Source organism: Maylandia zebra, linkage group LG23 (assembly GCF_041146795.1).
Source record: "Maylandia zebra isolate NMK-2024a linkage group LG23, Mzebra_GT3a, whole genome shotgun sequence".
In the NCBI taxonomy this organism is placed as follows: domain Eukaryota; kingdom Metazoa; phylum Chordata; class Actinopteri; order Cichliformes; family Cichlidae; genus Maylandia; species Maylandia zebra.
Genome location: NC_135188.1, coordinates 5,482,866 through 5,599,872, shown reverse-complemented (window position 1 = coordinate 5,599,872; position 117,007 = coordinate 5,482,866). Strand labels below are relative to the sequence as shown.

Here is a 117,007-nt window from a genome sequence, read left to right as displayed (position 1 = left end):
ATGTGTGACTCCTGTGATTAAAGCATCTTTCTTTCTTTCAGCTTAACGAGTGAACCGTCAGCTCGTTCAAACACACGTTAAAGTCCGTTTGGCTCGACACCACCGAACAGAGACCGCAGTAAAGTGAGCCGTCATTTGTGAGCCGCGGTCAAGCCAGCCGCCTCTTATCCGCCGCATAAATTTCCTTGCGCTTTTACACCAGTCTTTACGGTAGCGCCTTTTCGCTTTATGTGCCGATTGAAAGCCTATACCCGCGCACACGTGCGCGCGCGCGCACACAAATTACAATGAAACAGCCCGATACAGTCAATACAATTATGGAAATGTCAGAAATTCATTAAAAATCATCCTGAGTAGTTGATGTCCAACTTTCAACACATCCCTCCTCTGGGACACCTACTGTACCTGTGTGCCAAGTTTCATCCAGATGTACTGTAGAATTCCTCAGAAATTAATGGAAACATTTATTCAATCTAATACAGTCAGTACAATAGAATTATGTCAATTTTCAAAAATTCATTAAAAATCATCCTGAGTAGTTGAGGTCCAACTTTCAACAGATTCCTTCTCTGGGACACCTACTGTACCTGTGTGCCAAGTTTCATCCAGATGTACTGTAGAATTCCTCAGAAATTAATGGAAACATTTATTCAATCTAATACAGTCAGTACAATAGAATTATGTCAATTTTCAAAAATTCATTAAAAATCATCCTGAGTAGTTGATGTCCAACTTTCAACACATCCCTCCTCCGGGAAACCTGCTGTACGTCTGGGCCAAGTTTCAGCCAGATTTACTGTAATATTCTTCAGAAATTGCAGGGAACTTATGTTCAGTTCAAGAAAGGCTGAAAGACGACCACCACTGAACAAGACACACAAGCTGAAACGTCAAGACTGGGCCACGAAATATCTCTAGACTGGTTTTTCTAAGGTTTTATGGACTGATGAAATGAGAGTGAGTCTTGATGGGCCAGATGGATGGGCCCGTGGCTGGATTGGTAAAGGGCAGAGAGCTCCAGTCCGACTCAGACGCCAGCAAGGTGGAGGTGGAGTACTGGTTTGGGCTGGTATCATCAAAGATGAGCTTGTGGGGCCTTTTCGGGTTGAGGATGGAGTCAAGCTCAACTCCCAGTCCTACTGCCACTTCCTGGAAGACACCTTCTTCAAGCAGTGGTACAGGAAGAAGTCTGCATCCTTCAAGAAAAACATGATTTTCATGCAGGACAATGCTCCATCACACGCGTCCAAGTACTCCACAGCGTGGCTGGCAAGAAAGGGTATAAAAGAAGAAAAACTAATGACATGGCCTCCTTGTTCACCTGATCTGAACCCCATTGAGAACTTGTGGTCCATCATCAAATGTGAGATTTACAAGGAGGGAAAACAGTACACCTCTCTGAACAGTGTCTGGGAGGCTGTGGTTGCTGTTGCACGCAATGTTGATGGTGAACAGATCAAAACACTGACAGAATCCATGGATGGCAGGCTTTTGAGTGTCCTTGCAAAGAAAGGTGGCTATATTGGTTGCTGATTTGTTGTTGTTTTGTTTTTGAATGTCAGAGATGTATATTTGTGAATGTGGAGATGTTATATTGGTTTCACTGGTAAAAATAAATAATTGAAATGGGTATATATTTGTTTTTTGTTAAGTTGCCTAATAATTATGCACAGTAATAGTCACCTGCACACACAGATATCCCCCTAAAATAGCTAAAACTAAAAACAAACTAAAAACTACTTCCAAAAACATTCAGCTTTGATATTAATGAGTTTTTTGGGTTCATTGAGAACATGGTTGTTGTTCAATAATAAAATTATTCCTCAAAAATACAACTTGCCTAATAATTCTGCACTCCCTGTAGGTCTGTTGACAGAGCTCTGTACAGGTCTGCTCGAGCTGACCTGAAAAGGGGTCCCACCTGTCCAGCAACAACACATGGCATGGAATAACAGACATCATAAACCACAGAGGCAGAACTGTGAAAACAGAAAACCTGAGTGTGCAGCTAGCAGAGGAAATAAACAGCTTCTTCGCCCGCTTTGAAACACCACAACAGCAGCATTCATCTGCCTCAGCCCTGCTCCCATCCTCATCCTCACCTGGTTCCTGCACCGCTCCATTCACTGTAACGGAGCACGATGTCAGATGTGTGTTCCTAGCAGTGAATCCCAGGAAGGTGGCCGGTCCAGACGGAATACGTGGTAAAGTGCTAAGACCATGTGCCCACCAGCTCACCCTCATCTCCACCAGAAGCTTCAACCTCTCACTGGATGAAGCAGCCATCCCATCCTGTCTAAAATCAGCCACAATCATCCCAGTACCAACGAAGTCTCCCATCACCAGCCTGAACTATTATTGCCCTGTGGCCCTCACACCGGTAATCATGAAATGCTTTGAGAGACTAGTCCTTCAGCACACCAAGGATTACCTCCCCCCAGAATTCGACCCCCACCAGTTTGCATACCGTGCAAACAGATTCACAGAAGATGCCATCACCCTCCACTCGGTGCTGAGTCACCTAGAACAGCGGCAGAGCTACGCCAGAATGCTCTTTGTGGACTACAGCTCACCCTTCCACCACTCGCCCATTGAGAGCCTACTAACTTACTGCATCACAGTATGGTACAGCAGCTGCACTAAGGTGGATAGAGCCACCCTCCCAGCATGTTTGCAATGAGTAGGAGATGCTCTGTATCTCACTGTACAACTGTATAGTGACAAAGGTATTCGATTCTTTTCTAAAAATTGCTATAAACAGAGGAACCCAAACTGATGAAAAGTGGCGAATATTTTTTTTCAAGTGACTATTTTTAGTGGATTTTTGATATAGAAGCAGAATGACAGAATGTTAAAAGAAGTTACTTTTAGTCATTCTAAGCTGGGCATTGCGTTCTCTGGCTGTTCAAAGCCATGGAACTTTAGACTTTCCAAGCAAATAATGATGGCCATACTGATGTTCTTTTCAGTACATTTTACTTTATGTTCATTTTCATTTTTATGATGTTTCTATTTTTACATAATTCCTCCCACATAGCAAAATTGGTATGGCCTGGATCTGTCCTACACAATGTGCTTACACATGGCCTGCGTACCGCAAAGAATGACGGCCCTATGGTGGCCCAGATCTGGTTTACCAGAGGTGGCCCACACATGAGCCAGCACAAGGCCAGTTGCAGACACACTGCTGGCCCTGTGCTGGCCCAGAACAGTTTCAGCTCTGGCCCCAGATGTCAGCCTAATGTGTACCTTAGCCATGTAAGCCATGTAATAACAACATGTGCTGGAACATAATAGTGCAAAAGTAACATGACGAAACTCTGTTCAGACAGTGAATGGACTGATTCTTATACAGCGCTTTTTTACTCACCCATATTACTCAAAGTGCTCTATACAACATGTCACATTCACCCAATCAGGCCAAATGTGGCATGCCATCACATAAACAGTGCCATCTTACCATGCCAGAAGTCAGCCAGCAGTGCCGGCTTGACACCAGATCCAGGCAAGACCCGTCTGCTATGTGGGATGACTTGTTCTTTTGGCACTTTAGTTGTGGATTATGTTTTTGGACTGTGTCTCTTGCCCTTTCAGTATTGTTTTCTTGTGCTTCTAAGTGTCCCTTTGTTTCTTTTTAGGTTATGTAGTATGGGTTAGAGATATTTTGTATGTTGTTTTTGTTTAATAAATCCGCCTTTTGGATTATTCCCTGATGTGCCTGAGTTCTGTTATTTAGTGTCACTTTGAAAGGACACACATCCAGCATTGACATATAATTGTTCTTTCAATTTTTGATAAAGATTACAGTGAATTGAGATGTAACTTGGCCCAGAGGTACGGTAGTACGCCCAGAGTAAGAAAGTGTTGAAAGTTGGACCTCAACTATTATGGATGATTTTTAATGAATTTTTGAAAATTGACATAATTCTATTGTATTGACTGTATTGAATTGAATATAAGTTTCCTTTAATTTCTGAGGAATTCTACAGTAAATCTGGATGAAACTTGGCACACAGGTACAGTAGGTGTCCCAGAGGAGGGATGTGTTGAAAGTTGGACATCAACTACTCAGGATGACTTTTAATGAATTTTTGAAATAAACATAATTGTAGTGTTTTGACTGTATTGCACTGAATATGAGTTTACTGTGATTTCTGAGTAATATTACAGTAAATCTGGGTAAAACCTGCCCCAGAGGTAAAGTAGGTGTCCGAGAAGAGGATTGTGTTGAAAGCTTGGCATCAACTTTTAAGAATGATTTTTAATGAATTTTTGAATATGCAACCAGACTGTCACGATGGCTGTATTGGGCTGTTCCATCGTAATTTGTGCGCGCGCGCGCGAGTCTAGGCTTTCAATCAGGATATAAAGCGAAAAGGCGCTACCGTAAAGACTGGTGTAAAAGCGCAAGGAAATTTATGCGGCGGATAGGAGGCGGCTGGCTTGACCGCGGCTCACAAATGACGGCTCACTTTACCGCGGTGAACAGAGGCAGCAATATAACATAGCTAACATTAACAGTGCAGTGAATCCTGCTTGTGCTGTGATATTCAGGACTGCAAACCGAGCAGCATCACTGACTTTCAGCTTGTTGTGTTTGTGGATATATGACTGACTTTAATTATCCATAGAATCATCACATTCTCTGTAAGATTAAGGCCGACTATTGAACGGCGTATATTTCAAAGTAAAGGCTTTAAAACCAAGTTAACGCTGAAAGTACAAACATCACTAATGTCACATAACTTTGCCGACATGTGGCCAACAGTAATGTTTTTCACTATTAAACATTCGCACATAAATAAGTGACATGATATTGAGTACTTACTTTTGACAGTTCACTCTTCGGCCGCTCCCTTCTGCCGTATTTTGCGGTAAAATTATCCACACCCACCGCCGCGCTATGAGTTGAGGGATATATGGGACCACGAAGCGTGCACCGGACCACGCTTGATATTTGGGGAAATCGACGGCGCATTTGGAGTACACTTCGGATTGGGACAGCCGCTGTCGCGTCGCTGTGATGTAATAGGTCTCAAAATGCGTACTTCGAGCGTGCGGTCTCTTAATTGGGACACTAGGATTTAGTACAAAAAAGATAAGCTAGTAGCAAATATGATGGGGGGTTTTTCTAAATCTTCACACTGTTCGTGGGTGCCTTGGCCCTAGATTGTGCCTTTATCCACAAGGTGGAGTCATTTCACCATTAAAAACCCCACAACTTGGGAAGGCTGCCAGAAACCAAAGCAACAGGCAGACGCTGCTGCCAGACTCCGAGAAAGTCTAGATAGAATTGAGCTGATACTGGGTCAACTGAGCATGGCAGCATGGGATACTCGCTGATGATTCCTTTTGATGTAAAACTGCTCAGGCCATCACTGCATATTAAAAGTTTTTTTTTTTTTTTTAAATCATCATAGTTTTCCATTCACACAAGTTTGAGTTATTCTAAAAATGTATTTGTGCGTTATTTAATTCGTTAGTAAGAATTCACTTTTAAAATCGCATTCACTGACTTTTTGTGTCCAGGTCTGACAAAACTGTTTTCTTCTGTGCGCACATTTTCTTCAGTAGGCTGAAAGCTACCTGTAGGTGGTTGAAGCCCCAGGGTAAAGCTGTTATCTCTCTCCCTCTCTCTACCACACACAAACACAATAACAACAGCCAGGTTGCAGCCATAGCAACGCCACCGGTACGCCGTTAAGTGATGTGAATGGAAAGCAGACGGAGGCTTTGAAGTCCACACTCCTTCCTCTGCCGCCGCCCAGTCTCGCCCGGTTTAAGGTACGGAAGTGTCTGTTTGCCTGTAATGGACGAGGCGGAGGACAGCGAGGAGGAGCCCAAATTCCAGAAGGCTCGACCCTTTCAAATAGCCAGCTCGGCTGGATGCGAGGATCATGGGAGTAGCAGGGGGACCAATATGAAGAAATTCTCGCCAGGAGGCGGAGCCGTCTCTCCTGTGCGAAAAAACTCCAACAACAATGAGCTCTTCCTCTTGCGAGGCGAGGACTCCACACCTTTTACTCCCAGCGGCAGCTGTGCATTTGCTCTGTTGTGCCAGAGGGATGCTGCTGGCGGCACAGAGTCAGACCACAGGAGTGCAGGGGACACAGTGTCTGAGGCGGGCGTGATAGGAGAGGGGGGCATCGGTATGATATGCAATAAAAACGGAGACTGTAGAAGAGACCCGGCCAGTTCAGGCAGTCTTTCTTCTCTCATCTCAAGACAGGAGAAGCAGGCAGATGGAGTAGTAGCAGCTGAAGACGATAAGGAGCTGGCTGCGAGCATGGACGGCTCTGTCACTTCAGCAGGGTCCCTGACACAGGGGCCTGGGGCCGAGGTCAAGACGACGGCAGCAACGGAGAAAAAGGACTCCAGAGTTTCCTTCTCCAACCCCCCGAGTAGTAAAGGACTGGCTCAGCAGCCAAGAAGTTCTGTCACGTTCAGCAAAGCAGAGGACGGCTCTCAGATAGTGCCGGATGATGGAGAGTCCAAGGGGAATCAGACATACATGCAGCGGCAGTTTAGTGCCATGCTTCAGCCTGGAGTTAATAAATTCTCCCTGCGCATGTTTGGCAGCCAGAAGGCAGTGGAGAAAGAACAAGAACGCGTAAAGTCAGCGGGTAATTGGATTATCCACCCATACAGCGACTTCAGGTATGGGTCAAATTGTGTTAGGTCAGTGAAAGTGTTGCTGTAAAGAAGCTAAAGGGGTGTTTTTGAATGTTGCCCAGCGCCCATTCTTTACGTCAAACAACATTATATGCGAAGATTGTGGGAATATGAACATAAGTATGCTATTTTTAAACATTCAATGGTTATCTGGGGGAAAAAGTTGAACCTTACCCTATCATAAACAGAGCTATTTCTCTATTCCTGAAGCACCGAATGATGACATATGGGAGATTTTGTGTTTACACAAAAGCTCCATATTCCAGAGGTGTCACAAAGTTGACTCTAAATGTGTCTTAAAGTGTGCTTGGTTTCAGCACCGAGGACAGCTCCTCTAATAAAATGTGGGGAAACCAGGTTTCTTGTCTTTCTTATTTGAGTACCATCAAATATGTAAAGCCTGCTGTTTATTAACAATACATGGCTTGATTGTGTTAACTTACGGACAAAGCTCAACAGCAGGATGCGCATAACAAGAGTTCAAGTCATGACTCAGCAGCCGCTTCCATTAGTTCCTCTAATATAAGTAGCCACAGTGTCTTCCTCTTATCCTGCAACACTAACAAACATCGTTCATAATTAATCTGCCAGTTAATAATAGGTAAGTTGAGTAAAGTTATATAAAAATACTTACACAATTTTCTTACTTTAATAAACAGAGGAATATTCATAGATGCCTCGCATGGTCAGTTCACCAGCTGAATTATCTTTAAAACACAGGTTCTCATAATTCAGCACCTAATGCTGTGGCGTGACTGGCTATTGTGTGAATGTTTGTTCAAACCAATAAATGTCACATTAACTAACTACTGGAAATAGGTGATGGTGCACAACACCACAGCCGTGAAGGCTGCTTTATTGATTTGGGCTCTGGTTGTTGTTTGTACTTGACTTGTTTGGAGGGTATTCTGCTGTTTTTGCTTTAGTTGTCTTTTCTTTGCATGGTTGTGGTTAATGGGGTAAAGTGAAGGAACTATCAGGCATTTCATAAAATTTGAAAGATTTATCAGTTTGGATTGGGTTAGTTTTCTGAGTGTGTTCAGCCTGTGAGAGTGCATTGCTTCATGACACAGAGAGGGCCGGAAATATGCTTACCCCGTATCATAAATCAAGCAGAATCAGCTTCTTTCCTGATATGTGATATCCATAACATGTAGCAACACTGTCAATGTCTGGACATCAGATTTTAGACATGGTTTCTCTTCTCATATGCATAGCATCAGATTTTTCTCCTTTATTACTTTATTATTACATCTTTTTCTCTATCAGATTTCAGAGTTGTACACATGGCCCTATACTGCCCTTTGTTTGCGTGTGTTGGGATTAAACAAGCACCTTTAATCATCTTCTACTCTTTCGTCCTGACAGGTTCTACTGGGACTTCACCATGTTAATGTTCATGGTTGGCAACCTGATCATCATCCCTGTAGGCATCACCTTCTTTAAAGATGAGACCACCACACCCTGGATCATCTTCAATGTGGTCTCTGACACCTTCTTCCTCATGGACCTAGTACTCAACTTTAGGACTGGTATCGTGTTCGAGGACAACACCGAGATCATCCTCGACCCCAAGAAGATCAAGAAGAAGTACCTGAAGAGCTGGTTTGTGGTGGACTTCGTCTCCTCCATACCTGTGGATTATATCTTCCTCATCGTGGAGAAGGGGATTGACTCAGAGGTGTACAAAACTGCCCGGGCACTCCGCATTGTCCGCTTCACGAAGATCCTCAGTCTGCTGCGTCTGCTGAGGCTGTCTAGACTCATCCGTTACATCCATCAGTGGGAGGAGGTATGCTGAGTTACAGCATTTCTATACGAACAGGAAAGTTTTGTTCAGTATTGAAGTTTAGCTTGGATAAATACTGGATAAAGTAAGTATATGGGACCAGATGGGGTTCTAATGCACAGTTTATGTAACACTTTTATATAAACAGATAATACTGAAAGGAAACACATAACTTCCACACTGAACATCTCTATTTTAGATTTTTACTCCGTGGTTCTCAAACTTTGTAAGGCTAGGGGTCGCTCACAGGGAATCCACTTTTACAAGGACTATCTCATGATCCTGAAATAGATCAAGCATATGCTGACTACCATTTGGTCCTACCTACTTTTTAAACTGTTCAAATAAACCCTTAATCAATACTAAATACTTGATGCATGTGATGTGTCACATCTTGGGTTTCTACTGGTCCAAACATAATGTAGGTCAGTCTGTTTTTCATATCATTTTCTCATCATATGCATCCCCTGTGGTATAAGGTCTTTTTTTGTTACTGAAATCTTACAGAGGAAGACTTTTTTCCCAAAAGCATCAAAAGAAAATATTAAGTTTTTAACTTCTTCATACAATTATGTATGTTTTTTAATGAACTACTACTACTGCATAGCTTTAATGTCTAAAAAAAACTCATTAGCATCACGTTTGCTACACCTGACAGACACTACAGCTGCATTGATTATTGCTGTAATGCAGAAGTTAGTCAATTATGATCAGATGATCTGCTTACTATTACCCCTCCACTTTCAAATGTGCTCATTAATAATGAGAAACTAATCTAACTGGGCTCTAATTAAGAATTGTGCAGCAGTTTCCAGTGCAGTGGCTTGTTCTGTCAGTATAAGTCATTCTAGTATCACAGGAGAAGGCACAAAAAATTAGGTGTAGAGTTTTCTACTGCAGCAAGCCAAGATGAGTGGATTATAGGTCATCTTACTTGATCATCACATTGTTGATGCATTTAAAACTGTATGAAAGAAAAAAACTTTCCACATAGTAAAAAATGTTTTGTTGCAGCATTTCAACCAATTAAGGCATCAAACAGCTGCAACCACATGCTGAAAGACTTGCTAATGCAAACCCCCTTGCATCTCTAATTGCATCAGGAAATAATGTTCTAGAGAAAAGTGCATTATCATCCATCATATGGCCCCATTTTACATAAACACAGCATTCCACAGCTTGGACTGTGTGTGTGCTTCTTTGTGCTTCCTTATTTGGCCTAAACAAGCATCTTCCAATCAAATGAGTGTCCCCTCACTCTGAAAATAACCACTGCTCTTCTGATTACACAGTGGTAATTTGGGTTTGACGAAAACCCTAATTACTCATTCAAACACAGACGCGTACACACACACACACAGAAACACACACACGCGAGTGCTCCTTTGCTTCAACTTGGCCCTGCCCTGATCCTCTTAGTTCAGCTGAGCTCTGCTCTGCTCTGCCTGATCCAAACGGGGGGAACTGTTTGCCTCTTCTGCCCAGCTCAGCTCAGCTCAGCTTAAGTCCGCTCGCTGCAGCACTGTTTCCTAAAAGCTTGTCTTAGTATTGTGATGATTTCACCATATAGATCTATTGAAGGCCAGTACAGAGGTGAGGTGAGCACTGGGTAACAGTCGTGCTAAAAAACCATTTATGTGGAATGATCTCAGAATAAATCGCTTATGCATCTATGTTGGTGATACAGAAGCAGAGAAAAACAATTTGCTGAAGCAGGAAGCTTGCGTTGATGCCTTTTTCATGAGCTCGACAATGATGGGGAATGGACAAGAGCAAATGCATAAGCGTCAGGGATGGAAGGATAAAAAGGTTCATATCCGTCATACGCACTAGTTTTACTCTAAAAGCATTTTAGCAGTCTGACAGAAAGAAGCAGCAAATAGTTTATCTGTGTTTTTCAGGCTGTGACTTGTAGTCACAGTACTATGCTTTGACCCAGATTGTGGTGTGACAGTGACACATGGCCAGGTGCTGTTCTGGTGTTGGGGGGAACATTAGTCCTAGCTCATTAATCATAATGGGAACGCTTTCTAATCACAGGGCAGGGCCTCACAGCATGTTTCCCTTTCTGCGTCTTCTAAATGACCCAAGGCCATTAGCCAATACAGGATATACACAAAATGTGCAAAGAAAGTAGTTTCTTTTGTTGATTTTGATTTAATTACACATGGACCCAAAGCAGGCCTGGGGAAGGGATCAAAACTAAATTACTGTAAAGAGAAAAAATGAATATATATCAAAAGAGTGAAACAACCAGGTGCTGATGACATTTTAGAACTGGATAAGGAAAATGTGATGTGCAGCATACAGCTGAAATGCTACATATTTCTGAGGAAATTGTTTTGCACATTTTATAAATTACATTTAGGAGGAATTTAAATAAACTTTGATACAATTGCCATTATCCATCCAAACACAAATCATATGAAAAGTCCAAGAGCTATTTAAACTAGGATCATGCACATTAACAACTGGGGTATAACATGTGTCAGTTTTCCATATTCATGTGACTTGTATGTTTAGGACAGCAGGGCCTCTGAGGTGTAGAGATGTGTGACAGCATGCCCTGACCCTGCTGCTCCCAAACTGTAAATTCTAAACAGAAGCGGCTCCTTCATGTCATCACACGCACACACACATACACACACAAACACACACAAAGGCCTAGTTCACATTTAAGATGAATTTCTCAAGATCTAATCCCCACATACTTGTAAACCTACCCATACACAAACACACACAAAAACACACACGAACCACGATAATTTGGCCTGGCAGATAGCCAGCCAAGCCATAGTGAGTGGTGTTTACAAGGCTGTGACCACATCACCAGCTCCACGCAAATTAGCCTTCTTACCTGGGGTGAGCTTCTTAAGAAACAGCAGCGAGAGCCTGGCCTGGGCTGCTGATCAAAGCTTCATCAGCATCTAATGAGGTTTTATCATGAATGCACATTGCATGCCCTGTGGTCTCACACCTGGTTATAATGGAGAACCTCAGCCTGGGAATGCGAAGCACGTTTTTTGCTGTTTATAAGTTACTAAAAAACTGGTCAAAATTATACCACCTGTTATCATAGTTCATTAAATTGTTCAAATTTTATATAACAATAAATTTAGTTGTTAACAGACACGTTACCTATAAATAAACTGAGATATCAAATCCTAAAGTTCTTCCTCACAGGTCGTCATGTTACCTAAAGCTGCCCTAATAGATATTTGTATATTAGCAAGAGATGAATAACAACCTCTGGTGTGAAAGGTTCCTGTATGAGTGTGAAACTCACAAAAAACTTTCTCCAAACTTCCTTTCAGTTTGTGGATATTGTAGCAACCTCTCCATTGCAAGAACATGGGCAGCTTAACTAGACTTTGGGCTGCATGCCATGGAGGGAGAGAGAGAGCGAGAGAGAGCGATGTTTAATAACAGAGATGTTTCATTGTCAACCAACTTATCAACAGAAAATTTATAAATATAATGTTAATAATATTAATAACAATACAAATATCTGGCGAACGATTCCCTGCCAGACAGATATATTGAGTGATAGATAGCATGTGGTATGAAAGATTGCCTATATCCTTCCTTGTGGCAGCAGAGCTCAATCAGTTTGTTAGAGAAGTTGCTTTGCTACCTGCCTAGTAAGTGTTGCTCATAGTGGGCAGGATTGTCTGTGATGGAGAGCAGTTTGGTCAGTCACCTCTTCTCCATCACAGCTTCAGAAGTGCTATATTTTACTATAATAATTCACTCCCACTGCTCTCACATTACTGTGTTCAGGTAAACCTTTGAGGTTAGCACATAACTAGCATGGCTAAATGTGAATATTAATTTGCCAGCGTCAACAAAAAAACTACATATGAAAACTATGTTTTCCTCATTTCTGGAAATTTTACAGCTTGTTAAGCTGTACCACGTGCCCAAAATGAATCTGCTAAATTTGCAAGAGTATGATTTATTTTCTTAAAAAAATATAATATAATAATTGTCCTACAGAGTGGATCAGGATTTGCAACTGTGCAAATTGTGCACAAGTTAAAGCTATTTTATATAGTCCCCACAGCATCACTGTTGCCAGTGCTATCAGCAGAATGATAACATGCTGGATGTGCTGTTTGTGAGAGCCGATAGAGTAGTGTTTACCATTGTTTTCAACTCTCGCTCAATCGCTATAAACACCAACTTTTCATTCTGCTCACACATCAGTTCTGGCTTCATTCTGGCCTCCTCTCCAAATCTGTAACCCTCACGTCCCATCTCTCCTGCTCCTGACAGATCTTCCACATGACCTATGACCTAGCCAGTGCCGTGGTGCGAATATTCAACCTGATTGGTATGATGCTACTGCTGTGCCACTGGGATGGCTGTCTCCAGTTTCTTGTTCCCATGCTGCAGGACTTTCCATCTGACTGCTGGGTCTCCCTCAACAAGATGGTGGTAAGAAAAAAATGCTCTGTGTGTATGTTTTTGTGTTCAGTGCGATCGTAAGTTAGACAATCACAGGAAAAGTGTTCACTGCACAACTAGCGTGGTGACACAGCTTATTTATTCAGACTGGAGTTGGGAGCTTTCGTTCAGCTTCAATTAACCCCCCACTAGTCAAACCCAGGAGACACGCCAGTGTACGGCAAGTAGGAGGTGGATGAAAGAAAACATGCTGCTGTCACTCAGTTCATATAGAAGCTCATGCAGTAATTTAGGTGTGCTCTTCTTTCTTTGTCCTGTCAAATGTCCTGTCCTCCTTCTGGGTGGCAGGTGGCTTCTAGCTGTCTGTTGGAAGACAGACCATTAGGAGAGGTTTTCACCAAAATTACTGCTGGCATGCATGAGAAAAAATAAATTAATAAAATGAATGCATACATAAATGTAAAAAGAAATTGATAGCTAGTATTGAAACACACTATCTTCTAATCCAACTGGATAATTAATGAAAAGTAATCATTAAACTTTTGTTCATTTTGGAAAGCACTTATTGTCTAAGCTATAAAACAAAACCTTATAACATTGACTAAAGAACAGCCTCTGTTTGTCTCTATTTTATTTAAATTGCACGATTAATCACAAGTGTGGACAAATAAAGAGGAGAAACACCCAAAAAATACTGTTTGGGTTTTTATCATTTTGAACTTAATCCCTTTATCCAGTCTCACATGTCATTCTGCTTTGGAGATAACAGATTGGAAGGTGGTGAGTGGCAGTGGCCGGAGGCACAGACAAGTCAGAGGATACAAATACCTTTTATCATAAAACTGTATTTCACACATATATTCACTTTCACACATACAGTATGTTTGTTGGCAAACAGAAAAAGAATTGTGGTGGTTTCAAGGAAGCATTAGTGTCAGTGTCAATCCTGTTTGTCCCACAAAAAAAGAGAGAAACATTAGAATTGGTTTAAATATTTTGTATGAAGTACTCAAGGGATATTTTGGATACGGCAGCTGAGATGATAAGCTTAATGAATGGCTGTGACTCTGCGATTTGTACAGTGTGCGTGCAATGTTGTTAACAGAGAGGTGATGATTGGTTTGTGAGCAGCTGTAAGTAAACTGGTGAAGCAGATTGCATGCAAGCGCAGGAGGAAGAGATCTGCTCTAATGGGTGTAAATAGATTGAGTTATAGAGGACAGTTTGCATTGCAGGGGCTGACTACAGGAAGAAAACAGAAAAAATAGTCTTAATCTTAATTAATTGACAGCAATATCAACAGTCCTAGAAACCATCGAATTATCTGACAGAGCTAAAAGACGTCATTGGTTGGCTGCCGGATGCTTATTTCTCCACATAACTGTAACTGTCTTGAAACCATTTTTTATGGGGAACATTACATCTTTTGCTCCTTCTCCTAAGGAAGTTCAGCATACCGGATAATTCCTTCTTTATGCTTTTGTCAGGCACTGGCTGACTCTGCTGCAGCTGAGAAATGCTTGATATGCTGGAAGAAAACCTTCTAATTTTGGCACAGAGATTTTTGGCATTCAGTTCCCTGAAATACACTGTGTACTATGGTGCTATGGTGTTTACATGAATAGGTGTGTTCTGTTATGAGTGTGTGTGATCTCTAGGAACAGATGGATCTCACACCAATTGACCCTAGGGGAGATTGTTGTTACTTCTCTGTCACTCCATCCCTTTCTTTCTAGTTTCATCTCTGGCCATCCTATTTCCTCTATCTCTCTTTCTTGAATGTATGGATTTGTATGTATGGAAAATTGCTTTATATGTTGCTTTTTCAGTGACTCTTTTATCCTTCATGCCCCACTTCTTCTTTCGCTGATATCTCCTTCCTTATACATTCAGTTTTCCAGAGTGACGTGTGTTGTTTAGGGCTTGTGCCTTTTTCCAAGCTCGCTGCCATAATGCCAGCGAGCACACATGTGGGTGTGGCTGCCTGGTGTGCCCTGTCACTGCCATTTCAGGGTAATCAAGGTCACATCTTCTTCAGAGCTGCTTTGAGTAAGAGATCCAGCGTTAAATGATCCTCGTGCCTCCTCGGGCTGACAGGCTGCCTGCCTGCACTGGACATTTATTGGACTCCACCCTGTTTTGCTCTCTGCGTCATGCATGCACTTAGGGTTATGGAAATAGGGCAAGAAAGCCATTCCTGAGAAAAACATGGGACTCGTTTCTTCAGTAGCTATTCTTATGTGCATTTTTATGCATGTCCCTTTATATAGATGTGTTGTGTTTGGCTGAGATTTGTGTGCATGTGATATATAGTACAGTATAACTAAGTGATAGTCAAAATATCCTCCTTCAGACTGTTTTTTTTCTGCAGTGTATTCATCTCTGCCTCTTAACACTCAATAAGGGAAAAGATACTCTTGCAGCAGACAGTGGTGTTTATTGTAAGTCGACAATCAGGCTCCTGCTGCAGAGTGATCAAGAGACCGGATGATCGTGGTCTGTTATGTAAGTGACTCTCTGTTATGTGAAAGATGACAGGTGGTTTTGTCCCATCTCCCTTGGCCTGATTGGCTGTTATATCAATGGCATTAGAATAAAGACGCTCTTTTCCTCTCGACTTCTTTCTCTGCATCAAAAATGAACTGCGTTTCTTTATAACTGGAGAAGCAGAAGAGCTGCTGTAACTGCAACAGAACACCAATTTGTGAGAACCTATTTATGCATTTGCACTGTATTGAGGCACACAGAGATGCACTTCAAGAAACATTCATGCTTTGGAAGTTGATAACGAGGCCCTCCATTCATTCTGAAGTGACCGAACTGGCAAACAGGCCTGTCAGTGCATATAAAAATAATGGACAGTTACTGTGTGAGGTCTGTGTGTGGAAATGTTGCATATGTGTGTGAATAATAACTGCTGTGTATGACCTGACAGCCACTCTCAGTGCTAATTTGGTACAGATTTTTAAGAAAAGTTAAAGTGGGTGGTGCTATTTACAGCAGGCAATACAACAGAGAGACTTTAAGAAACCAATTGACAAAGTTTAGCTAATTAAATGCATTTTTAAGTCAGAGTGACTGTTGCAGCCCACAGACATGTATTTTTGTTGAAGAGGATTAAAAATTCTTGCAAGGTCAAGTCATGTTGTAGCTAGCTAAAAAAATAGAAAAGGAAAAAACAGCCTCACGGGCTGGTTGGGGCTGCAGTCTTTGTGGGCCAAGTTGCCCCGGTGAAACCAACCCCATTTTATGAAGAAAAGTTGTCTTGTCATTTTTAGCCGTGTAGTAAAAAGCAGTGAATGCTCTTTGCTGCTTTACTTTATAATGAAGGCAAACTTCAAAATAAATACATAAATACAAACCTCAGTGTAACCTGAAGTGTATCCCATAGTTGGTTAGAAATCTAAATGTGGGAGGAAAAGCTTTTGAAATATGCTTAGGATGAGCAATTGTTGGAATACTTATATTTTTCTGAAACCTATCTGCAAAAAGAGAGATGAATATAAGAAAATTGCACACCAAAATGAGACTGATTGCTCCTTTAATTCAGCTCAGTTTTTAAGATCAGTATAAATAAGTAGAATATGCCTTCTATAGCATCATATTGTACAATGCATGTCAGAGACTGAGAGCTGAGTTAACTAAGAAATCTCATAGGTTTGAGAATGTAGTTCCTTTTGTGGGGTGGGGAAGACAACTGTGGCCCAACCCATTTGTTAGAGTGACTAATCACATTGTCATCCACAGACTTGTGTTGCTACCAAGGCTAAAAAACAAAACAGCAAAGCAAATGTCTCTTAAAAATGTCTCGAAGCCCTGCAGAATTATTCTTCCTCTCCTTTTTATTGTCAGTGTTTAAACAACCGAACTTGAAACTTGTACTTGGTCGAGAACAGAATAGATGCTTTTGGGCTTGACTCATATGGCCACAGCTTGCATCATTAACTAGACAGAATCTCTGGATGCACATGGCTGCACACAAACAGCAGTTGTGAATACTACAGCTGCATCTCACTTTAGAGACCGGATCCTCCAAATGATACAGCCCACGCAGGTGGGGTTTGTTAGAGGACCCGATGGTCTGACTGAACCCTTATTTCTTTTCAGCAAAGACTCCGTGCGAACTTAAAGTACTATCAATCACTGTAGTCCACCTGTAATTTGTAACCTCAGAAAACTTAGACTTGCATGGCAAGTTTTTCAGTTTTGCTGAATGCGCATAGATGGCAGCTGTGATCTTCTCCCGTCCACATACAATACAAACATTATATCAGTTTTATATATATATATATATATATATATATATATATGTAGAGAGAGAGAGAGCTAAAGAGAAGAGATTAAATATTGCTTGCATAGCCAGCAAGTAAGTGGATCATTTTTATCTGTGTGGAGGGTTTTTCATTGTGAATATGATTCTGAATCTCTCCCTCCACATATTTGTCAAAGGAGAAATTCCACATAAAGGCTAATAAACCCAAAATCCAATAATAAGAGCTTATTGAGCAGGAAGCTTCGATCCACAGAGGCAAATTCTTCTTACAGATCATTTCAATTGGACATATAATTTACAGGCATTCATTTCACATTCAACAAAGTCAATTAAACAATACACAGGAGTATGACTTCAATAAACCAGACTGAAACATAAAATCTGAATTATTGACACATACATCACAAGCGTTCCTTTAATGGGCTATTCCTATAAATTGTAGCCGTACTAGTAGATGGCTAGTATGGCTTTGGGGGATGTCAGTCCCACCAGTTTGGTTTACACTGAAATATTTCAAGAATGTTCATATGGATTTTAAAAACATTAAAGATACTGAATCATATTTGCTGTGCTTGTCCGTCAGCTTTTTACATTTTTACAAAACAAAATTGGTGACGCCAGTTTAATTTTGTGGAATAGCTGCATTTCCCCCCAGAAACGTCAGGCTTTAATCGTGGAAAATCTCTGAATATTAAAGTAAAATCACAGCATGTAAGTGAAGCAAATAACAGAAAATAAAAAAATACTGCATTTGGTTCACCCTTAGGTGACTTGCCCCACACCTGATGCTGAATGAAAAGCTTGTAGTTTAATTAAGGAAAGAAATTAAATAAAATTAGAAATTAAAACCTGTGATTTAGCGTTCATCTGATCTGGCGTCTTCCTCGTTAGTCCATCATTTATCTCTGACACGCTGAAGCTACAGTAGCTTTATGCATGAACACTCTAATCAAACACATTACGCTGTGCTGTTACAGTCAGCGTTCTTAATTAATACTGTTACGTAATTCAAGCAGACACCAAAACATCTTGCAACTTTCTGGACTCATTTGCATTTGAATAATAAATACAAACATGGACCCACTGCTTCTAAATAATGAATCTTTACATTGCTAACAAGCACTTTCATGGAACTTTACATATTAAAGTTTTAAATGTAGGCTCTTTGAACCAAACCAAACTCCCTCTGTCACTTGTAGACTTTCAGAGAGAGGGACTGCAGTGTGTTTAAGAGATGTTCAGCACTCATACAGCTGAATAGATGCTGTGAGCCAAACACCTCGTACACCCAGCCGGGTGTGCCAGCATGCACGTACACCCACTATTCTATAATTACGCCATCGTGCATCATAGATGTCCCATACTCCCTTTGTGCTCTCCTCTAAATGTATTATGTACAATTAGCGATCATCGGCGTTGCTCAGTGAAGACTGATAGCGAATAAAATGAACACAAGCGCTAATTTAATTCGTCCCACCCATCTCACTCCCCACCCTCACATAGGGTGGTATCTCTGTAGAATTAGTTTATTGTGTTATTATGAAGGTTGTAATTTTCAATAGTAACAGACAGCTGTGCACTGTGTCAGTTTTAATCACTTGTTATCACAAACTTGAACACATGCTAACTGCTTGCAGCTGGTCAGTGTGTGTGTTGCTCTCGTCTCAGAGGGTTTTCTTGGTCATGCAGTCACATGCGAGCGAACAGTTCAACACTGAGGATGCCATGATTATTCACTTTCTTTGTTCTCAAGACTGCAAAATAGCACGCATCACGAAATGCCACCTTTATCTCTAAAGCATCGTATGCCTCAGAATGAGTTTTGCTGTGTGTTTAGAGGACCCACGATGCTTCTCCTAATTTTCTGTTTTCACTGTTACCTAGGAGGATTGTCACGTGTCAGCATATGTACGAGTAAACCCTGTGAGCCAAAACCTCAGGCATACGTTTAACTTTCATAGATTTGTGATCAGGAGTTTACATCCACTCATGATGGGCATGAATGTCAGGGTAATGTTTGGGCTTTTAACGATTTCTTTGAAGTGTTCTTTTTCCAGGATGGAATAATTGAACAGCATTCATCTTTAATGACTAAAAAAAAAATGAATCTGGTGCACAAGTCAGACAGTTTTGGTAGCCATCAACAAGTTCTGGCATAAATCTAGCTGGATATTTGAGCACCCCTCTTGACTGAATTGACAGGGTTCATTCTTTGGTCGGTTTCCTGGCACTGATCCGGGTTTTAAGGATAATCCACAAGTTTTCATTAGGGTTGAGTTCGGGGCTTTGGAGAGATCATTCCAGAAGGTGGATGAGCCATTTTTAAACAACTGCAGATTTCAACATCATCAGTTTACACACAGCAAAACTGTGTATTTTTTTGTTTACCTCCCTCTGTTTTGTCTTTCAGGTGTTGTCTGTCGTTACAAATGCAGCAGTCGGAGACACTGCATGTCTGATTGCTTCATCCCCGACTTTTTTCCCCACCCCCATACTTCTTCTTCTTCTGTTCCTCCACTTTCTTCTCCTATCTTTAGCCAATGTGGCCTTCACTTGTGTTGTTTACATATACCATTCTAATGTCACAGCAAACTCAGGGTCAGTTGTAGTCTCGAGTGGCACCTGGTGCGGTCTTCTGCTGCATTAGCCTCTCTGCTTCAAGGTTTGACATGTTTTTATAATGAGTGGTAATTTAAGTTACACTTACCTTCCTGTAATGTGGCCATTCTCCTCTGTCCTATGACATAAATAAGGGTTTTTGTTCAGCGACCCACTGCTCACTGTATAACTCATTTTTTTCAGATGATTCTGTATAAACCTTATTGTTGGTTATGATTGAAAAGACCACTAAATCAGCGCTTTCTGAAATACTTCTGGTATTGCCTGTCTGGCACCAGTAGCCATGCCACATGTAAATTCCATTTGATGACTTAACGCAATATATTTATATTGCGGTGAAGCTCTGTCGGTTGAAATACAGTGTGTACTGTATATTAATGTACACATGTATTTGACTATAGGAGAATAAGCTGGAAACAGGCAGATACATGCAGCTGACTGAAAGAGGGTGTTTATTTCAACACCTTGGGGCTCCCTGCTCCTGCTGCTTATTCACCAGCAATGTGGCCCACATGCTGATGGCCACTCCACGTCTGTTCGCCACCTGTGGCAGTCAGGGAGACTTATGCTTAATTTATGCTAGCCTGGTTGTGTCCATTTGCAGAGATATTTGCCTATGAAGCGCTTACGAGAGGGGTTTTCAGCAACTGCAACCGAGCTCCTGTGCAGTCCTCCAAAATCCCTTGAAACGGATAATGCTGTGTTGCAGTCAAATGCTGATTGGTTGAGAAGGGAGCAGAGGGAAGGGAGCAAAAGGAGAAACCATTAAGGATGAAATTAAAAAATCTGTATTTACAGCACAGACAGTCGCTGCAGTGGACACTTTTTATTGTTCCCAACACTTGATTTCACTTTGATGGACCAACAGAACAAAACATAGCAGACAAGTTGTAGCATATATATCTGACACTGGGGGCAGTCACTGCAGGAAGATGACCAGTCTGCTCACAGACTGTCAATGGACTGCCTACACACTACCTCCATAATTTGTCAATTAGTCTCAAACTCTGCACTTTCATATATTCTCAGGGTTTGCAGATAATATTTGTTATTTTAATGTGCTTAATGATTAATGTTTACGAATTAAAGTAAAGGAAGTATTGTAGTTGGAAGGTGGTATTGTGTAGAAATAACAAAGCTGACATAGTGATGGTTCTTAGAACTGCTGCTTTTAGTATTTTGCATCAGATTATACAGCTCTGTTTATTTCCCTAAACAAAATCAGCAGGCCGAGTGACACAAGGGCACAAGAGTTTCTGGTAAACCCCATCCCTTGAGACCAAGTGCCTTTGAAATTTCATCTTCTTTATTTGCATTCCTCCAAATCACCTTTAAAATGCTAAATTATAAAGACCTGACAGCATTCCTTCTCCAGTACATCCTTTTTTACCTCTTCCAAAACTAGCAGAACTTGAATCTTAAATTTAATGCAAATGCCAGAGAAAAATATGTGTAGTCAATCAGTGGCTGACAGGTTGAGGAGCCGCAGAAGAAACACACATACACACACATACTGTGGTACATGTGTGTATGTGTGAGAATACAACCATTTGAGGGGAGGATGTGAGGTTCAGTAGTGCCTGTGGAGGGCTTTCTAATGAACCCTAAGGTAGAATGAGTGTGCCAGAACCAATCAAAGACACACTGGAGTAGGTAGATGTATGAGCTCCTCATTAACCAAACACTGTGTTTCCATCTTCTTCTGCGTAGCCAAGGTGAGAGGATGTTTTTCAACGATGATGATTGGGCTAAACCTGAAACAATCACCACACACGGAACCACAGACCACAGGAATGTCTTACTCTTTAGATGACTCATTCTTTAATTCACCCTCTCTTGCATCAGTCTAATGTGTATGAACAGTATATCTTCAGCAAAGAAGATAAGAAGAGTGTTTCAGGTGTCAAAGCCAAAGCATGAAACCAAAAATATGAAAGTGGAGGTTATTCTAGGATCTTGATTTCTCTTATTTCTTTCCAATCTCTTCAATATTTTTTTCTTTAACTTATATTTTGTTTACTAAACTGATTCTTACCCTCATATCTCTTTCTACAGAACGACACATGGAGCGAGCTGTACTCCTTTGCCCTCTTTAAAGCCATGAGCCACATGCTGTGCATTGGATATGGAAGACAAGCCCCAGAGAGCATGTCGGACATCTGGCTGACCATGCTCAGTATGATTGTAGGAGCCACCTGCTATGCCATGTTCATCGGCCATGCCACCGCGCTCATCCAGTCACTTGACTCATCTAGACGTCAGTACCAAGAAAAGGTAGGGCTCTGACTCACCGTTGGTGTATCACCATTTAAAAAAGGAAAATCTGGAATTCAGGTGAAGCAGACATGTTTGGGACAGTTAGTTAAAGCTGGTATTAATATTAATATTTTAACAAAAGTATTATTTTCTTGTTTGTAATGCCTCTGTTTAATTACTGCATGAAAGGTGAGACACTAGATTTTTTACTCATGTGTGGATGGAGACGCAAAAGTGAGATAAAAATGCATATTGTAGTCCTAGGATAGACAAATGTTTCCCAGGGCGTTTGCCAAATCAGCTTGGTGATGATATATAATGAAGATTCTGACCCCCTCAAAACAACTACTTTTTTGCGAGTTCACAAAATAATTGTTTTGCTTTTTATTTCCCTTGATATTCGATCGTATTTTCAGGACTTTAAAACATTTTATTTTATGTCTTTTAAAATCAATAATCCTCAAACCACACTATCTGCACTCATCTTTGGAACAGTTTCTCCCTTCTGAGGAAATAATCTGCCTGAGAACAGTGGACTGTGTTTTTGTGGATTATCCTGGATTACTGGGACCCCTTTTCTGGAAAGGATTGCTGATGATATTTTTTTCTTAAATTCAATTTATCCCAGGTGTTAGCAACACAAGCAAAATTTAATTTAGTTCCACTTTACCAGTGTGGTGAATCTAACAGCATAACTGAGTTAGCAAGTTGTACTGCAAGCGATACTGTAATTTTTAGTATTTTGTTGAAATAAACAACAAAAAATAAGGGGGTTGAGTTTATCACAGTCTATCTTTAGCTCACTGGTGGCATAGATCAGGGGGTCCCTCTGTTCCTTTCTGATCTCATAAGGAGACTCCAAAAAGAAATAAAAAGTCACAGTTTGTGCCTTACAGCAACATGGATAAGGTTATCACATACTAATGAACAGAGATGGGTCGCTCATTTGGCTCCAACCTATTTTGATAGGGACAGCTTCTGCTCTATCAGTTCGATATTCATGGGTTCAGCTCACTGGGCTTCAGCCAGTCTGTCGTCTCTGTACAACAGCAGATCAAAGCTTTAGGACTCTGCAGACCATGGAGGGGAGCTTGCTCCTGCTTTTTCTTAATGGTGACAGTGTTATTGGTGCTCTGTGTCTTGTTAGTTTCCTTAGATACTGGGTGATGTGAAGATGTCTCATGCTATCTGATCCCATACCGATCCATACAGATATGATAAACTGCAAACATTGCACGGTCACAGAATTGACCCTATTTAGTAAAATAGGGCGATCGTGGCTCAAAAGTTGGGAGGTTGCCTTGTAATTGGAAGGTTGCCGATTCAAGCCCCGGCTCGAACAGTCTCGGTCGTTGTGTCCTTGGGCAAGACGCTTCACCCGTTGCCTACTGGTGGTGGTCAGAGGGCCCGGTGGCGCCAGTGTCCGGCAGCCTCGCCTCTGTCAGTGCGCCCCAGGGTGGCTGTGGCTACAATGTAACTTGCCATTACTAGTGTGTGAATGTGTGTGTGAATGGGTGGATGACTGGATGTGTAAAGTGCTTTGGGGTCCTTAGGGACTAGTAAAGCGCTATACAAATACAGGCCATTTACCAAAAGTGAAACAATGAATTATAATAAAGAAATGATTTGAAATCAACAGTTTTATTCCTTTATAAAGTGTTTGGTAACTTTGTTAAGTGTATGAAATGAAATTAAATCATTTTCACTCACTTTATTAATTGATCATTAGCAAGTGCGAGGATCTCTATAAACACAGAGTTTTGGCTGTTCTGCAGAATTCAGACATGTTGACACAAAGTGATGGAGGAAAGATAATAATAATAATTTCAAAGAATCTGTTATCGCTGCTGCTGCTCATCAATATGGAAAGTGTTGCAAGGCCATTGCCAATTCTGAAGTTAATTACTCTACAATGGGAAAACATTCAACACAGCTGCCAGTCCTCCCAGGAGTAGACGCCCTAGGAAATTCAACCTACACCCAGGTAAAGTGCGAAAAGCCCAAGAGCTCGGAGTCTACAAGCCTTACTTAGCGTGTTTGAGTTGGCGTATAATGAAATATGTATTGCATGAATAAAATTGCCATTGCCAACAAGGCTGAAGAAGTATAAATGATTATTATTATTAGGAAGGGTTTCCAGGAGAAAGCACAGCTTATATTTGTAAAGCATCATCTGAACTAACCACAACACTTCTAGAACAACGTCGTTTGTACAGACAAGACTAAAGAGGCCATAACGCACACCTCTCTGTTTGGCAAAAACCAAACATAGCATATCATACATTAAAAAAACAAGTGCAGCTATGGCCTAGACCTCAGCCAGATTGAAATGCTGTGGTAGAGAGCTGCGCAAAAATGAATGCTCACAAACCTAGATAAAAGTTGGGTACAATTCCTCCACAATGGTCCTGAGTCACGGCTGCTTCTGCATTTTAGCTCAGTGCTTTGTTAAATAAATAATGATATGGTGAAACGTATTGCATGTTTTTGTTCATCTCATTTATTTCCTTTTAAGACGTGGTAAGCACTGTCTGCACATTTATCTTTAGGAGACAAAAACATTAAAGCAACACTGCTATGAAACTGACCCTTAGTGATTTTGCCACTAGCTACATCTGGACTGCCCTGTACCTCCTATCAGCCCGAGCCAGTTGCAACATCAGCACAATGCCAACAATTGTTTTAAAGCTACTTACTGAAGCAAGCAGATATAGTTTGCTAAAAGTAGTGATAAAACATTTAAATACTTAAGAGAGAGGTTAGAACTTTAAAACAGGTAAACACTGCTCACATAATCCATAAAACTACTTATAGATATAAATATTGGTTGAAATACTGTTCATCTGACAGGGATATGCTGTAAAGAAAGAAAACATTGGGAAGCACTGATGACCACTTTCCCATTAACACAACATCCCCCTCTTATCTCACACATACTGTCTCTATTTATGATCCAAATTATAAACAGACCAATAATCAAACAATATATGTCAGCTCTGATAAAAGCAGAAAAATGCCAGCATGTCAAACTCCATCCCACAGTAAACAGATCCACATCTCTCTTTGGGCAGTGCATGCAAACAGGAGAAGATGCTTAGTGCGGAAGTTATGACATTTCTGTCTTGACACAGCATGCAAGCGCTAACTGTTGACTTTGTGTTATGTCAATACAAGTTAATGCTGTTGCTAGCATTTAGACTATCCTACAAAAAGAATCTGTTTTGTCAGCTTGGCGAGTTCCAGCTCATAGCTCTGTCTCCAGCCTGTTATCTGTTGGCAGGACGTATTATGAACCGCTGTGATGCACTGTTTAGTTCAGTGGTTAATGATGAACAAACAGTCACGAATGACTGGATGTTGGATAAGTTGGCTCGGTCCAGCCTTGCACTGTTTAGCTGTGCTGTTTATTATTTCACTGTTCTGCATCATGGAAGAATTGTGGATCTGAAAGACGGCAGGAATTGAAGCTACAGACGTCACAGCATTAATAAAACACAGAAACATATAACTGACACAAAGCAGACTGCAGCATGGAGTCAGACTCTCATTTCCCCTTTCTGTTTTTTTCCCCAGTATCTCTTGAGTTGCTGTTAGAGAAAGGGCTGTAATCTGTGTTTAATGCAAGATGGCCTTATTTAGATTTATGGCATTAATGAAAAAACAGCCCAACTGAAACCCAGTCACAATAAAGTAGCATGTATATGTCTACCAAATAAGCTCAGTAAAGGGTGAAAAAAGTTTAAGGTGGTCGAAGATGTGTTGAGGTACAAATGGGAGTGGTGTAGTACTGATTCCAATAAGGCAAAAAAAATGCAAAGCAAATTCAATTGAAATCACCTTTCTGGCTTTTTGCTAACAGACAAACATGGGCAGAATCAACATAACCTCCTTTGAAGAGGTAGTATAATGACAACAAAAATGAGAAACGTTGAAAATAGCAATTGCCCAAATGTAGTTCACAAAATTCATAACAAGCAAGCAGAAAGGGCAAAAATTAAATAATGAAAAGACAAATGAATAAAGAATAAAATGCAGCTGGGAAATAAAAATAGAAAACATGATCAAAAGGAAAAACAACTCTGTGAAATGAAATTAGATTTTTTTTTTTTTTTAAATGCATGGGTAAGCATCGCAAGGTTAAAAGTTGGCAAGATCAAAAGGCAATCACATAAAAGCAAGTCTACGGGAGTGTATTTTGAGAAGTGGATTTAAAAGATGGTGCTGAATTAGTGATGGATTTCTTTGAGTGGGGCAGTCTACAGATCTAAGGTTGCTGGGTGCAAATGGCAACTACAAAGTACCTTTAATGATAACCGCTCACAGCAAAGACTATGGATCCAGAGAGCCATTGCTTCTGTCAGGATGTTTGAATTCAATTTTTAAAACATTAATTTTGGTTTAAATTTAGTGTATCTGCCTATTTCTTTTCATAACTTCACTGAGGTGAACTTCTGGCCACGTGATAGTCACATGATGATAGTCCGTCATGTGTTTGCAGTACGCAGTATGCAATACAAACTCCCCATTTAATCATTTTAACATAAAAAAGGATCTAACTCTTGGGATGAACCAATGTTGTGTCTACACATAACAGACAGCTTAGCAAAGAATTAACTAGATGCATCTGGAGGGCGAGGTCAGGGGAGAAGTACAACAGTCATCTGTAAAACACGGTGGAGGCCGTATCATGTTTGGGGGCTGCATTTCAACTAGAGGCTTTAGAGATATTGTCAATGTAACTCTGAATGCGCAAATGTACCATCTTTCTTTGATCCACCATGCATTCCCGTCTGGAATATGCCTACTGCACCTTCATTTTCTCGAACACACTACCAGTGTTGTAAAGTCATACACAATGGAACACTATCAGTCATGGACTGGCCTTCCAGGAGCCCAGACTTCAACTTTATAGAAATAACGTGGGATCATGACAGAGAACGGAACAAAAGGCAGCCAACATCCTAAGAGCTTTTAGACTGTGTTGAAGAATAAAGGTGGTCAAACCAAACATGGACTTTCATGTTTGTTATAAGAATTGCGCAAACCAAATACTGTATTTGTGTTTGCTTATATTTCAATGTATCACTGGACTCACTGACCATTGTTCTTGCAAAATATAACAATATGGGGGGTTGCTCAAGACCTCCGAACAATGGTGTCTCATTCTTTTACAGATATTTGCTGTTATTTTAGAGAGAAAATAGTAGAATATAAATATTTTAGAACATGTTTTAATTTTTTATTTAATTGTTAGATGATATTCTTTTGACTTTTACAGTGTCAAATATCATGAAGTGTTCTTTTGGTGCTTGGACCCTGGATCTTTGAAAACCCTCTTCCCGTCTTCATTCTTCCATCTCTCCCCTGTTTTATGTGTCCATTCGCCCTTGACTGTTGGGCAATACACCATCTGGTAGTGGACACCGCACATGGACAGAGGGCATTAGCCCTTATGTAACTGTACTCCCTCTCCTCCTACCCCATCACTTCCTCCCCTAAAGAGCCACGGAGCAGTGTGTCCAAACAGTGGTGAGAGGAGGAAGATGTGACCCCTGGGGACTCACATGATGAGCAGAGATGCACTTGGCCTTAACACATCAAACAGCGACTTCAAGAACTACTCACTTTATAACCTAGACAATCAATTGAGTCCTGACCTGGACAACTTGGGACCCATCTCTTGCATGTGATAGATCAGATCTACATTATCTGAAGTTTGACCCCCAAAAATATTTTTACTTAGCATCCACTTACTTGCCCTTTGTGGAGCTCACAGACACTTCTCAAGGCTTAAAGTGAGAAATGCCAGACTCTCCTTTGCAGTTGACGCTCATTATCGAATGTTTGGCTAAACAGCGACTTCTGCTGGTTCCGTGTTAAAGTCTTTCTGTAATCAATTAAACATCCATGAATACACCTAAACTTGTGTAAAAATCCATGAAGGCGGTGCGAATCTGTGTCAAAATGTAAATTATATCCTTTGATATAATCATGTGTAATCCTATTTTGTTAGTCTTATGTGCCATTAAGAAATCAGTGTTATCGGTGTAATTTTTGAAATATGTTAAAATCTATTATTATAGTAACAGTAATAATGATAATAACCCATGGGTCTGTCTCCACTCTTCAGTCAAAAGCTAAAAGGGTACAGCTGAAATTGACTTAGGTTTTATAGACTTAGAACAGCTCACACACAGACAGATATAAGACCGTCACATCTCATGCCATGACTCTCAGTGACATGGCCCATTAATACGAGCACCAATTCAATTTCTCCTTTCCCTCTGTGGCAGCTTACAGTGACAGCCATGCATCATGCTTGCAAGCCACCAACTAGGGCTTTATGGCCAATCAAAAAAATAGAAAATCTGTGCAACTTCTGCAGCTATGACCTCCAGACTCTCTGACTTAATTTTATAAAAAAAAAAAACTTTGCTTCATACAAGTCCTACAGAAGAACCTGATTTCAGTGTCATCTTTCTCCTTGGGCACACTTTGTAAATTTAGAGTCCATTATTACTACAATTCAGAAGCATATCATCTGCACCTGACGTGGATGTATTTGTTTGTACAATCAAAGGCAATTACAATGATGAAAGAGCAATCTTTAAACAGATGCACAGATATATTTAGGGAAACTATAAATACACACAAGAAGTTGAATAAGGGATAAAAAAGAAAAAGAAAAAGGTAAAACTGACAGAGACATGCAAGGAAAGTGATTAATCCTTTAAAATTATGATGATCTTTGCTTGAGACTTGAAAACAAAACAAGCCCTGTTGTATTCAATTTTTTTAAAACTTGCTCTCTTAAGTGGCAAGTATTACATTTGTAAGTGTGCATTAACTGGATGTGGCTATGAACTTGGATTTTCATACACCTTCTATTGTCTCTGTTATCCAGCATGATTGACAGCATTAACCGAGTTCAAACAACAGCCACCGGCCATCTTTCCCCTTTGTTCTTTTGCATTTCCACAACATCATTTCCTAATATATCCTCATGAGAGACCATCAATTGTTTCTTGTTCACTTATAAACATCTTTTTCTTCAAGCATGAGGCCTTTTGAACATCACTCCTGTCCTGCTAACTTTGACTGACGTAGTCACTAATCTGAGTCTAATGCTGCGAAAATCAGAAAGGCAGTAAAGCTCGGCTTCTTCACCAACCAATTTCAAGTAGTAGGAGAACGAGGAAGCAAGCTCGCGAGAGAGTTGTCATTCTAGTTTAATTGAAGCTGTCACATACTGAATCACTGGGCAGGCAACACTTAATTGGAGCCTTCCCGTTTATCCCTGCGCTTGACTGAGTGAGTCAGATATTATGGAAGTTGGCGTAATCTTTATTGTTACTGACACATGGTGAACGGGAAGGAATTTGTCAAGTTAAACCGTTTTTTTAAATCAGGTTCATGAAGGACACATTCAATCCCCCTTCATTATGTATATACCATTTTATAGATACCATTTTGTCGTTGTTTGGATTATGTGTTGACTTTCAGCATATGCTCAAAATCTGAGCAGATGGCTGAGGAAGACAACCTGTAAGGTTTCATTTAGTACTGGCCTTTCATGCTAAATTAACCAAGACCCAAGGCAATTAATTAAGACTGAAAGAGATGGAGATTAAAATTAGTTTACATAAGAAAGAGGAGGAAGCATCAAATTGTTTTTGCAGGTGTAATTTCATTATGCTGTTCATTAAAGTGGGCGATCTACCTAAGACATGGCATATATTTTATCATGTACCTATGTAAGGTAATTCATTACTATATGTATGTACATGTATCTATTTGTGGAGTACCTGCATCGCAGAACAGTATAATACCAGACAGTTACAAGGAAAGAGAATGAAAGAGTATTAGGGAACTCTGAAATAATAAACAGAAATATTGTGAATGGATTATAGCAGATGGAGCGGATTTAGAACAGTCCAACTGCCTCGAGAACTTTATTATGTTTTCCTGAAAACAGGACCAAAGGTGACTCCTTTCTGCCATTGTTGCAATTCTTACATAAAGCCACGTTTTTTTTTGTCGTTGTTGTTGTTTTTGTCAAATCCATTCACTTTATATTTGGAGAGAAAACAGTTAAATGATGTCATACTGCGACAGCTAGTACAGTAGGTGTTGCATAAAGTATCTTGTGATTTGCTGTGACACCCATGCCACCAGGGTCAAGCCTGCGTTTTAGTCACAAAGCCATATGTCACTTCACAATGTGGCAAAATGTAATTTCCTGGAGAGCAAGCCATCCTTCCCAATGCATGTGTCTTTGACCACTACAAGCAAGGTCACTGTGAGTGCTCCTGCTGCTGACCCTCCATACATGCTGTGTCCTTTAAATCTAACTGTGAGCATCAGGCTAAAATCTACTACTCATTCCACTGACAGTTTATTCTATAGAGGTGTGACTCACAGTGTTTATTACACAAAGTTGGGAGGGAAAGAGAGAGGGGCCTTATGTAACATTAAGCAACCCCATCCACAGGGCCATACTCTCTTTAGCCAGTATTGATTACAGTTCTAGAGCAACTTTTCTGTGAGATTCATTAACATTATTCTCCACTTTTATGATTTTCTTTGAGTCTTTTTTTCTCCCTTTTTGTGTGTGCATGTTGCATCTTTATGCATCATTTTGTGTTGGTGTGCCTGCTGATATAACAGGAAGTGAAGTGCACTGCACTGGTTTCATGGGTAATCTTATCGGCTCATTTTTCAAAATCACATGGTCACATTTTCGCCCTCAGGGTGTTAATAGCGTGTGTAGTGTAGAGATTTACATATTTTTTATACAGCAAGGAGGGAAGAGAGATCTGTTATTAGATACATTTTTATATTTTTTTTATTTGCTAGATCAGTTAAACTTCAGAATAATGTGTATTCATGGGCTGGAGACACATTTCTTATCTTTTACATTTCAAATATGCAAACATATTCATTACTCAAGCTTCTCATTGATCATAGTATTAGACTTGTACTTTAGTTATATCTTTGATCAAGAGTAAAGATGATTTACTAGGAAAAGCACATATAGATAAACACTTTTAACATTTTTAACTGGATGTTTCGACTTTTTACCTTCTCTGATGCAATGAGTGCTAAGCTGGGGGGATTTCAGTTTCTTTCATTCCCACCATTCTCAACAGCTGGTATGTGAAACTCCATGGGATCATGGATATTTGTGATATAAATAAGTAAAGCCAATCCAAAAACTGTCTGTGTACAGTGAATAACATGCCTTTCAATTTCACATTATAGGAAAAGCTATGCAGTAGGTCCAGCAGCTTCTGTTTTCACAGGGAATCCAGGCATTAAATGTGTTACAGAGCAACAAAGTGGACATTCAGGCTGCATTTGTTTCAGACAAGCATTGCAGTGCCGAATACGCGATGGTGTGAATCAGTGGGTTCAATTTGACTCTACAGTGAACAAACACGATGTGCCAAAGCCAACCTCTGTTTTCACGTGATTATTTCTAGCCACATAATTACATATTAATCAAGCAAAGGTGACAAACATCTTCCTTTCTCTAAATAGAAACTCTTTCCACTCAAATGCCCAGTTCCACTTAATTATTTACCTATTTCCCCTCAGTCTTCACAGATCATGGAAGATTTGTTTCACGTTTTTTTTTTCTTCATGAAAAATGAAATGCACAACAACAAAACACGTTTCCTTGGTGAAAACCTTGATAGTATTTTCTGTAAATTTGTCATTTAAAAAAAAAAAAGCATTTGTGAAAGCAGCATCACTAGACAGAGAGAGAGAGAGAGAGAAACTGGCTTTAGTTGGCATGTATGATCACAGCGTCCTTCTTCTCTGAACACATCAGAGCGGGAGGAATCCTCATGGGCTTTACAGAGCTGTCATGTTTCCTTAACTACTTCATCACAATTTTCTTCCCATGGCTACCAGGTATAAATAGGTCATAGGATCCCTGTGTGTGCAGCGCTGTACATCTCAGTTGCTTTATTGGTCATGCACACCTGAAGCTGATGGGGACAGTCAAAGAAACAGTCTTTTGAGAATTGTCTTTCCAGCTGCTGCAACTTCTGTATCAAGGCCGTGGTGATTCTTTAAAGTCGGACGTACTTTGCAAAGTGTCAAAATTAACAAGAAAGTTGCTGAATCCTGTTTTCATTGATTTATGCTTCTGTTCATTCTCATTAATATTCTCCTATGCCTCTCTCCATCTTCCAGTACAAACAAGTGGAGCAGTACATGTCATTCCACAAACTCCCAGCCGACTTCCGACAGAAAATCCATGACTACTATGAGCACCGATACCAGGGCAAGATGTTTGATGAAGAGAGCATCCTGGAGGAGCTTAATGAGCCTCTGCGCGAGGTATGAAAAAAAAAAATCCCATACATTTTCTGTGATGTACTCACTCACCCATGAATACACACATGCCTCCACAGATGAAATAAGATGGAATAAATTCAATAAAATAGTCATTTATCCTTGTTTCATCTGAAAAATGTAACCCCGTGTTTAAAATCGATTACTTCCAGCCTTCTCTGTATGTATTTAGTTATAAAATGGTCTAATTCAGACAGCTATCACCAAACCCGTGTTTGTATCTTTAACTGTAAATCCCTGTGCTAAAAATCTGCGCAGATTAACCATTTGTATCTCCCGTTGCCATTTAGGAAATTGTCAACTTCAACTGCCGTAAGCTGGTGGCCTCCATGCCGCTGTTTGCCAACGCAGATCCCAACTTTGTGACAGCCATGCTGACCAAACTGAGATTTGAAGTATTTCAGCCTGGAGACTACATCATCAGAGAGGGGACAATTGGCAAGAAGATGTACTTCATTCAGCACGGGGTGGTGAGCGTCCTGACCAAAGGAAGCATTGGCATGAAGCTGATGGATGGCTCCTACTTTGGAGGTATGTAACTACTCAGTAATCTACTCAGTTCTATTCATTTCTGTTCTTCTATGGGTTATTTACACTTTACTTCCCACTAGAATCCACTGCAGCAGGGATGTAAAACTCATTTTACATCATGGTCCACCTAAAACTCACTTTGATCGTAAGTAGGCCAAAGCAGCAAAACTCCCCTTTCTGTCTGTGTAAAGATAATTCATTACAAATGTAATCTCATTTAATGTGCAATTTCAACAGTAAATCTCAGTTTTCCTACACGATAAAGAAATGCTGCTGTAGCAAATGACAGAAATCAGTCGGCACAAAAATTAAATATGTAAAATTACAGAGAATGTTTTGCCTAGAAAAGGCAGTGAGCTTTGTAGTTTAATTGGTATTGTTTATCTATTATTCAATTACTTTGGTGTAGTGTGAATAACAATGTCTTTATCAGTAGGAAATACTGTAAAACCTATGAAAATACAGTTAAAAGTCCAAAATCTCTGCTCTCTTTCACATTTTCCAAAGCTGTCCAATGGGCCTGATTGGCGTCTTTGTCAGGCCATTTCTGGTCCCTGGGCCTTGTGTTTGACAGCCCCACACTTCAGTAATATCACAGATGTGTGTGTTACTTTTGCAGTTTGCAGATAAACAAAAAACTACCCCAATGTTTTATTTGGACTTCTTGTTCAGCCTTACGGCGACTTCTGTCCCACTTTCCCGGGTTGTTGTTCCTCTGTGGCTGTTTAGAAGCATGTGGTGCTACTATTGCCACGCATAAACCCACACACACACCAACATACACTTTTTAGGTCCTGTAGCGTGACTCTTTGGGCTGCATTTTTAACATCCGATGCCCTCTGCAGAAGCTCTGTCCACTCACAGTTTCGTTGATGTGCCAGCTGCCCAGAGCACTGTTGTAGTGACATGACTGCACAGCACGCACATGCACACATCCATTCACACACACACACACCTAATTATTAACACCTAATTAGCACAGCAGAATGAAGATGATGGGGCCATTTATAAGATAAGATAAGATAAGATAAGATAAGATAAGATAAGATAAGATAGAACTTTATTAATCCCTCGGGTGGGTTCCTCTGGGAAATTCGATTTCCAAAAAAGCACAGCACCGACAGAAGTTACAGAGTTATACACACACACATATATATAAATACAGAGACAATATAAATAAAATATACGAAGGGGATAAATAGAATAAATAGGAATAAAAATAAAAATACAAGTGAATTGCACATTTCAAGTATTGAGTCTATTGCACCGTTGACTATTTACAAAAGTATTGCACAAAAGGTATTGCACAGTGAGGTGAAGAGGCACTACAGCTTAGTTATAATGTCAGACATCGAGTGTTTGAAGTCATGCCTGCGACCAGGGAGGAAATCACAGGTCTCCATGCACACAGCTAGCAGTGAGCTAAGAACCGAGGGGACAACACAGTTAAACTTCCAGTGGGGTGTGTATGTGTGGTAAAATCTCTGAATAAGTCAGTAGCACTAAGTAGATGGTGATGTCACCATCACCAACAAGCTAATGCACAAAGTGTTTTTTGATTGGATTTACCTGCTTTTAAATTTTAGTATCCGACTTAACCTTAGCCACTGGTAGATTTTCTAACATTAAGGAACCTTTTCGTGGATTTTCTCCTTTCCACACCACACTACATTTTGTACAGTTATCACACACAGATGGGGTAGATTGCACTTTGAGGAACGGTTTTTCCTCTTTTACCCCTATGCCCTTTCCATAAAGTCCACAGTGAATACAGCCAAACATAACCTCATAATCATCATCTGTATTACACAGTGTGTGAGCAGATCCTGTGGACAAGCAGTTTGTACCTCAGATTCTTCTGGTGTCCCAACAAAATCCCAGGGGAACGGGTTAATTCCTGTCAACACATCAGAAAATGAAGCCGTAAATAAGAGAATTTGCAGATATTACATTAACTGAAACAGGAAACAGAGCTGGTTATGCCACAGAAACAGGTTACAATGATCATGATCCAAAATTGAAGCAAAGATCCAAATTGCCACAGTTCACATTAACCATCCAGCCTTTCTCTGTTCTTTCAGTATATTTAAGGATGGCAGTTTCCCCGTCTACAAGCCACAAATGGTCACCCAGTGGTTTGGAAACCCTTTTAATTCAGTGGCAGCAATTTCATTGGTATTATTATCCTCTGTCTGCACTTCCCAGTAGACACTATTGATGCTACCAGTATCTAAATGGCTGCGTTTTGTGTAAACAGGGATATTCCAATTTCAAGAGAGCTTTCTGAACATGATGCCTTTTCCTACAATTCTAACAAAAGTGGATTTCAAGCAACTGCTGGTAATCACTAGCAGTTGCTTTAATATGATGTCAGTGAATTAATATGAATGCACTCTATTGCACACTATAGGTCGCTTGTCTAGAAATGTGTAAGTGCATGTATGTGTAGCCTTACATCAGTACCTTTGTTTGGTGGAAAAACTTTCTTGCAGAGAGAGTCAGCCGGTATGAAAAGAAGCTTATGCTAACGGAGAATCTAATGGACTGTATATATTATAAAAATGTGTATATACACATATATGTGCTAATTAGTCCTCAATAACAAAGTATTAAAATACTTGAATTTCATTCAACTAGCAGACAGGTATCAGCTACAGCTACCTGTGTCTGCCACACCTGTTACTGTAAGCTTTAAGACTTCCCAAACTGACGGGTAACAAAAAATATATAATTTTTAAAAATTACTCATCGTAGACACCAAAACTATTTTTCTACAGGGGTGTAAACACAGATGTTATTGCTGTCTGGTAGTGGATTTAACAGATACACATGGAAATATAACTAACTTTGTGACATTAGAAAGTAGATAAAATAAAATAAAGTGCGACTTCCTTGGATTGCTCTGAGTTTGTGAGAAACCTCATATAAACAGACAGGAACAGTCCAGTGCAGTGCCTGCTCTTAATGGAGTATCCTGGTGCCCCCACATCCCCTTCCCCCTTCCCCAGAGAGTCAGAGGAGGTCAACCTTTCAGGGAACGGAAAAGGAGGGAATATGGTTGTCAAGACAACAGTCAGCTCCAGCCAATAAAAGGGAAAAGTAATAGAGAAGAAGATACTAAAGAAGGGAAGGGAAACAACTGAATGCAATGGAGCACATCTCTATATATGCTATACACTGCTGTCAGTGTAGTGCTAGTGAATGAGGAAATACCTAGGGTTACATTCAGCGGGTCATGCTGATGACACACAGCCTTTGTTCTGAGCACACATTTTCTTAAGCCCAGGAGTTTTCCACAGCCTGTGCGGAAACATAATAGAACATTTTAACATTTAATGTACTGTAACAGTGTTTTGGCTGAGCGTCGCACTGCTTAACAGACCTCTTCTCTTCTTTTCTCTATTGCTGTCTAACGCACTGAAATCTGTGGGTTTGCCATTTTCTGTTCTGACCGTATCTCTCACCCCTCCAGAGATCTGCCTGCTGACCCGTGGCAGACGGACAGCCAGTGTGCGTGCGGACACCTACTGTCGCCTGTATTCTCTCTCTGTGGACAATTTCAATGAGGTGCTGGAGGAGTACCCCATGATGAGGAGGGCTTTTGAGACAGTTGCCATTGACAGATTGGACAGGATAGGTAAGAAGACTGCCATTATGTTCAATATAGATTTGGGTAGTCTCCGGTAGGTGTTTTACTATGATGTGATTAAAAGTTTAGAAATTTAAAACAAAAGCCAAAAGATTAAAAAGATATTTAAGACCACAGCTTTCAGATACTATTCATCTGTTGTAGATAGCTTTTTAAGGCTTACCACTTCTTCCTTTTTTTGTCCTCCATTTGTCCACTTTTCTCAATTTTTTTAAGAACATACTGCACACCAATCAAAGCTTTCAGCTCATAGCTCTTGGGGAATCACCTTGTTAAGAATTTGGAACAAATTATGTGTTTTTGTGAACGGCTGCTGATAACACAATGTCTAAAGATATAATTTAAAACGGGTTCTTTGCTAAGCTGCTACTTGAGTTAGGAGGCCTTTTATGCTCGAATGATTCAGTGTTAAATGGTTCAGCAAACCAAAAAAGAACAATCCTCTGAAAATGGTCAGGTACATGGACAAGACTGAAAATGACAGAAAATGAAAAAGACCTTTAGAAACGGTAGAGAATAAGTATTCAAAGACCACTTTTAAAAATGCAAAAAGGTCAGTTTTTTGGAAGCAAAATTTAAATAAATTAAGGGTGTTGTAAGGCTTTTGTGCAGTACTGCAGCACTCAGGCTCCTCAGTCCAATATCGTCTCTTAGATTTATGCAGAAACATGCTAGGCTACAATAAAGAAAAGAGAAAAAATGTGCGAAAGAACAATAAACAGTAAAAATGTATTTATTCTGACATGATTTATGAACAGAGATATGAACAGAGATTTAGTTTTGGATAATTATGCCTCAGTGATAAAAGCCACGCGCATTGCTGTCTTCATAAGCTTATGAGTCATTCACAAGATGAAATGAAGCATAAGGAAAACATACTCATTCATTACTGTGATGTCTCTGTCAAAACACTGCACGGTCTGACAGCTGGGATGTAGTCTATGAATGATCCTAACAAGGGCTGTGTGTACGGCTCAGGAAAGAAATCAAAGGTGAATATGTATCTTTGTATGTTATTAGGTTCCTTAAGCTCAGTTGTTTTAGTGCAGTTTAACTCTTTTGGTAGATATTTGCCATTTTGGGAAGAAAAGCAAAGCCAGTTAAAACTTTTACTTTACTTGAAATGCATAATTCAGATTTTTTTTCCAGCGATTGTTCAGTAGCCTCAGTCTGGAGTGAATGTATATAAAACAAATATTAAACAAAAACACACAAAGATGTGCTCATGAATGCTGATTGACAGTTTATATTTTCCTTCACATTAAAAACAACTTTCCGTCTCCCGTCATGCCCCCCAAGGTCAGCTAATGTTACATCCCTCATCACATGACCACACCTCATATGTTCACGAGGCCCTGAATCTGCCACCTGCCAGCTGTTGCCATAGCAGCCAGTTTCCACACATGAGCAGACTTCAGTCAGGCAACTCACATATTTAAAGAGAGGCTTGGATTGTCTGCTTCAAGACCAAACCTCCAATCAAACATTCCCACCGGGTTCCGTGCATACTTGATGCATACTAGTCACTAATGATGAGCTCTTTTAATTGGCTTTCTCAACAGTCTTTCTCAGAAGAAAACAAGTGGATCAAAGACACAGAGATCTATAAAAAGGTGCCTTAAGAACATAAGAGTCTAAATAAAAGACACATGCTTTGTTGGTTAAATAGCTTTCATGATTAAATAAATCTTTAAGCTTAATTGTCTTCAGTAGTTATGTATTGTTTTCTGTGAGGGCATTTATGACTAGAAGTTTGAATGAGGAATGCTGATTCAGCCATCCGTGCATTTTAATGACAACAGTGTTTGACCTGTGTAGGCCATTAATGGAGGCCATAGAGACACTTGTGTGACCTTCTTTGTATGTGTCATTATTCTCTACTAATCAATGGCTAGTAAAAGAAACTCTAGGTGTTACTTGGCAATGGTATTGCTGTGGAAACAGTGACGTATTATCCGTGCTTTATCTCTGAATTCTGCAGATGAGGGTGGTCCAACTTGCAGTGCCAACTTCTTCAAAAGCATGATAATCCCCAACCAAGTTTGCACTTTAGAGGATGCAATCAGATGGTTGTATGCCTTTTCCTCTTTTTATTGTCATCCATCGCTGCTATTTATGATGCACATTTGATGAGCAGAGCCTGGCATTACAGCATGGCCAGTTTACAAGCACCCAAGGAGGATGTATGACAAGAAACACCACCATATCTATGAGAAATTCCATCTCTCAATGGCTCAGTCACACTAGAGAAAAAACATGGTAGCAACCTCCTTGTGACTTAGACAAATTGGTGGTTCCCTGGTGAATCCATTGAATTTTTTTTTGATTTGGCAACTGATTACAAGTACTGTGGAATACACAACTCTTCTATGGGTCTTTTTCCAATGTAATGTTGCACTTAAATTGCTGTCTTAGAATAAGTACATTACTGTCTGTGGAGGAATTCTACGATCTATGAGGTTCTGACTGGAATGTAAGTAGTTGATGTAAATGTACTTTTAATGTCAGTTTTCTGTCAATCTGCCAGTTTATCACAGTTCAACCTGTTCATCTGTTTGATGTCATTCAATCACAAACTGATAGCAGACTGACTCGGTCTTATTGCTGTTTTATTGCCAGTCTCGATGCACCAAAGTAGCTTTGAAGATCGCAATAGGATTGCGAGTAGATGCAGACCTGATCCCCTTCAATGCAACCATTTCAAAGGCAGCTAGATCGCACATTCATTGCACACTGATACAATAATTTTGTGTGATGCTGAGTTCTCCAACTGCTGTTTTCCCTAAGAGAATTTCCAAGGATGCAAGCCAACAAATATGCATTCCTTTGTCTCCTCTTTCCAAGCCTCCAAACACCTCAGAGAGTAGCTCTGTGTTATCAGCAGATAAAATCCCCATAAAAGTCAGTGGGAGGAGGAGGAGTTCAACACAGAGCTGGAATGAAGCAACAGTACTTACCAGGAACACCCACACTTTTGATTAATTTTCTCCAAGCCTTCTGATTTTTTGTGTGTCTATATAAAAGCTAAATTGAATCATACATTTCCAGGGCCACACATGTTACAGCGTGTCCCCCTTTTCTGATTGTTGGCATTATCAGGAGAATCCCATCTGTGGGAAAATCTTGCTTGATACACAGAATCAAGCAAAACTGCTGACGTTTAAATATGATCAACCTGTATAGATGTGTTTGCACACTCTAGTGCAGATTTTCATAATCACACTGTAATTCCACTATTAAACTCCCAAGCTGTGAGTGTTTTTATTCCACACATGCAGCAAATGTATCATGCTGGTGAAGCACAAGTCACCAAATCATCATCAGCCTTCCCCTCATGTTCTCCTTCTGGCTTAGCAGCTGGTTGTGGTAGAATAATAATCTTTGTTTGTGATGTACAGTAGATCTCAGGCTTTGCACTTACAAATAACCTAGCTCTGAAGTCAGCTTTCCAGGCTGCCATCCGCACTGGTGAATCGAGCTGACAATACTACAGTTTCCATATGAACACACAAACCTCTCTACATGCTGTGCTTTGCTGTGAGTCCCTTTTTGTTACCAGGGCACAACAGATGTTGGGTCATCTGGATTTTGCTAGGAAGGCTGCCAACATCTTGTCTTTGGTCTCAACATGTCCAATCCCTGCAGCAACACATCACAGTGTCCATCTTTTTTTCTCATACTTCATTGCCTCCTGTTTTAAACAGTATCTAATGCTCACCTGCAATGAACCTTCTACTTTTCTCCTTGAAATCTGACATATTGAGGATTTGTTCACCTGATCTCACCGTTAGTTGCCTTCTCCTCACATGTAAGCCACTGGTTAGAGTGAATAGCTATTAGTGTTAGAGAGAGAGAGCCTGTTTACTGACTATCAGCCTATCTGGGCCTCACATCAGAGGGAAGGCACTCAGCAGGTATCATACACAATAGTCTCTAACACAGTCATCTTACTTGCCTGACAGCAGTGGGTTTGAACTTGTGCGATCCCATTATTCTCTTCTCTGCAGTACTACTGTGACCCAGGATGGCCCTCAGCTGAAATGCACACCTGCTTTCACCTGAATTACTCTGTCTTAGTTTTATCTGTGCAGACAGTTTTTTCAGGACTAAGTGGGCTTCTGCAGTTCACTCCTCAGTGGCATACATCATAATGCCTCGTACAAATCTGCCTTTATAATCCCAGCTGGTTTACTGTTTTACTTTTGAGTGCTTTCAAGAGGTTTTGCTATAAGAAGCAGTGCATTTCTGTGAGTCATTTACAGTCTGAGATCACATAAACCAGCTTGATATTTTAAAGCATTATGACCACCACATGAATTTATAACACACAACTGAATTAAGGAATGAACTGGTGCATGCTGGGATGGTTTCTAACTCATTGATTCATGCCCTGTGCATTCCATGTTACTGTAGATCAGAGTGCATATACTGTATTTTTCTTTCCTTGGACAAATTGCAGTTTTTAGTGTCGGATTCATCACGTGACTGTTTTTTTACTTCACCAAGTGTATGCTTCTGCTAAGAAAATAGATCACACATCACTTGTTCAAGTGCGTGTTTTTGGCCACCGCACTCACAGCTGAGATGATGATGGGGAAAAGCCTCAAGTCGGCTGTGCAACTGCTTCTGAAATTGGGGCCACTCATCCAGCATTGGATCCAGCTGTGCTTTGAGCTGGCAAGGCTGGATTCAGTGCTTTGCTGGCAGCTCAGGTTCTCTCTTTTTTTTCACATAAAAATCAGAGGTTGGCTTCCTGATTTGGATGTGGTCTGTTAGCATCTGCCAGCAAACACAAGGCGAGACTCCCCATGCCATATAAACTGGGACACAGACCTTTTCCTCAGATGGTTTCACTAATCTCTCGTTTGCAGTTTATGATGCTTGCGATCATCAAATTTAGCAATAAAGGCATCAGTTGGTGCTGTTTACTGATAACCTGTTAAATTAACAGTTGCAATAGCCGTCAATTAGCTGCACATATACGTTAGAAATACGTTGAAGTAAATAGTGTTTTCTCCTGTAGGGCTAATATATTGTCAGTGAAATGCTCCCTCTTACATCATATGCACTGAGGTCACTGCAGAAATAATGGTTGCCTGCACCTCTGCATTACCCTACAGTAGGCAGAGGGTGTTTCTGTGTCTGCGTGTCCATCAGTCTTGGATTGCTTGTTTGCAAAAAATGGATACAGGCAGTATATTTGTTTATATCAGTATATATGTGTAAATTAAGCTTTTTTCTGTTTAGCATATTATTAACAAATTGTAGGGTATGGAAATATAGCATTAAAGTCTGTTTTGTTTTTGCTTTAATTTTTTGCATTGTTTCTGTTTGCTATAGCAACACTTCTTCCTTTTTCCATGTCTTTACAGGCAAGAAGAACTCGATCCTGATGCACAAAGTTCAGCATGATCTCAACTCAGGTGTTTTCAACAATCGTGAGAACGAGATGATCCAGGAGATAGTTAAATATGATCGGGAGATGGTTCAACAGGTGGATCTGCCACGCCCACGGGCCATGTCCATGACGCCTCCACTGACCGGTGGGATCTTTACGCCTCCAAGTTCCTCTGCCCACAATTCAGCAGTTGCCACTCTCCAGCAGGCTGTAGCCATGAATTTTTGTGCCCCGATGCAAGGAAACTCTGTGGGATTGGGTAACCTGCAGTCTCCCAGGATGATGAGGAGATTTCAGGTGATGCAAAGTGTATCGAGCCCTGTCTCAGCCTCTCCACTTCAGTCTCAACTCCTTGTTTCTGGTGCCTTTCCTCCGGTCCTGTCCAGCCCCCCTGTCCAAAGCCCACTAGCAGTCGGTGGGCGATCATTCCAGTATGGATCCAGTGCCCTGGCTGGTCCCACCTCAGGCTCACAGCTTTCTCTAGTCCAGCAGCACATAGCCAGCCCCGTGCACAGGCCCAGCACACATAAGAGCACCCATTCTTTGCAAATGGGAAGTCTGAGCCAAGATGCCAGGGCACTGTCAGCTTCTCAGCCTTCACTGCCTCACGAGATGGGACAACCAGCTGTCCCTAGTCCACCCCAATCTACACGAGTCTCTTCTACTTCCATCGAGCCCCCTCACACCCCACTGGGTCACACAGGCATCCGGAGCGGCATACCACACAGGGTGGTTCTCCCACACCAGATGTCTGTTGGGGCCTTTCCTGTAGCATCCCTCCCTGGTTCTGTTCATGGTTTTGCACCTGTTGCAGGGGTAGCAGTAGGAGGAGTGGGAACTGGTCTGGGAGAATCGGGACTCCCCAAGAAGGACTCTTTAGTGAGCCTTCCTGAGACAGACCACATCAAAGTCAAATCCAGGCTATCCTCAAACTTGTGAACCTGATTAAAAACACTTGGAGAGTGACTCAACAAGGATCTTGACTACAGGAACATGGGGAGATTTCTGTTATCTCTCCTACAGTTCCTCTTCTCTTTATTCCAGTTTGACTATCCGATCGTATGAATGTCGAATGAGATGCAGCAGGGAGGATCTGATAGGCGACCATTCTAATATAATAAAGTCGGTATGGTGACTTTTAAAATTGCAGCACTCAGATGTTTCTACTCACAGAAGTACTAGTTGCACAGATTGGTAATGGTACAGTAGTGTTTTTAATTCACAACATAATCCACAACACATGGGAGATTTGCTTCACTACCACTTCCTTCACCTCATTTTATGCAAACTTGGGGTTGGATGAGAGTTAAAGAGATTCAGGGATGTGCTTAAAGTATCAGAAGTTGGCACTTTAGTGGGATCTTATTGCTATATTTGAGCAGATTTTCTCAGTAGGTTGGCTGCAAAAGGCCAAATTTATAAGAACAAGACTACACAATATTAATGATGATATTTCAAAGTATACAGTCTAAAAGCAGTCTACTTTGACTTTTTAAAATCAGACTAATAAGATCTGATAGCCCTTAACTCAGATAAATAAGTCCCAGATCACAGACAGTTAATATCCTCAATGCTGAAATTACGATTGTATTGTTTCTTCAAGCCAAGCCACTGATTTCTACAGTATATGTCTGCCTGTTTGTTTTATTTAAAGCTGCATTAATCACTATACTTTAAATTAGCACTGACTCTAATCAGGTGTTTTTTTAACACCTGCAAGTTTGTTGTACTGTTCAGTCTTTTTCCAGCAAATGATTAATATTGAAATGACCTGCACAGCAGCAACAACAGAGACAAATTCAGCAACAAGCTGTTGAATAATGTTTTAATGACCTTGTTGAGACCAAAACAGAGTTAACCAGCATCCCAGTAAAAAAGAACTGTGATGCAATAATATGTAGTGTAATACTGCTCATGTGAGCAACTTTCTAAGGTAAGTGACGTCAGACTTTTGCCCTCAAGTAGCTACAAACTGATTCATGCGGCTTTAAGTAGATCATAAAGACGTGTAAATATATAATTCCTTTTAATTACATATATATGGCCTCTGATGGAGGACCTGAGCTTGACGAACACACACATCATCCCCTGGAGTGCAGGTTTATGGACTAAAGTCATGTAAGTGGTAATATCCCACAATTGTGAAAATGTTCTGTTTAACCTTACAAATTGTAATTCACTGCCAGCCAAGTAAAATAAATTTTATAGTTAAAATGTAAATTCCCTCATCAAAATGTAAATTCATTCTTTTCCTAACCCCTAATCTCACTTTTCTTTAGTTGCAGTTTGGGCCATGTGTCACTACGCCAAAGTCAATTCACACCGATAATGAAACTCCCGCGAAGCTCAATGCCGCTGCTGATGCTACGGTTTTGGTCCACAGCCAAGGACCGTGCCGATACTTTGCAGGATGTATATTGCAGTGTGCCTCTGTCATTAAGGCTTCAATAAGAGGTCATGGAATACTGGCAATTTGTGTCCAAAAGCATTAGGAAGGGAACCTTTTCTCCTGGACCTGCTATTCTATTCACCTCATCTCACTAATGCCTGAACCATTACTGGGTAATGAGTGTGGAAATTGGAATCCCCCGGGTCTGTTTGGACTGTTATTGTTCTCGTTCAATTGGATTTCATTATACAGTGCCAATAATGAGTTCCTCTCCTATGATCATTTTGCATTTTCATTTTGTTTAGTTTCAGTTCAGGCGTTGTTATCCACCTTGAGAGTTCTGAATGGGACAAAGTTGAAGGTTTATAAGTATTTTTGTATCGTGTTTTTGAGGTCTGTTGTGCTTTTGTTTTATCCCCAAATTATGCCCTGTGGAACCTATTTAGCTACTCCAAAATAATTAATAGAGGCTTGTTATGAGAATGGTATTTTGCTGAACTTCACATTGTTTCCTGGAGGCACTCTGTTAGGACAGGAAATGCATTTGTGACTAAATTAGTTTCTAGATATTTTTACTCTAGTGGAAAGCACACAGTAAAGGATGATGGGGTAACAGAGAAAGAGAGTAAACCAGACTGAGTCAATACCTTTACTCATATCACAAGATATTACTAGCTCAGTTTTAATAATTATAAATAAACCCCATGTTTTAATTAAGTGTGGAAATAGTGAAACCAAAGTTCCAACGATTGCAATTCTTTTGTATGCAAACCTCACAGTGATTTAGCATAAAAATCAGACAACACTCATTCAGTCCTATTGTCTGAAAGTGATGTTTATCACATGAAGCAATAACTGTTTGAAATGGAGTGAATGACCACTGTATGCAGAAGATGTTCTGCCCTTGAGGTGTTAACGAAGATGCAATATTTCATATTTTAGACTGCGCTCCCAAACTTTACTGAGAATTTGTTGAACATCTGTCTTTGAAAACAGATACGTTTAAACCGCGCTTACTGTCCACTCAAACTAACTTGACAGACATGGTATTTCTATGTGTAAACATAGTGTGCATCATGTAAACCAGACTATTAATTAATGTAACTTAGTTTACTGTAAATGTAGATCTGCTATAAAAAAAAAAAAAAAAAACAGATGAAGAAAATGTTTGAAAAAAAAGAATCTCTTTGTAATCTCTGACAGAATGCATATTATCATCTGGTATGAACTGATATTACTTGAAAATAATAATTAAAGGAGAGAAAAGCTGTTTGTATTACAGAGGATGCATCGCTTGTTTTTCTACAGTTACCACACAGAGTTTGTATATACTCACGTGCCAGTTGCTGTGAGGTCTGCATGGTTTCTTCTACTGTTTGCGTTTTAAGTTAGTTTTGTAATGTCACACCCCAGTCAACTTGCAAAGCCTGGTTCTTTTACCAGCGCATTTTGGGGTTATTTTTTCCCCTGATGAGTCAATAGCGTGCTCCCCTCAATCCTGTAAATGCACTTTTTCTTCTTCTGCAACTTTACAAACATATTTAGTGTTATGTAAATGTTACAAAAACTCAGCTGTTCGGTTTTTTCAGTACACGCTCAAGGCTTTGGTAAGTCAGCTGTGCTTACACACACATGCACGCTCAGACACGGCAGTGGAAACGGCAACAGAAGCATCTGTATTTGCTTCTTTTTGTGCTTTCTTCATAGAGCCTCGTTTTTCTTAGCTTCAGTGCTGCTCTGACGCTAAACTACAGTATCTACCATTCCAGTTTTTATTTCTCTGAGGTCATCAATAGGAGGAATGCGTGGGGATTCAGGGTGTTTAAAATGTTTACATACAAGGGCTGTTCATAACAACCGAGCGACGATATGATTTTGTGTCATCGACATTATCATAGATGTACAATTATGCGAACGAGTTTGGATTATTTCACTCTTACTGACCAATAAGCAACTAGAAGGTAAAAATATATGATGCAAATTTTATACTGGCTGTTTCTGTGTTTTATGGGATTTGGTGTGACATGATTCGGTTTCTATTTATTATTTCTTTCCTTGTTGTCAGATCCCTGACTTGTGAGTCTAACAACCTTCCATATTACAGTGACTCGGTACAAAGCCAATACTTACAGCCAATCAATACCTTAAATCTACAGACAAATGTAGACAACCTCTTTTCTGGGAAACTCCCTCGAAGCAAGCCGACAATCTCCAGCCGTCACTTTAAGAAAAATCAACAGTGCAGTGCAGGCGTTTCTGAGTCAGGGACCTGAATTTCTTTTATTGAGCCACTCTGCAGTTGTCATGTGTCCTAACATGTACTGTGCATACCTAGTGCCTAGCAAATATGGTAGTTTCCACATACATATACTATATTCTTTGTGTGTGGCTGTAAAAATGCGAGCTCCTCAGAATGCAAACGTCACTGTTACATATATCCCACTACAGAGTTAAACCAATAAATTGTATTTGACTACAGTATGATTCCACTGCCTCATGTTTAGGTGATTTATTTTAGATTAGCATGTTAGAAAAGCACAAACATGCAAAGAGTCAATAATTTTGCGTTATAATAGATTCAGAGCTTCTTAATACAGTAAAAGCAGATGATTGTCTCTGCTCGCTGTAGGTCTTGAAGGTATTTTTTCATTTATCAGAGCTGTTATTGAATTTTACATCTAAAACACTGCAATACTTTTTCTGCAAATTTAAACGCCTTTCTCTAGTTTCTCTCTCTCTGTAGCTTTTATTTTAAAAACACAACTGGTTAAGATTTCTCTTCAGAAATGTGATGTTTATTAGTCCTTTTTGCGCCACTCAACCTAGTCCTTTCCTTCTGAGCATTTGGGAAGTATCAATAATTTACATGAACCTTGGGGTTATTGATTCCTGCTGCACTTCCACCTACCTTGCTGGCTACATGTTGGTCTGAAAAATTCATGATGAATCCAGGTTGTATGTGGAAGTAGGCATGTACCAAATTACCACAGACGCATCTCGCATGTACAGGGATCTTAACGTTTTTACCAAGAAATCTGTCTAGAAGATCCTGTAACAAAAACTTTACGTTGAAAGTAAAGTTATTATTTACAATTCAAATAAAGGTTATCACCTACGTGTTTTAACAGATTTAATATCCATCTTATTCTGCTTTTCTAGCTGATTTAGCAGAAAACCTTCTAGAAAACAGAAAGCGATCATCAAAAATCTTTTGCTCAGTCATATAGTGAATATTAGACTTCAGCTTACTTGTGGTTTTGGTGGCATTCTGAGCGTTTTGACCATGGGCTGGAAGAGGCTCATTTACTTGTGCAAATATTTATTTAATTATGCAAGATATCATTCAGCATGAAGGATTTATTCCACACAATGCTTGTGCTGAGGTGTGCTCCCCTTTGGTAGTCTCGATTAAAAGGCAGATTCATTAACATCAATAAATGCTACCTGTCTAATATATTGTTTTTCCATCTACAGTGTTTGACTTCCACTGAACTACAAATGTGTTTCTGATACAAATATACATTAGAAGACTGTGTTTAATATAAATGCTCTCACAGCTCGTGTGGGGATCTCCTAAGAGGGACTTAAGCAGTTGGTAAGGAAAGCTTACCCAGCTGTTCTACGTGACCTTTCCCTGCAAGTCTCTGATCTAGATAAACACCTGGGACAGGAATAACAAGTCTCATTATGCAATGTAATTATTGTAATTAATCATAGACAACAATAATGTTAACAGGTCAATGTCAATTAGAGTTGAAGTCTCAGTTGTGTGCATTCTTGGTTCCACGAGCTAAAGGTTGCAAAGGATCAAGGGAGCGTGTAATGTAAGTAATCACTGGCAAACGTACTTGGACAAGATACTAACACAAAATGATTTCCCCATCACCACCAAAAAAATTACCCAAGCCTCCAACAACCAAAATTATAGAACATTATATAGTATCATTACTTTATGCTATGGTACCTAAATCCAAGCTATGGTATACACTCACTGGCTACTGTATTTGGTAGACTTTGCTGAGGCTGCACCCCTTTTTCTTTCAGAACTGCTTTCATTCTTCATGCACAGGTGTTCACAACATTCCTCAGTGATTTTGGTCCATATTGACGAACTAGCATCACACAGTTGCTGCAGATTTGTGAGCAACAAGTCAATGATGTGAATCTGCTGTCCCACCACACCCCAAAACGCTGTATTGGATTGAGATCCTGTGACTTTATAGACCATTTGAGTACAATGAACCTACTGTCAGGTTAAAGAAACCAGTTTGAGATGAGCTCTGGGACATGGTGAATTATACTAACAGGAGTGCTGCACAGTGTAGTCTTCTGCTGCTGTGGCCCATCAGCTTCAGAGTTTGATGTGTTGTTTGTTCAGGTATGCTCTTCTACATACTTTGGTTGTAGTGGGCACTTGAGTTATTTTTTACTTCTTATGAAGCAGTTTGACCTTTTTCTTCTGAAATCTGGCATCAACAAGCCAATATTATCCAAATAAGTCTCATAAAGCACCTTTCTTCATCATTCTGTTGCTCACTTTGAACTGCAGCACATTATCCAATCCATGTCTATATGATTAAACACACTGAGTTTGTGCCATGTGATTCACTGATACATTTTCAATGTGATTGTATCATCAGTATGCCAATATGCCTCGTTTTGTTTTTGCTGCAGGATGAATTTTTACACACAGCGCTCCATAAAAACAGCAGGGAGCAAGGCCAAAAATGCAAAGTCAGCTGCAACAGACATCCAGCACATGGAAGGTGGAAATATATTTAAGTCAAATTGTATGATTAGTGGGCACAGAAGAGTTGTATGTGATCAAACTGAAGAATCATAAAATATTCAGTTGTTTAAAGTAAGTATGTAAATAAAATAATGAATTTGTGTCTTACTTTTTCATATTTTTTTGCAGACAAAATATTCTAAAATTCTAAATGAGTAATCTAAACCATTTTGAAAACCTTCAAAAACTCTCAAGCACAGAAATCACAAAAGTTTCCACTTCTTGACGTCCTTGCTCAGACATTTTTGGAGTGCCATTTCAAAAGCCACAGTTTTCCCTGCAGTGTTGAGACAGATGGTCTCCAAAGGGGGAATTGAATAGACTTCACACTTATTGTGTGAGTTTGCCACTTAGAGGTTGACATGCAGATTATTAAAGAAGCCTCGGAGGGTTTACTTCTTTCCATCTGAAATTTAAAGGAAAATTGATGTTTGTTAATCATGCATCAGCGCCAGTCAGCCAGACTAAAGGTCAGACCAACTAATACTAATATACCTGACACACACTTGCCAACACTGTACCACCCGTCTTCTAAACACCAGAGCACCCAGCCCCCGTCCCTGCAGTGCCTTCTGCTTCCTCTCCCCTGCTATCATAGAGTTACGACCCTGTTTGCTCCCACAAGGGTTGTCTGTACAGTGTGCTCCCCTGCCAGTGCTGCTGAGTGCTGGGAGATAGACGAGGAGAGCCCAGGAGCCTGGCAAGGAAATCAAAGTCCTCTCGGCAAAAGTGAGTGGTGCGGCTATCGAAGAGTGACTACCAGTTCTGGCATGTCTCACAGATAGCGACCAACACTTCTGTGGTGTCTCCTCTCTGATGATGCTGCAGCTAGAATAAAGAGCTTAGTAAAAGCCCTCCACTGATGTCTGATGGTGCTTCTACATTCAGTGACATACAGTACATTCAAGGTAGGCCGTGATAAATATTCGAAGTTTTTGGATTTAAGATTTTTTGAATAATTAATGTATTATTGCTTCTATGCATATATCTTAATTCTATTTCTGGCCATGGTGGGTTAGAGACTATGCCAGAATGCTTAGAGTGTGAGACAGGGGAACACCCCACATATGCCCTCACTTTATCACAGCTCTAATGTAGCCAGTCACTTTCACACTTATCACCAATTTAGAGTCCCCACTTAACTCTAATCTACTGTAGCTGGATTGCCAACAGAAAGCAGACCTCAGCGACTCCTTACATTCACAAATACCCTTCCCGTTTCCATAACATTTGTGAAACTGCCTAAAATATAATTAAAAACAGAATACAGTGATTTACACCTTTATGTAAATGAATGAAATAAGCATCCAGCATCTGGTTAAAGCATTATAACAAACCAGATTTGTATTAGATGGAGGTTCTGAGACTTGCTAGCGGAGGTTTGATTATTAAAAAGTGACTATAAAATAAGGCGCTTAAAGAATCTTGTTTCATGTACATTAAAAGAACATATGTGCAATCTTGAAGATTATGCTCTACCTTTTAATCTCTCTAGAGAGGCCTTCACGTGAAGGGTTTGTCAAACATCTGCCCCAACATCTGCTCGTAATACATATATTCTCTTATGCAGGCTTGTAATGGAAGCTACCTGACTATTTCTTGCTTCAAGCCTTGCTCCATTAGTGCAGGTTTGACCAGCGAAGCTCAAAGGATCTAACAGCAAACATCCAGGGAATCACCTCAGAGACAACACGACAGGCCCATCAAGCCACACGTCAGCTGTAATATCATCTTCAATATCCTGTGCACTCCCTTAGCCAAAGTCATCCACAGTTCTGGCAAACAGCACACCTCCTCCCAACAAAAACAGATGTCTGTTCCTTGACCTCCCCCCCTCTACAGTAACCTGCTAACAGGTTCCACCATTTTTAGTGTTGTAGAGTAATACTTTTAAAGCTTATACTATAGTCAGACATCCCACGCAGGCATCTGGTATGCGGCGCTCATTCATGACCACTCCTTGGTGCAAAGCTGAGGTCAAGTAACACTTTTTGTCAGGCAGTCGTGTTGTGAAACATGATACGTATTAAGTATGTGTGATCCTAAGAGCACTTTACAGGAGAGAGCTCCGTCCTTGAAGCCCAGTTGGGAAAAAAAAAAAAATCAAAGGAAAGGAGAGGCAGCTCTGGGCTATTGTCTGCTGAATAGAGACCTTTGCTTGGTGTGCATCAGGTTAAGATTAAAGTCAAAATCATAGCTTTCTTTATTAATCAATAAAAAACATGACAGTTAAATCAGAATCACAGAATTGTGTAAAAGTCTTGAAGCAGTTCATTGAATACGTGTGCAAAAATGCTTGGAAATGCTGAGCATAAGTTAAGTTTGTACAAGCTTGAAAGCCAACATTTTGTATGACCATCAATTCTGACGAGTTCTCTAACGCCACTGAGTGAAATGCCAAAACCACGACAGAGCAGCCACATTGTTTTACAGATCGCTGCGGCACTCACTGTTGTGCATCTGTCCTTGCCTTCTTATACTCTGACAGACGTGTTGTCGCTGACTTTCAGTCCAGTTCTTTGGCATAGCTCAGCCTTTTCCCCCCCATTTCTCTTCCTTAAGAATGACTTCTTGACAGCCACTCTTGCACTGTGACTGAATCCTGTTGATGAGGCTTCAGTGAACAGTAGATGGATCAGCTGCACGTCCAGATGGATCTCTCAGCTTCTGTGTCAGGTCTTTGCTGACATTCTTTCCTATTTCTGAAAGACATGACTTTCAGATACTGTTCATTTGCTGTAGACAGACAAAATGAAATTTAAGGTGTGAAAAACTAACATTGTCCAGTTTACTCTTTTTTTTTTAAGGACACAATGCACAACGTGCTGAGATATGCCAAGTTTTCATCTAATAGCTCTTTGGGAATCACCCAAAATACAATTCCATACCTGCCAAACTGTTAATTTTGGCATTTCTCATAGGTTGAACTAAATAAATGAGAATTAGTGATGTGTTTTTGTGAGAAACTACTAGTAACAGCACCCAAGGATCCATTTTACAACTGGTAAATTGCCAGATTACACTGCTTTATTCTTTGAGTTTGGGGTGTTTTTATGCTTGAATGAGTCATTGATGTTAAGTTTTGACTTTCAGTGCTCCTCATGGACAAGCACCAGCTTACAACAGTGAACTTTTACATCCTTACGTCCCTAAATTTTCTCTGAGGTGATGTGATCAGGGTCTACTGATTGTGAATCATAACTAAAACAAAAAGAAAACCGAGCGTTTACAACAGTCAGACTCTGGAACTCTCTACATCTGAGCATCAGATCTGAGAGCTTAACTCAATTTTCTGTTCTGGTATTTTGCTGAGAAGCACTTTCTGACATTTATCTTGAAAGGTGCTATAGAAATAACATTCAAATTACTCTTACTTAAGTAACTTAAGGACTGGACTGAAAATAAGTTAAAAAGCAACCAGTGTCCAAAGTAAAACTTTTAAAGACCCTGAAGTTTTTCTCAGAGCACTTTAAAAAGTTACAGAAAGTCTGGTGCCTTGGATGCAAAATCTAAAGATCTGAGGTGTGGCTCAACACTTTTGCACAGTACTGTAGATGTGCTGGCTATAAAAAAAAAAAAAAAAAAACTAACTGCACCAGGTTAGCTTACCTTAATGCCATTTACAAGACAGCAAACATGCTCATTTCTCAAAATGAAAACCTTTTTTTGCCCTGGTCATACCAGGGGTTTTCAAACCTTTTATGAATTTTAGTAAATGAGGTTTAGCACATACAACCATCAAACTCATATTTGCCCTGAAAAATCATATTCAGCTTAGTTTTACTGATTATTTGATACACCTCACCTACAGTGGCTCTGCACCCACCAGTTTGAGAATAATTTCTAATAATATGGTAAATGGCCTGTATTTGTATAGTGCTTTACTTAGTCCCTAAGGACCCCAAAGCGCTTTACACTACATTCAGTCATTCACCCATTCACACAAATTCACACATATATTTAAAAGACAAATGTTTAACTAACTTTTCTTATAGTACTCAGCATTAATTGTCATCCCCAAAAACCTGCAGTGCAATCAGCACACACTACTTATGCCCCCTCAAAGATCATTTCCATTTCATTACACTGCCACTCAGCCAGCTTTGTTTGGCTGAGCCTACATTTGCCTTTGAACATCAATGGCACCTTTTGTCTGAAACTGCTGTAACGTTTCCAGCAATGATCAGATAGCACTTCTGCTATTTTTATTTCTACATGTGGCACTGGCCCAGAAAAATAAGATCTGAGTTGATTAGTGAAGCCTGCAAACCCTTTGTGGTACATCTAAAAGGAAGCCTTCATCTAACAGTCTAAACAGCAGCACTGAAATATGCAGATACGATTAAATAACAGGCAGTCCGATTCATCCTGTTTAAGCACACTAAGAATACCAAATGTTTGACTGAAGCTTTGAATAAGTAAGGAGTCATTTTAAGAAGCATGTTTATTTTATTGCAACCGTCAAGTGTTTAGTTACTCCAAGAAGGTGAGAATATTATGGCTCCATCTCAGAGACCCCGACACGTCCGGACATGTCTTGGTTTCTGTGTCCTTTACACTCATTTTACAGTAAAACACATCTTTCAAATGTCTCTTCTTTAAACGTCTTCTGAAGAAGACAAAATGTTTCAGACACCACCCTGCCATTCAGAGGTAGGGGCTGCAGAGGCAGGTCAGTGCTCAGTGGAAATCTTTACATCATGATGCGCGCGCGCACACACACACACACACACACACACACACACACACACACAGTAGGTAGAATTTTTTTTGCTCGAGTAGCAAAAATATTAGAGTGATGAACAGACTGGCACAGTTCACATTGTATTCAGTATAGCGAATGAACACACTCACTCCCACCCACACTCACACAAACCTGAATATGGCCAGGTAGAGTCTACTAACAGAGGTACTTTTCCGTAATTGAAGTCTTAGCATTTCCATCCAACGCTTATTCCCTCATTTTTCACTTGGATGAGTATCCCACAATCCACCATTTTCCCATCAGTCTAGAAGTCAGTTAATAAGGCGAGTTCGCTGTGTACGCCTCCAACAGCTCCAGCCAGGCTGAGGACCAGGAGGCAGGCAGGGTGCGGCTGGATCAATGTCCTCATGTCTGTGGAAGAAAAGCCGGTAGGGACCCTGGAGCCTGCAGCTTCCCTGCTGCACTCTGTCAATTCCACTCATCTCCTTCTACTGGTTCGCTCTCACGAAGCTCTCAGCTGAAGAAAAAAGTAGATTCTTTCACCCGCTGGAGATCAAAATCACCTGGAGAGGCAGGACGCAATGTGTCAGAGCACATTTAGTCACTGGACAGTAGTTATACAAATTATATGACCTACATAAAAACAAATAAATAAGTGCCACGCAGTATTGCTGCATTTGGTGGAAAAAAAAAAAACTGCTATGTAACACTGATTTCTTATATTATTTAAAAAAAAGTGCAGACATCTCCTCCAACTGAATCATTCTCACAGAGCTAGTTTCCACAGGAACACATTAAAGGCAGCGTGAGCTATCATGTTTACTTTATTAAAGGAACATTTGTGAGCTACTTTTGGATTGAAAATTAAAATAAATGCATGAAGAACAGCAACAATTAGCTAAAGTTAAGCTGCTGTTATATTTGCATGATAAGGGAAAAGTTTAGCATCACAGCATAGCATTTGGTAATAAACCAAAATATTAGGTGCAATCAAAAGGTTGGGGGATCGAGCATATATAAATGAAGACCAACTTCTTGTAAAAGTCTGAGTCGTTTTTAGAACAGGTACCATTTTTAGCTCACTCCATTCAAGGTCCATTATGCCTCTTTGTACTATCTGCTGGATCCTCTAGGGCAGGGGTGGGCAATCTCAGTCCACGAGGGCCGGTGTCCCTGCAGGCTATAGATGTGTCCTCGAACCAACACAGCTGATTTAAATGGCTAAATTAGTTCCTCAACATGTCCTGAAGTTCTCCAGAGGCCTGGTAACGAACTAATCATGTGATTCAGGTGTGTTGACCCAAGGTGAGATCTAAAACCTGCAGGGACACTGGCCCTCGTGGACTGAGATTACCCACCCCTGCTTTAAGGTGTCAAAACTTGAACTTGATTTTCATTTTCAGGAAGTGCTATGAAGTCAAGGAGGAGGAATGAGTGAACATTATGTTGGTGTGCCCACAAAACACAACCCATTTTCAGAGTGCTCTGTTCATGCTCTCAGTGGCATGCTGGCACACACCACAGTTTAGGTTGTTTCCACTAAATGTCTTCCCCCTGATGCCTCAGGATGTTACAGCATAACAGAGTCACCAAGTCAACTCGCATCCCAGAATCTGATTCACCATTGCAAATTTGGGTCTGTTTGAATGAGAACATTTATATTTGCTATCTGTAGGAGTTTGAAGACCATGGTGAAAACGCGACGAGAGCAAGTGCGGTCACTTCCTTCCAGTCAGCAACCAAGATGATCCTGAAGAGCAGATTGGCCAAATTTAAATCACATACTTTTTTAAAATTATTTTTAAGTGACTGCATAATACATTGCATAATCCAAATTATTAAAAATAATCTATGATTCATCCAAAATTGATTAAATCTGAGCAAACTGTTCTAAAAGACCAACTACAACCTTTATGCCACAGAAGAAGAGGAGAAAATTATTCTTTTAAGTGGGTTTTTTAAGTGAAACTTTAATGTTCAAATTGGAGGGCACAAGTAAATTTTCCATTACCACATGAATGCTAATTTTAGGTCTGAATGAGGTCCTGTCCTGCACTCTGTGCTTAGCCTTGTGTGCTCTGCCTCTCTGACAGTTAGGTACACCAGCAGGAGCTGCTGTATAAATTATTGAGGAAAGGACACAAAAAGTGAAGAGTGAAAAGGCTTATTATAGCTGGAACATGCTGACATCAAGTTAATATACTAACTAACTAACATAGATATCAATACAGTTTTTTGTTCCTTCATTCATGTTTGGATACTTGCTGCCCTCTTAGCAGGCATCCAAACTGCCCCATAAACTATGCATAATAATTTATTGTCTTTATTATGTTTTTCCTTCAATTATTGGCTCTGTCAGACTGATAATAAGACACTGCACCCACAACCGATTCATTGAATTGTATTCTTAACTCCAAGTCCAGCACACAAACAGAATAGCTGACAGCCATCATTATTCTCACAGACGGCCAATCAGTTATTCCCAAACTCAGACTCCAGCTGGTAAAACATTCACAGGTTATTGAGTTCTCTCTCCAGCCTTTTTTAAAACCCTAAATTTATAGTTGTAAATACACCTCATCAACTGATGCTCTTCATTACACACACACGTTGAAACCGGATAATCATACGTTTCGGATCCTTTATAGTAAAGATTATACTCCACATTCAGTGGGGCCTTCTATTGAAATGAAAACTGCGGACATGCGGGAAAACAGACGCCCGAGGTGCACACCTGACCGGTCTCAGCCACATAAGCTGATTATGCAGAGGAGGGACACAATTAACAGCAATCAATTGGTACAACCCAGCTGTCAGTGCCAAGCAGATCATAAGTGTACAAATGGAGATGGAGCAAGAGGTTGCATAACAGAAAAGCCTGCATCCACCTGACAGAGAGACAGAGAGAGAGACTGCCTCTGTGCACCACATCCATTTAGGAGAACAATGGATAGAAACGCAAATTACATCAAAAGGTAAAGTGAGGAAGCTGGACCTGCAAGTGGCCATGCAGGTTACGAAACACAATGACACAAGCTTATTAGTTTTTACTTATTATTTTTAGTTATTTAGTTTTTGAAAATGTAGGATACTCTAATCTGGGACCAAATCAGGCTATTTGACCAAGTCTGATATGTATGGACAATATTCAACACTAATCAGAATTATAAAGCAAGGAGGAAAATGCAGAATTGTGAATGGATCCAGTTCATACGGTCCACCAGTATTGCCCTTCTGCTAAGAGCTTTAAGGTATACCTGTACAAGTTCTCTTCTGCCCAATTAGGAACAAACCCCATCAGCCTGTACCTTGTCCTTGTAAACACTCCATCAAGTCCAGGTGTTTGGGAGCCACACAGCCTCATTCAAACTGACCTGTCTGGGGCACTTTGGCCAGCAGCATCATCAGCCTTCTATACTCCTGGTACTTTTTGCTCTTGGCTTCAGTCCTGCCACAAAGAGGAGAGTAATAAAGTTAACTCAGAGAAAAATGTGCTTTTGTCTCTATAGGAGTACAAAGTCAAAGGATTTTCAGCCCTCCTACAAACGCAGTTACCTGTTCTTTCTTCCTTATTAACAAAAATAAAACTAATTGAATATATAAATATGTTTTTTGGTTTAAAAATGTAACTACTGGGAAGAAGGTCTCATTGCCACCACTGTAAAGTCCGCTCTGTTTGTCTGTGCAGTTTTGTCATTCTGCAGATCAGTGTGAGAGCAACTTTATACTCTGCATAAAAACTCTACACAGCAAAGTACATTTGTGCACAGGTGAGCTGGGTTATTTTTTGATACTAGAAAAAAATTACTTTAACATTTTGATGAATAAAGAAACCCAAAATGCCTTTGTAGTTCCACATCTCCTCTTCTCTGACACATCCTAGAATGAAAAATGTGTTCGTGAAACTAGGCAGTAACAATGGTAAGAGAGACAAAGAAGGTGCAGTGGAAGTGGATGATGAGCATAACCCATCTTGAGGCGGAGGATAGTAAGACGGACATGGGGAGAGAGAATCATGTTGTATCTAATGTCATGTAGAAACTGTAGAAAATCTCAGTGCTTTACAAGGACACAAAGCCCTGAGATTAGTGGCTATAAAGCCCTCTTATGTTTGTCTAGCTTCTGTTTTATAACCTGTGCACATGTAGTAGCTGAATATGTTCAATCTGTGGTGGCACATATCACAAATATCATAAAAATCTCATTAAAGGTAATACAATCTAGCATAAACACAGACTCGTGAGAATGATGGCTTGTTATGTAAGAACAAGAGGGACAGACAGCAGATAGGTGCAACTAAGTATGAAAATATGAACTAGTAGCTATTACATAATATTTCACTGAAATGTTGATATTGTATGACAAATATTTTGCTGCCTGAGCAACCACAGTAGTGCTCCTGGGATCTGTGTGTATGAGCCCAGTCAAAAGTGCTCCTCCATGTGGGTGCAAACTCACAGGACTCCTGTGCAGTATTTGTAAAGCAGGAAGTTGGACAGCTCTTGAAGGATTGGCTGGCTGTGCAGGGCGACAAACTGTTCCCGACAAACCTGGCAGGAAGACGAGGCAGAGAGAAGTGCACTTTGAGTTAGTTCGGTTTAAACGTTTGACCGTTTGACTCTGGCTTGCTGACCAACTGAACAATGAATGGAGCACAGAAGAAGAAAAAAAACCAAGGGATGCAACCAAATCTGGCAAATGGACCAGCTCCAAGAGCTGAAACAACTTTGCCTTGGCTGTATGTTTTCTCCATTTCTGCTTCAAAACCCATTTTTGTCAAATGTACTGAAAGAGAAGGTAGGGTGGAAAGAATTTATTAAAGAAGATAACAGGAAAAGATGAGCTGTGTTGTAATATTATTGCGTTAGTATTTCCATATTTATGCAGGTCTGGATATCACGCAGGTCTAATTAAAATCAAATTATTTTCCATAACTTGAAAGAACCCCATGATACACATTTGCTGGCTCGAGGTGACTTAATTTAATAGCTAATTAACAGTCATTCATGAGAAGATCATAGATCATCCAGCACAATATCACACGGAATCTCTACAGGCACGTCAAACTGCTTATCAGAGACCCTAAAACCTTTGCACCCTTCTGTAAATGCTGATATCGTACTGTGCAAAAGTCTTGAGCCACTCGTCATTTCTTTAGATTTTGTTGCCAAGGAGCCAAACTCTGTAATTTTCTTTAAAAAAAAAAAAAAAAAAAGGTCTTTGACTTTCCTTTGGACTAATTTTCAGTTCAGTCATTGTGCCGAAACCTTTTTAGAGGAACTTGTTTTGTTTGTGTGCTGCACCTTAACTCTGACCTATGAATCATTTCAACATAAAAAAGGCACCAATACTCAAGGGACGAACCTGTGTTATGTTGTTACACATAAAAATGTAGCCAGTTTGTTACGAGCAGCCTGTCACAAAACATTTCTTCTTCCATTTCTTTGCTTGAACCTATGAAAATTTCCAAAGATAACACAATTTGACAACCATGACAGCATAAAGTTGCATTTTTGCACCAACATGGTGATTCCCAAAGAGCAGTTAGCTGAAAGCTAATATCGCAGCACACTGCACCATGCATCCTTAAAAAGATATCCAAGAAAACCAGAAAGTAGAAAACAAAGTGGAGGACAAAAACCAAACCAAAACATGTGTCAGGCCTAAACCTAGATCAAGCCTAGACCTTCAGCTTATTTATCTTCTCTAATGTTCAGTGAAAGCTAATCTGAAATCATCTCAGGGGAAGGGAGGCTGTCAAGAAGCCATTCTAAAGGAAGGGACATGGGGAGAAAAGACTGGTGTTTGCCAAATTACACAAGAACTGGACTGAAAATCAGCGATAACACATCTGATAGAGTCACGAATCCAGATTTGAAAGTTCATGGTTTAACTCCTCATCAGAACAAAATATATTAAAGTCAATATCAAATATTGACTTTCAAGCTTTTTAGGATTGTAAAAACTTTTTTTTGCCTTCTAAACTGTATTTGCATGTATGTTTGCAGATTAAGTGCTGTAACAATTTTCCTCACCATATATAAAGAAACGAAGAGTGGGTCAAGACTTTTGCACAGTACTGTAAATATATAGTAACATATACGGTTTTACTATCAGACTATTTCTCCCCCACATCTTGTTAAAAAAAATCCACACCACCTTTTTAAAGTTTATATGTCTGAACGTATCAGAAGAGCTAGAACTAAAGTTTCTTTCCTTTATGAGTTACCTTTATCAATTATGTTGTTTAAATCAGTTTCCTTAAACTTTTAATTATTGTTATCTGTAGGTGCATTTCACAGTGAATCAGAGGTGTACTCCACACCTCACCCAGCACTGATAGGATCCGTGCCCTTTTAATAGGATGCGCAGTCCAGAGAAATTGGCAGGTGAAGGAAGAATCAGTTGCCATTAAAACAAGGATCTACTTCGTGTGCTTAGGTGTTGACCAAGATATTTAATACCCTCCGTCTACTGCTGTGTTCAATTACCTGTGTAATGAGGAAGGCGTACACTCACACAGATGAGACGGAGAATATGCAAGGGAATAAATATAGTGAGAGGGAACTGCTTCATTGGTTCTAACTCCTCTGAGACTGGGTGAAGACATAAAATCCTGACTGCTCTGAAGCTACATCTACAGAAAATTGGGGCCTTATGGTAATTTGATCCATTTTATTCAATGCTGTGTCTCAGTCTGGGCCTGATGACTGAGTTTCAGCTGGCGGGGGCAGGCAGTCATTTATTCAGCACATCAGCCTGTCTGCTGGTGCTACCTGCAGCCTGTATATGTACAAAGCAGTGACAAAAGAAGTTTGTTTCACTGGCATCACCAAGCTGTTCTCCCAAAACTGAAGCACTAGTCATAGGTGCTGCACAAAATATTTTTATCACCTGCTTCGGCTGTAGAAATGCTAAAAGAAGCTCAGGTCTCAGTGATTTCAGAAACACAAAAACACTGCTCAGCTTCGACTAAAGAAAGCAAGACATAATCAGTGGTGTCATTTTTTAACTTTAATTAATCAGCAAAAGAAGGCAAGCACAAAACCCTGAATATACATGATCAAAACATGCTGGAAACAGCTGTGAAAAAATGAAGTAATCTGCACAGGCGGGAGCAAAAAAATGACTGCTTTAAAACATTACCTTGTTCATGGTGTCCACAGTGAGCGCATGCGTCCAGAAACAGTCATGAACTGAGACAAAAGTCAGACCAGAACTGAGAGAGGACAAGAAGAGAGGAGACAAAGGCATCATGACAGGCCACGTGCAGCAATTACATCACAGAAAAAGGACAAAAGAAAGAGTAGACAGTGGTCTATAAAAGGTAAGTGCACAGGACTTTATTAGAAACCTAGCAAGTCAACAGCAGTTATTCATTCAAAGCCAATTATAGTGTCATAAAGAGGGAATGAATTAACAGAATGATGAATGGACTTAATATGAGACTGCACTCCTATGGGATCATGCAAATACAGAGAGTGCCAATATCTGACTCTATAAAAATGATTCTGTAACACCAACAAAAAACGTAAAGAATCTTTTATTTCAGGCTTTTGACACGTTACCTGTAGCAGTGGAGAGATGTCAGCATCATGTGTGTGGAGTCCAGAGAGTGAATGAAGTTTGGTGGAAAAGCATTCTTCTGTTTAACTGTGTCTGGTCTCCTGTGAAAAGACAGAGAACAAAGCGCAGACATATAATACCTTATATAGTTATTTTCTCTAATGGTTCCTGTACACAAGCTTGAAATGGCCTCATTATGAACCGTGCTCATAATTCCCCAGAGTGAGACAGTTACCAATCTATCATTTTTGTTTATGTTTAAGTCTTTGTAAAAATAAAACCTCATTTAAATCTTTCCACCATCCCCATCAATAGTGTCTCCTTGTGCACCTCAGGTTACTTCAGAAACTATGTGAGCTTTGCTTCATCGAAGATACGTTCCAATCACTTGCACGCACACATCTGCGAAGCAACAGGGGAAATTTGTGCAGACCCCAAACTCTGCATAAAACTTCACGTTAAGGATTTCACTGGTGTGGAGTAAGCGGAGACCCTGGCTACAGCTCAGAGACAAAAGTGGAGTTTTCCGTGGAATAGTCCTTCATGCCCAAGCCTGGAGGCAATACTCAAGTCAGGAGCATGACCCGGAGCAAGCCTTCTTGTTTTTTCCAACAGTCACAGGGTCAGAGTGTCCGTCCAGAGCTCTACTGTAACATCTTTAACTGTCTGACATATTAAGTGCCAAATGTCCCAGCCACTGTGGCCTTATCACATAACTACTTAACTATTGATAAAGTAAATGGGTACACATGGGTAGCCATGTAGGTCGAATATAGGTCGGTGTAATAGTCATTTACATTCTATACTAGTATAAGCTTCTTGCAAACAAGAATTTAATGTACAGTATATCAATAAAGACCAACTTTCCCACTGTAAAAAAACAACCTGTTTTATACTTTCTTCTGATAAAGAGAGTACACGCTATTTAACTTGAATGTTGACACATGCTGTCTGTGTGTCAAGGATCATTATTGAAGTGACTGCTGTTGCTTCAGGTGTGTAAATGTGAAACTAACTTTAGAGAGCAACAATGATCCTGCTGTTATATCAATGTGGAGGCATGCAGCTTGCTGCAGTTCACCAAATATGACACACACTGAAACTTTGTTTACAACAGCGTCTTTTATATTTAGATATCTATAAAAGTATAAGGTGCACAGTCTATATGCATGTGTCTAATCCTTGTGTGCACATTGTGTGGATATGTGGGGAAATGTTGGGCGTTCAGAGGTTTGAGGGAGAATATTTGGTGGAGATGTCATGGTATGACACGGTACACTTTAATGCAGCACACTGTAAAGACAGGAGGAGGAGGGGGAGTTTTTCAGGCCCAACTACAAAGTCTTTGATCTACAATACATGTCCTTGTCCCCAAAATGAAATTCACTTAAAACAGTTTTGAGCTCACTGAAGAAAATCCAGCATGTGGTCAGATGGAGACTAAAAATGAAAGCTGTGCTCAAAGTAATGCAGTGCTGTTCGATGAGACAGCCATTAAGGGGAGGTCTACCAGAATGAAATCACATATGGCTAATAGATTTGTAGGTGGAGTCACTGTACATTATAATGGCACCTTGTGCTAACCATTATGGACTGTTAGATCAGAGGCTGAAAGATAAGGAAGCCATAATGCCCATTAACAAGTTGACATTCTGATCCAAGAGTGTTCAGTGGTCTTTATTACATTAGTACTAATGACCAATGTTGGACCTCTATTTTGAACTACACATCTGTGGTTCACATGTTGACCAAATCTATCCGCATTCATACTAAATGAGTGATAAATAAAAACCTGCCACGGTACAGAAAGATGAAGGCTGTGTTGTCTTTAGGCCAGGCTTAACTTCCATTAACTTTATAGTTACTGAGATTATTTCTTCAGAAAACCTTATCAATGAAATGTCATATTATCTTTTTCGCCAGACACACGCACAGATTGGAGCTTAAGAACTGTGTTTTATTTAAACATGTCTTTAATTAGAGCAGGGCGATATGGCCAAAAATATTTATCACGATATATATTTGAAAATTTGCGATAACGATATAACCGACGATATAATTGATGCGAGACAAAATACAACTCCACAACATTACTAGCGCAAAAAGACAACCTTCCATTTATTTTCACTTAAACAAGAAGCTGGTTTTTATGTACATTAAAGCTTTATAAAAATGTAACAGTGCAAATGCAAATTCCTTGCTGAAAGTTTAACCAAAAGGCATTTCCAGTAGAAATGGGCTGACATATCCTGAGCATAACCATGTATAATATCCACTGAAGTTAAAAAGAGGTGCTTTGCAACATTAAACTGCAGTGTGCAGTACGCATTTTTCGGACCATAAGGTGCACGGGATTATAAGGCACATTAAGCGAAACAAAGCAGTCAGATAAATCAAACTTTATTAAACTCATTCTTCTTGCTTCCTCCACTTCTGTACCATTGATTCATTAATGTTGAATTCTCTGGCAGCTGCTCTATTCCCATGTTGTTGCAGTATATTAATGACTAACCTCGTATTGTGGATGGATTATCTCAGTTGTTCTCCTGACTGAAGTTTGGTCCGTTTACAGCATCCTGCCATGCGATTGCATTTGTCTCTAACCATGAAGAACCTTCACGTTAACTTTTATAAGTGGAAAAGTGTTAGTGTTCGTCCTCCAGCTTCACTGTTTATGTTATGCTAACATAGCTGTGTCGCTAGCGATCACGTAGCACATCATTATATACCAGCTAGCCCAACTTCAGTAACCCTACAAACGTCAATGCTGTTTAGTTTCCTGTCTTCATTTATGTTGGAAGTGATAGCAGAGCTGCACGTTTGATTTTTTTCAGAAATCTCTCCGTCAGAACATGCTATATCATGCTTAGGTAACTAGCGAAACTAGCGAGCTAACTTCCGCTAGCTTCCTGCTAACTTCTAACTCCGTTAAATGTAATAACTTTTGTTTTCATGGATGCCTGGAAGTTAAACTTTATAGTTACACCTGGTAAAGCAGCAATGCTGATCGTTTTATTAAAGATGAAAGAATTTAGACAGTTTTTAACTCTAAGTGATGCTGCAGTGTTGTTTGACCTGAAGCACACGGAGTTTAGGACCCAGATTACTCCCAGATTTAAGAGCATCTTAGTCCGACAAATATGACAATAACAACGGCCGCTTGCATGTTCTGCAAAAAAATGTGCTTTGTCGTGTATCTGACGGACAAACACCAAACCAGTTGCACCATTTTTACAAACCAATTCTGGTTCATCTGTTTCACTCAACAATCGGCCATGTGCGTATGAAAACAAAGGCACTGCGCATGCGCGTTTTACTCCCATTCTATCGCGATATTTCATTTTCCTATCGTTGCCTAACATTATACCGGTATTACCGTGAACGGTATAATATGGCCCAGCCCTATCTTTAATTGTCCACGTTTTTTTTTTTTTATAGGTCGAGAAGTCTAATAAACTTTATTTGATTATGGACAATAATGTCCAGCTAATAAAAATCAATGTAGGAGGAAGAGCACACATGAATTTATTACTGTTAATGGATGCATCGCTAAGATTATTAGTCATAATTGAGCTATAAAAGTCACACTGTGGAATAAAGCCCTGCTGTGTGGACGGATTTCAACATCAATATTTATTTTGTGCTATGTGATCTCCGGGGCGCAGCCTGCTTTATGCTTACAGAAGTAATACAAATGCAATGCTGGTGATTCTGATGATGAAATTGGTGGTTAAAAAACATCCTGCCAATCTGCATCCCCTGTGTTCCCATTACCCTGTGCCTGTGCCATTCAAATCCTCTGGGCTGCCACAGACGACAACATTCTAATGGGAATGCAGAAAGAGCACAGACAGCCTGAGCCAAAGCTAAATCAAACACACAGGCATAAACCATGACTGTCTCTGTCAGTCTTCTTTTCCGTCTGTCCATTTTTCTTTTGGCTTGGAAATGTAGACTTACCAAGTGCTTTCAGTTCTGCTGTTTGAGCTTTAAGCTCAGCAAAATCAAGATTTCTGGACATTTGTTTGCAAGCTCGCTTGCGTATCAGTGCACAGAAATTTTCTTTTTCCTCACATGCACACATACACAAAAAACAAAAATGTCAGATTTAAATCACATAAGCCTAACAGAATGTAAAGGTAGACAGGGAGTACTCTGAGTCTCTGAGGTGAAACTGCTCTCTCTACAGAGCAAACAAGCAACTCTTATAGGGCTTGAATCAAAAAGACTGTATTTCACAGCACAGGCCTGGATTAACAACACCTGTTTTTTTAAAAGAAAAAAAGAAGACTAAAGGAAAAAGCAAGAGAACTGAGAAAAAGCCATCAGTACTCCCTTACTACTGCGCCTTCTTAAAAACGATACTGCTGGATCAGTTTACCTTAAGGAGATCATGCAAATATGTGTGGTTCTGTGTATCTGTGTGTGTGGAGTGAAAGGCCAAAGAAAATCACAATGGTTGTGTGGAGTCTGGCTCAGAATGTCAGCTTGCTTCCGCTGACAGCAAATCTCAAGTTTCGGACTGAACTCTTTCCTCCCTCTGACTTCTTCTAACCCTTGCCCTGTTTTGATATTCAAAGGACTGGATCTGTGGTGTACTGTAGATGTCAGACTGAGGAGGATGGCTGTCAGTCTTTGTCATCTGTGTCTCCAGTGCTCTCACTCTGTCATTCCTAGACTCCATTGCTGTCTCTCACTCTGTCTCCTTTTGTTCTCTGCTCACCTCTCTGTCTTTTCTTTAACCTCTCTATCCACACATTTCTAGCTCTTTGCAGTTTTGTAGATGGCAAAAAGAAATTTAGTGATAATTCATCTTTCAACATGTTGAATTCATTGGCATGTTATAGCTCAACCTCTCTTGGTAAATTCATCAGTACCAGAAGATGAATGTTTGGCTTTAAAGGAGTGAAGCCAATTTACATTTAAGAACTATTAAATTTCAACATTGAAATTCTAGTCATGAAGACAGTTATTTTGCTGTATGACAATTGTATAACTCAAATTTAACCCTTAAGTAAATTTTAAAAAGCATTTTTCAGGCTGTGTCACGCAATCTTTAATGTAGAGTACTATGCAAAAGTTCATTTTGCCTCCAAAAAAAAAGAGACTTGTAACTTTTTTATAGTGGTATCGAGCAAAACTTCTCTAGGCTTTCTTTGGGTATCGGCTGCCTGACCATTTTCAGAGGAATATTTTATTCATTGTAGGGCTGCACGATTTTGCATAAAATGAGAATCACGATTTTTTTGGCTTAGAATTGAGATCACGATTCTCTCACGATTTTCTTTTCCAGTATAAATATTTATTGCACTTATTAACTGCACATCAACTTCGTAACAGTTGAGACTGAACATAAAAACAATAAATAAACATAAAAACAACAAATGTCTCACGTTTTGTTGTTGCTGCAAAATGTTGTACTGCTTGAAATTCCGTCTCCACCGTTGCTCGACACTGCGTGTATAGAGCAGGTAGTGCAACAATAGAAAAATAGTTGCGGGACGGCACTGTGTAGCGTTTGTCTAGGGTGTTGATCATTTTCCTAAATCCCTCGTTTTGCACAGTGTTGATGGGAGCCATATCTTTGGTCAGGTGATAAGTGATAGCCTCCGTAATTTCTTTGTGCCTGCGGGAGTTCGACAGGTATAGGGAAGCGCTGTATAAGGTTCCCGTTATTGATGTTTGGGTGGTTGACCGGGACAGATTTTCTCCTGCCACTTTCTCGTCATCCCTGACGTGTTCTCCGTTGTTTTTTCCCTGCTAATGTTAGCATCACACGGCACAGCTTCTGTATCACGTTGTATAAGGCTCCGCCCTTGTCATTTGTTGAGCAGGAAGAGTGAGCGCTTGTTTTCATGCAGAGTACGTCCCGGATCAAAATGCGGTACAGTCGTCGTCGTCTTTTTTTTTTTTTTTAAATCGTTGTCATTTGGAAATGAGATCGCACATAAGTATGAATCGAGATCGCGATTTTCTAACGATTAATCGTGCAGCCCTAATTCATTGTAAAGTCAGACTGGCCACTACAGGTCTTATGGAGTTATGAATTAAAATGTTAATTTTTTTTGTTCAAATCATTATCAATATTTACAAAGGAGAGCATGGGAGAGGTGCAACATCGAGTAAAACACTATGCAGGTCTTGTTGTGTTTTGGAGCTTTACAGCCAATTGTGTTGGGGTTGTTGTCAAATCTGACGTAATTATGATTTACTGATCCACCACACGATACCATGTGGAAAGCTTCTGATTGGCAACATTTGATTTTTCAGCGGGGTAACTATCATATACACACTGCCAATGTAGTAAAAGCATACCTTTAAGAAGAAAACACATGCTTACCTAAGGGAGTTCAAGCTGTGCTGGAGAATAAAGGTGCTAATACCAAATATTGATTTTCGAATTGTGCAAACTCTGTTTTTTCCTTATATACTGGATTTCCATGTATGTCTGAACATATTTCAAACAATTGCTGTACCCGCTTCCCATTTCTTAGAACAATATAAAGAAATTAGGTGTGGTTAAGAACCTTTGCACACTACTGTAAAAAGTGCCTCTTATTATAGAAAAATAAGTGGAATATATTTCACCATTTCTCACATGTTAATGCTTTCTTATCTTGACTGACAGATTTTGTAGCCTGTGCAGCCTCTTCTTATTGCATAATCCCATCTTCTTCAAGTTAATAAGGTATTGAGCCAGTTATTTGACTTTCATTACTAGATCTATAAATGAGGCTTTGTGGAAAGTGGCCTGAACTTATTTTTCAACTCATTTCGATCTCAGTTCCACTTATAATTGAAACAGACAGTGTGCTTTCAAACTATGCTTTCAAAGAGGTTCCTAAAAACCTCTGATGCCATTTTCTACTTTATGACAAATGCGAAGATATTTCAAAGTCTGAGTATGCAATTAGTGAAAACAGCTACAGGAGACAGTGTGGCTGAAGTGCCTCGAAGTGCAACCTAACGGCCCCAAGGGAGCTCTAATTTCCACATTTCTTTACCTCTATAAGCTAACAAGAGATTTGTCGAGTAGTCTGAAGGTACATTTCTAAAATTTGTGACTACAAAAGTCAAAGGCAACCAAAAGAAAGAAAGAAAGAAACAAAGAGCCTGAAGTAATTACCCGCATTGTGTTCTTGTTCTAGGTCAATAATGGACCTTTCAGCTGAAGACATCAATGGGGTCACTTTACATATGCTGTGGGTCAAGGTTAACAACGCAAGAGGAGAAACTGACAGAAACAGGAGAACTTACTCTTTGGTGTCGTGGCTTATCTTGAGGTTTATGTGCTGCATGGTACTCTTCAGCTGGAGAGACAAAAGGAAAAGACAGAGTCAAACTCTTAAATGATACTGGAATTCTGCACAAGATGTTCCTCCTGTATTGGTCAGGCTCTCATTTAAATCTAGTTGTTTAATGGACATTTCAAAAACTGAGAAAAAAAATAAACAAAACAAGGTAAAGGGCTAATGATCATCCCTCTCTGAACTAAAATTGTTTATAGTAGACGCTAGAGCAGGGCGATATGACCAAAAATATTTATCACGATATACATTTGAAAATTTGCGATAACGATATAATTGACACTAGACAAAATACTTTACAACTCCACAACTTTATTAGTGCAAAAAACAAACCATCAATGTATTTTCACTTAAACAAGCAGCTGTTTTTATGTGCATTAAAGTTATATAAAAATTCAGTGCAAATGCAAATATTATGTTGAAGCGCAGTACGTATCACTCCGCGAGGCTCCTGCCAACGATAGCCGTAATGCTCCAACAATCCATCAAGCGGTGCGGCTTCGTAGCTTAGCAAAGTCGTACTAAAGCATTTGACAGATTTTCGAGCGCCGTGTACCACATAAAATCATTTCGAGGTCAGTAAACACAACCAGAATTCATACATAAGACACACGGGATTATAAGGGGCTCTGTCGATTTTCAGAAAAATCAAAGAATTGATTTTAAGTGTGCCGTATTTTCCAAAAAACACGGTAATAACGACGGCCCGCTAGCATGCGCTACCAAAAATAGTGCTTTGTTGTGTATCTGATGGGCGAAAGCTAAACCAGTTCCACACCACTGAAGTTGCAGCATTTTTACAAACCAGTTCTGGTTCATCTGTTTCATTCAACGATCCGCTTTCGCCCTTCTCATTCTCCGCCATGCTTTTTCCGCCATGTGCGTATGAAAACAAAGGCACTGCGCATGCGCGTTTTACCCATATTCTATCGCGATATTTCATTTTCTTATCGTTGCCCAACATTATACCGGTATTACCGCCCAGCCCTAGTAGACGCCCAACACCCTGACCTGATTATAGGCTGAAAATGTCATTATTCGCCACCAAAGGGTTTAATAACACATAGAATAGTTTCAGACATTAACTGCTTATTTAGATCAATGAATACATGGAGCGGTACAGATACTCCACCAAGAAGAATTAAATTAAAATATCTGTGGTTTTTGTCTACAGTTAGGATTTTAGTGGTCCAACCCCACAATAAGATTGATTTTTAAAAAAACAAAAACAAAACAAAACAGGGATCGATTCCAGTGAATCCAGCATTCACTTACACACACAGGGACAGGGGGGGAACATCTAGAAGTTGCATTTGTATAAGAGATTGAAAAGAGAGCCATAGTAGAAAAAATGTAATTAAATTGAACTGTGCACTGTGGGTAATGTAGGCTTTGACTCCTTAGATATCCATCATGAGTCCAATACTCATGTATGAGCCACCAAGAAGTGGCTTCCATAGGGCTATTATCCACTTAACCCTAATAAATAACTAGCAAACCAAATTAAAAGGAAGGATAAATGAAATGCAGCATTACTCAGGCTTTTTCTCATAGTTATTGCTGATAGAGAGAAGACTTGGTCCCTGTAAGATTGGAGTCCATCCATTTAGCTGTGCCAAACATGTATATCAGGTCAGTCTTTCCTTGACCCTTGGAATCATGCCTGGGTGGGAATGAAGGGTACTATCAAGAAAGAGATACTTCTAGGAACAGGCAACCACACTGATGAATTTGCTTGCCTTGCACTGAGCCTAAACTAATGTTATTTTATTTTTTCACTGTTGGAGTGGAGCGTTGACGCTGGTTGATGCCATTTATTACCTTCAGAGTGAAACACATTTATCTGTACTAAGAGTAGTCCAAGTGCTTTTAATGTCATCGCATATCATTTTCACTGTTCAGAACAAGTTGAACTCACAGCATTATGATTGAATGGAAAATGTGTTTGAGTTTGTTTGTTCCCAATAATTAATGAGCTCTCATTAAAACAAATTTGCATCCATTTCCTTGCTTTTTAGGTCAACACGTGGACTGCAACACAAACAGGCAAATAATAATCATCAAATCCATGTTGAGTAGCATGATGGCTGAGTGATGAGCCTTTCAGTTTGGGTGGCTTAGGTGTCCATTAGATGGATGCTTCTATCAGTCACCGGCTGTTTTTGACTCACCGTAAAATCTGTTTTGTCAAAATTTGTTTCTGGATTGGGTCAATCGTTTCATCCGTTTTACTCTTCATAAGATAACTTTTTCAAAGTGGTGGAAACACACTGTGTAAAATGTGACTCCAGTGATCTGCACATCAGTTACAACTAATTACGTTAACTGGCATCAGGCTAGTATAAACTGGGTGTAAAAATAGCATTTCAAGACATGAGTTTTATATAATAATAATAATACTAATATATAGAGTTCCTTTAGCATAAACGCTATGATCTGTGTGTCTTTTTCAGGCAAGGCCTTTTGTCACCAACACTACGCTAAACCAGATTCTACACTTACCACAACACCGTGGCATGAAGTAAGGGTTCAGATACAAAAACTGGAGTACCTGCACATTGAAACATTGAACACTGTAATATGAAAAATTAGCATGATGCTGCAATTGCAAAAAAGCGGAAAGTTCTGTGGCTCATCTACTAACAATATGCTAATTTATAAACAAGGACACGGTCAGTTAATTTCAACAACCACCAGAATTCCATCAAGAGCATTACAAATTAGTGAGCCAAAAATAAGCAGACCTGATTAGGTAAAGAATAGCCTAATAATTAAAATATTACAGAGTAAGTGTAGGTATTCTACATGTATTTCTCTCTGAAAACTCAGATGAATGAGAAGCAGCTGAAGGACAATCAATAAGCTTTTACGGACAAACTCTTGTGTTGGAAATTGCTGGGGGCTGAGTGTGGTGTTTATCTAAAGGATAGATACATTATTACAAACTTTTCCATCATATAAACCTGAAAGCTGTTTGTAACAGCTGACCTGGACAATATGTAGAAGAGCACAAAACATTATTGATAGTCAGATCCTAAGCCCTTGGTGTGTTAATGAAGATACTGTTACCATGCCGCATGCATAAATGCACAGATCGCCCCTATTTTCATTCACTCATTAAAAGTGGCATTTCAGTATAGTACATAATGGCTTCAATAGATAAATTACAGAAAAAAGAAACATGAAAAGTTGCTGTGTGTGTGCACACTGCTGAGAAAAGATTTTCTATGTCTGTGTGTGTACAGATCTCTCCTCGTGGTAAAAAGTAACCTGGCTGTCTGTGAAACAACACACGTCCTTGTAGGTGTTTTGTTTTGGGATACTCGTCCTCATTCCCTTTCATGCTATGTTAAGTTTAGTTCAATTCATATAAGTTCTCCTTCGGTTAACCAAAAAACAGTAATACTGAGGGCCAAGTATATGTGAGGATGATGGTGAGGACTCAGTGAAGAGGCACAGGGCTTACATCCAGGATGCACTTGTTCATCTTTCAAATATTTTTCCCCAACTTGCAGTAAATTGTGTGCTGTAAATAACCAGCCACAAAAATGCTTGTTGCAAAATTGATACTGCAAAGTAAATCCTGACAGAAGCTTTTCATAGGCAAAAGTGGGTTTCTTACTGGAACAGAACCTTAGTAAATCTGACCCATAGTGTGCTAATAACAAGAAAGCCCTAAACTGTTACGCAGCTGAAAAATGGGGGAACATTTTACTTTCAAAAACTACAACTGGTCTCCTCAGATGTTTTTAAAGGATGTGAGACACAACAAGTCCTTTTCTACCAAGCCACATTCATACAAATCTGCTTATTTTAAGCCTTCAAAGACTAAATATCACACCCATCTCTGATGGATGCATTTGGAACTTTGACGCCCCAGAGGAACTCGGGATTGAACTACTAGTTAACTTCTAGTTAACGCACAAGGTTGAATCACAACCGCACAGCATCCCAAGCTTGCACAAATGACTTCTAAAAGAACCACAGCATGACCACTGCCATTATGACACCCCTAGGAGACTTAAATAACCGCAAGTCAAGTGTTAATGGACAACTCCATTATCTGATGCAGCTTGCTTCTCTTCTCAATGAGCACTGAGGACTCACAGGGGTGCACATCTCTCTTTTAACTATTCCCAATTCAGCTGTTTGTTTTTTTTCCCCATGAGTCTATAATTACCTCCTGCAAAGCAAACATGTCATATGGTAAGCTCTCTAGGGTCTGGTGGAAAGGTGACGTGGTTTATATGCTTCAGTTAGTGGCTCTACTGCATTTAAGGATGGTGAGTAATGAATGACAGAATCAAACGATTATGAATGAAGGCTTGTGGAACAGATGTGCACTGCATCCCTTTACTTTCTGCAATGGTTGCCACATCATCAATCATCACTTTAGGGGGACTTGTGAGGGAACATGTTTAAGGAAAGGAAAGGAGAAACTGACATGGATGTGGCGAGAGAGAAAGAAATGGAGGTTACCATCGATGTGAGTAATGGACTGCCACGCTGTTAAATGAGGTCACTACCAAAAGCCATAACCTTCATTTTAATGTATACGTGTGTGATTTGTGTACAGGACCCGACTGAAACCCTGGATGTGATTAATGAGATCTCGGCCAGTCCTGCTGTGTGTCTGTGGGGAATAAGGTCCTGTAGTCTAAATCACGTCAGGGTTGTGGTGCAGATGGTCATGGATACAAAAGCCATCAGTAACTACATAAAAGCCAAGAGGGGTATTCCTATTCATCACATGATGGTTTATAACACACACCTTATTTTTTAACACGCCACCTTTCTCTGCTGTTGTGTATCCTCTGGGCCTCTCCCTTCTCCTCCAGAAGACCGATGAAAACAGCTGGAGACTCACAATCTCACACCGCCCCCCTAAGCAACACTTTCACTGACCTTTTCCAAATCTTCTTTCTTACAAACTTTTTTTTTCTGCCTACCTCTGGGGGGTGTCTTTGATACTCAAACTGCATTTATGATTTCACCCCAAAATGCCACAAGATTCTGCACATTCAATGAAACATCATGCTTCTCCTGGGAACAGCATTTCTTCTGTTCCAAAGCATGAGGAGGTATGGAGGGCATCACATCGACATTTAGAGATAGTTCACCAGAATCTGAATGAAAAGCCAACTTATTCTGTGCAGACCGCGTGTTTTTCAACTTTTGAGAAAACGTGCTTATATCCAAAAGAAAAACAAGCTTCACAGACACAGCCTACCATCTTTTCATTACTAGACAAGTGAGAACAGAGAGGTAGAAGTGAGAACACATACCAAGCTCATAGAAATCTGGCGAGTAAATCAGGAAAAAAAAAAAAACTTAAGGCGAGCCAAAAGATGGCAAAGGCTTGCAAACAACCAACCAAACAAACAGAAAGCTATAAAAAAATGACCACCAATGTGCATGTATCTCACTCTCATATCAGGGAGCAGGGAATCTTTTACATCTCTGTGCTCGGGGCCCACTGTCTCATAATCCATCCATGACCGATTTGCTAAAACTTTTATTCAAAGGGATTAGCTCCGAGGGTTTGTGACCCATTACATTTAGTTATTTATTAGCACTGCACTATTTCTGTATTGCTATAGGCCACCACCACTGTACTTTACTCTTTAGTACTGTACAAAAAAAGAAATTATGCACAGTGCCCATCAGCATTCACCACCAAAAACCAAAGTAACTGATTCTTTCCGCATAGAGGACATTAGATCACATGCTTTTAGTCACCCTATAAACTCAAAATCCAGTCAAATCCAGCCAATCCAGCTGATGATTCCCTCGTGTCACCATCCGCAGCGAGTGAGATTTCACTGTAGCTGTGTTGGGAGAGGGAATAAAAATAAACAGGGTATCTAAGCCAGAGTGACCTATGATCCGATTAGTATCTCCCAATCCTGTTAGGCTGCCTCCCTGATGTATGTTCATGCTTCATTCAGCTACTCTATCCTACTCCAATTTCCTCACCTTCCATCAGCCATGGAAAATCCTTGATTACAAAGGTCAGCATTTGTATCCCAACTCCGTATGCACAGGGAAAACCAACAGAAATGAAGCAATGTACACACATGCATGCGCACACACACACACACACACACACACACACACACTACTGATGTTATGCCACTGTAGCTACTGTCTCCCCAGTTATTTGTTTTCTCATTGTGCATTATACTTCATCTTTCCACTCTATCTAGAGTCTAATTACTAATGACCCTCAAAAACACAGTGGCCTTGGATTTAAGAGGCAGAGAGGAGACTGGGAGATTGAATTTAATCCAGCTATGCAGAGAAAAGGTGACCTTTCTGCAAGTTAGTTTCATTTTTGTTGCTCAGTGATGCAACTGGATTAGTGAGTTATTGTAGGGGGTGAAGAAAGCTATCTGTGAAACATAAGCTAAGACCTCAATCAGCCATGAAGTTATCTTTTCATTCATTTAGGCCTTGAAAAGAAGCACAGCTAATCATTTCCATTGTCCCTGTTGGACACTAAAAGAAGCAGATCAAATCAGGGGAACGTGACCTACTACACCAACAGAGAGAAAGAGATGCACCCTCAGGGGACTAAACCATCTGTCACCCTCGCTCTCTTGCACCTGCTCATGAGGTGTCACTCCCTTTCTAAGCTAACCTTATGCTTGATGTCATACTAAAAGAGCAGGCTGCATGCTGGGCAAGCCCACAGCTAGCTCTCTGATTGTACTTGGCACACACTACATGTCTGTCTCCACCTTTCACTTGATTCATAAACAGGAATGTTAGCGGTCACAGCGGTTTTTATATAATCAACAGCACAACACCTATAAGTACACCGCATATGTGAGTGTTGTTGATTATATAAAAGCCACAGATATGTTCTCTGTATATGATACCGCCAGGATCTCCATAGTGATTCTGGGGAGCTCCATTAAAGTTTGTCCGCTCACAGCAATTACAATATTCTATCAGCAGCATTATGATGGCCTGCTTCTCTAAACAAACAAACAAACTAACAAACAAACGCTAACAAAATCCAGGTTGTTTAAAACCGGTTAAAAGCCAGGGTACCTTTAGTACAGGGTACTTACTATAAATACGTGTAAATGCTTATTCAGCTCATGTGTTAAGCCAATGACAAACCAGGTTCATTTGAAATTCCATAAAGTCCAACTAACCATTCACTAAGCATTCTCATCGGGAATGACCTGGTGCAGCCTGATGTGTTTCACCGAATCATGGCTGCACCAGGTCATTCCCGATGAGAATGCTTCCGTGGAAGGCTTCCACACTGTTCGGGCGGACAGGGACAGCATCGCTAGCGGTAAGCGTAAAGGAGGTGGGCTTGCTGTTTTAGTTAACAACCGGTGGTGTAACCCTGCCAACATAACAATCAAAGAAAGGATTTGTTGCCCGGACACTGAACTGTGTGCTGTTGGACTCAGGCCGTATTATTTACCCAGGGAATTCTCTCACGTCATCTTGGTGGCTGTTTATGTTCCCCCCTCTGCTAACCCCACAGCTGCATGTGACACTATCCACTCTGCCATAGCTCGGCTACAGACTCAGCACCCGAGTGCCTTTATTGTGATCTCGGGTGACTTCAACCATGTATCACTGGACAATACACTACCAACATTCAAACAATATGTGGACTGTCCCACCAGGGGAGAGAAAACTTTAGACTTACTGTATGCTAACGTCAAGGATGCATACAGCTCCTCCTCCCTCCCCCCACTTGGTAGGTCAGATCATAACCTGATTCACCTCACCCCCCGCTATGTGCCAATTGTGAGGAGGGAACCTGTGACCACCAGGACTGTTAGGAGGTGGTCAGAGGAGGCAATAGCGGAACTACAGGGCTGTTTCGAGGTGACCGACTGGGAAACACTCTGTGAGCCTCACGCCGAGGACATCAATGGGCTTACTGAGTGTATCACAGACTACATAACTTTCTGCACCGACTCTATTGTTCCAGCTCAGACTGTTCATTGTTACCCAAATAACAAGCCGTGGGTGACTAAGGACATCAAAGCCCTCCTCAACAACAAGAAGAGGGCTTTCAGAGGGGGCAACAAAGAGGAGGTGAGGAAGGTCCAGGTGTTACTAAAGGACAAGATCAGAGAGGCTAAGGACAATTACAGGAGGAAGCTGGAGTGGAAACTCCAGCAGAACAGCATGAGAGAGGTGTGGAGGGGCATGAAGACCATCACTGGATTCAGGCCAACCAACAGCAGGGGAGCTGAGGGAGGTGAGAATAGAGCCGACGAGTTGAATCTGTTTTTCAATAGATTCGACACCACAGTGTCTGCTCCCACCCCCACAACCTCACCTGCAGTCAGCCTGGAATCCAGAGCCACACCACTGTGCCAGCCTCTCTCTTCACATGTTGCCTCCTGTGAGATTCCTGACACCCCTCCCCCACCCATCACCTTCACTCAATACCAGGTTGAGATGCAAATGAGGAGACTTCACTCAGGAAAGTCTGCTGGACCAGACGGAGTGAGTCCCCTTGTCCTCAAGGCCTGTGCCCCCCAGCTGTGTGGAGTCTTTCATAAACTGTTTATGCTGAGTCTGAGTCTGCAGAGGGTCCCGGTGATGTGGAAGACATCATGCCTCGTCCCTGTACCAAAGACGCCTCGTCCCAGTGGCCCCCAGGATTACAGGCCCGTGGCACTGACCTCCCACATCATGAAGACCCTGGAAAGGCTCATCCTGGACCAGCTGCGACCCATAGTAAGACCACATCTGGATCCCCTTCAGTTCGCTTATCAGCCTCGTCTCGGAACAGAGGACGCCATCATCTACCTGCTCAATCGTGTCTACACCCATCTGGACCAGCCGGCAAGCACTGTGAGGGTCATGTTTTTTGACTTTTCCAGTGCTTTCAACACCATCAGGCCGACCCTCCTGGGTGATAAGTTAGCAGCGATGCAGGTGGATGCTTCTCTGGTGTCCTGGATTGTTGATTACCTGACAGGAAGACCACAATATGTACGTCTCCCACAGTGTGTGTCTGACAAGGTGATTAGCAACACAGGGGCACCACAGGGGACTGTCCTCTCCCCCTTCCTCTTCACCCTCTACACCACAGACTTCAGCCACTGCACAGAGACCTGCCATCTTCAGAAGTTTTCTGATGACTCTGCGGTGGTTGGATGCATCAGCAGGGATGATGAGACAGAGTACCGGGCTGTGGTCGACTCCTTTGTCACGTGGTGTGAGCAGAATCATCTGCAGCTCAACGTGGCAAAGACCAAGGAACTGATCGTGGACTTCAGGAAGACCAGGAAACACTTGACCCCTGTTTCAATCCAGGGGGTCAGTGTTGACATTGTGGAGGACTATAAATACCTTGGAGTACACATTGACAATAAACTGGACTGGGCTAAAAACACCACAGCACTTTACAGGAAGGGCCAGAGTCGTCTCTATTTTTTGAGGCGACTGAGGTCCTTCAACATCTGCCAGAAAATGCTGAGGATTTTCTATGAGTCTGTGGTGGCCAGTGCGATCCTCTATGCTGTTGCATGCTGGGGGAGCAGGCTGAGGGTCGCAGATGCCAACAGACTTAATAAACTGATCCGTAAGGCCAGCAATGTTGTGGGGATGGAGCTGGACTCCCTCAAGGTGGTGTCGGAGAGGCGGATGCTGTCCAAGATAAAGACAATGTTGGATAACACCTCCCACCCACTCCATGACATGTTGGTCAGTCACAGGAGCTCGTTCAGTGAGAGACTGAGATTACCGAAAAGCACCACTGAACGACACAGGAAATCATTCCTGCCTGTGGCCATCTCCCTGTACAACGCATCCACTTAACACACTGTTTGCTGCTACAACTACACATGTTTCTTTTCCAAATATTTATTTATAAGTGACTTATGTATGTATGTATGTATATATATGTATATATTGTACTATTCTTAGTTAGCGTATTGTCTGTCTTGTCTTAATGTTGGTTTAAAATGGAGCACTGTAACAAAAAATAATTTCCCCCAGGGATCAATAAAGTATTCTGATTCTGATTCTGATTAACCTAAAGACCTTTATACATCAATGAAATATTAGTCAGAGCAAAAATACAATGATGGATCAAAACTTACATGTGACAAACAAAATAGGACAGAAGGTTTCAATAAATGCTTGGTATGTCAGAGAAAAGTTAACACTTTGTTCTCTAATTCGTGTCAAAAGTTGTGTAAAGTATGTAAATGGCCTGCATTTGTATAGCGCTTTTCTAGTCCATAGGACCCCAAAGCGCTTTACACTACATTCAGTCATTCACCCATTCACACACACATTCACACACTGGCGATAGCAAGCTACATTGTAGCCACAGCTGCCCTGGGGCTCACTGACAGAGGCGAGGCTGCCGGACACAGGCGCCACCGGGCCCTCTGACCACCACCAGTAGGCAAACATGGGGTTAGTATCTTGCCCAAGGATATTTGGCATGCAGCCAGGATGCAGCCTGGGATCGAACCACCGACCTTCTGATTAGTGGCTGACCTGCTCTGCCACCTGAGCTACAGCCACCCCAAGTATGTGCTATGAAAAGGTCAATTGTAGATGTGTGGAGAAACCAGCGAAAGCTGAGATAAAGAGAAGAAAGACAAACAAGCCAAGATACAAGAAAACAGCATAAAGGTCAGGTGGTGAATTTCTCAAAACATAGTGAAAGGAAGACTGGAAATGAATTGGCTCAGCTGTCGGAATAACCATGAAGAGAAGCGATACACAGTCATCAAGTAAGAAACAGATTAACATAACTAACCTTATGAAATTTCCCCTTGTGGGACTAATAAAGGTATATCAATCAATATCAAAACATACAAGGCCAACAGAGATAACAGGTATTGTCAGACACAAAGAAAACTGCCACTAATGTTACTACTTAAGCAACAGATATCATGTTAAAACTGCAATAGATTGGTGAGAGACAGAGAGGAGGTTAAAGAGCTTCCACGTTTGTCTTAAGGTGAGACTTACCACTTGGTTGCGTGTGCGGTGGTACGGTTGAATGATGGGTAATCCCAGGGGTGTCACCCATTGCACAGTGTGACCCGACTTAGAGATGAGCCTGGCGCTCTCAGTCAGCCAGTCCTGTAACAAATGGATTCAATCAGAGGTAACATGAAGGGACACAGTGATAGAAATATTTAATATTAGTCAAGAATGCGTGTGTGACATGCTTGTATGTTTAGAGCATGTTACTGACAAGAGTGCAACTAAATTTAAATCAGGTTAAATGAGGTTGATGGAGATTTCAGGTTCGGCTAGACAGGGCTAAGACACCAATGCTATCTCTGAGCCTCCAAGTAGGCACATCTGTGGTATCAATCCCAAAATCCAACGGAGCCTTGTTCTCAAGTTATCGCATTCACAAAATTAAACCGTAAAAAAACACTACGATGCAGGGAAAAAAATAGAGACTTCATTGCCTAGACTAGAGCATCAACAAAAGATTTATGCACTTACTGCTCATTCTACTTCTGCTGCTTTAAGGACCTACTAACAACTGTTGCAGGCTTGTTGCTGAACAGTGAAGTGTCGCTTAGTCTGGAATATCCGACAGCACTGTTTGCATATGTGTCTGGAATAGTCTGCCTCCAAAAATGGAAGCCCTATTGATGTCCCATAAGGGTTTTGTCACACATACAAATGCACACTCAGTGAGCTGTAGGAAAGATAAATATGTCCTAGCAACTGGAGTTAGCAACCTGACCAGAAGCTGGTCCATTAAACATCACCTCGCCTCCTACAATCAAAGCACAAAATAAGAAAACCGCAAAAGCAAAGAAACCGACGTCAGAGATTAACAAGAAAAACATCTTGAAAAATTGACTGACTGGCAAACATACAGACAGAGGTGGGCACAGACAATGAACAAACAGTGGGAGCACAATTTGAAGTTAATGATCAGCAGTGTTGACAGGATAAATGGGAAATGTACAGAGAACGTAGGCGAGGTCAGGGATAACAGCGTCAAGGATTGATCAGCTGCCTCTCTTTCCCCTCATACTTCAGCTCTTCCCTGTGAAATGCAAGTGGATGTGACCTATAAAAGCAGCGGGGGATACACACACTTACGCACTCACGCTGGCAATAGCATCACATCGGCACCAAGGTATGTTAGGAAGGGTATTTATCATCTCAGACTGGGCTATCCCTGCGTGTTTCCCACAGGACACGCACACAAAAACAGTGGTTGGTGGTAATAATGGTTCGGCAGACTCCTCTCTGCCTCTAGAGATAATATACAATCCCCTACCAGGTGCACGTCCTAAATCTATTAATGGAATCTATGTGATGAATAGGTGCCATTGGCAGGGTAACAGTAAAGTAAACACGCCATTAATAAAATTCAAATAAGAGCCTATCTGCAGCAGTAGATCAGTAGGCAGAGCATGCTTTAGAGGTTTGTAATGTCCTAGCGACTTAAACAAACCTCATTTAAAAACAACGTAATTTAGTGCCGACTAAAACTTTTCCAGATTTATCTTTGCAAGACTATAATGAGTTGAGTTGTATATGAAGCACAGAAATTTCTTTAAAAGTCTGTATGTCAAAGCAAATACTGATTAATTATTAGTCACATATGCTGAAATATATGCCTGTAGCTTGTTAATTAACCTACTGTACACTGAAAAAATAAAAAAATAAAACAAAAAAATATAGAGGTTACACACTAATTATAGGCATATTCTCTTTTATTTTCTTTGATAGTATGAAATAATAGATTTTTCTTGTGAAACATTTTAAAGAAACTCATCTAAAATAAAACGTTACCATAATAAATGGTATCTTCGTTATAAACACAGAGAAAAAGCTTGAATACTTTTATTTTAGTTGCAGTTTTTAATGAATACTTGTATTTTTTTGCTGTTTTTACTGCATGTGTTCTAGTGAAACTTGCATATATATCGAGAATACAACATTGCTATCCAGAATAGCAATAGTGCTCTCATCTCCAAAACTTTAAAGAACATACAGAGTGCCGAGTATAAAGAAAACAAAGGACACCAGCACTCCCTGGGAAAAAAAAAAGTCATTATATCTCCCCAAATAATGTGTTTAACAATATTTCTAATCAAGTGCCACCACAGATTGATGATAATTTGTTGGATGAGATCATTTTATCATTTGCATATGTTGTAATGTACGTGTGATGAGCTCACCTGTATCTCTCTGGTCCCTGTAAACATCTCCTTTAAGGCATTGAACACCTGACGCACCAGGTAATGGGATGCATCCCACACAAACTCCTGGAAAAACAACAACACAGGAGTCTTTCATAGTTGGTCAAACTGTTTAATTTGTCCAATTTTAAAAATTAAAAACATGCATTTTAGCTTTTAATTGTGCTTCGAATGGTGGCTACATGTATGATGCAAATTAGTGTTACAAATCAGGGTATCTCATTTGCATCTCATTACACTGATATGATCTCTACAGAAGGCCTTGCCCTCTTTTCACCATCCATCCCACTGTAATCACTCACAATTACACTCCCCCCTAATTCCCTGTTTAAACAATTAGGAACATTATCCAGAAGTCATTTAGCAGAATGCCTGTGAGATAGTAGACAGCAGACAGAGTTATGCTGATCCCATCTACACAGACAATGAGATTAACTCTAACTGTTGTAAGGAATTGTGTAGCTATGGAACACTGGAGCGCTGTGAGAAGATTCAGTTCTTCCATTCTCCTTTCTTGGTGTCATGTAACAGAATGGGTGTGTCCATCAAAGGAGAATTCAGGCCCAACCAAATCAAAGTGCAGATAACTAAAAATAGACACGCAGTGGCTGTGCGTAGGATATCAAATATAGCTACTGTTGGATTGCATTCCCTGAAACGTCCATGCAATGTGATCATAAATAAATCTGATCAAAGTAAATATTAAAAGCATCGGTTCAGGCTCCATGCAGCTCATTTAGAGACAGTGTAGTATGACTCTTTACGTCAAGGTCAAACTGACTGAAATACCTTTGGCTGCAGAAACAAATGTGATGATTGTACAATACAGTATGTGGCCGCTATTTGCAGTGCATTAAATCCTTTAAACCCTTTACACTCATGCAGAAGATAAAAGAGTAAGTATAAAAAAAGCTACTTAAAAATAGAGTTTAAAGCGTTTGCAAGAACATACACAAAGTGAGAGGAACCCCTCACACAGAGGAGGTCCTGTGTTAAGGGGCCGCTCTGTCATGCTGAGCTGACACCGTGCTAAAAATAGCGTAGCGTGTATGAAGGAACTCTTTCACTCGCCACCCTCTTTCACCGTTGCTATACCTTCGGAAACTCGTCAATCTCCTTCAGTCTTTTCTCTATCTGGAGGCGTCCACCATAGCGAGTGACTCCGTACACCACAGTCATCACTGTCTGTTTAACCACCTTCCTGCTGATGAAGCCCTCCAGCACCTGGGCGATCTTCAGTCCGCTCTCTGCATCCCGAGCTCGTAACTCCTCCACCTGGAACATGTAGACAACTTACATATGAATTTTCTTTTTTAAAAGGAGGTCTTTTGGAGGACAATTTAAAGCTTCCCCAAAAATGAACACAGATAACATCTGCGTGACATTAATATAATATGTCACAACTGCTTTCACTTATAACAGAAGTGAGTCCTCACAGCTTTGAGACTAGAAGCAGAAAACTCATTTCATGATCAGCAAAGCTATTTTTCAGCTCTTGTTGTAAAGCAGTCTTAAGTAATGTGACTCTTGACAGTGTTACTTATTGTTTAACATAAAACAACAACAATATAGTGAGTCTGTAGGGAAGGTTTTACGATTTTTCCAAATTCTTTAGACTAATCATCTTTAAACAGGCTTTGGTTGTACGCAGGCAAAGAGTCCATGTGGAGAGCAGAAGAGGAGCAGAAGTGCAATTATTGCCTCGCAATTATTGTTCTTTTTAAAATGAATTTGAATTCATGAACGATGACTGGTCACTAGAAGAGGAAACCTTGGTCCAGGTATTCACAAATTTAACAGGGTCCCTACAGATTAGCAACTGTGCCTGGAGACAAGGTCAACAAACCAGCCAATGACAGTGGTTATTGTACAGTAAACCCCAAGACGACTTATTTATCCATGTAGCTTCTAACATCACAGCTAATGTCATCATGGTATCTAACAATAAACGCAATACTCTGAGGCAAACATTACAGTCACTGTGTGTGGACTTCTGAAATGGATGTTTTTGCTCTGTTCTTTCTGAATTTTCCGGTACTGAAATGTCAGCACATCACACTTATCTTCCAACTGTGCCTCCTAAAAGCACGCAGGCTCATGCTTCACCATTCAAGACTTTAGACATGAGACAGTCTCGTCTCTGCACTTTCATGCAAAGCAAGAGAAACCAAGCACTTCTGAAGACAAGGCCTAGACTAAAATATAATCTCAATGCCTCAGCTTGTCACTCACTGTGGGATCCACTGGGCCGTCTGAATACTAACAGGTGAAGATCTGCAACATGCTTTGCAACTGATATGTGCCATCATTAATCTGTGTAACCGTAAGTCTGTGCAGTTCAAAGAAAGTAACAGAGCAGACCTGTTGTGCAACTCCGCTGTAGACATCCTGGGGCACATCACAGGGCATGAGATTGACTGATGTAGCACCAATAACATCTCTGCCTAGAGCGGCGTAGTGCTGGAGACCATTACAGGAGCCGTCCTGGAGAAGAGGTGAAGAAAAAGATTAAAGCACGACTGTGGAGGCAGACAGCAGAGAAAGAATCACAAGGATCCGCACTGATTGGGTCAAGTCATCCAAGGAGCAAGGTTTAAAGGTCTGCCTTTCTGCCAATAAACAAATAATAAAGCACAAAAAAAGAATAAATAAGATGAATTGCATGAACGTGAGGATATGTTGGGAATATGTTATGTGGTTGAGGCTTTGTTGCACTTAATTCCAAAGACTAAACTTAATTTTTCACTCTATTCAAACCAACATGTAACCTACAAGTGTATAAAATAATACAGTTTCATCTTTTTTTTCTTTGGGTTTCACTTTATCATAATTACAGCTGTTAAACACCAAGCTAAGCAACGTAGATATATGTATCTGGGTATCAGGACAGATAAATCTTCATTCTTGTCCATCCTTCTTTGATCCTCGTCCCCTATGTAACACTAATATAGTGCTTGCATGTGTTGTTGTGGAGAGGCAACATTTAAGTTTCACAACTGTAAGTCTAAGCTCACCCAACTTGACTCCTGGTCATCAACTTTATTTATCCATATATTTCAATATCTATCAAAGGCAGTAAACTCTAAATTACATCAATCAGATTTAAAATAAATAAAATTGAATTAAAGTAAATAAAATTGAGCCCTGAGGCTTACTTTTATATGCATTTAATTTCATTCAAACCCTAAGCCTCAATTTTATCTAAAGTAGTTTAGCTGAACTTCACCACTCAATTAAGTAATAATAATAATAATAATAATGGATTGCATTTATATAGCGCTTTTTGAGACCCTCAAAGCGCTTTACAATTCCACTATTCATTCACTCTCACATTCACAATACTGGTGGAGGCAAGCTACAGTTGTAGCCACAGCTGCCCTGGGGCAGACTGACAGAAGCGCCATATCGCGCCATCGGCAACACCAGTAGGCAGTAGGTGAAGAGTCTTGCCCAAGGACACAACGACCGAGACTGTCTGGGGCTCGAACCGGCAACCTTGCGATTACAAGACGAACTCCCAACTCCTGAGCCACAATCGCCCCCGAAGTGAAGTATTGGAGATACTGTCTTTTTAACACATCTACAAAGAGGAAGTGCTAAATACTTTGTGAATTACACTCACTTTTGGTCTAATGGTCTAAAAAATAAAAAATAAATCCTCTTTTCAGCTTCTTTGTCTTATTCTTTGAAGGCATGGGAAAATGTTGCTCCTTACATTTCATGCATTATTATTAGTGTGCGTTCCAGCGATGTTGGGTATAATTAATCAGACAGACAATAGCTTGTAATCACTAATGGGATTAAAATGTTCTTTTGCAACAAAAATGAGACATTTTGAGAAGTGAAAATAAAATTAGAAAATTACATTATAACAACATTATAAGAACCTTATTAACAAAGGCCTGCGGTGCAGATGAGATGAGGCTTTACTCAGCCACATATTTCGGTTAATGGTCTAAATCAGGGAATTCTTGACAAAAAGATGCTCCACAGTTAATGTATATACACTGTTCTACAAATATAGCATGTCACTAAGAATAACAATCATTCATATGATTTTTCTGTTGCTTTTTTCCGTTGAGAAAACGCATTGGTTTAAATGTCAGATCCTCGTGCAGGATATGTCAAAAAGGCTTCTGGCTTGCAAGATAAGGTTGACAGGTTTATAGCAGATGACAAAACGGTGAACATCGCACAGGAGGTCTTGGTTTGTTAACTTTGATTTGCCATCTAAAATAGACCCACTGAATGATGCAACCTTTTTTTTTCTCGAAAGACATAAACCTGAACTACAATAAGAAGACGTAAGATGAGTAACTCTAACAAGCTTTCCATAATTCAAAAAGTTTTTACATTTTATTTGGACTTTTACATGACTGATATGCTACTCATTAAGCATGACTCTCTCAGTCTGTTACGTACCTGATGAACAGGAAAATGAGAGATGAACTGTGCTGGATCAGGAGATCTCACAGCATTGGCTATCTCCATGCAGCAGGCCAGAGCCTGCCATGGCTCATCTGCATTCATCCACCACTTTCTACCCTGAGAGAAAAAGTCACAAGCACATAGCACATTATACTGCATACATACCTTTCATAGGAATACAAAAAAAAAAATTGACATATTCTAATATTCAATGTTTAGACCGACAGTTAAACCATTGTGTCATTGGCATTGTCCCAGTAATTAAAAAATGCTTTATCCACTTTTATGAAATACATATACGTACAAACAAGTATAAAGAGAAAATAACCAAATATTAGTGAGTGTGTATGTATATATTTGAGTCTGTATGGATTAGAGAAAATCCAAAAACTCAATTCTTTTTTAATAAAGTCATTAAAGTTGCCCACAGCACAAACAAGTTCAAATAACTCATTAAAAACCCCAAATTACCAAGATTTCTATGACTGTGACGAGTGTACGTGGAACGTCTTACTATACAGTGAATGAGCAGCAAGTACTAACATTTAGAGGGTTGTCGGCAGAGTCCAGTATGTCCTCCATGATAGTGTTGGCATACTCAAGTCGGCCCTGTAGTGAGCTCCTCTTCTTTAATCCTGTAAGATTCACCAAGTGGATCTTTAGCCAGTCCAGGCCTTTGGGACCAAGCAGCTTCCCCTCCGCAAACACAAGGATTGCCCGTGTGACATCACTTCCCAGGTGATTAAAGTATGGAGGACATGGATAGGTACGTCCCCTGAAGTCCATGTTGTGAGGGAACCAGAAGATCTCGTCTCGCATGTGGTTGGCGATGGACAGTTTATAGAGAGCATCCATACGTAAGCTGTGCATCTCGCTGCATTTCTTTTTGGCATTGATCACCTGTCTTTTCATGTGGGCCTTCTCACTAGCTGTATAACTGTGGTCTTGAGGGTTAAAGTGGGGGATTTTGGGGGCTTCCGACAAAGGAGGTGGGATGTCTAGCTTATCGCTTCCACGATCATTAAAGATGGAGATAATAATGTCCAGCAAAGGTTTGTTGATCTTCCAGGCACAGTTGCCCAACTGGTTGAGAGAGTCATAGATGGCATGAAGATTTTGACATTTCTCCAACAACTCTTCGTGTTGGGTCGCCCCGTCCACTGTGCGCATCAGCTTCGTCGGCGTGAGCAGGTATGCTCCAAACTTGACTGATGTCCAGGGCACTGGAGGGCACAGCATCGGCATCACATAGGAGTCAAAAGTCAACTTGGTCTCCATGGCTTCCTGCTGCATCTGAGTAAGGATGGGGTGGGGCTTGATGAAGCCAACCTGGCGGGTAAAACATCACAAGAAAATCAGTCGCAAACTAAAAAAGAGCAGACACACCAGTGAACAGAGATTGCTGTTTCAATTACAACAATATGAAAGGGACTGCCTCAGCTTATTTCTAAAGCTTGGTTAATCATGACAGGATATGGTCAGCATCAAGTGCAAATTTGATTAATAAAGGTATAAAAGCAACACGCTTCGACTTCTGTTGAATCATAAGTTTGAATCATAACTGACATGTGAGAACATCTTATAATCTGAATCTTATCTTTAAAAAAAAAACTAACAGCTGAGATTAAAAAAAATATATTAATATCAGTGCTGCCATTCATACTACTTGTGTTAAACAATTACTGAAAATCACAATAAAATGGGCAACTGTAGCTCCGCAAATGTGAAAAAAAACAAACAAGTGTAACATCTTTACTTGACTGTTATTATATTTGTTACATGCCAACCCCGCTCCGGAGCCAGAGGATTAGGCACGATAGTTTTTCCAAGAACAGGGCTTTGATGTTAAAGAGTTACCGCAGTGACAGGAAAAGAAGAAAAAAAAAATCACTGTAACCTGACAGAAACACCTCAGCTTTGCACGAATGAGTCAGACTTTCATGCTGCGCAGTAAAATCATTAGGATGCCCCCCTGATGGGCTAACCTCCACCCAGGGAAAGAAGGGAGACGGGAAGAATAAGAGAAAAGAAGGTAGAATGGAACAAAGAGAGACAGAAAATTACACACGAATGAAATTCAGCAATAGGTATGCCCCGCTGCCAAAGTGCATCAAGTCCCAAAAATCCACAGTTCTCTCTCTCCCTTTGTACTCACCCCCCAACACATGCCTCACCCTCCTGCAGGGTCCTGTGGCAGTAAATCAGCGATCCAATTAAGGGGACACTAAAAAAGGGATTAGCGTGAGACCTATTCATCTCACTCAACTGTTCCCTTTGCCAATTCACACTGTGGGTAAATGGTTTTATAAAAGACACTCTTTTGAGCGTCACACTGGATAGGAGGTTGCTCAAGTGTTCAAGGTAACGGGCTTTAGAACAGTTCTCTTGTCCAAAGTGAAGGTCAGGCTTTTTAAGTTTTTTCCCGCTTTGTTTCTGCTTCTGCATGGCTTCTTTCTTTTAATGAAAAGTCTGCTATTCTTAAACTCTTTTGGGTCAATCATTTAATCAGACTAATTTTACACAATTAGCAAAAATTCACAATTAATTTGATTTGCCTGATCGAGAGTCCTTATAATCAACAGTTGTGTTTTGTTTTTCTAATCCATCATATAATTTTCCCTAGTTTCTAGGAGATCCCCTAATCTTTGGTCTTTTTTCCCCCATAAATCTCAATTGAAAGAATATTTTTCTTGGTCTGGGTTAATACTCAGACATCCTTTTATCAGATTATCAGAAGGTATTGGACTTCAACAGAAACTACTGTTTCTGTATTTACTCCCTCTTCTGCAACTTCTTAGCTCGATTACGGATATTTGGTATCATTGTTACGCAGATGATATTCAGCTATATATCTCTTTTAGGCCACCTGATGTTTCTAAGCTTCAAATCTTCCAGCCCTGCTTTGATTCCATTAGAGATTGGATGACTGAAATTATCTTAAACTAAATGCTGAGAAAACTGAAATCATTGTCTTTGCTCCTGAGAAATTTGTTCCCCTCGTGGTTAAAAATCTAGGCCCTCTTGCTTCTTATATTAAACCCTCTATTAAGAACCTTGGTGTTACACTTGACCCAGCTCTGACGCTGGACACACACGTTAAATCTTTGGTTCGCTCATGTTTTTACCAATTAAGAAATATTGCTGAGTCCCATTGTGTCACGCTCCGAAATGGAAATGATTATTCATGCTTTTGTTTCATCTCGCTTAGATTATTGTAATTCCTTGTTTACTTGCTTAAGTAATGCCTCCCTGGAACAACTGCAGGTTGTCCAGAATGCTGCTGCTAGGCTTCTGACAAAGTATCCCAAATACTCCCATGCCACTCCCCTGCCGATCCAACTGCATTGGCTCCCTGTCAAGTTCAGGGTCCATTTTAAGATTATAATCATGACCTACAGGGCCCTGCACGGTGTAGCCCCAACTTACATCAGTGATCTTCTTCTTCCTTATTGCCCCAGCAGGTCCCTGAGGTCTTGTGACCAGGACTTGCTGGTTGTCCAGCATACAAGGGTAAAAAGAAAAATGACAGAGCGTTTGTATCAGTGACTCCCAGACTCTGGAACTCGCTCCCTTTGAGATTGAGATCTGTGGACTCACTCATTTCTTTTAAAAAGCAGTTAAAAACGTATCTGTTTAAACTTGCTTTTGGTTGATTTTGTTTGTTTGAGGTTGTATGTCTGTTTCTGAAGAACTTTTATGATTTTTATGCGATTTTGTTTACCTTGAAAGGTGCTATATAAATAAAATTTTACTTTATGTCTCTCAGTCTGCAACGCAAAAAAAGGAACCTAATCAAGAGGATCTGTGTCAACCTTCTTATTTAGTCAGGAATCTGTAATAGGTGCTTCATTTAAAAAATGCTTTAATAGAGTCACCACCAACCCTAGGTTATCAAATCATGTGCTTCAATGATACCTCTGTGCAACAGACCAGGAGAGAACTTCCACCGTACCTGCCGGGTGCTGCGAAAGGTGTACATGTGGTAGAGGATGGGGATGAGTTTCCTGTCATAGGCTGGGTTCAGGATGTCGCTATTAATTTTAAGATTTTTAACCATCATATCCACCATGTACGTGCCAAGCTCCAGAGTTACTATGTATGGCCAGCTTGTCTCGCCCCCCTGCAGCGTAGGTCCTGAACTCTGCTCCATCTCCAGCTTCCACCACTGCTCCCTTGGAAGGACGTCATACACCTGCATGGATAAAAGGTTGGCTGTTTTAATTTTGTGAGGAAAGTGTGTTATTTTGTAAATACCTCAAAGACATAAAGATTCAGAGTTACAACCACTTTCTAGTATTTTCTCTTTTATGAAAATTAGCATGAGCAAGCTTTATATTTGCTGGTTTTATTTGGTCTGCACGTATATCCTTGGTATTAAGTCCTGGATCCTCCAGATCACCACGACTGATGGAACGGGTACCCCACATGCCTGTCTCTGCATTTCTTGTTTCCGCTGTATCTAGTTGCTAGTGATTATAATTTCCACTGGCTCCGAGTTATTTCAGCTCGTTCTGTTATTTCTGCTTATTCAGTGGCTAAAAGAGGAGAAGACTCAAGCAAAGAACGCCAGAGGGAAGAGAAAATCTAAATCTTTTTACCAGGCTCTTAAAAAGTTTGGAAAACTGAAATACAAAAATATACAAGAAAACTTTACAAAAAAACCCCCCAAAACTGGTGAAATGACTGAATATTAAGAAATTAAGTTTTAAATCACTACTAGTCAGCACTCATAAATGCAAGCTACATCGGTCAGTTGACTTTCCCAGAGCTTGGTTATAGACCAAGACTACATTCACACTCCTCCTAAGCCATATGAGATATTACATCAGATAAATGAACAAATTTTTCTATTTATTCTGGCTATTTTTTAATTAAAACTGCTTTATGGTTATTTTGAATTTAACTCAAATGGCAACCCCAGGGCTGACAAACAATTAAGGTTATTAGAATAGCTGCTTTGATCATTAGATGTGCAAACACAGGAAGCTGTAGCTTATTACTGCCTGCCAGGTCTCACGTCCACTGACTGCAATCACCGATTGGACCCCTTGACTACGTTTGTGCTTCTGGTGCCTTTTGGAGCACTTTAGTTGAATTATCTGACAAATAATATGGCTTCACTGTGTGCTACAGTCCAGAAAAGAAATTTGTGCTTTAGTTCTGAAAAGTCTAATTCTTGTCTTTTGTTTATTTGTTACTGATTAGCATAAATGTGCCTGTCTGCTGCAGCTTACTAACCCCGCTAATGTCAGTTAATACCATAGCAGTCCACCCTCTCCCCGAAATATGAGGAGTCCCGGTGCCCAATTTTTAATTTTACGTAGACGTTTAATAATAAATACTCTACATAAACACTACTAGCCTTCAGTAACAGGGAGCGTTGCCTATTGTTTCTGACATTTATCTTCAAAATTGATCCTTGAACACGTAAATATGTAAAGTGAGAACTTTGACAAGGGAGAATTTAAAGTAACACTCGCTGTCAAAACAACAATGAAAAACATTTTAATAGGCAGCATTTTAACTACAAAGGCTGCATATAAAGTGCCTTTCATAAAACACCTTAACTAACATCGAGTCTAACTAACTGGTGGACTATAATGAGCTCTTGCTCATTATAGTCTTGATGACATACGCATTTTCCCTGAGTGCTCCAGAACCATCAAAACAGTGAGTCAGTGATCCTGCCTGTACAGTCCCATTGAGGAAACACAGTCCTTCATTTTACTAAAAAGGAGTAAACAGCATTTCAATGAGTTTGAGAACAAGGTCGCAAACAAAGTTTACAGAAGTCTATAACATTTGGCTTCATAACATGAAAATATTGTAGTTTAATTGGTCAAACAAATTCGGTCTGGCTTCTGGGAAGTAAAATATGATAAAAAAAAAGAAAAAAGGATGCAGCGCTGAGAAATGAAAGCCGATAGTCCACACTGGATGATAAAACAGAAGATTAAACTTTAGAAATCTGTATTGTGCTTTCAAATCAGTAGTAGCTACATCATACTTCAGCCATAATATTGCAGATTTTATAACAACTGCCATGCAGTACAGCATGCAAAGCATATCTCTTGCTAACAAGTATGAGGAGTTTTTTCTTTTTACCTTAGTATCTTTGGCCAGTAGGTCTGTGTAGGCGTTATAAATGCTGCCCAGCTTTTCCACCGTCTGATTCTGGTGCTTCTGACGCACGCAGTACTTGGTGAAGACCCTATTGCCGAGATCTCGAGCTAAAATCTTTAGCGACTCTCCGCTAGGAGGCAAGTTGGCAACACTCTGGACAAAGGAACACAGTTAAAAGATATCTTACATTAAAAAACAATATATAAATAAATAAAAAACAGCAAATGAATGTTCAGGGCTTTTGTAAAGTCTTATTAGTCTAATGGAAAAAAAGGGGTTTGGGGGAATCAGAGGGAAAGATTATAATGCAAACTGTGTTCTAGAATTGGTTCTCATAACCCTGCATATTTCTCCTGTACTGGAAGCAAAGATATCTGATGAAAGCATGTCCTGCTTAACTCTTACAATGTGATGTTTTGATGGACATTGCCACTGTTAGCTACTTGATTTGTGTTCTATGGTTTTTCCCATATTGGTTGTGTCAAATTACACAAACGCAACGACAAAAAAAACAAAAGACAGAACATCAGTACAGACCACTTTGTAATGCTGTAGTAAAATAAAATTGATCTCAACTTTATCAAAACAGAGACAAGTCTTTGTAATATCTTAAAATTCTGGCTTTTCATTGATCGGTAGGCTGGGCTAGGTGGCTTGTATTACCTGTATCATGATGTCAACATACTCTTTATCTTCCAGGAGACACAGATACGGATAAAGGTTAAGTCTGTAGTCCCTGGTGTTGCTTTTTGCCAGGATCATTTTGCTCTCCCTTAAGGCCTGGAGAAGGATCTTCTGCCACTGAATCCGCTGCTCTGCCAACAGCTCTCTCTGAAAGGACAACACAACGGGATCAATTTCATGAAAGTGACCGATAGCATAAAAACCATAAAGGGTGAATTTGTTGAAGTTGTTAGGGGGAAAAAGAAAATCAAAAAACAAACAAAAAAAACCCAATCCAGAAGCCTTTATCAGAAACTACATGATCCAAATGGAAGATCATTTGAAATATGCAGTAGAAATGGTCATATCACACTGGACGGAAGCCTTGTGTCTAACATGGCCATGAATTTCATTAGTTGTTTAAGCTTGTTCGGCCCAGATATATTCAAATGACAGTGAGAAGCGAGACTAGCCTTCTGAGACAACACAACTGGGTCAGCACTTGTTTTTCTAAGGCTAAAACAGAAAGGAAGAGTCTGCTCTGTGTTTTCAAAGTCTAGCCTGTTAGAAATTTCAATTTGAATGCATCAAACTAATTAATGATTGATTAGTTCAAGTGATTACCAAGACACACTACTCTAGAAGGACCTATAAAAAACAAGCTTTATGAAGAGAAGCGTGGACCAGGCTGGCCCTTTTCACCTCCAAAGCTGATCAACTGCCAACTAAGAATTAGCAGATGTATGGCTGCTATGAACCTGAGCAACATTTGACTCTTACATTACTTGCACTCAAGTTAAATGTCTGCGTGTGCATGTGTTAATGTTTTCTCTTTAGTTTGACTGAAACAGAGACCCAGTCTGGATTGTGAATAGAGGGGTGACTCTGCATTCTCCCCAGCGGCCTCCATTACAATACATTATTATTCTGCCCTGCCTGTCTGCAAATGCTTCCTGACCACCAGGGACTCTCTGCCTGCTTGCTTCCCACATAGCCCATCTGCACAGACAGACGGCCCAGCCAAGACTGTAAATGCCAGAGTTCGTAAAAAAGCACACCGCAGGAATACAATGTTTCTTCATCTAACCTGTCGAGCCTGCATGCATATCGTTTTAAATTTTACATCAGAGAAAAATAATTATATCTCAGTAAAACATTATAAATATTATCATAATTATACCAAAAAAAAGCAGATTACTGCCAAGACGATAAACATCCTCTACAGTCTGAATATTACACTGGGTGCCAGTATGCTGTGTTTTGCTGGAGATCTGTAGGCTTTTTTGTGGTTCAAAAGGATAAACTGTCAGCACAAAACAGCAAGAATGCAATGTTCTTCCAGCAAAAATGAAACTTTTTTTCATTCCAACAACCAAAGAAAGAGAAGAGAAGAAAAAGTTACCGTGAAACGTATCTTTCTTTAAAAGACATATACCACCACATGCTCACGAATCAGAACACTACTGTGGGTGTGGGCAACAAAATACATAATGTTTGCATTGAGTTTAGATCACCTGCATGCAATCTATCCCAAATTATAATAATTAATTACCCATAACTAACATTAACAGAGCAAAGGCAATGCTTCACCACCACTGACCTGATCTGTGTCATTTAAGACAGCTGTTGTTTCTAAAACAAAACAACTAGCCGTGTGTCATTAATACCTGAATCCTTTTCATTACACAATCCATTCTCATGAGCATCAGAGCAACAGTCAACATAAAGGACAAGCTGAAGACGAAAAGGGGAACCGAGTCGGTTGATTTACCATTTTCGCCATGTTTTCAGTGACGGGCTTGGCAGCTTCCACAGAGTCTATGGTGATCGTGCAGGCCTGCTCCACACTCAGCTGACGTTTAAAACGCTCCTGGAGATCCTCCTGTGTGAAGTCCAATTTTGGGTAGATGTGGTCCGCCCTCTAAAACATAACACGTAACCAAACATCAGACAGACACAAACGATATCTTGTACAGTGCAGATCTTTCTTGGCCTGAGCCTAACCTTCAAAACCGAAAACCCTAACGGAACAAACTCGACTCAACCCAGGCACCTGTCCAACCACCAACATAGCCACTTATCTAATTCTGCTTCCATTTAAAACTCGGAGCTTCACCTGTGGCGAATAGCTCTTTAGGTAATGGCTCAATGGTATTGGCTACTAATTTTTGTAGTGGTTTTATCTGAACGGAGAGAGACAGAATATAAACCAAAAATCCAGAACAAAAAAATACATAAAAGATATAAATATCCATATATATTCACATCTCATTCTGTGAAATAAGTATTTGATCCCCAAAGAAAACAGTACTTGGTGGAGAAACCTTCGTCACCAGGTCGACCCACTCCTCTTTACAAGAACTGTCTAAATGTTTCAGGTTTCTTGTTTGCCGCTTTGGAGACTGGTGAGGCCACTCCGTGATCATTAGGGCTGTTTGATATAACGATATATATTGGATGACGATATAAAAACGTCTATCGTTTCATTTTACGCTATCGTTTGTTTTGTGGTGTCGCAAAATAAACTGTTTACGGCAATATTTTTTCATCGTTTTGATGGTCACTGTAGTGGCTATATTAATTTCTTAAAGTTCTCTCTTTCTCTTATATTTTATATAACCACACTATGGACGGACAAGCGCCTGTTTTTATGCGTTGTGGTTAGCAACAACGATGGTAACAGCATCGCGTGTCCGCTTGTTTATGTTCCACATAAACCTTTCACAATAAAGCTCAAGATCCTGTTGAGACTTTTCAAAATAAACTGAATCACGTGAAAGAGCAGATTATTTACGGATGAGAATTTAAAAAGAGCCGCCAGGTGCTAAAAAATAAACCTTAGACTCAAACGCTAGAACAGGCTTTTCCCCGCAGCACGCTGTGTAATAAATACTCACAAAGAAAACAGTGGCCTTTACAACTTATGTCTAAAAATGTATAGTTTCATGCATCTGTAAAAACACTCGACTCCAGCTACATGACGCGCAGCTGGAAACACTACACGCAAGTCGAGCTGCCCGAGATTCACAGAATTTACAGAAAATGTTACATTTTTGTGATTTATATCGAGACGATAGAATTCTTATATTGGGATATGAGATTTTGGTCATATCGCACAGCCCTAGTGATCATAATGTACTTTTTGGAATAGGTCTGAGCAGGAAAAGTGAGCTGTATTTAATACAGCAAGATGAGCAATATTAAAAGCATGGTTTTAAAAAAAGTATGCAAATATAGGACACTTTCCCAATGAAACAGATAATTAAATGAGAGAATAATACACTCTCCAAAGACAAGTAGAAACTAGATCAAACTGCATTTTGTACGATCTGAAGCTTTAATCAAAAATCTCTTCTCACAGCAGCAAACAGTATTTTAATTAGTCTGTGCTTGTGCTGCTCAAACTGATTGAAAACCCTCCAGAGATCATTCATTGTGTCACTCTGTTATCAAATGGGCCAGTTATTTGAACAGCCTTTAAGCCCCTACGACCTGCCAAAAAAAAGCCAGAGTCAGATAAATTACAAACTACCTTTATAAATGCATTAAAAGGCAGCAGGAAAGATCTGGTCACATTTGACCTTTTTGGCATATCATGAAGTGGCACAGTCCCACATTCACACTCATAGAATAAGACCTGCTGACCTTGCTACCATCCCTCTATTAAACACACACACACACACACTAACAATAAGACTGAGAGGTCTAAAAGTGAATATGCTGCATGGACTGAGGCTAAAAATACTACAATGGCACGAAAAGCTGTTAACGAATTGTGTGAGAATCACGAGGAGTAGGAAGGTGGGAAGGAGGAGGAGAGGTGAGAGGAGGAGAGGCAACTAAAGCAGAGGACCCATTAGAAAGCAGACGTGGCTCACTATAAATAGAACAGTGCCTGTCTGGCTGTGAAGGGTTGACAATCAAATCTTTCGTAGTCAAGCTGGAGCCTTGTGACAGCTTCCCCAGCTCTGACGGTTTGACTGGCGAAACATGCAAAACAGTGAGCCTTAAAAATAATTCCTGTGTTAAGTCACATTTAGTTTCTAAATAAATTCTTTACATAATGCTTTTAAAGATTTTTGTGAACGCCAACTAAAGTAAATGCTAATGGTTAATTAATACAAAGATGCAGATTCTGTCATCCGACCATAAAAAAAAATGCAGCGGTCACCATGATTTCCAATGATTTCAGTTTAAGATAATGTCAAGATCAAAGACCAGATGAACATGTGCATATGTGGATTAATTATTTAACTTCCACTATCTTGACATCAGCAGAAAAGATGGGCATCTAATTTTCCCATGTGCCAGCTTGTCAGTAAATAAGTTCGCTGATAACAAAAGACCTGACTCTGTAATACCTCTGAGTAGAAGTCTTGAACCAGCAATGAAGAACACTTGCTTGTGTGCATGTTGAGCCTGGGCTGATACTCTGGCTTTACGATGCGTATGGCTTTTAGCAGCATGTCCCTCTCATCTTGCCGGAAAACACATTGGTTGAACAGATCATCCACAGAGAGGCCATCCTCCTCCATCTGGCTCAGACACCTGGAAATGCAGAAACGTACAGTCTTTGTGCCACATGTATATTATCTCTTAAAACAGGGTTTTACTTATGTAATGTCAGTAGAAAGCTAAAGATACTAGTCAGTGGGACAAGCTGTGACAGTATTAAAAAAAAATGTAAAAAAGCCAGAATGCAATCATTTGCAATGAATTTAAACCCTGTTTTAATTTGAAAAAAAAAAAAATACAGCATATAAGCCAAAACAGAGTTTTTACAATTCTACTGAGCTTGAATGTTCTTCAGTATGACCAATTTTAACATTCCTCATTCTTTTCCCCCCAATTTCCCTCTTTAAAAAGGGCTTCTTCACAGCCACCCATTTCTGATGAGGCTTCAGCAAACAGAGTGGGAGTCGCAAGTTTGATTCCCACTTGGTATCCAGTAAGAGTCCTGGCTAGACTCCCACATGCTAAAACCAAGCCCTGGAATGGCGCGGCTCAGACACAAGCATTTCACTACAAGTTGTACTCTGTATGATTGTAAGTGACAAATAAAGGTTGTTGTTTGTTTAAATGGGTCGACTCAGGTCCAGCGTCAGGTCTTTGCTGAATTTTGTTTCACGACTTTCTGATACTGCTCATCAGCTGTAATTAGGCTTTTTAACTGTTTAGTTTCCTCAATTTTTTAAGGACACACTGCACACCATGCTGACATACAAGTGTTTGGTCAATAGCTCTTAACTCACCTCGTTGGTGCAAAAATGCTATTTTACATCTACCAAACTGTGATGTCTTTGGCATTTTTCATAGATTCGACTAACAAAAAGGAAACATAATGTCTTTGTGACAGGCTAATACAACAAAGTGGAAAAAAAGAAACTATGAAATTTAATTTAATTAAATTAGCAGAACTTCTGGCTCTGTGGAAGTAAAACATCAAGAAATGATGGGTAGCTCAAGACTTTGCACAGTACAGTATAGGCTTCTCCCATCCCGCAAAGAGTCATCACAGCGGGTAGCTCTGCATGTCAACTTTTACATCCAAGGCCCTTCCTGACGCAACACCAACAGGGATTTGTGTCTCTGGCTGGAATCACACCAATGACCTTTCACTTGCCAAATGAATGTGCTGGAAGCAAAGCATAGTACTGTATATTTAAAAAAATGTTCCTCAAACTCGTCGCAGAAGGTATTAGCACCTCTTCATTCCATCAGATTAGCCAGGGAGCACTCACAAAGCTAGCTGGAATGCCACTAAGAGGACACAAGAGGTAGATTTTCATTTTCAAAGGAGATTATGGTTATTATGATGGATCAGACCACAGAGTATGATCACAAGTCGAGTTTATAACATCTGACCTGCCTGCTGATGTGGGAAGAGGATAACTTAATTATATAACTTCCTGGCTCTCTGATTAATAAAAAACACAAACCTCTCTCTGGCATCATTGTATATGTTTCTTCTGCCCTGATCAAGAGTTGCAGAATATCAATTGAAGTATTTGCATTGACAAGCCTTCTGTCAGTCTCAAAAATATGAGTTTAATCAAGAGGCAGATGGCCACTGATGACACCAGTGAAATGTTTATTTAAACAGAATCTCCTAGAGAGAGCGCAGACTCCATGACTGGACTACAGAATGCAGAAAACTCCAGTGTTGTTGGAATATAAATGAGAAGTGTAATGTAATGAGTAGTCCATAACTCAGTTTGATATACGATGCCTAAAAAGGTCTGTGAATTAATATTTTTTCCGTCTGCTGCAGCTTTATTCCTTTATGACTAGTGCGACTCAGAGGTTAAAAGGTCTGAGTACATTATTATGGATATGCAGTCCTATTAGATGTAATATTTAATTCAGAATCTGCATATGCAAACTATGAAATACATATTATAAAGTATTTTAAGCCTTGGATTCAGGAGAAACACAGCTACTATAAACTGTACAAATAAAAAACAAAATAACAGACTATCAGTCCTGTGCATGCAGCATCTTTGAGATACTATTAGCTAGACAAAAAGTGATAATATTATTAAAAAATAATGTACATATAAAATGTAGGTAGCATGTTTGGCACCAGTGATCCTTTAAAGTTAACAACAGAACTACATGACAAAGCCAAGAGAGGAGTGAGGAAAACCCATTTATCACTGACAACACAGATAACAGAGCTCTGCTTCACCCAGCACACCTTTTACTCAAGACAATTATAAATAACAGCACGTTAATTAGCAACTGGAGAAAACCCTGGCTCAGCAGTTTCCACCTATTGAGGTCCATCAGAAGTGCACTGTTCTGAAGTCACTGATTAACAAACAAAAGAGGGACTGTAATATTACTCAAAAGTTTGGGAATATTTTAAACGAGGCCAAAGAGGTAAGAAAAAAAAAAAAAGCATTTTCACTCATGCCTCAGAGTCTCTTGTGATGCAAGATGCAATTTTGTCCTGGGTAAATGAGAGAGCCCTGAACAAAGACAGGATTAGTCTGGGTGCTGGCAATGTGGTCCAAAGGAACAAAGAGGGCAGAGAGGTTGAAAGACAGAGCACAATCAGCCCTGTGACCGCTCGGCTGCACCTTAGGGAATATAGCGCTCTGGAGGATACAGGACTTATAAAGGCAAAATATAAAGGGATGAGAGTGTGTGTTTCAGAATGTTGCTGTGCATGTGAGAAAAAGAGAGAAGAAGCACACTGTTACACTGAGGGCAAGGATGCTGCAGGAGAGACTTTGGGGATTTCAGTATTAGAAGAGTATAGCAGTTGGACTAATAAAAAAAGAAAAAAAGGGAGGGAGGGCATAGGGAAAACAGGGATTTAATGACAACAACAAAAAGTAGTGAAAGATAATGAATAAGGTAAGGGAAAGAAGAAGCTGCTTAGCCAGAGACAGAGCGGGAGGGCAGCACTGCTGAACAACAATGTCATATGAGCATCAGCTTACAGTGATCGATGGACCAACCAGATACCCACCGCCAACCCTAATGCCCTGCCACCTGTATCGCCACTGGAGCACACTGCTTAAGGTGATGTCCTCAGAGTCAAAGACTTAAGTGTCCGTGTTGTTCTGTACACGTTTTCAGCAAAAGCACGTGACATGACTAAGCAGATGAAATCTGGAAAAGTACTGATTACAGCCAGAAGTGACGTGAGGGTTGTCGGTCTTGCGTGCTGCTCAGTAACATTCAATATTCATTATTTACTGTTAGTTATGCTTATGTTGGTTGTTGCTGTGGTTTCCCTACTGTGTTGTTCTCTTTTTGCTTGTTCTTTTTTCCCAGCAGGTGATCAAGCAGATTTTTTGTTTCTTTTCTCTCTGTCTTTCTTCCCCCTGTTTTTCTTTCCTGCTCCTTTTCTTGAGCTTTTTCCCCAATTGTACTTGTCTTTCCTATCCCCCGGTCCTGTCTGTTACCACTGTAATAACTTAAAAGTAAAAATAATAATAAATAATAAACATCAATTAAGTGGACCAGGATGACAAAGCCGTAATGATCCACCTGGGAAAATAATTTTCTGGGCATTTTTCTTGGCCTTTAGACAATAATTCTGATTGCTACAGTGCCGAACGAGACAGGCAAAAACAAACAAAGTTTGCATGGTTGGAACAGAAACGGATGTTTATGACCTCAGAGAATTCTTAAAAGCCTTAAGAGGAAGTTTGAGCAGGACATTTTAAAAGTCAATCTTTTCTGTATAAAGAATGATACCTGTATTCATTTATCATCCATGTTTCTCAGCTGCTGTCAGAATAACTTCTGTAGTCAGACAGCATTCTCATCAAGGACGCAGCATTTATGTAGCTGTGTTCAAACAGGGGCTGCATATTATAAAAGAGAGATAATAAAAAAACACAACCCCTGTGCTCTGTAGTTTTTCATCTGCTATAAGACTAATGTTAGATTTATCAGAAAGGAAAAAAGAAAATTAAATATGAGCCCCGCCTCTGCCTCGGCAGCAGGCCAGCTGCCTGCATTTTCTCCTAGTTGCTATCAAACAGGCACCGGTGCTGTGACAACATACAGGCTTCTCCTGAAACTGTGAGCTTTGCTTAGCAAGTTTATATTTTCTGAGTCTCATGCAATTCAGAAATTAAATTAATATAACTCTTTCCAGAAAGTTTTTTAAAGTGTTTTAGAAACCACATTTTTATTTGAACATAACAAAGACATGCTGAAAGGTTGGAACTTGCTTATTCAAACATATACAGACATTTTGAATGGGATGCCAGCAGCATCTGTTAAAATATTTGGGATAAGAATGACAAAGGAAAAATTAAATAGGGGATTACTGCTTAAAAATTCTACAATTTATTAAATCTTGTGAAAACAAATGGTGCATTTATAATCTACCAGGTAAAATATTTTGGAATGATTCAAAGCAGCTAAAATTGACACAATTTAAAAGATAATATCTAACTTAAAAAAAAAAATTCAATGGGCTCAGAAACACTTAAGTGAAAAAGGTTTTTAGCGGGATCCACAAATGTAGTTAAAACAGCTGACTTTTGGTCCAAACTTTTTTAAGATGAAGTGGAATAACTTCCTACAGTGTAATGAATCAAAATTATAAAATGTTATTTGAAATCATGGATTCCACTTTCTCTTTGCTACAAAGAGCAATACTCAGGTTGGTTATTAGGATACCCTTCAAAAGCACACCTCTATACAAAAATGTATAGAGGTGTGCAGTAGTGCATAAGGCACATCTGTGAAGGAGCGACATATGCTGACATCAAGAGGACATTTTAAAGAAAGGCTGGTTGCAGGCTAGTATCAATATATTCCACCAGGGCTCCGCAGTAAAAGACTCCGGGTGCTAAGCTGACCTCCCTGAAGTCCTGGTGTGACCTCCAATATTAGCATTTAGCTGCATAAAATTTTTAAAAGGCATGCATTTTTGAAAAAATACATTTTTTAGGGTTAGAGGTTTTAAATTATTTGCAAATAATTGCACATTGGTTTTATTTATATTTTAAATAGCATCCAAACCCAGCTTGCAGCGATCTGTCAGGATGACCCAGTTATTGCTGAGATGGAACTGGGCTACACACTGTCAAGATTGTCCTTGATTAATACATTTGCAAAATCCAAGAAGAAATTAACTACACTACAGTTATTATCTGTATGGTTCAGCTGCCTTGTAGAAATTTAATTAGTCCTCACCCAGTCTCATTAAGACTGTGTCAAAATGCTGCCACAACCAAAACAAATTCAAGCGACCTTGTGAGAGCAGCACTAATTAATAGAGAGATTTACAACTGACAAAAAGTTGAGGAAATAATAATAATGCCATGCTGGATTTCCATGGAAACCACAAAAGTGATTAGTACAAGTAGAAGGAATACTGGTAGGTGTCAGCTTAATACACAGTTTTATAAAAAAAAAAGCATTCCTTAATTCTCCAGTGACACAAAAGACGACCAAACTGCAAAACAGACTTATAAAACAATAACAGACCACAATTCTTAGATGTGCATGGTATTAAGGAGCTCACCTTTGTAAAAACATATTAAGAGAATATAGGACATGCAGCTAGAAATCAAATTTTTTCAGCCCTGCAGGCTAAAGGAAAATGATTCCTTGAACACTACACGAAAAACATTCAATTGATGCTCTTAAAATGAGCAAGTATGTTACTATCACATCAGCAGAAACCTTAAGATAAATGCACTTTCACAGAAATTTCACCCAAAAGTAAAAAGCCTGAGCTGATTATGACCCCTGCTGGTAAATCTTGATGTTGCTACACAGTGTCAGCTCTCTTCTGAAATGTCACATGTGCTGAAATACATGTGATGCAATGTGAAACACGTTGGTATAAACACACCTCTTTATGATCCCTGTGCGTGTGTATCTTTGCAACATACCTTGAAACAACCTTTGGGGAGCAGTTTGGGTTGCGACCCATACACTCCAAAGCAGCAAAGTAGGAACCACGATTTGGCTTCAGACCAGCCTCTTCTAAAAGAATAAACATGCGGCCAATCTGATTTAATGTACCCTACAAATGAAAGAGATATAAGGGAGAGCAGTGAGCCTAATTATCCTGAGTCCATGATACCAAGCAAACAAGTGAAAATTAAAGTCAACAGAATTAGTGACCAAAGATGAGGCGTAGTTTAGTTTCTTCGGATCATTATTAAAGGGCAGAGAGAATAAGAGCATGTTCAACTGCATGTTTGCCCACAGATATTTGAAAAGGGCCCTAAACAATTAAGTACCAGTGGGCCCATGTAGAGCTGTTCGATATAACGATATGAATCGTCGTTTCATTTTGTTTCGTGGTGTCGCAAAATAAACTGTTTACGGCAATATTTTTTCATCGTTTTGATGGTCACTGTAGTGGCTATATTAATTTCTTAAAGTTCTCTCTTTCTCTTATATTTTATATAACCACACTAAGGACGGACAAGCGCCTGATTTTATGCGTTTTGGTTAGCAACAACGACGGTAACAGCATCGCGTGTCCGCTTGTTTATATTCCACGTAAACCTTTCACTATAAAGCTCAATATCCTGTTGAGACTTTTCAAAATAAACTGAATCACGTGAAAGAGCAGATTATTTACGGGTGAGAATTTAAAAAAGAGCCGCCAGGTGCTAAAAATAAACCTTAGACTCAAACGTTAGAACAGGCTTTTCCCCGCAGCACACCGTGTAACAAATACTCACAAAGAAAACAGCGGCCTTTACAACTTCCATCCATCCATCCATTCGCTTCCGCTTATCCTTTTTTTCAGGGTCGCGGGGGGCGCTGGAGCCTATCCCAGCTGTCATAGGGCGAGAGGCGGGGTACACCCTGGACAGGTCGCCAGTCTGTCGCAGGGCCAACATACAGGGACAGACAACCATTCGCACTCACTTTCATTCGCACATTCACACCTAGTGACAATTTGGGTTATCCAATTAACCTATCCCCACTAAGTGCATGTCTTTGGACACCTTTACAACTTATGTCTAAAAATGTATAGTTTCATGCATCGGTTAAAACACTCGACTCCAGCTACATGACGCGCAGCTGGAAACACTTCCCGCAAGACGAGCTGCCCGAGATTCACAGAATTTACAGAAAATGTTACATTTTTGTGATTTATATCGTTATCAGGACGATAGAATTCTTATATCGGGATATGAGATTTTGGTCATATCGCACAGCCCTAGGTCCATGGATGTTTGTCACAGAACATATTTTGACGCATTACACTTAAAAAAAAAGCACAAGCAATAAAAGTCATGTCTGAATTTCCTTTAGCTGCTTTGCTCATCTCCTGAATTTTATTTCTGAACTCACCTTTTTGGCCCACACCCTCATCATGATGTTGTAAACGCCTGTGTTGAGATGTTTTCGTCGACTCATAACTCTGTGCTGACTGAGCAGGAAATTATGTGCCCGCTCGATGTCCCCGACAAATATACAGGCCTCCAAGTATGAGCAGATGCTAAGACTGATGTCCTGACACGCATTTCCCACACTGCCCTCCTGCATGCGTTCTGGTTTACTTGACAATGTCCAATGGCTTACTTGTTGATTGAGTCTCTTTTCCAGCTCCTCCACCTCAGCCAACTCCTCGGCTGTGCCCTGAGGGTCAGTACCAGTCAGTTCAGTTCCCTTTTTTTCAAGAGCATGTGTTTTAGAGTCTTTTCGTTTCTTTTTAGATGCTTTTTGTGGCACGGTGGCTGCTCCTGCCATGGCAGTGGCAGCAGCTGCTGTAGCTGTCGAAGAAACTGCAGCTCGTATTTCATCTGACAGTTTTGAATGACCTCTGCTCTTTTTAACTCCAGTAGATATTGTTTTATGTGTTGTACCGGTGGACATCAAGCTGCTTTTGGTACCTTTAGATGATGATGTTTGTAGTTTCTCTTTGACACATATTTGCATTTTTTGCTGGAGGTGCTGCTGTTTTTTAAGTTTGTTCTTCTTCTCTTGAGTTAGTTTTTCTATCCAGCGGCGGGGCTGAGATTTAAAGGAGCCTTTATCGCCAGTCTGTCCAGATTTAGGAATATCAGTTTTCTCCTGGGGTGTGCTTCTGTGGCCCTTACCAGATGAAGTACCTCTTCCATGAGAAGGCGCCTTCATAAACTGCACCTTTGCATGTTGGACATCTAGAACGACGTCAGATTGTAGTTGCTGGATTCTGGCCTCAAGCACTGAGAGGGAACATAACAAAAATGTTACTAAAGGAGTAATACAGAAAGCACCACAGTCTACATTAGCCTGTAAAATACTATAATAACATATCACAAACAACACAAAGATCTAGAACTGCCATCTGCAGTCACATACCGTCTAACAGCTGAAACTGTCTCAGTGCGCGTTTCTTTGCTTCATCTGTCTTTGGAATTCTAGATGAAACATTTATGTTTTGAAGCTGCAAAGATGTTCCTATAAAACAAACAAACAAATGATGAGATATTATTTTGGATCTTAGGCCTGGCTTTTCACTTTTGAAGGCATTTTGTTTATTGTTTAAAGATACAGACAACTACAATGCAAACATTTAGGTTACTTGTGTAACCCTGGTTCTCAGAGCAGCATCAGTGAGATGTCTAACTATGGAATGTGCCTTCCTGCGTATTCCTCAGAAGCATTTATCTCACATCTCACCCCTGCCCACCCACCTCACTAATCTGAGCCATGGTCTGAGTAACCGCCATCACTTAGGCCACTCACACACGGGCTCAATTCAATTTAGGCTACACTGGAAACATCAAGCCTGTAAAACCGGAAAGATGTGAGAGGTGAAGACGAGCTTGCTGCTGCTCATATGTTCTGAATTGACACCTCTCTGAAAAGGGCCCCAAACGCTGCCAGACCACAAGTGGAGTGAGCCTCCAGGCCCTCTGGTGCCTGCTGCCCTAAACCTACCCAAGAGCAATCACCTACACAATCCATTGTGAGAGCCGCTGCTTAGTGATAGACGTGCCCTTATAGGCCCTGCCCATGAAAATAAAACGCTGGTATTGGTATGGCATGGCTGGTATGACATTGTCTGTCCTCACAAGAACGTGATTTGGGCCTCTCGCTTTTGGAGAAGCCCAAAAGCGAGAGGCCCCAGATAATTTATGTGCAATTGCTGGAGAGTGCTGCTTCAGAGACCTCTCACAGTTTGCCCTTCGTGAACACCCTCCGAACCAAACAGGCCTGGATAGGTAATGACCACATGCCGACTGCACAGTGCCCATAGACACCGCCTGAGTCAGAAAAGCTGCATTTTTTTTTTCTTCTCTCCTCCTCTCCCTTAGCTTCCCTGCTTAGCCTCTTATGTCCTTGTCTAGTCTCGTGGGTTTTTTTGTATTACTTTTCCCTGGAACACTCTCTCACAGTCTGTTCTCTAAAACCTAAAAGAGGAATTATGGATTTGGATTTGATCAACTGGTCTCTGAATGCAATTGACACCCCTTCTCAATGAGAAGTCTGGGCTCGGGTGAGCCTGACTGCTGAAGATATCTACCTATTCGGAACCATGGTAACAGGGTTCTTGCTGATCGGAGCTGGCTTGGCCCTGACTTATCGAAGAATTAAGGAAGCGGAACCGGCTGTTCAAACCCCCACAAGGCTGCCCGCTGGGATTGAAATGATGGGACGAGGCGTGAGTTTCTAAAAATGGGCTCATTGAGTGCAGCACGGAGAAGATCTTGGAGAACGCACAGCTGCCGTGAATACTCAGAACAAGACCTCTGAGTGAAAAACTGGATTACATCTGGAGGGGCTAGCTCGAACAACACCTTTGAGCGCAAATTCGATCACATCTTGGGGAAGTGCACTGCGGTCGTGAGTTCTCAGAACCTGCTCTTTGAGCAAAAAGAACGACAACATCACGGAACGTAAGTTTGGATAACATCATAGAAAGCTCACGGCTCTCCAAAGGGAGATTGAGAGACCAGTGTTGGACTGTTAGAACAGCTTTGAAATTCATATGAGTTGTTCGCACTAAAGTAAAAACTATCATCACTTCATGCGGAGACCCCTTTGGCGCCAGCTGCGGCCTCAAGGCAGGAGCTGAACAAAACACCCTCATAACGACTGTGTTTAGACTGTTCCCCCCATTCCATGCAAGGCCACCTGGGTTGGCTGGAAGACTATTTACTTAGCCTGGCGGGGCGAAGGACACTGTCTCAGCTGAACTCTGGACACACACACACACACACACACACACATACACTGATATGCACACACTGATCCCCCCTCCCTTTCCAAACGCCTTCGATGCTTGTGCCCTACCGGGGAAGATGGCAGTCAACTGGACCAGCGCAGACATGCTGCAGGACCGGATGCGCTGTCTACACCGGCTCTCTCTCACCCTTTACCCACCCCTGTTGCTCGTCTTGTGTTTCTATGGTGTATTGATAGTCATGTGCTTTTTGTGCTGAGGTGTTTTTTCTGTTATCAAACTGTTCTCCCACTAGGAGCTCAGTCTGAGTGGAGTTTTTTTTCTCCTCCTCTTACCTCATGTTATGTATTTTCGTTGTTTTTCTCCTATCAGCCTACCTTTCTGACATGTCTCCCCAATGTGATGTTTGTGTAAAGTTGGTCAGAAGGTTCCTTTGTAAGTGCGCCATTAGCATGCTGCCTGCTGTAACCCTAATTTCCTTCGGGATTAATAAAGTATTCCGATTCTGATATCGCCAGTTGCGTAATGTCAGCAAAGTAACCGTGTTACCAGTGCTCTCTATGCACCATGGTTCACAGGAGTCAGTCCGAGAGAAGCTGTCCCAGTGGTGAAACTCCTTCATAAACAGTCGTCCGAGCCACACCGCCAGGATGGCAGAGCCGATCGGACCAATTAGCTAAAGGGATAATCTGAAGGAGATTAAAGTTGAAATTTGTCATACCCCAACCCGCCACCTTCCCACCAGCCCCCATTCCCTCGTGTCAAAACGTCAAAAATCCTGGCAATATTGAATTGAATTGACCCCGGGCTGTATTTTACCTCCACATGCAATCACGGTATAAAGAAAGTATTTGCTTTTTCAGTTCTATGTTTTACATATCAGGATGTAATAAATAATCATCTGACACTTACCAGCTCTTACAATTAGGCACACACAATCTCATATGAACAACAACAAATGCCACAAATGCTGTGTCATTATTTATTTATTTATCAGAAACTAAGCCAAGATGCAGAAGCAGTGTGTTGAAAATCTACGTACACCTTTGCTTCCATTGGATTTAAAAAGGTAACTAGCAGCCACCTGCTATTAATTAAATGCATCTTATTAACTGATCATGAGCAAGTGTGAGCACCTCTATGAAAACAGAGGTTTTGGCTGTCAGGTGTGTGCTGACACCAAGACAATGAGGAGAGAAATCAGCAATGATCTTAAAAGGAACTGATCCTACTCCACTCTCTGCAATTCTCAGAGAAATTACAAAAAAAAAACAAACCCAAAGAGCTCTATCTCAGACCCTAGATTGTTCAGATGGCATGCTAAATCTTAAAGCACAAATGAACTGAAGCAATGCTGCAAAGAACAGGGGGGCAGTATTCTTCTACAACGATGTGACAGGCTGATAAAGTCGGATAAAAAACATTGCTTCAAGTTACTGCTGCTAATAGAGGTTCTACAAGCTGCTTTTGGCTCGATTTCTGTTAAATAAATAATGACACGTGTGGTGTGTCATGTGTTGCGCCTCATTTCAACTTTCATTTACCTCATTTTAAAACCTGGTACGGATCAAATGCTTTATAATTATATCCTGATATGTGAAACCTTAAAATTTAGTTTACTTTAGTTTTACCATTACTGCACAGAGGAGTAGGTTCAACGTTTTCCTCAAGGACGAGGAGAGCAAAGCACCGCCAAGCTTCCGACTGAGCCCACGCATCACCAGCAGTATCTGAATTACTAACACGAAATCCGACAGGGAATCCCTGCGTTCAGTCAGCATACAAAGGCAATGATATACAACAAAGAGTCCCAAAAGAAAGTCGCCAAATGTGCCCCTCACATTGCAGTTACACTGTTGTTTTCTCACCTGATATCCATCTAACTGTGCCACCTCTCACCGACGCACACAGCTGACAGCAGTCCGCAAAAGACACGCGGACAGCGCATTTTTCAATTACGCTCCGACAACTCAGAAGTTTGGCAAAGGCACAAACTCTAAGAAGAGACATGTTGACATGTAATAACCGCGTTACTTCAGCACACTAGGCAGCCATCTTAAATGAGACCAAGCTAATCGCAAGGAGCGATATTCGATGTTAAAGGCTCGATGAGTCGAGTGCAGACTAATCGAGTTAAGCGTTGTTGTTTAACGTATTTGAATGACCAACACTAATTAGACAACAACAACTTCTTCCCAAGTGATGTGTATTCATTTATTTCTCCCTTGAATATTTTAGAATTTTAAAATTTTATTCAAATTTATACTTTTTTCTTTCTGTTTAACGATTAATAGATGGACTTTTCATAGTGCTAGCCGGTTGAGTTCTGATATCATGACTCTTTTGACTGTCAAACAGTGGAGCAAAGAGGCCCATACAAAGATAAATGTACACTGCCTACAGTCAACATAAAGGAGTGACTTTTCTGGCATGTTGGTATACATGTACAAGATAGCAGCAAGGTCAGGCCGTAGAACTTTACTTTTGGACTGTGCATCTCAAACCACTGGCTTGTATATAAGAGAGACTGTTCGCTATTGAACAAGAAATATCTTAAAAGCTTTTGGCTGCAGTTGTCCATAATCTAAAGCAAGTCAAGCATCTAGCTGACTGACCATCCTCCTCCTCTCAAACACATGTTGCTCCGGGAGGACACTTCGGTACTTCCCGAGAACTTCACAACCACTACCAGATGTGTGTTGGGAGAGATACCGACATCTGCCACTTCAATGGGATGGTGCTACCTCTGTGTGTGTTACAGTTTTTCTCAAATGTTAAAACACAAAAGCCAATCCTGTAACCCAAATGACCAGTAGTCTAAACACATTTACTAAATGTAGCCACCATATTCCAGTACCATAAACACATGTCACATGAAGACACAAGTCACAAAACACAACCCTCTGTACTCATAAATCTAAACACATTTTTCCTTGCTAAAACACATGTTGCAAAACAACTCTGCTCATATTCTCAAATGAAAGCCCATGTGATGCAAAATGCTTGCCACAGTCACCAATCTTTGAACACAGGGAACACACCTGGCGTCATTCACTACACACAATGACTCAAAATTGAAGACACTTGTTGCTAATGCTGTACCCACATGTAAAAGCAAGTTCAGAGTGCACAGTATGCTGAAGATTCCAAACAAACACAATGGATGAAGGCAGAGTCAGGGGAAGAGGAATTTGATGCAGAGGAGGGAGAAGAGCTGGCCCTGGAAGAAGAGGAGCAGGCCAATGAGGAAGAGGAGTTCAAATGAGAGGAGGAAGAGGAGCGACCAACGACGAAGAGGAGAAGGCCAACATGGGAGAGGAGAAGGTCCAGGAGGGAGAGCAAGACAACCTCGCACCATCATTACGGACGAGATGCGAGCAACAGCTCAGCGACATGATGCCGCACAGTGATTGTGGTGTGTGTGTGGTGTGAATAACGTAAATAAAAAAACTTCACACCCTGTTCATGTTTTCAAGATTACTTTTGTGTGCAATAGATTCTGTTTTTGCATTGAGTTGTGTTACAGTAGTGTACGTACATGCAGGATTTTCTATAGATTTATACTACTCATATGAAACTCACAAATCTAAATGCCTAATCCTCTGCAGAGATCTACGACGATCCGTTACTGTATAGTTTCTAAAATATGCATTGGCAGTTATGAAACAAAGAACCTTCTCACAAATTGGGCATTGTGTTTTCAATTGTTTTGCTGTAGTGTGTAATGCTGTGTATAGTGTTTACAGTTTTGACAGCTTCGAGCTGCTCTCTTGGTGTGGGAGTTTGAGTTTTGCAGTGGGAAGGTGTGGTTGTGTTTATGTAGCTTTAGAGAAGGGTGTTGTGTTTGGACATTGGGGGACCTGGTGGTAACGTTTGTGACATGTGTTTTAGCATTTGAGAAAAACTGTAATGTGGAAATCCCAGAAATACAGTATGTCGGCTTGCATGAACAGCAGCAGTGTTTTGCAAAAGACCTTCAGAAATATAGGAATTCCAACTCCCAAAAACCTGCCTTTGTAGTGGTTCTGTTACACTAACACACATTTGAGGAAGGTCTATGACTTTTGCTGAGAAATTTTAAGAGAGTCCAAAATTTTCGTTCGATTTTCACTAATTTGGTTATGTAAGTTTTACCATCAGAGAAAATGTTTAAAAAATGTCATTTATATGACACTAAAAAATTTTAACTACTTAATTTTCTGTGTTTTCAGCAGCATCGGTGAAATATTTATCTGCTGCACAGTGTGGTGTACTAAAAGATGAATTATGTTTGGCCTGTAGGTGGCAGTCTCACCACAGCCATTCAAGATGGGGCCTGAAGTCAAATTGGTGGCAAAGGTGAAAATGACTGTCTTACACGATTATTGAGTAATAAGCAGTAATGTGGCCGAATTCTCTATGTACTAGTTATATATACTAAAATCTGCTTGGATTTCTTGGATTTTCATTATTGTAGTATCAGTCATCTGTGTGCAGATCTAAATACTGAATATTAAGCGGGTAATGTAACAAATTTGCATAAGATCTTTTATTGTGTAAATGTTAATTAAAATGCACATTTGGTTTAACGTTCTCTTTAAGGAACTTAAAGCTTCTACACTGAATGCCATCAAATTCAGTCAGGTGAGTATGACTTTTAAAGTACAGTAGTACAGTATTTACACTCCTGCAGTTATTCTGGCAGTTACTTGATCTAAACTTCCAGGAAATATTGCATTCTATCTTACCTTTATTGCCAGTGAAGTAATCTGAGGCTCGTAGTGAAACACGTAACATGCTCTCCTGCTGTCTAAGCCCAGAGTACTCGTTATGGCCTGTTGGAAATTATTGTCTTCTTTTTCTAGACAGCTTTTGAAGTTCAACTTTCATATATTTTAAATTAAGTGTGACACAACTTCAAATTGAAAGTAAAACTGAATTTATTTCATTCACATCCTGTATACTTTCTGACCCCCAGCAGTGTCAGCCTCCCCTTGTCATGCGTCCATAAAGCATTCTTAAACACTTTAGCAGCTCTTTGTGTCTCGGCAGGCTGCAGGTTAACACAAGCACTACTTGACAGAGAGAAAGAGAGAAGGGAGGGGGGCCAAAGAGGGAAATGAGGTCCGGGCAGTACATCTTTTCTCAGTGGAGGCAGCGGCTGAGAGCACAGCGGTGGGTGTCTGCTACTGAGCTGTAGGTGAGGATCAGGAGGTGTTTGTTGCAACGGTTCACGAGCAGGGCCCCTTGACAGCCTCGTTTGATGTGGTTTGGCCCCTGTCGGCGGCTGGCTCTTTGCACTGGTGTGACAGTCATTGCCGGGTGAGTGACTGTCAATGCCCCGACCGACAAAAGAGGAGAAGACAGGCATTCATGGGGCCTGATAATGGCCAGGCCAGGACAAGGCTGCCATTCTCATACACTTTGATCATGTGGATTCTTTTGCACACCTTTGTAGGGGCTCCCTATTTGTTTAACACATTGAAGACGGCGGTTTTTGAAACTGCTTCACCTGGTTAGGGAAACTTGATGGAGAGATGTGTGTATTGCTAAATGCCTTTGGCATGTTTTTGTGTGTGCTTGTTAACCTCTCCTTGGTGTGCACTCTACATCACTTACATTGTAAAAATGTGGTAGCTTGTGTGTGGAAAGCAGGCTTCTTCACCCAGCTTCTCTATAGAACTTCCATACATGAACCTCGGAATTCATTTTTTAAAATATATATTCTACTCCAAGACCATACATTACAAAAACTGCTCATCCCATATCCATTAATGTCCATTACAGGGAGACTGACCTCAGAAGAATCTTGTGGTCTTATTTAAGGGCTTTTAATGGACTGATGTACTCACACTACTCTTACAGATTTTCCACACTCGTCCATCTTAAGATCGACTGAGATGTGAAGATGTTAAAATGTCCTGTCACGTTTCGTGCCACGCATTTACATGTTTATCTTTTTGGAATAATTTAGGAGAACCATGGTGTTGGGCCAATCTCCATATCAAGATTTTATTTCATCTGTGTCTTTTTTTATATGCCTCTGATAGATCAGATTATCTGTCTACAGAGGTTTAATCATTCCTAACAACAACTTGTGAAGAACTGTGAGTCTGCATCTCTCAGAACTTTTGACACCATCAGATATACAATCCAGTTATCATAACATTGCTGACAATAGACAGTAGTCACGAAGCAGGACATGCAAATGTCCTCAGTGGACAGCATCCGTACATTTGTCAGCCAGCTACATCTCACAGATAGCGAGCACACCTGTGCTAGCTCTAGAACAACAACTCTTGGACGCTCTGAAATGATAAGCAATTACTGCCACTGAGTGACATGTATGATACAACTTCCTTAGGTGAGTGTTTTAATATTTTATGCTTTGGAATAAGAGGAAGCAAGGTATTTTATCTGTGACGATTCTTATCTAAAACAACGATAACAAACACACCAAAGTTTTAAACTAGCACAATGTGAGGCTGCTTAAAAGCACTATTTCAAGGGTAAGTAGCTACAGGAGAAAGAGCGAGACAAGGATTTAGCAGGAAGGCAAAACAATTAATAATAGGGAGCTATTACTGAGGGTTTGTCAGTTCTAGGAAGGGGGTCATATTTCAGACCCTTTTGAAGACTTTGATGGTACAAAACAGGCCTCATTATAGAGATATTATCTCTATTCATACACTTACAGAGCCGCTTGGATCCCTGCTGGGAGAGATTAGGTTCCTCTACTTGGGAACATCCTCCATGGGTGCCGGCTCTCACTGTTTTCAGTTCATGGCACACCCACGCTGCATGGCTCAACTCCGTTAAGGGGGAAACTAATCCAGGATCTTTTTAGCCATTACTCTTTGGATGACATTGCTAGTCTTACGGTTGGTCTTTCTACCATGTTTTTTTGAAAAAAAAAACAAAAAAAAAAACAACCTCAAGCACTATTAGATGGAATACGTTGACATTTTGTGCAGAGATACATGGTCCCCAGGGGGCACATCTCACTGACTTTCTCAGTCACCTGATATTTCCCCTTTCCAGGCATGGCATTTGTGGTGTTCTCAACCACTACCGGATGGATTGCCATCATATTCTGCTCAGATATTCTTGCCCACACACATTAGTATGAATTGAGATCAATTCTTTAACCTTTCTGCTACTGCCATCATTAAAATTGTAATTTTTTCCACTGCTTCTTAAATGTCTAATTAATGGTATTCCTTTATGCAGGGTCTGTATTTGGAAATGATAGCATGCTCGTGCAATGATGCTTAGAGCAAAGGTCTAAGACCTACTACTATAGCCTCAAAAAGCCATTAGCACCAGTCCCGCATTTTTTCAAAGCTCCACTTGTGCTCGTTTCTGCTCTATAAAATTAGAAATTATGCATCCCTACATGCTGACTGGATTACAAATTGAAAACATAAACTAGACTCTGAACAAAACTAGCTTAAATGGAAATTTAATCAATTCTTATCTGTTATAATTGTGAATCACAAATTGCTGTAGTTTTTGACATCAAACATTCACACTATAAAACATCAAGACATTGCATGCTAAGATATTAAAACAAAGAGACACGTTATGCTTGTGTGTGTGCTCTGGCACTGAGCTCAGACTCCAAAAATGTACTTCTAAGACGCCACAAAGCAATCTGCTGCCACATCTGATTTTCACATGATGACTGAGCTTTGTTGTTGACCTCAGGAGGCGCTCAGATTTTTGACAAGTTCTGCTCTACATTGGAATGATTGTATGATTTTAATTACAGGAAATTTCAGAATAGGAAGGACAACTGGGACTTCCTTGGGACTCTTTTTGCCCATTTTGCTGTCCATGGCTTTATGTCTTTGTATTGTTGTGTTTTGGCAGTGACACAAACATAATTATTTGTATTTAATTATTCTTTACTTTAAGTGGGCTTCTCTTCTTGACTAAAATACTTTTAAAAAAATTGTATTGCACATTTTGGGAGTGTCTGACGTTGTTTTGAGCATCATTAGTGAAATATTGTAAAAGTACATGTTGAGGCCAATGAAGAGCTTAGAGTAAATAACATGTGCAGCAACCTGGGAGCTTCCTTTGTCCAAGAATAGTAAGCAGAGGGAATTCAGCAAAGGGAAAAAAAGGGGGCTTTTGTTCATGATGAATCAAAGACCTTACGTCAATTTCATAACAAAGACCTTCTTCCGACCGGGCAAAGACAGAATGTTAGGTTGGCTGGTGTTTCTAAATTGTCTGTAGGTGTGAATGGGAGAGTGACTGGTTTTAGCCTTGTGATAGACCTCTTCAGGATGTACCCTGGCTCTCTCCATATGGCAGCTGGGATAGGCTCTAGCCCAATCACGACCCTGAATTGGATAAGCGGACAAAAATAGATGGAGAGATGCTTCTCTTCGTCTGCATGTTCCTCTTACTATTTTAAGTGATGCTGATAAGCTCGTTTAAAGCTCCTTTAAATTCTGATAAGCTGAAGAGAAATGGAAGCAACGTTTTTAGATTTATGCTGAAACTAGTCTTTACATGGAGGCTGGCAGGCACCAAGTTCAAGATCACAATGGCATGTATAGGAATGGTTTGAGCGATCTGGGATTAAAAGTTGAGCGTAATTAGTATGTGACAGAACGCTACAACAAAGGTGGACATCCAGGCAATGATATACCTGCTGCTCGGTCTGTGGCTTCTTGTCAGACTCGGGGACCACAACATTGTTTTTTGTAGACATTTCCCTCATTACTGGGTTTCAAAAATGTCGGTTTACTATTTTAGTACCTGGTCAGTACCAGGTACTATGACCTAATATGAAACCCTGAAAGCTGGGGCAAACTGTGGCCATGCAAAAAGGGCTCAAGTCTCTAGCGGCAGTCAAAAAGCCCACAGAGTGTGAAGTGACTGTCCCACTTGTGAACGTGAAGCCCTCGGAAACACCTCCAGCACTGGACAAGTGTGGCCTCAGGTCAGGGTGCTAATTGAAACGAGGACCCAAATAAAGAAAAGGAGATGAGTGGCAAAGCTAATTGGTAATTTTTTTCATCTTGTGTTCTACGCTCTTACGCATACTTTTGAATCGCATTAGTTGTTCCTGGCTGCTGGCTCTATGTTATATTCACCATAAAGATTAAAGAAAAGAAGAAAGGAAGTGAATCTTTTTACCAAAATGACAAAATTTTCCATAAATTTCAAAACTATTCAAGAGGCTTTTGTTAGTTTTCTTTATATTGTTAAAAATTTTAATAAAATAACGCATTGACTGTGCTCGTTTACCTTGATCTAATCAGGCTTATTACACAGCCTCTAA

At 40.3% G+C, this 117,007-nt stretch overlaps 2 protein-coding genes across 5 annotated transcripts; one reads left to right on the top strand and one right to left on the bottom strand.

The window, feature by feature from the left end:
* Positions 1 to 5,548: 5,548 nt before the first annotated feature.
* hcn2b (hyperpolarization activated cyclic nucleotide-gated potassium channel 2b) lies at positions 5,549 to 45,627 on the top strand. The gene is made up of 8 exons (XM_004554911.4): positions 5,549 to 6,657; positions 8,041 to 8,464; positions 12,737 to 12,898; positions 21,816 to 22,034; positions 32,220 to 32,366; positions 32,672 to 32,912; positions 36,385 to 36,549; positions 41,934 to 45,627. The coding sequence occupies exons 1-8, from the start codon at positions 5,810 to 5,812 to the stop codon at positions 42,896 to 42,898; spliced, it is 3,171 nt and encodes a 1,056-aa protein (XP_004554968.1). The 5' UTR covers positions 5,549 to 5,809; the 3' UTR covers positions 42,899 to 45,627.
* Positions 45,628 to 53,566: 7,939 nt separating this feature from the next.
* Positions 53,567 to 109,777, bottom strand: polrmt (polymerase (RNA) mitochondrial (DNA directed)). Of its 4 annotated transcripts, XM_024798729.2 has the most exons (21): positions 109,599 to 109,777; positions 105,903 to 106,001; positions 104,910 to 105,766; positions 103,487 to 103,620; positions 97,478 to 97,664; positions 94,888 to 95,037; positions 93,117 to 93,284; positions 92,436 to 92,606; positions 90,283 to 90,522; positions 86,874 to 87,659; positions 86,325 to 86,447; positions 84,264 to 84,386; positions 82,998 to 83,177; positions 81,882 to 81,968; positions 79,693 to 79,806; positions 68,666 to 68,718; positions 61,411 to 61,509; positions 60,989 to 61,061; positions 58,301 to 58,392; positions 57,217 to 57,290; positions 53,567 to 54,405 (listed from the first exon to the last, which is right to left on the bottom strand). In XM_024798729.2, exons 1-21 carry the CDS (start codon positions 109,738 to 109,740, stop codon positions 54,356 to 54,358), a joined length of 4,002 nt encoding a protein of 1,333 aa, XP_024654497.1. In that variant the 5' UTR covers positions 109,741 to 109,777; the 3' UTR covers positions 53,567 to 54,355. The 4 variants fall into 4 exon arrangements, with proteins under 4 accessions (XP_024654497.1, XP_076735975.1, XP_076735974.1 ...); XM_076879860.1 differs by lacking the exons at positions 97,478 to 97,664; positions 103,487 to 103,620; positions 104,910 to 105,766; positions 105,903 to 106,001; positions 109,599 to 109,777 and adding an exon at positions 95,428 to 95,914; XM_076879859.1 differs by lacking the exons at positions 97,478 to 97,664; positions 103,487 to 103,620; positions 104,910 to 105,766; positions 105,903 to 106,001; positions 109,599 to 109,777 and adding an exon at positions 95,382 to 95,401.
* Positions 109,778 to 117,007: the final 7,230 nt, after the last annotated feature.

Bases quoted from the DNA above. Each gene is read 5' to 3' on its own strand.
- polrmt (XM_024798729.2), bottom strand. From the start codon at position 109,740: ATGTCTCTTCTTAGAGTTTGTGCCTTTGCCAAACTTCTGAGTTGTCGG. The intron at 95,038-97,477 runs GTATTACAGAGT...GTTATGTTTTAG, and splicing joins TTCAAGACTTCTACTCAGAG to AGGGCGGACCACATCTACCC. The intron at 68,719-79,692 runs GTAAGTCTCACC...TTGTCTCTCCAG, and splicing joins ACCGCACACGCAACCAAGTG to CTGAAGAGTACCATGCAGCA.
- hcn2b (XM_004554911.4), top strand. From the start codon at position 5,810: ATGGACGAGGCGGAGGACAGCGAGGAGGAGCCCAAATTCCAGAAGGCT. The intron at 8,465-12,736 runs GTATGCTGAGTT...TGCTCCTGACAG, and splicing joins ACATCCATCAGTGGGAGGAG to ATCTTCCACATGACCTATGA. The intron at 22,035-32,219 runs GTAGGGCTCTGA...TCCATCTTCCAG, and splicing joins GACGTCAGTACCAAGAAAAG to TACAAACAAGTGGAGCAGTA.